This window comes from Neltuma alba, unplaced genomic scaffold (genome assembly GCF_004799145.2).
Source record: "Neltuma alba isolate B1F8T4 unplaced genomic scaffold, ASM479914v2 tig00005275_pilon, whole genome shotgun sequence".
Taxonomy (NCBI): domain Eukaryota; kingdom Viridiplantae; phylum Streptophyta; class Magnoliopsida; order Fabales; family Fabaceae; genus Neltuma; species Neltuma alba.
In genome coordinates this window covers 221,415-337,850 of record NW_021634044.1, presented here as the reverse complement: position 1 = coordinate 337,850, position 116,436 = coordinate 221,415, and the positions used below count along the sequence as shown (strand labels likewise).

General features: G+C 37.9%; 14 protein-coding genes, 2 long non-coding RNA genes and 2 pseudogenes across 34 annotated transcripts in view; 10 read left to right on the top strand and 8 right to left on the bottom strand.

The window, feature by feature from the left end:
• The window catches only part of LOC114747259 (charged multivesicular body protein 7), a 14,314-nt gene extending 3,730 nt beyond the window's left edge, over nucleotides 1-10,584 (bottom strand). Inside the window, exons 1-2 of one of the 2 annotated variants that reach the window (XM_028935560.1) lie at nucleotides 10,580-10,584; nucleotides 6,698-6,705 (exon numbers count right to left, since the gene is read on the bottom strand). The gene's annotated coding sequence lies outside the window, so the exon portion shown is untranslated. Of the gene's footprint in view, nucleotides 108-6,697; nucleotides 6,706-10,579 lie in introns of those variants that run through there. The other variant, XM_028935559.1, reaches the window with a different exon arrangement.
• LOC114747291 (transcription factor MYB61) lies at nucleotides 8,566-9,864 on the top strand (the record flags this gene model as incomplete). Its single annotated transcript, XM_028935593.1, has 3 exons — nucleotides 8,566-8,918; nucleotides 9,022-9,151; nucleotides 9,252-9,864. Coding segments are annotated over exons 1-3 (876 nt in total), but the record flags the coding sequence as incomplete, so codon positions are not given.
• Nucleotides 9,865-10,403, top strand: LOC114747262 (uncharacterized). Its single transcript, XR_003740361.1, has 2 exons — nucleotides 9,865-10,114; nucleotides 10,210-10,403. It is a non-coding gene; the product is annotated as an uncharacterized LOC114747262 (long non-coding RNA).
• Nucleotides 10,585-14,034: 3,450 nt separating the features above from the next.
• Nucleotides 14,035-15,903, top strand: LOC114747261 (uncharacterized). Its single transcript, XM_028935561.1, has 2 exons — nucleotides 14,035-14,920; nucleotides 15,142-15,903. Exons 1-2 carry the CDS (start codon nucleotides 14,140-14,142, stop codon nucleotides 15,225-15,227), a joined length of 867 nt encoding a protein of 288 aa, XP_028791394.1. The 5' UTR covers nucleotides 14,035-14,139; the 3' UTR covers nucleotides 15,228-15,903.
• Nucleotides 15,904-16,171: 268 nt separating this feature from the next.
• On the bottom strand, nucleotides 16,172-22,566 carry LOC114747258 (pectin acetylesterase 12). Of its 3 annotated transcripts, XM_028935556.1 has the most exons (16): nucleotides 22,167-22,566; nucleotides 21,241-21,323; nucleotides 20,872-21,001; nucleotides 20,672-20,745; nucleotides 20,310-20,396; nucleotides 20,114-20,238; nucleotides 19,969-20,029; nucleotides 19,738-19,791; nucleotides 19,574-19,651; nucleotides 19,056-19,161; nucleotides 18,809-18,954; nucleotides 17,974-18,077; nucleotides 17,374-17,412; nucleotides 17,251-17,292; nucleotides 17,128-17,169; nucleotides 16,172-16,756 (listed from the first exon to the last, which is right to left on the bottom strand). In XM_028935556.1, the coding sequence occupies exons 1-16, from the start codon at nucleotides 22,357-22,359 to the stop codon at nucleotides 16,651-16,653; spliced, it is 1,470 nt and encodes a 489-aa protein (XP_028791389.1). In that variant the 5' UTR covers nucleotides 22,360-22,566; the 3' UTR covers nucleotides 16,172-16,650. The 3 variants fall into 3 exon arrangements, with proteins under 3 accessions (XP_028791389.1, XP_028791390.1, XP_028791391.1); XM_028935557.1 differs by lacking the exon at nucleotides 16,172-16,756 and having other exon boundaries at nucleotides 16,889-17,169; nucleotides 17,251-17,289; XM_028935558.1 differs by lacking the exons at nucleotides 16,172-16,756; nucleotides 17,251-17,292; nucleotides 17,374-17,412 and having other exon boundaries at nucleotides 16,889-17,169; nucleotides 22,167-22,565.
• A 2,418-nt stretch (nucleotides 22,567-24,984) lies between these two features.
• LOC114747257 (protein ABC transporter 1, mitochondrial) lies at nucleotides 24,985-35,900 on the bottom strand. The gene is made up of 8 exons (XM_028935555.1): nucleotides 35,063-35,900; nucleotides 34,205-34,430; nucleotides 33,166-33,318; nucleotides 27,495-27,653; nucleotides 27,070-27,229; nucleotides 26,468-26,577; nucleotides 25,607-25,723; nucleotides 24,985-25,498 (listed from the first exon to the last, which is right to left on the bottom strand). Exons 1-8 carry the CDS (start codon nucleotides 35,635-35,637, stop codon nucleotides 25,100-25,102), a joined length of 1,899 nt encoding a protein of 632 aa, XP_028791388.1. The 5' UTR covers nucleotides 35,638-35,900; the 3' UTR covers nucleotides 24,985-25,099.
• A 4,853-nt stretch (nucleotides 35,901-40,753) lies between these two features.
• Nucleotides 40,754-41,850, top strand: LOC114747313 (germin-like protein subfamily 2 member 4). Its single transcript, XM_028935625.1, has 2 exons — nucleotides 40,754-40,906; nucleotides 41,042-41,850. Exons 1-2 carry the CDS (start codon nucleotides 40,792-40,794, stop codon nucleotides 41,581-41,583), a joined length of 657 nt encoding a protein of 218 aa, XP_028791458.1. The 5' UTR covers nucleotides 40,754-40,791; the 3' UTR covers nucleotides 41,584-41,850.
• Nucleotides 41,851-44,056: 2,206 nt separating this feature from the next.
• Nucleotides 44,057-45,719, top strand: LOC114747290 (mannan endo-1,4-beta-mannosidase 4-like). The gene is made up of 5 exons (XM_028935592.1): nucleotides 44,057-44,458; nucleotides 44,570-44,764; nucleotides 44,854-44,976; nucleotides 45,053-45,255; nucleotides 45,365-45,719. The coding sequence occupies exons 1-5, from the start codon at nucleotides 44,057-44,059 to the stop codon at nucleotides 45,717-45,719; spliced, it is 1,278 nt and encodes a 425-aa protein (XP_028791425.1).
• A 267-nt stretch (nucleotides 45,720-45,986) lies between these two features.
• LOC114747304 (paladin-like) lies at nucleotides 45,987-56,567 on the bottom strand. Its single transcript, XM_028935618.1, has 19 exons — nucleotides 55,911-56,567; nucleotides 55,312-55,443; nucleotides 54,894-54,965; nucleotides 54,592-54,662; nucleotides 54,395-54,494; nucleotides 54,205-54,303; nucleotides 53,562-53,688; nucleotides 53,095-53,228; nucleotides 52,962-53,021; nucleotides 52,574-52,809; nucleotides 51,545-51,974; nucleotides 50,540-50,863; nucleotides 49,816-50,412; nucleotides 49,551-49,724; nucleotides 48,703-48,933; nucleotides 48,333-48,616; nucleotides 47,704-47,988; nucleotides 47,063-47,185; nucleotides 45,987-46,867 (listed from the first exon to the last, which is right to left on the bottom strand). Exons 1-19 carry the CDS (start codon nucleotides 56,058-56,060, stop codon nucleotides 46,735-46,737), a joined length of 3,762 nt encoding a protein of 1,253 aa, XP_028791451.1. The 5' UTR covers nucleotides 56,061-56,567; the 3' UTR covers nucleotides 45,987-46,734.
• Nucleotides 56,568-59,143: 2,576 nt separating this feature from the next.
• Nucleotides 59,144-62,252, bottom strand: LOC114747310 (uncharacterized). Of its 4 annotated transcripts, none has more exons than XR_003740366.1 (5): nucleotides 62,138-62,252; nucleotides 61,567-61,710; nucleotides 61,396-61,449; nucleotides 60,675-60,768; nucleotides 59,144-59,373 (listed from the first exon to the last, which is right to left on the bottom strand). It is a non-coding gene; the product is annotated as an uncharacterized LOC114747310 (long non-coding RNA). The 4 variants fall into 4 exon arrangements; XR_003740368.1 differs by lacking the exon at nucleotides 59,144-59,373 and adding an exon at nucleotides 60,083-60,277; XR_003740365.1 differs by lacking the exon at nucleotides 59,144-59,373 and having other exon boundaries at nucleotides 60,400-60,768.
• A 986-nt stretch (nucleotides 62,253-63,238) lies between these two features.
• Nucleotides 63,239-64,531, bottom strand: LOC114747289 (pentatricopeptide repeat-containing protein At1g33350-like). Its single transcript, XM_028935591.1, has one exon. The coding sequence runs from the start codon at nucleotides 64,529-64,531 to the stop codon at nucleotides 63,281-63,283; it is 1,251 nt and encodes a 416-aa protein (XP_028791424.1). The 3' UTR covers nucleotides 63,239-63,280.
• Nucleotides 64,532-65,057: 526 nt separating this feature from the next.
• On the top strand, nucleotides 65,058-67,236 carry LOC114747308 (pentatricopeptide repeat-containing protein At4g38150-like). Its single transcript, XM_028935622.1, has one exon. The coding sequence runs from the start codon at nucleotides 65,136-65,138 to the stop codon at nucleotides 66,072-66,074; it is 939 nt and encodes a 312-aa protein (XP_028791455.1). The 5' UTR covers nucleotides 65,058-65,135; the 3' UTR covers nucleotides 66,075-67,236.
• A 9,737-nt stretch (nucleotides 67,237-76,973) lies between these two features.
• Nucleotides 76,974-81,026, top strand: LOC114747307 (transmembrane protein 184A-like; annotated as a pseudogene).
• Nucleotides 81,027-83,020: 1,994 nt separating this feature from the next.
• On the top strand, nucleotides 83,021-83,681 carry LOC114747309 (uncharacterized; annotated as a pseudogene).
• A 3,513-nt stretch (nucleotides 83,682-87,194) lies between these two features.
• Nucleotides 87,195-97,130, top strand: LOC114747306 (phytochrome type A). 3 transcript variants are annotated; one of them, XM_028935620.1, is made up of 5 exons: nucleotides 87,195-87,199; nucleotides 92,315-94,127; nucleotides 94,639-95,455; nucleotides 96,114-96,404; nucleotides 96,683-97,130. In XM_028935620.1, the coding sequence occupies exons 2-5, from the start codon at nucleotides 92,387-92,389 to the stop codon at nucleotides 96,882-96,884; spliced, it is 3,051 nt and encodes a 1,016-aa protein (XP_028791453.1). In that variant the 5' UTR covers nucleotides 87,195-87,199; nucleotides 92,315-92,386; the 3' UTR covers nucleotides 96,885-97,130. The 3 variants fall into 3 exon arrangements, with proteins under 3 accessions (XP_028791453.1, XP_028791454.1, XP_028791452.1); XM_028935619.1 differs by lacking the exon at nucleotides 87,195-87,199 and adding an exon at nucleotides 90,847-91,366 and having other exon boundaries at nucleotides 92,061-94,127; XM_028935621.1 differs by lacking the exons at nucleotides 87,195-87,199; nucleotides 96,114-96,404; nucleotides 96,683-97,130 and adding exons at nucleotides 90,838-91,366; nucleotides 95,549-96,106 and having other exon boundaries at nucleotides 92,061-94,127.
• Nucleotides 97,131-98,292: 1,162 nt separating this feature from the next.
• Nucleotides 98,293-100,180, bottom strand: LOC114747298 (rhicadhesin receptor-like). Its single transcript, XM_028935610.1, has 2 exons — nucleotides 99,536-100,180; nucleotides 98,293-99,152 (listed from the first exon to the last, which is right to left on the bottom strand). The coding sequence occupies exons 1-2, from the start codon at nucleotides 99,648-99,650 to the stop codon at nucleotides 98,608-98,610; spliced, it is 660 nt and encodes a 219-aa protein (XP_028791443.1). The 5' UTR covers nucleotides 99,651-100,180; the 3' UTR covers nucleotides 98,293-98,607.
• A 91-nt stretch (nucleotides 100,181-100,271) lies between these two features.
• On the bottom strand, nucleotides 100,272-105,125 carry LOC114747294 (flap endonuclease 1). Of its 11 annotated transcripts, XM_028935596.1 has the most exons (19): nucleotides 105,049-105,125; nucleotides 104,837-104,953; nucleotides 104,672-104,730; nucleotides 104,514-104,573; nucleotides 104,368-104,421; nucleotides 104,181-104,229; nucleotides 103,738-103,785; nucleotides 103,498-103,563; nucleotides 103,376-103,426; nucleotides 103,157-103,282; nucleotides 102,974-103,058; nucleotides 102,778-102,859; nucleotides 102,342-102,456; nucleotides 102,114-102,170; nucleotides 101,953-101,999; nucleotides 101,692-101,746; nucleotides 101,479-101,598; nucleotides 101,102-101,282; nucleotides 100,473-100,766 (listed from the first exon to the last, which is right to left on the bottom strand). In XM_028935596.1, the coding sequence occupies exons 1-18, from the start codon at nucleotides 105,058-105,060 to the stop codon at nucleotides 101,139-101,141; spliced, it is 1,347 nt and encodes a 448-aa protein (XP_028791429.1). In that variant the 5' UTR covers nucleotides 105,061-105,125; the 3' UTR covers nucleotides 100,473-100,766; nucleotides 101,102-101,138. The 11 variants fall into 11 exon arrangements, with proteins under 11 accessions (XP_028791436.1, XP_028791429.1, XP_028791428.1 ...); XM_028935603.1 differs by lacking the exons at nucleotides 100,473-100,766; nucleotides 101,102-101,282 and adding an exon at nucleotides 100,272-100,448; XM_028935595.1 differs by having other exon boundaries at nucleotides 100,473-101,282.
• A 6,174-nt stretch (nucleotides 105,126-111,299) lies between these two features.
• On the top strand, nucleotides 111,300-115,853 carry LOC114747296 (pectin acetylesterase 12). Its single transcript, XM_028935608.1, has 12 exons — nucleotides 111,300-111,665; nucleotides 112,266-112,348; nucleotides 112,670-112,799; nucleotides 113,186-113,259; nucleotides 113,597-113,683; nucleotides 113,757-113,881; nucleotides 113,993-114,053; nucleotides 114,399-114,452; nucleotides 114,609-114,686; nucleotides 114,822-114,927; nucleotides 115,024-115,169; nucleotides 115,483-115,853. Exons 1-12 carry the CDS (start codon nucleotides 111,476-111,478, stop codon nucleotides 115,588-115,590), a joined length of 1,242 nt encoding a protein of 413 aa, XP_028791441.1. The 5' UTR covers nucleotides 111,300-111,475; the 3' UTR covers nucleotides 115,591-115,853.
• Nucleotides 115,854-116,436: the final 583 nt, after the last annotated feature.

Below are 116,436 nucleotides of genomic sequence, written 5' to 3'. Positions count from 1 at the left end.
ATGACGCCTAGAGCTACCAGCGCACGTAACCCGGTAATGCTAGTTAACCCGGACCGTCCGGCCAAATTGACTCGGATCGGATCAAAGGGGAAGCGGAGCAAACAAAAAGAGTGAAATAGGTCCACCGGTTGATGGCGCGCGCGCAGCAACGCGGCAGTAATTTCATAATTCACAAATAAATGATGCGAGAAATTATTTTTCGACAAAATGGAGCTCTGGTCAGAAAATGTCATGGACCTAATAGAGATGATATCTCCAGTTCAGGCCCACTAAAAATGAAGCAAATAATATAGCCGAGGATAATATGGCCATTTGACTGCAGTACCGGGAATTACACTGTAGCTAATGATGTTTCAATAATTTGAAAATTAAAGTCAGTGATGCAATGCGTGATGAAAGTTGATTATCATGTCGCACTCGGAAGTAATTAAAGAAGATGAGAATTTACTGAGCTAGACTCTGCCACAATTTATCGGTGTGCATTTTAATTTGTAGATTTTGAATAGGAACAAAAACAGTACAAGACGCCAGACTTTTCTCCCTTCAAATTAAAGTCAATTGGCAATGACTGGCATCTCTGTCCCTTTCACCTCCTGGCGCTGGCCTCCAATTTCAACTCCTATCTCTTTTCGTTGTGTCCATTAATCATTGAATCGTGTCTCTCCTCTTTCTTTCCCAATCATTCTAATTCTTCATCAATTGAAATATTTGGCAACTAATAAGCGTAGTACGGGCTTATCTTCGATTTCAAGATTGATGTGAGTTGATGTTGAGTCATGCTCTCTGGCTCTCTGCCCCTTATTTTTATGGGACAATTTTATATAAAGAAACCCCAGACAGAAAGAGTTGATTACCAATAAATACCCTAATTCTGACTTATTATCACTGGATATCTTGAACTTGTAAATTTGTTTTCCAATGGTGTGGTTTAGGGTTTAACTGAGGATTTTTTACATGTGCCCTCTCCCGTTATTTTTCATCCAAGTTTAGAATTTTATAAGGCATTTTTGGACAATCACCTATTAATTAGTAATAAGTCAAGCTCAGGAACTTTCAATAATTAACTTTCTTATATGTAATTTTCTCTATTTTCATTCTTATGTTCTCTTTGTAGTCAAGGCAATTAACGGAATTTACAGCAATAGGTTGCCAAGTAAGAATGAAGGTGTTAATTGAAGTCGTGGGACGAGTAACTAATGAAGGGGCCGGTTAGATGCAATGAAAGCGAGGAATTTAGCTGATTGTGGCAACTCTTAATTAATTGGCAATTATGAGTTATAATAGCAAGCGATAAAATGTAGTGAGATCCGCATGTGGGTGTTACTAAAGTTGGGCCTGGAACGCAGAAGATTTGACTGGGATGAACGTGGAGTGCTTCCCAGTATAAAACGTGTGACTCTCTGATGATGTTCATCTCTTGGACTTTTAACATCAATGACTCCACCAAGCAGCCTGGCCCGGTGCAAAATGTCCAACAAAGCAACAGCATCTAATCAGAAAATTATGCCTTCAGAATTAATCACCATGACGATACACGTGTTCCTAATAATTTCATCTTTTATTTTCTCTCGCGACCGCCGCTCTGCTCTTTTTCCTCCTCCCAACTTCAAAAGAAACGGAAAAATAAAAACTTATCGTGATGGGCAATCAATTAATCATATTGGCTTGAGAGAGAGGGAATTACATGGCCGTGTTATTTGATTCCATCCACTTTAATTTGTTTTTGTCGCATCAGGGTCAGCCACTGATTAATTCCGCCCGAGTGATGGTTGGTGTTTCTCGTCACATGCAATTGTCATCCTTCTGAAAAGGGGATATCGGGTTAAGGACAAAGGGGCAATTAATGATGTTTACGTACTAGGTGCGCAATGTCTCTCCACTCATATGCGTCACAGCACATGTAATTAGCGAATCCATCAGTTAAAGTTCAAACAAACCCACCACGCAAGGTGAGTTATTTTTACATTTGTTACGCGTGTTTTGAGGTTACGAAGTCATTTGCATTCGTAGGTATTCGTTATTTATGAAAGCCAGGGAAAGCAGGAGGGACGACTCCAATATTAATCCATGCTGGGTACAGCATGCATGCAGGACGATGACTGATCATGATATGAATAATGATAATGTTATAGAGCAGTAGCAGTATTTATTTGTACGGTTTCATCCCATCCACTGTGTATAATATAACCTCAATGAATCATTGAGGAGGGTCCCATTAATCAGAGGTTTCTGAGGCGGTACTTTGATGGCGCTGGGTCCTGCGAATATCGCCGGCTAATTCAGCTATACTTTACATGATCCTCTCCTCTAATAACGTACACGCTCTCTCTCTCTATAAATATAAATGGTTCTCATCAGATGCTAGTTGTTGCCGCTGCTGCGTCTGCATCATAATTCATAGCCAGCGTCCTAGTGGAGAAATTATTAATTACGCTAACCTCTATCTTTTCACGATGCGTGATTGAGTAGGGCGGGCTCAAGTAAATGATTCAAAGCACCCAGAGTCTTCCTCCTAGCTTCAGTCTGCGCGCTATCAATTCACCGGCTATATTTCAATGTTGTTTTGAATCCTACAGTGCTGCGCGCATCTGCATGACGTTGAACTCATTTTGGTTTTTCCCAAAGTAGTTAGCTGATTCACGTTTTGGCACTTTAATTGTATGTCGCACTGCTGGATTATTTGATCCTTCGGCCGAACCCAAAAGTGATGTGCATTGTATTGAGAAAGGAATGGGGCCAGATGGGGCTTAAGCCACTAAATATTTTAAGTAATAATGGAGGATCGTTGGTATACAGTAAAATATAAAATTCATAATAGATGATTCCACTGGCCACCAGTCATGAAAATTATACCTCATTTTGGGACCCCAGGCCATATCATATCAGAGAGCCAACCTAAATAATGTACTGATAAATGTTGATCATTTGGGGGCCCAAAATATGATTAAGTGGGTAAGTGAAGGACTGCATGACATTGTGAGTCACTCGATATGGAAATCAGACCAGGTAGGGCTCAGGACAAAGATAGAGCACAGAGCTCGGAAACGTGTAACAATGACAGAATAACAAGGACCCCATTATATATATACATATATATATATATATATTTGTGTTTATATATTTAGAAGACGCTCGTGTGATGCGATTGATATAATTATTTTAGGCAACAAACGTGGACGATAGTTGCGCTGCCACGTCCATATACGTCCCGTCTCTACACCTCATGTTCTTCACGTCTTATCGCCAGGGTACGTAGGGCCTCTCCTTATCTTCACTGCTCCTCCATGCTTTCGGAGGCCTCTGCCACCCCTAATTATATGTGTGTCGTTAATAATTTCTTCTTTTCCTTTAATCACAAAGTTAAATTTCATGGCTGCCACTTTCGACCACTGGATGGACCCCGTCTCCCCCACCAAAAAAAAAAAAAATCAAATTAAAATCGAAGCAGCACTTTAATAGTTCAGATAGATGACATTACACGTGATTATATATTTTGGTATTAATTGCTGTGCATCAAATAACAGCAAGGGATATGGTTACAAGCGTGGCATTGTAGACGACCAGGGTTGACCCGAGGGGACAGCCCATGTGCAGGCATATGAGAAGTTTACGATTATCTCTTTGGTTTTCCCGTTCTCTCTTTTATTATTGAGAATATAATTGCACACTGCTCCATTCATTTATGTATAATTGCTTAATCATTATTGATTATCCTTACATATGTCAAACGCCACATATTGCTCATCCCATCCTGACTGTGTTCCAACTAGCAAAAGAGACATCCCACCTAGCTAGTATACATTTGTGATCTGCTTAATGAAAATTACAGTATTATTATGTATATGGTTATACTTGTAAGAGCACAAACGTTCTGTAGTGTAAGAAAATTAAAGACTCGTGCGGTGTTCTTGTACCTTTTATAGGATATTTTTACCCCGAAATAACCGCGAGCAATAATATAATAGTTTGAGAGAATCTTTTCACGTCTTTTAAATATAGAGAATTATTTCTTATGGAAGGACAAGTTAGTATGAAAAATATCAATATAAATTCATAACAATGGCAGGGAAAATTCAGTAATGTACGTGCTGTGCAAAAGAAGATTCTCGATCCTGATTCTTTTATATTGCAGACTGGACGGACATGGACAATAACAAATATTGCAGACTGGACGGACATTTAAATACTTGAGTTAAGTTAAACGATAGTATTTATACGTAACAATAACAACAATATGAATACATGCATGATGCATATCGAACATGACAACATAGATAATTAAATAAGATAAAAGAAATAAATTAATTAAAAAAAATTAGAATGCAGATATGATGAATATGTGCTCGGGAGTGCACGTGCGACTGTGCGAGTACGTAGAGACACGTGTGTGTGTGTGTGAACCATTCATCAATAAAACATGGCAGTACTGTTGAATAATTTAAAAACAACATGCACATACAAATTAATTCTTCAGCAAACCGGTCATGTTACAGATTTTGGAGAGTGACATGCATGGGGTGGGGTGCAGTTTGCAAATTTATACGGTTGCATGCCTATTCTATGGATTCAATATCACAGTATTTGTCTTGACAACAGGTTTTTAAATAGAAATAGCAATGAATAAAGTTTGTGAAGTTCATTTTTTCCGAAATAGGCTTTTTAAGGAAATGTGCTTGAAAATTATGATCCGATAAAAATAATAATACTGTGAGAATACCTTTGTTATGCAAATTATAAAAATACATTTTCAACGCGTCACCAGACAGGCCCTAAATAGCTTTATGAGAAAAGTGTTTTCGTATTTATTCCTGTTAAGTGTATGTATTTTGTATGCATGGAGAACTACGTTTTCTTTTCTTTTTTTCGTTTTACCTGTAAATATAAACTGACTTAGCTTCCCTTATATGAATAAAACAAAATTTCTAAGAATAATAGCATTGTTGCATTCTCATAATTAAGCAGTATATATATAATTGGTCGACATTAAAGATTAAACTTAGATGAAACCCTGCGCTTTTCAGATTTCATAAAGGACAACAATGAATTACACACTATCATACAGCCAGAATCGGAATCAAGCGCCACGAGGAAATTATCATTTTGGTTTTGGAGTATTAAAATTTTCAAACGTTAAATATTATGACAACTATATTATTCGTAATTTTTGAGATTTCGTACGTAAATTATTTCGCAGTGTAGCTAAAACAATTCATCTGACCTCTGCACGTTAGAATTGAGGAATATTAATTAAATACAACAGTAATAGTCATCTAAAATAATTTAATAGGATAAACACAAGAGGTTTAAGGTTATAAGCAGATTAAACTCGTAATTGTTCATGAGATAAGTAGATCATAATTATTGATAATGAAAAATTTAATAAGATAATGAATCATGACATTTTGGAGTACAGTGAGGATAATGCATGCCCAAAATGACGGTGATTGATCCGATCAATCGCTATCAAGTCGTAGTGGAGCGCACCGACACGCTGTGTGCTATCCGCAGAATGCAGAATCTGATGGTTCCGCACACAGTAATATCGGCTGCGTCTTGCAGAGGAGCTTAATATCCGGCGTTGAGTGATTGGAAAATTAATTATAATTATATTAATCCGATGAATATGTCCAAAATATCTTCAACTATTTTAATGCAAGTGGGCAACATCTTGATGTGGCATATTAATTTTCCCTAGCATACAAGTTAGATTTTCACATTTATTCATCGAATCAGATAAACAATAACTGGCCAATTAAAATATATTATTTTCTTCCAGAGTTTAAAAGTAGTAGACTACGAAAAACATCATAAAAATCAAATCAAGGTGTAACCTGGATTTTGGTTTCAAGATGTGTATGCTTTTAAAATGAAAGATGTTTATAAGTTAATACTAAAAGTTTGATTAATCGCTGGGTAGCTGTAATCAGTTGTTATGAAATATAAAAACGAACAAACTATATGAATATGAATAACGCGGTTTATTATCACCAACCCTGAGATGCATAAAGCACGAGATGCGTCGTCGGACTCTATTAATTTGCTTTTATTTTACTTTATAAATTTATGTACCCATAAAGACCTGTTGTCTGCATTTATTCGCGTCTAACAATAACGTGAATAGATAGAACCGTCGCGCCCTCTCTCTTCTCTTTTATTTGCTTTTTCCATCCCGTTTTCCACGTTGTCTCGGGATGATCGAAAACAGGCCCAATTAATTAATTTTAATATTAAAGTGCTACTCTGTTTATAAATCACTTTCAATATATTTTATATAAATTAAAAAATATTAAATTTCATTAATTTATTTAAAATTTAATAATTTTGTAATTTTAATTAAATTTATTTAATATACATTATATATCATATAAATAAAGTCAGCGCAATAATAAATAGAAAATAAAATTGTATATCTATACAAAAAATTTCTCTTAGTACCTTATAAATAGAACCAAATTTTTTTTCTCCCTGTCCTATAAATAAGACTAGAGGAGTACTAATTTTTTTCCTAAGCCCCGTGCTTTGTCTGTTTATAATTTATTTTCTTGGCCAGTAGTTTATTTATTTATGGGGCGTTTGGCATTCTCAAAACCGTGGTTTCAGAAGCACTTTTCCACAAAACGAGATAACCTCTTCCATATTTTACTTCGTAATCCGTAAAAGCACTTATGAAATCATAGTTTAGTTTCTATCCAAACACCCCTAAGACTCCACATGGGATGGGAAGCTTTTCTTGCAGGACCTTTTTGACATAATTTTCCTGACTGATGTGCCATTACCGTGGTTGTTTTCTTTTTTCTTTTCCTATTTTCTCTTTTTTTTTTCCATATATTATTCTTTATGATGTGATTAGTTGATCAGGTGACATCAAACATTTTCATTTTTCAAGAGCTTTGGTTCTAATATTACATTCAATTTTAATTATAAGACTTTATTTATAAATTATAAATTAAGTTTTATAATTAGAATAGGAGGCAGTACTTAATATGAAAATTTGGTGGTCGGTGCAGCTATCTCAAGGTTTTAGAACTGATGGAGTTCATTACTAATTTAGTCGGTAGTATTTACGAAACTAGTTAAATTGTCTTTTAACCAAATTAAAATTTTCAAACAAGCATGGCACTCGTGTCACGAGTTGTGATTGCTGCACTTGCGGGTGGGACGGTTGCGGAGTTAATGAGATTTTGATATAATTGTCCCCGAATTATTAAGACTATCAATCGCAAATGATAAACAGAGTAAAGAAAAAAACGTGATGTTAATGAATGCTATTTGGGAAAAATATTAAATGAGAAAAATAAACTGAAATAAATTGCTGTGTTCATGATCAAGTCACATCTATTAATTAAGTTTTATATTTGGGACTACTTGTTAAGTATGCCTAGCCTTGCAGCATCTCGAGGGGTAGCTTTACTATGATATTTTAGCATAATTTTTTGTAGCTATTTAACAATTATCTAATCAACGAGAGATAGATGCAGAATGGGCACAAGGTCAACATTTACACACAAAAAAAAAAAAAGGCCACTGAGAGAGCAATAAAGTTCAGATGAGAATTTCTTCCTTCACTCCCCACATACAGACATCGCTGTTTTCTACAAGTCCATATATACATATCTCTTTAAAACAGCGCATCATGTATTTCCAAAAATTAATAAGAGGATTTATATTATAATTATATGTACACCAAGCGTGGTTCCAAGACTGACAGGCTGAGAATGGAAAATATGACAAGGAAGATTTAATTGGCGACTAGAGAGGTGGAATTCAACGGGGAAATGATGACATGCATTGATTTTTTTTTTTTTTTTAAAGGGAAGAACATAAAAACATGGTTCTTTCCACGTAATGATGAAACTTTTCAAAGAAACAATGACGCGGATGAATTGCACAGTGCACACAAAGCTCAAAGAGTAAAGAAGTGCAAGAATCTCTCATTTCATCAATCTATTTTGTCAGTCTCAAGTTTTCTCGCACTAGGCCCAGTAAAAGGGGTACTTCATTTTGCCTTTTGCAGATACACATGGACAGGCCTTGTAGCATTTGTTAGGAACGTTGCTGGTTTCTTTTATTTGTTCTAATATAGTGGTTTTATTTCGCTCTGGGAGAGTTCATCGGGGAACTTAATTTAATTTTATATAATACTAGTTATTATTTTTAATATAAAAATTAGTTTAATTTTTAATTTAATTATAAATATAAAACTTTAATCTATTTTGCCTTTCATATTTATTTATTTACTTTTAAAATAATTGTTATAGTAGTTACATATTAAAGATTTTATTAAATAGTAATTGTAATTAATACACATTATCAGTAAGTATATTTTAAAAAAGACAACATTTATAACTAACGTAGTTAATTTCTTTCATCTACTTAAATTATTCAATTAGCTTTTATCTTAAATGAAATGACCCACCGTTTCTGCAAGAGACATCAGTTCTCACACCGACGATAAATTAAGACATATGCGTACTGCTTGCTAACCCCAACTCCTCACCCAGCCAAAATAAACTCTCCCCCCTCCAATGTCCAATCCATAAACTGTGAAGAGAGAGAGAGAGGAATGCAAGAAACCTCATTGACCATGACTTCGCTCGCATGAGGCCCGGCTCTTAAATTGGTTCAATCCCTTGTTGCTGAGCAGCCACTTCATTTTCTAGACTTCACATTCAAATCATCCATCTCTCTCTTTCGCCCTCACATCCTTTCCTAATCTCGCTCAGGGCCTCCTACCTCTGCTGACTTCTATTTCTCCCAGAATTCTTCGGATCTTTCCAAACTAAAAATGGGGGGGCACTCTTGCTGCTATAAGCAGAAGCTTCGGAAGGGTCTATGGTCCCCTGAGGAGGATGAAAAACTTTTGAGACATATTAATAAGCATGGCCATGGCTGTTGGAGCTCTGTTCCTAAGCAAGCCGGTATATCATTCGAATTCCCATCTCCTCTTTATCTTCCTTCACAGTTTGTGTAAATACAAATCCTTAATTCATTTCTTCTGAGTCGTCGTGTGTGCATGGTCAGGCCTGCAGAGGTGTGGTAAGAGCTGTAGGCTGAGGTGGATCAATTACCTGAGGCCTGATTTGAAGAGGGGAACGTTCTCACAGGAAGAAGAAAACCTTATAATTGAACTTCACGCAGTATTGGGAAATAGGTGATCTCTCTTTCTCGTCATAATTTTTATCATGAAGTGGATTTGAGTCATCATTTTTAATTCTGAGTTCGCGTTTTCTCTTCTTTTCCTCACTTGCCAGATGGTCTCAAATTGCGGCGCAATTGCCCGGAAGAACTGACAATGAAATAAAGAATCTGTGGAATTCTTGCTTGAAGAAGAAACTGAGGCAAAGAGGCATCGACCCTGTTACCCACAAACTACTCTCTGAGGTTCAGAATGGAGACGACAAAGAGAAGGAGCTCAATGAATTGAAAGTCCTCAAATCAGAGAGCCCAAGTTCAGATGCCACAAAAGCATATACACCCACTATGGAAGGGTGTTCCAGTTTCAAGTATAACAATAGCACAAGTAACACCAATTTGCCAACCAACTGTAGCAGCAAAGAATTGCTTCCAGGTGGGTTTAATACGAGCCACACCACTTCAGGACTGATGGGAAATTTCCCACTTCAGATGAATTATGCATCCACTGGTGATACCTTCTTTGCCAATTCAAACCCTTCTTCCCAATGGTTCACCCAAACAGGAAGACCAACATTCAATATGAACCCTGAATTTGCCTCCAATTCCATGTCCACCGTTCTTGCGCCTCCACCCACTTCATTTCTTGGTGTTCCCTGCGATGATGTTTGTGCAGCCTCTTGCGCTGAGAATGCATCGCAATCTCATTTCTGGGGATTGACAGATTCCGAGAAAGAGACCCAAATTCAAGTGCTGCAAAGCCAAACAGAGGAAGCCAAGTGGGGGGATTACGTCCAAAACCCAATCTTGATGGTGCCCGTGACTCATCTGGTGTCTGATAATTTGGGACTCATGTTGCCCCATAGCAAGCCGCAAGAAGAACCCTCACAGACTTGTAATATGTTTTCCAAGGACATCCAGAGGCTCACGGCTGCGTTTGGACATATATAGTGACGCCGATGATTTTAGTAGTACAGTACAGGTGTGTGCAACAGATTCTGATATTGTACATACACACTTCTTTCACCCCTGACGCGAATCATTTGTCTTCAACCTTTTTATCTTCTCAATCCTCAGGTGTGGTGGGTACATTCGTAGAAACAAAGAATCTTCCGCTCTGTCTGCAAATTGCATTACAGTGGTGCATTTCTGTGTTTTCATTTATGCCCTTTCTTTTTTAATCCTTAAAAAAAATTATTAATGTGTGTATATTTTCAATGCCAAAGCCATAGGTTTATTACTTTGCGTACAATGGAATCCGAATCTATTTTATACGCTTCCTTCTTCTCTGTTCCCACCCCTAACTTTTCAGACGCTACTCGGAAACAATACTAAAATGAAACCAGCGCTTTTTCTAACCCACGATTCTAACGGGTTTACCATCATTATCTCGATAGTAGAATGGTTTATTCACTTTCACATCCATGAAAGTTTAAACTTACATGACCAGTGAAGGGGGTCGGTCTGCAGAACCTTCCAAAAAAATTGCAAGTTTTTCTGATTGACGGCATTTTCCTTCACTACTCACCAAGAAAAGGACAGGAGTCACTGAGTCAGCACCGGCACATCGTAAAAGAATACAATAAATAACCGTTTTCGCCTTATCAGGGATTGGGCAATGCTGCAGAAAAGTTGTCCACATCCCACCCAGAAAAAGAAAAAGGATGAAATGATTATTTATTACCGCACATAAATTTCACAGCCAATCCCTTTATATATAGGTATAGTTAGATAGATGGCAGGGGATGATCTTGAACATTTGCCAGCTCTTTGGTTGACATAAAAACGAAGTCTTTGTGTGTCCGGGAAGCCATTGCCGGAGTAAAGGAATGGCACTGATGATGCTGATGATTGGGGGGGGTAGTCACTGGCTTGCGGTCCGTATTCCGTACGGAGAGACAGAGACTCGCGAGCTAATAGGGGCCGTGCGTACGCCTCCCTGTCATGTAGTTCCTTCAACACACCTTAACCATTATCCTGTCCAACGCATTTCGAGCAAGAAACTTCCAACTCCAAGAGCAAACAAATGAGTAAATAAATTGCATCATTGTGTTTTCATGAGCTGCTTTATCACTAACCAATCCACGCCACACGCGTGGCGCAATCCAGCACCACTCTCCCTTATTCACGATGTCAGTTCACAAGCCTTTTGTTTTTAGCATTTAAAGTTTACCGGCATGTGCTTTTGAAGTTGTCGCTCACTTACAGAGCTAATAATTCGGTGATTCCTGGTGCCCTTGATTATTTTTGGGAGATGAAAATTGATCCAAGTTATTTACTGTGCAGGGGCCGGCAATTCATTACAGGACAATCTGTCGAATTAGAGTGCCCTGGTGTAGAAGCACTGAAAATATATCTGCATGAATCCCTCCTTATACAGCGGACGAATCAAACGGTGAATGTATTGATTCAGTCGGCAATGAATAAAGGTTTTTATTTTTGGTGAGACCAGAATCAAAAAAGCTAATTGACTTGTCACGTTGATCGATTCAACGGAACAACGGAAAATCAGCATCAGCATGACGCATTGCTTATTGTGCATTAGTGATGAGCATCAAGCAAGGGCGGCCCAGAGGCCCAAATTACTACTCATAGGCCCACATTTCCAAGAGTTGAGACGAACTTTGAACGTTTGGGTCTTCTAATTTAGACGCAGGGCCGAGTTCCTTGATGGGGCCTGGATGTTAAGCCTGGCCGAAAACTTGGAGGATGATTACTTTGTCAAAAAAAAAAAAGAAAAAAAATGTTGTATGATGAAATATAGCGGTTTTTTCAAACTGATTTTTTTAATGCTGCACAATTCACATTCCATATTAAGAATTTGGTTTGAAACTTGTAATGGTGAGGATGCAAGCAGGTTTTATTTATTTATTTTTTAAAAATGTTGTGCGACATTGAAATGTTCCTCCAGGAGACGTGGAGACGACACGAGGGCGCACGCCAACTCCGCCATTGCCGCGAACACCTGCCGACGATTCTTATTATATCTGTTAGGATGACGTTCATAAACCTAAACCCGTGAGGCTGTCGATTTTAATGGCCTGCACTTTCCATCACCGTCCTAGAATGTTTTTGTGCATTTTGATAATGAGTTGAAAACGTTAAAACTCGATTTTCTAATGATGGGCGCGCACGAATCTTATCCTCCGGTCATTATGAAACAAACATCATAATCAACTCTCAGTAATTTAACACCGATACTGTCAAAACTGATGTTACTGGCTCAATTGAGTGGAAATGTAACTTTCAGAGAGCCGATAAATGATGATGAGTATCCAGTGAAATGTAAAGAGAAGCCCAAAAGGCAAGTTAGGCACACACTTGAACTGATATTGAGGCTGACTCATGATGCCCACGCCTGTCCTTCATCAACACCCACTCCCTAGACGAATCGGAGGAACGTGCGCTTGGGTTCGACTTGGAATTAATCAACACCAATGTATGATTTATTCTGGTTCTGCCACACGGGTGACGAGAGAAGACTGGGGATTTGTTTGTTTTAAACTCAGAAGCCAAAATATGGGTGGCTCCAGACTGATTAAAAATACCGGTAAATTCACAATCAAGGATTCAAGGGTGCCGCGGGTGGAACCCAAGCAGAGTGAATGAGAAGGACCCACTTTGAGTTCCTAGTCTGCTGCTCACAATTCTCCGTCTCATTACTCATTGATTAGTGTGTGTGTGGACATAAGAATATGCGCTGGTAGCATCCCCCAGGGCCACGTGTTATGTGTTGCTTCGCAAGCAAACGCACCACGGCTTTATCCCCACGCTGAGCCTATCCTTTTCCAGTTTTCCTATCCATTCTCACCATTTTTTTTCCCTGACGGTTAGGAAATTATAAATAAGAATTAATAAAGAAGTGGACAGGTGTCGTCAAGTTTTGGAGAGGAGGGGGTATTACATCGCCAGGGGGGCACGTGGAAGCAGCCAAAGGGGTTGCCCCCTAAAACCATCCCGCCAATGGTAATGGAACGGCACAAATCGCCACACATTGTTTTTGTGTGGGACGGATGGTTCGCAGTTGGAGCCCACGTCCAAGGTGTCACCATTTGTTACGACCTGCTTTGGTTATAAGCACATTTTTTAGGAGGCTAATTGGGTTGCTACGTGTCCTCTCTGCCCCCTAAACAATTTGATTTATCTTTAATTGTCCGTTTCATCTCTAACTTCCGCGCCCAATCACCGGTTTCCCCTCAAGTTCGCACAAACGGAGGCTCCCTACGAGATATGAAAAGGCCAATCAGATCACCTAATCTCCACACCCTCCAAAGAAAAAAGCCCTTGTCAATTTCATCCCGTGTCGCGTTTCACTCCTCGTTAAATGTGCTGCTGACTGCCACCCTACTCCCACTCTAATATTATTCTTATCTATTATGGGGTATGAAGAAATTTTTTTTCTGTGAATATAATATAATAATATATAATTTTTTTTTTTTTTAATTTTATTTACATAAAATATAATATATATTAAAATACGAATAAAATTAAAAAATTGTTAAATTTTAAATAAAAATTAATAAAATTTAAATTTTTTTAAATTTGCATAAAACATGTTAAAAGTCATGTGTAAGTATAAATAGAGGAGTATTTATTATTCGGAGCGACAAAGCAAGGGTATAATCAATCAATCAATATTTCTGGTCAAAAAAAAAAATCAATCAATCAATATTAAAAATGGAAAAGAAGACTGTGACTCACTATAAAACAAAAAAAGAGCTGGGGAAGAGGAGCGTATAAAGTTTCGAAATAAACAGGGTAGTTGATCGGAGGTGCCCTTTGGAGTACTTCTGTTGTGACTTGTGAGCCTTATCGTGAAATGCTAAACGTATGATTCACAATTCGCTGCTCTCTTCCATAGCGTATTCTGCTCTTTTTCACTAACGCACCCCCCCCCCTCACTCACTCTCTGCTTCACTCGCTTGATCGCTTCTCACTTCCTTCGTCTTTGAATCATCTAAAGCAGCGGCCTTTTCCTTTGCTTCTTTTGTTGAACAAAAGTGATCGATGGCTTCCGATGAGACCGCGACCTTCCATTCGTCCTTGCCGGATGAAGATTTCGATTATGATGTTGACGATGGGTACGATCCCTATCAGCACCCCCATCCCCATAACATGTCAAGGCTTTCCGTTTGTACGAGCAGCACCTTGTGCGCCGCTGACGACGACGACGAGGCCGATAATGCCATGGCCGTGTACGTGTCCCGATTATCCATAGAAAGTTTCGAAGAAGGCGATGGTGATGCAGACGGGGAATTATCTGATTGCAAACAGCCACTTACCGTCGGCTTGTCCTCGGACTCTGAAAACGAATCAAGCGGCTGTTACTCCTTGCCGGCGACGCCCCCGCGACGAAGGAATCGGGTTGGTGTGACGGATAAAAGTCCGATCGCGGCGAAGGACTATGCTAGTGATGATGAGGCGCGAAAGGGGAGGTTAATGGGAGAGAACAGGAAGAAGCCTGATCCATGGAGGAGAAGGAGAAGAACTAGGAAAAACAGGTGGATGTCAATGGAGAGAGGTGATAACCGGAAAAGAGAGGATGAGCAAGTGAGCCATGGTTGGAGTGGGGATAGCGACGGAGTGAGAGTGATAACGAGGCCAAAAGGTGGGAAGAGGTCATTGTGCATGGACTTGGAAGAAATGAAGGCTTGCAGAGACCTAGGGTTTGAGTTGGAACAAGAACGGACCCTGGAGATGCCTTCTCGTTTCTCTCTCTCCAATTCCACACTCGACACTAGCAGTGGCAGCAACTCTCCCATCGCCAGTTGGCGCATCTCCACTCCTGGTACGCCATTGCCTTCCATTTTTTCACTACATTTATGCTCTTAGAGTTTCCCCGCTCTAGCTAATTCAGTAGTTTCAAGAATGATGAATATTTTGTGCTGAATTAGATTACTCATGTTCTTAAAAGCCACAATTTTGCATGCCAATAAACTGTCCTGTTGTTTATGTTGATCTCGTCTGAATTACATGTACAATCTGATGAAGTTGTTTCTCAAAATTTAGGTGACGACCCGCGAGATGTGAAGGCTCGGCTCAAAGTATGGGCACAGGCGGTGGCTATGGCGTCTGCATCCAAATACGGCGCTTGAATGCTAGTTTTCTCCTACCCTCTCTGTTCACTTTCTCTGCTTTTGCATGCCCTTCAGACTGCATATCTATAAGCTTTTCTTTTCATCGTCCGTGATGATTATGCTAGTTTACGTCTTGTCCTTGTCCTTGTCCTTGTCCCTCTCGGAGTTTTGGGTTTTTGAGTGCTCGTCACTTTTGCTGTGTGTATCTCCACACGCTGTTTATACAAAGAAGGTGGTTGAAAAGGAGACCATTATTCTGGAAGAGAAGAGAACAGAGTACAGACCAAGGGAAGCAGAGTGTGACGAGTTTGGAACGCTTCGAGTGTGTTGAGTGGTTTCAGAACTCTCTAAATCTGCATTTAGAATTTTCAGATCCTTCATTTTGCGTGAGATATTCATTTCCTCTTGAAGAGTACAGTGTGTATGACATCATATGAAAGTTTTGTTACCGCAAGTGCGAAGAGTTATGTGGTGACGAAAGAAGGGGCTGTTCGGCACTCTCGCTTTAGTCACTGCCGCGTCTATAAATTATAGCGTTGCTTACATATTATTTATGCATGAGCATGTTAATATCCTGTTTTCCTTTTGGTAAATATGTCACTTCCTTTTTGGGGTCTGTGTAATTTTGGTATGGATTGTACAAGTACCTTAATATTGCTTTCCCACGGGTATAGAATCGAGTTTTCTCTTATAATCCAGACCAAAATATTGATCCTTTTCACATTACTACATGAATGTCATAGCGCGCATGACTTTGGAAGGTTATTTGAGAGAGAATCCTGAAACTAGATTTGTCAATGAATTTACTGAGCATTTGCAAGCTAAAGTATGAAATGATTTGTTTCAAATCTTGTGTAGTGGAAAAAAATACGCCTAATTGTGAGGAAACACGTTTTTTTTTTGGGGGTGGGTGTGAATAAAATTATGATCCGCCAAAAGTTTAACGAAGACGTTATCCCTAAGGCATTAACGCAGAAACGAGTGTGGATCGGTTTGTGCAGTGCTGTTGTGAATTTAGTTATGACTCACTGAACTTTCTTCCTATGGGAGGACCAAATGCCTAATTTAGTGTCGGATGTCGACCACGTGTTGAATCTGAAACTGACAGGTGAACAAATTAAACATGGACGTCACTTAGATGCTCCTCTTCACTGCGTGTGCCAATTAGGAATAGAAGAAGCGTCAGAAAATCCTGAAACTTAAATGCCTGTCAATAAGAGAGGATAGAACAGATGTATGGAGTAGAGAAGCGGCTCGGCCTGGTTCATTCATTTGACGGGCGCTTCATTGATTTTGATGTTAACAAGTAGTAATCTTCATGCAAGTTCTGTAAAATGGAGTTAGCCGTGCGTTTTTGGGCAACGAGCTCAGCCGTCGGTTGAAAATAATACTGATCTACCTTTAAAAGTTAAAGCACAGAGAAGCCAATGCCTATTTCACTCTACTTCCCTGCTTCATTTCGTGGCATGTTTTTATGCTTATTTGAGTTTACTTTAGGGTCTTCATTTTCTTTTCGGCCAAGCTTTTCCGCGCATTCCATGATTGATCTTTTGAAATTTCAATAAAGTAAATTTTAATGCTCTTTGAGTTTTCATCTTCAACAAAGATTTAAAACACTCATTCCCTAATCAAACCCATCAGCAACCTCTGTTTTCTCGTGTCCAGCAAACTCCAAGACGAAAGGAGAAAGGAGATTGCTGATTATGCAACTAAACCTGTCACATTTACAATTTTGCTAAGCCAAAACGGACCAAGGATGTCAAAGAGCGTAAGAAATTTCCGGCCCGTTCGATATTATGTCAGTGGAACAGCTTAAATTGAGGATCGAACAAGGACAGAAAGAGGGTCTCCGTTTCGCAAAAGGAATATGAAATCGACAAGGAAAGCAGTCATCATATATAAAGGGGTTACGGTCAACCTCGGAGAGTAGGAGTAAACCATGGTCGCAGGTGTGTCGTCACTGCAAAGGAGGAAGAATGAGAATTTCAGTAAAATCTCACAGGGTTTTGAAACAAGGCAAGCGGAATGGGATCAAGTAAACCTTGAGGGCTGGGGATCTACTGTAGAAAATATACCATCACTGCTGCAATGGACGAAGATGGAAAATTCATTACAGTTTCACAACAATTCGAGAGAATGCATTCACAAAGGGGAAAATATCAACCTCGTTGACTGTGAGCCTACTGGGGTAGATACATCGTCACTGCAAAGGAGGATTTTAAATTTCAGTTTCGCTGGGGAGTGGGAGAAGATAAAGTGTTCCCTTTTCTTGTTTTTTGGTTTTAGTCATGGCATTGGAAGACTCAGGATATTCCACGTCAGTTTCCATACGAGTGCTAGAAAGTTCCAGCATTGAATTATAAGGCGGCCAATAAAAGGTCTGTAACTACAAACCCCTTCCTCCGGGTGTCCCCCCCCCCCCCCAAAAAAAAAAAAAAAGTGTGGATTCCTGATTCGTTTGAGAAGTCATACCTCAAACTCCGTCTTAACAAAAAGGTGGGATTTACCGAAAAATTCCAATCACCTTCTGAAAAAGTGGCATAGGAAAAAAAAAAGTAATATCTTCAAATGAAACTTTTGGGGGAAAAGTATGAGACAACTTAAATTCACCAATAAATCTAATAGATCTAATTATTTGAATCCTTATACAAAGAATGTCCTTTCCATAATAATTAATGAGTATTACAGCACCCAAATGGCAATCACCAGAATGATAACATATATATGAGGTTATGATATGAGGAGGCAGTAAGTTCTCACTCACTTGAAGACCAGATTATGGCAGGTCTTGTCACAGGGGTATGCACAGTCAATAGCCTTGACAACTTGCCGATCAAAATACCAGTCTCCAACAGCTATTGCAATTGGCTGCATAACAAAATATATACAAAATTATTTTCTTAAAATAAAAATGGGGCTACTTGATCTGCGTTTTTGGAGTCATTTGTTTTGGAGCCAGCGCACACGCGTCTGCAGTCAAAGCAAGGCAAAAAGCATATGGAATGGCATTGGATTGCTAATCTACGCAGTATGAAATCTCGGTTTTATTTAAGTATTGAACTTTCGAAACAAGGTACTTTCCCAAGAGTTTATTTATCTCTTTCAATTCAGAGCTTCTGAAGATATATACTCCTCTGATCCTATTTATAAGGTACTTCCAGCATGTTTCACACAGACCAAGAAAAACTTTAAACTTCACTAACTCTCATTTAAAATTTAATGACTTTCCAACTTTATCCTTATTTAATATACATTATATCTCATATAAACAAAGTCAACACAATAATAAATGAGGGGTAAAATTGTACATCCATACAAAAAATTTCTCTCAGTGCCCTATAAATAGGACCAAAAAATACATTCTCTCTCTGCCTTATAAATAGGACCAGAGGAGTATTAATTAGTTTCTCGAGAAATTATTTGGGGTCCCTATATCCATTGTCTGTCTTTTGAATAATTTCTGTTATCCCAACAAAAAGACATTGATTTAAGACCTAAAGGGTCTACATAGTTCTAACTCGATGCTTCACCTTACAATTTTGATGATATTATAATGCAATATCGCTGTTTTAAGAGCATAAAATCCACCTGGAACATACCTTGTTCTTAATCAAGGGAGAGTCATCAGCAAACCAAGTATCCTGTCTCTCAGATTGGCAATGAGCAAAACAAGAATTTATGTATAGTCCAGTTTGAGATGGAAGTGAGAAACCCTTCAAAGCATTAAGCATTTGATTTCTGAAGTCTGATCAAAGAAAGAAAAACCGGATATTAGTAGGAAATCAGACAAATTCCATATATAGGTCAATCACAGCACATAATTCATAATATAGAAATTAAAATCACCTTGGAGGAACTGAATTTGAGATGAATTACAATTTGCGTGGTTTGATTTGCAGTTATTCCAAGAGCCACGGGGGTCAGCTGAAGGCGGTGCTAAACTGGCTTGGAGCTGATCAAAACAATCGCAAGTGATTTAGTTAAAGCCATAAAACTTTTAGTAGTAGTCAGGTTTCTGCAGCCAAAGTGGCAGCTGTGGGTGAGTCCACAATTGATTATGATCTTTGTTCTTCCTTGTTGGTTACTTGGTCGGCCCTATAGATTTTAACAAAAGCATATAATGATAAAATCATAGATAAATGGAACTTTGAAGTATTAACCACACTTAGAAAATTAGTTTGATGTACAGGAAGCTGGGTGGCATGAAGTCCATATCGTAATTTTTTTTTTTTCCTTGCACAGAAAAGAAAAAGGGAGGAAAAAAAGCATGAAAACCAGTAAAGACGTGGTTCTTGCAGTTCATATATAAACGGCACAGCATAAACATAGGAATAAAAGAGAAAGGGCATGGTAATTAATTTTACCTGCCATGCATCATAGGCTGCATTGAGTATAAACAAAGGAGTCGTAACATGGTTGATCAAATTCTGAGGAAAGAAGCACTGAAAAGAGCCCATATGTTAAAAGTTGTGCATGTCTTGGTAATATAAAATATTGAGTAGTGACTCATTCAAAATAATAGAATTACCGAAGTTGGGTCCAGTTTGTTGAGACAACTTTCTGGCAGATTCTTTTGCACTTCCTACATTCCGAAACATATGAAGTGACATATTAGCACACATTTCCTTAAGTGAAGCCACTAATGAAAGAGTTGGCAGACAAGGTTGAAGCTAATGGACTTTTCAGATTCAAGCTTAGAATAGCAAAAGTTCTGGAGAGAGCAAATTCATTTAGAATCAATTTACAAGATGAAAACTACCTGTAATTTAACAACACCTCCATATAGATTCCTCATTGTGTGTCCCCCAGAAACATCAATTCTACATGATTGAACATATCATCAGTGAAATCTAAGCCTGAGCAAGGCACAGACTGGGTAACACATCAAGTAAAAATTATCCTACGCATCAAGAAAAAACCCTGCATCACTCAAACATTTCACTTTGGCCGATTTAGGAAACAAGCTCCGGAATTCATCACAATGTATAATGGATGCCAGGCCACCCGCAGAGCATCCAGAGAGAAGGGCCTGATATACAATACTGAATCAGCATCCATAATTATAATGATCAAATCACCATATTAAGAGAAATGTCAAACCTGGTCAGCATTGTGCATTCCCTTAGACATTAACTCCTCCATAGCAGCCAGCCATATTTTTTGTCCTCTGAATTGAAGTTGTGCACTCTGAAAAGAGAACCAAAACCTTCTATTAATGCGATAATAAAACTTAGAGCTGAAGACCTTTTTCACGTAAAAATTAAAACAGTGAACCACTATATTGGAAAAGCCACTTGCGAGAGACGCATGTGACTGTCATACAACCAAATGAAGATCATGTCCCATTAAAGTGACAGCTTACTGAATGTATCAGCAATAAAGAAGCTTTTTCTAAAACTATGCTTGGCAGTAAACGCAACTATATTTAAAGATAAGAAAAAAGGGAGGCGTACTCCACTGACCTTGTCCTCACTGTCCCCACTGAATGATGCTCCATCACAGTACCGTAATTTGACTCTGTTCCAGTTGAAGAAATCTGTGCACAATATGTTAAAAATGACAATATGCAACTTACATGTTTATGGTGTAGCAATCTTCAAGACTGTAAATTCAACGCTATAAGTAAGTAATATCTGCATTGTGCCATGGTGAAGGGAAAAACCAGGGTTTTCTTCAGCTTTATGGCTCAAAATTCCCGTGAATGGTATTTGCTTTTCCATGTGGTTTGAGGAACCACGACGAGTAGTTTTTCTGAAAACACAACTCTTGAGGGTATTGCACCAGCCTCCACCCTGCAGCGACGCACAAGTAAGCCAGCTTCTCAACCAAGTCCAATATAGCAGCATGACAAACAGTCAGCATAGTGTTTTTTTTTTTTCCCATTTTTTAATTATTTTATAAAGCCAAATTCATAATATAAACCATTGAATGGCCAGAACATTGTACAAGGTAGTTAAATATTAAACCTTAGAGTTATGGTTATTGAATTTGAAGCCCATAGTGAATAATACTTGAGATCTTTTTCACATACCTCAAGTTGAATGAGCCAGCTATTAGCCCCAGATCCGAATCCACGATGCAAGTGGTAACCAGGCAGTGTTCCATCCAAACACACTGGCATTATAGACAACCGCGCAAATTTTAGGGACCACATTTGAAACCCAGCAAGAGTTTTTTGTGCATTGGGGATCAGTCCCCTCAGTAAATTAGGCCTTGTTAGGATTATTTTTAACAGAATGGTTAAGAAAGGAAAGCGCACTTATACAGCAGTCCAAGATATATTATGTTAATCTGGAAACATACGTGGCTCCATAACTATATTAACCACGTACTGTCAGGAATCAGTTGAAAGTTTAATTAAAAAAAAATCGATTGCGAGACATACATACAATTTATCAGGTGAGGAATTATAGTTAACCGATGAATTTGGATTCAGCAAAGTCGGATTTGGTAAAGTTGACTGAATTTGGCAGAGGTGAGTGAAGTTTACTGAACTATAATTTTTACTCTCTCTCTCTCTCTACGGAAATTCAGTCAGCACCCTCCTCCAGCATAGAGGATCCAGATACTTTTAAAAAGTCCAACAATTGGAGGAAAGAGGCAATTCACTTGAAAGGATAATTACTGGTCAATTAATGTCAAGATTTCTCCATCCTGCTAATCCAAGACATAATTGACTCCTATAAAATTAAAAAGAGCAGAAAAGACGGGGAAATCGCTGAATGAGTTGATCAATGCATTGCAAGTTCTGCCGACTGAGTGGCTTACGGTTGAAGGCAACAATCAAATACTCAAACCACAATATGAATTTAGTCTCTTGAAAGAGAGAGATCAGAAAATGTAGTGACGATACAAAGGAGTGGAAAAGGCCAAAGAAGAAAATAAAGCAGCAGGAGCAAAAATGGGGGGAAAATAGATTTCGATTTTATTTTAAGAAGAGAAGGTAGAGAGTGATACCGGCTCCCTTGGAAGCAGCTCCTTGAATGAGAGTGAGGGCGACCATGAGAGGCTGGGGCGAGGAAGAAGCTTTTGCTGCGACGAAATCATTCTCCAAGTAAGAAAACGCAGAATGTATTTCAGATCCACGGGAGATAACCCCAGAAATGAAGCAAGCAAGGCCAATGACCATCAAAACCAGCCTCATTGCCATGTTTCCTACTCTCGTCAGTGGCTTGTTTTCTTTCTCGAGAAGACGCGAACTTTGCAGTCCCCGATTTATTCCCAAAAAAGAATAAAGCTCAACGCTCCAAGCTCAGAATATCATTTGTTTTCGTCTCGTGATTTTCTTTCAAATAAAGGCCACTGTGGAACCTTTTGGCTTTGAGCTAAAATGGTTTACCTTTAGCTCAAAAAGGTGGCAGAGGGACAAAGCAACCCCCTTTCATCTTATTTTATACAGGATTATTTGGCATAACAATAAACTTGAGGATGAAAGATAATTTTATATTGGATTTCCATTAAAGGAATAAAGAGTAAATACGCTGAATGAATAACAGATGATAGATATTAATAAGATGATGATATGGCAATGTCCAGATAGGGAGAATGGATAGTGTGGTGCGTAGAGAGACTGAAGCAAGTGGCAAGAGAGCCTTTCGTGGTGGTGCTGCGAAATAAGAATAGTATCCCGCATGTTGCGAACAGCTGTTGGCACCAGTGCTTGTCTTTTTGTGGAGCCAAAATCATTGCGTCGGTTGACTGCAGCGACGCAGCCCCCACTCACCGTCAATGAAATTATGTAAATGTGTAATAATAAATCGCAACGCTTCCTGCTTATAAGCCATAAATACGATTTTTATGAGTATACTGATCATGTTGTAATACCAGTATATTTTTACAATGAAAACGGTAGGCTTCATGTTAAATACAGAGTTGTGAATCATGTTATTTACGATTTTTTTTATATTAGTAAAATGATTTTTTTAACAAGTTTTATATTGATATATGAAATTCTAGATGGATTCTGTGTTAATTTTCTATGTTGCACTGCCTGAATACCTGGCATGCGTTCCGTCCTCCTGTGTATTCTAGGTAATGATTTTTTTTTTTGGGGGGGGGGGGGTTTAAATTCTCAACTCATGAGACAGTAAAATTTGTCAAAATCTGTATATTTTAAAGCCTTGCATTGCAGGTATACAAATTTGATATGAATGAGATTAGATTGATACTGATGGCTGCCGTGCTTTCTGACTCAGTTTTACGCCTGTGGAGTGTGGACGGTGTGGTTGGTTGTCCTGTTTCCTGTATTTTCAGTTGCAGGCCGTCTAAATTGGACCGCCGCGCACATACCGTTTCTAATTTTCTATATACGCTGACTTTTTTTGGTTCTTGTTTTTCTTTTTTCCCTGAAAATCAAACTGTTCGGTATCTATAAGTCTTTATCTTTTCCGATTGAATCTTTGTAGTCTGGACCAAAGAAAGTCGCAGTTGGGAAGTGCTTCTCCTTAAATCTCAGTTCGCATTCCGACCCCACCTCTCCTTTCTGGTTGTTTCTGTCAACTCATACCAACTTGCTCCCTCTCCCTTCTCGCCTTTCTCTAAGCTCGATCTTAGCCAAAAGCCCGAGAAACGTATCCTTCTCGCCTTCCTCTGTTTCGCGGACACATCCACATCTGCAGACTGCTCTCTACGACCACGAGGATATTGGCGATGTTCTAATTGAATACTAGATCGAATTATTAGTGCATGTCTGGTTTCTGAAGGGAAAAATTGTCTGTAATTATTATTGCAATGTTCCAATTGAAACAAAATGCTTGAGGACCCAGGACGACCTGATTTTTCATTTTCGCGTGCAAGAGAGGGATATGTGAAATTAAGCAGGTGCGCAGGGGCAAGCTGCAATTATTGGGCCGAACTACTATCCAAGTCAGCACCAGGCTGAGCTTCACGTAGGCAGGCCCATGGCCGGACGATGTTGCGACATGGGAGGAGGGGTTTTGAGAACCGCCAAGACTTTTAGTTTGGATTGATATAAATTTTAACCCCTAAAATTTGAATCTATTTTTGATTTTAGTCTTTTAAATTTTAGTCTCATGATTTTAATTCTTAAAATTTAATTCACCTTAAAATATCAGTCATGATATTAAAATCTATTAAAACACTACAAAAAATATCAAAATGATGATGTAAATTCACCAAATATCACTTAACTGAATCCGTATTGATAATAGAAGGAGTAAAAAAAAAAAAAAAGTCCAAAAACACAACTCTTTAATCTCTTTTTTTTTTTCTTCCTTACTATTTGTTTTAATACCGTTGTATCATTAGGAACTAATATTTTCAGATAGATAAAATTTCAGAGACTAAAATCATAAATTTAAAATTTATTTTAATTATAAAACCTTGTTTATACACTATAAATAAAATCTTATAATTAGAATGTGAAGTAGTATTAACTTTTTTAGTTTTTCCCAGCCACTTATGACGAAATATCAGAATACGGGGCCCAGGGACGTTGGCGTGTTCAGCGGCTCAACATGAAAGGTGACCCCGTTGGCGCACCGTATTTTATGATCCTATTCCCACTCGGACACTCGGACATCAAGGAACTGCTTCCAAGGAATGGGGAAGCACATCAGTGTACTCACCATCACCTCCATAGCAAACCTAGCTCTAAGCAATATTCTGAATGCGTTGCTGTATTATAACCCTATTCTATTTCTTGAAATTGATCTTAATGGTACAATGCAATGCATATCTGTTTCATCTGGAGTCCCCACTGCATTCAAAACGGGAAAAACTCTACCAGCAGTGACAAAGCCACAAGTAGCCCCCCCCGGGGGGTGTTCCCGGCAAAAAATTACTCAATCAAAATTAACATTCTCGAAAGGAGCACGGATGCTCCCCGGATTATTACCAGTCAGAAAAATCTAATGGAGAAAAAATAATGCCTATGAAGACATGGAGACGCCTGGAGTTATTTCACTGCCTTCATCACCGAACTGATGTTGCTCGCATACTTCTAATAATAGTTCCCGACAAGGGACGACAGCTCCAACCTTAATGCAAGCTAAAAACGCACCCGAAAGCTTTCTGTGCAGACTATAGGCTTCATCAGGAGGCGGCGTCAGCCTGTGCTTCAGCATTGTTCCGCCTAGGTGCGAAAGGCTGTGAGTGATGTTGCTTGCGCGGAAGTCGAACCCACCAAGCTTTGCAAATGGCGTTCCAACCACAAACCCAGCTTGAACGTGGGCATCTAACATCACCTCTGATTCCATTCCAGTGAGGAACCCAAGTCTCTTGGACATCTCGATGACGCCATCACTATCGCGATTAGCACATGCTAGAACCTAATCAAATTGCATGGAGTTAAGGACGGACAAATTTCACTACCCAGATTTCAGCAACAAAAGAAAAGAATAACACAAATTGAAGAATTCAAACTCGAGGTTAGTTACCATTTTTAAATAATCATCAACAAATCTTTTTGGGTAATCCCGTGATGCTCCAAAATCAATGAGATTGATCGACTTAGTGGCTTCATTATACAAGAAATTGCCCCAATTAGGATCAGTCTGCATCAGAAAGGAGTAGAAAACCATCAAGACTTGTCAGTTAAAGGAAACGGACAAAAGGAGTTTTTCTTTTTCATTTTTCTTTCCCTCCTGTGAATAACAATAGAAGTATAAATAAAATGACAATGCATGGACAAGCAAAGAACTGACACCAGAAACTGAAATTTATGAACACACAAGTATATCAGCTTCTAGATTAACATATGACCTAAATATGTTGTTACAGAAATTCACAAGCATATTATCTATCAATTAGACTGCAGCGCTCAACAAGACGAGCGTAGCCACCAAAATCAGAAACTGATTTACCTTTTCCTTGCAGGATTTCATATTACAATAGCATACCAGTCAAACTTATGATTCATATAGTACACACTCTACCAAGCATGTTCTTTACAGAATTACATGTCAAATCGTGCAAATTACAAAGATTTCTGTCGCAAGTCTTAACCAGGTCCCAAGTTCCCAAATTGGAAGTTTCAAGTTCAGGTAATATAACCCTGCTAAAAACCAAGATTTTGGCATATTTCCATCAAGAATTTAATAGGAATATATGTTTACTTGTCTTGCAGAACACCTGAACTCAATAGCTAAAGCAAAATTCATCAGAGATAACAACATATAAACGTCAAATTTTCTATGCGCAGATCAACGAGATCCGGGAACTAATATTACAGTGCAGGGTATTACTGTTAACCATGGCCTATGGATATGCAAATATGTGATTGAGGGGGGGAAACATGCCTGCATAAATCGAAAAACAAATAACTCCAACAAAGTGAGTTCCAACAACTTTTTCCCAATATAATTTCGTGTTTCCTGATCCAGTGATGCCACTTTGTCAACGGTAATTCCTGTAAGAAGGGAAATTTAACTCAAGTTCATAGGCAAGCTAAAAGCATAAAACCTTTAGATCAAATATCTTACTTGTACATAAGCAGAGAGAAAGGTGAAATAATATGGAAGTAAAGTCATTATCACTTGATCAAGCAAAACTTGGGCTTGGGATGAATAAAAACATCTTTAATACTTATGCAACCATCTCCCGAAAAAAAAAAAAGACAGGATGGTACGCTGAAGAAATTTCATTGACACTCTGATATTAACATGTAGAAAGAAAACATGCTTTAAAAATAAAATCAGGTTCACTATAATGTAATCTAACAAAGTGCTAGTTTGACAAGCAGAAACAATATAATTCTTATCAATGGCCTATAACATGGATACGCATGGGACCCACTTAAGAGTATTAATATGCCATTGAAGCTTGAGTCCTACAAGCCTCCGTTGAAGAAAGGGAATGTGCAAAGTACATTTCACATGAACCATCGAGATCTAATAATTACCAGAAACAAGTTCTGTAGATAAAACTCTTTTCCTTGAAATATTATCCACAACTAATGGAACGTAAAATCCTTCTCTGCCTGCAAGCATATCTCGGAATCGCCTCTGATTTGCTGCCTCCAACTCATAATCACATTCACGAGACAATTCTTCTCTAGCAACCTTACAAATTTTGAAGAACAACATAAGCATGCAGCTTTTAGCAAATATATTTGTTAAATTCAAGAGATGAAAAGTCTTCATATATGATATATATCTGTAAATATATGCATATTCAACATCCACCATAGATAAATATTATCCTGCATAGTCAGCAAAAGGTGGGGGCAGACTCAGGGGTTCCAAACAGTAAATTTGGTGGGGCTCCAATTCTAAGAGAAGCTCACTCATTGATACATACAATGGGATTCCAACAATAAATACACACCTTCATAGCTCTGTCAAGATAAAGTCCTTCAGGAATCAGATTTGTATAATCTAGAAGAAGTTTCACATTCTCAATGTCACTCTCGATGCTATCTGCAACACCAGGGTACTGAATTTTCATGGCAACTTGCATGCCATCCTTTGAGACAGCCCGATGCACCTAAGTTTATATGAAGAACAATGTTAGGCCACAGTAAGCAGAAGTGTCAAAAAGATGAAGTTGCATGACATTGAATGAGCTACATAGATGATTTATTAGCACATATGCCTACTGCATACATTGGTTATGGCAATAGAAAATATGGTTTGCTTTGAATTATATAAATTAACTACAGCCATTTACAGAATTTTCAGAAGAAAAACTCCCGTGTTTTTGTTTAAATCTGAGTGTTTCACTCCATTGTATTATTTCATATAAGATCATTACAATATATAGGGTCCGGACAGTGATAATAATCCGGCTAGAATCAAAAAACAATCACTACAATTAATGACAGCATACAATCAGGGATATTATTCTCATGCTTAATGATAGGCAAGAATCATGGGCTTTCTAACACTCCCCCTCAAGCTGGAGAGTAGATGTCAACCATCCCCAGCTTGCTTCGAAGCCCTTCAAACTTGACTCTGGCTAAAGGTTTGGTCATGATGTCAGCAATCTGATCAATCGAACGCACATAGCTTAAGTTGATGATACCACCTTCTACCTTTTCTTTGATAAAATGCCGATCAATATCGACATGTTTTGTTCGGTCATGATACACTGGATTCTTTGTCATTTCAATACTGGCTTGGTTGTCACACCAGAGGTTCACTGGTCCTTCATAGGGAATTCTCAATTCCTTCAGGAGTCTAATCACCCACATTCCTTCACACACCCCTAGAGCTACAGCTCTTAGTTCAGCTTCAGCACTGCTTCTTGAGACTACGGTCTGTTTCTTGCTTCGCCAAGTCACAAGATTTCCCCAAACATAGGTGCAGTAACCTGTGACAGATCTCCTGTTATCTACAGCTCTCCCATGGTCTGCATCAGTATAGACTTCTATGTTTCTTGTATTCCCCTTTTTAAAAAATATTCCCCTTCCAGGATTGAGTTTAAGATAGGAAAGGATTCCGTACACAGCCTCCATATGTTCTTCCTGAGGTTGGTGCATAAATTGGCTTACCACCCCAACTGCATAACTAATGTCAGGTCGTGTATGGGTCAAGTAGATCAGTTTACCCACAAGTTTTCTGTATCTTTCTGAGTTAACCGGTATCCCTTCTGGTTTAACCTCCAGATTGCATGACTCTTCCATAGGTGTTCCATTCGGCTTAGCCCCAAGTGTCCCTGTTTCATGGAGTAAATCAAGTGTGTATTTCCGTTGTGACACACTTATACCCTTTTTGGACCTAGCAACCTCCATTCCGAGAAAGTACCTCATTTGACCTAGGTCCTTCACTTGGAATTCTCTAGCTAGGGCTTTCTTGAGTTGAGAGATCGAAGCTTCATCATCACCAGTTATGACTATATCATCCACATACACAATTAGGATCGTTACCTTTCCATCATTGTGTTTGACAAAAAGAGTGTGATCAGCTTGTCCTTGGTTGTAACCAAACCTTTTGATTGCTTTGGCAAACCTGTCAAACCATGCCCGTGGAGACTGTTTCAGGCCATATAATGACTTCTTCAGTTTGCAAACTGAATTAGGTGGAGCTATTACTCCATCTGGAACTTCCATGTATACTTCCTCCTCTAAGTCTCCATTTAGGAAAGCATTCTTTACATCCAGTTGATGTAGGGACCAGTCAAGATTAGCAGCTAGGGATAAGAGTACTTGGATGGTATTGAACTTTGCCACGGGAGCAAACGTTTCTTGATAATCAATCCCATAAGTTTGAGTGTACCCTTTTGCAACTAATCTCCCTTTGTACTTGTTGATGCTTCCGTCAGGGTTGAATTTCGGTGTGAAGATCCACCTGCAACCTACTGCTTTCTTGTCCTTAGGAAGTGTGGTTATATCCCACGTGTTATTCTCCTTCAGGGCTTTCAACTCTTCATATGCTGCATGTTTCCAGTTAGGATCTTTCATGGCCTGTTGAAATGTTTCTGGAATTTTCACCTGTGAGCTATTCACCACAAAGGTTTGCATTCTAGCAGATAGATTGCCATAAGAGACAAATCGTTGTATAGGATGCTGAGTACAAGACCTTACCCCCTTTCTAAGTGCAATAGGCCATCCTAGTTCTTCAGGATCCAACTCCGGATTGGAATCATGTTGCTGCCTTGGAATGGAAGGAACCCCACTACTACTGTCTTGTTCACTTGAGTGAGATCTTGAGTGCTCTGTCACCCCTGCATCAATTTCAGCATTTGTTTCCATTGTGTGAGTATTGTTTGTGGGGGTTTTGGGCTGTTCTGGTTGAGATGTAGGTTTAGGGGTTTCTGGTTCAGGTTCAGGGATTTCTTCGTGCGGTGTATAGAGTTCTGGAGGATTAGGAGGTGCGTTGGTCTCAGGTTCAGGGGTAATTAGCCATTCTACTCCACAATTCTCCCCCTGAATGGGTAATTTGGGATAGTATGCATCATCTTCATAGAAAACTGTGTCTTTGGAGATTATGAGTTTTCTGGTAGAGGGACAGTAACACTTATAGCCTTTGTGGGTTGAGGAATACCCAAGAAAGAAACATTTTTCGGCTCTAGCACCTAGTTTTCCCCCATCATGTTTATGGACAAAGACCACACACCCAAAGACCTTTTGTGGGATGGTATTGATGATAGGTGAGGCAGGGTAGGTCTCAAGGAGTTTTTGAATAGGGGTTTGGAAGTTGAGGACTTTGGAGGCCATTCTGTTAATAAGATAGGCTGCAGTTAGTACTGCATCTCCCCAAAACAGGCTTGGAACATTTCTTTCCATCATAATGGCTCGGGTTACTTCCAAAAGGTGTCTATTTTTCCGCTCGGCAACGCCATTTTGTTGTGGGGTATAGACACACGAGGTTTGGTGATGGATTCCCTGTTGCTCAAGAAATTCCCTAAAGGCTCCACTCACATACTCTTTGGCATTGTCACTCCTCAGTACTTTGATGGGAGTTTGGAATTGGGTTTTCACAAAGGCATAAAAGTTTTTGAAAATTTGTAAGGCTTCGGATTTCTCTTTCATAAGATAAACCCATGTAACCCGTGTGTGATCATCGATGAATGTGATAAACCACCTTGTGCCTGTTCGGGTTTTGGTTTTGGCAGGTCCCCAAATGTCGGTGTGGATCAATGCAAAAGGGTTAGTGGGTTTGTAAGTATGCTTGGGAAAAGATGTGCGAGTTTGTTTGGCAATTTGACAAGTTTCACATTGGAAAGGAGAAGAATTTTTATTGAATAATGTTGGAAACACATGCTTCATATAATCAAAACTGGGGTGGCCTAATCTTTGATGCCACAACATTACATTTTTATTTTGAGAATTGGAGCTAACCATAGCCTTCCTTGCTCCTTTTGTCTTCATGTCCTTTCCTTCAAAGTAGTAGAGTCCATCCCATTCCTTAGCAGTCAAAATCTTCCTCCCCGAGATCGAATCCTGAAAAACACAGTTAACATCATCAAAGATCACCCGACATACTTGTCCTTTAGTCAGTTTGCTGACAGATATAAGATTGCAAGTGAGAGCAGGAACAAACAAAACATTATGAATTTCCAAGTCATCAGAGAGGGCCACAGTGCCAACACCTTCAACTTTAGTATATAGTCCAGTTGCCACTTTTACTCGGAGGTTCTCATGGCAATATTTGAGAGTTTTGAAGAGGGATTTATTACCAGTCATGTGGTCTGTAGCACCAGAGTCGACAATCCATGTTTCATCACTAGTGACCATTGCATTAAGAGCAATAATAGAATTACCTGACTGAATCAAGTTCACATTGGGAACCTTTTTTGATGAGTTTTGCCTTTCGAGCACCTTTCGGAGCAGTTGAAGTTCTTCTTTGGTTAAGCGATCTCCATCATCACCTTTTTCTTCGGAGGAGGTGTGGTGGCTTTTTCCATCTCGACGCTGTTGCTGTTTCCCATGGGTTGGTTTTCCATGCAGTTTCCAGCATTCATCTCTGGTGTGGCCTTTCTTGTTACAGTGATTGCACCACTTGTTCCCTTTTCTTTCAAAGCTCTCTGATGTCTGGGGTCCCCTTGTGACTAAAGCTGAGGCATCAACTGGAGTTTGGTTACCCTGAGTGAGGTGTCTCCGACTTTCTTCAAACTTAACCATACTGAAGACTTCAAATAGGGATGGAAGGGGCTTTAGACCCATAATTCTGCCTCTTACTTCTTCAAAAGCATCATTCAAACCCAACAGAAAATCATATGTTCGTCCCTTTTCAACTAGTTGTCTGTAGTAATTAGCATCATCAATATTCTTCCAAGGATGTACTTCAAAGAGATCCAATTGCTGCCATATCTTTGTCAGAGTACTGTAGTACTGTGTTATAGTCAAGTTTCCTTGCTTCAGTTCTTTGAGTTGCCTCCTTAGGTCCAACAAAGCAGCAGCGTTGTCCAAGGTAGAGTAAGTGCGCTTAGCAGCATCCCAAATTTCCTTGGCTGTGCTTGCAAGAAGGTATCCCTCACTGATTTCAAGAGTCATTGAGTTACATAGCCAAGACATCACCTGATTATTTTCAGCGAACCAGGTGTCAAAAATGGGATCGTTGTATGCCGGTTGTCTTGCTTCTCCATTAATATATTTCTCCTTACGCTTCCCACGTAGATACATCAATACACTCTGGGACCATTGGAGGTAGTTGTTGCCATTTAGTTTGTGAGCCACCATCATAGGTTGCTGTTCAGTGACTGTTGTCAAATCTGGCATTGGATCAGAAGTTTTGGAGGGGGCTACTGGTGAAGGAGTACCTTGAGTATTTGAGGATGTGCCAGACATAAAACCATTGGAATGGTGCCTTTTTCGACAGGCATATTGTGAACGGACCCAAAAAGTGGTGGAAAGTCTTGTGGATTCATCTTCTGGACGAAGTACTGTACTGGGACGGATCTGGCGACGGCGCGTGGACTTCACGCGCGGCGGCTTGTGACGGCGCGTGGACTTCACGCGCAGAGGCTTGTGACGGCGCGTGAGCTTCACGCGTTGCTCCGTTGGACGCCGGCTTCTGGGGACGCGCCGATCGGAGGATTCCGGTGAGGATTGGAGGGGTGGTGTCGGTCACGTCCTTCTCTGGCCTTCAGATCTGAGGACGCCGGCGGTTCTCTCTCTCTCCCTCACTCTCTCTCCTCGCTCTCTCTCTGTTTACGGCAGGGGTTCAGGACGGTTCCAACCCCAGTGCTCTGATACCATGTTTAAATCTGAGTGTTTCACTCCATTGTATTATTTCATATAAGATCATTACAATATATAGGGTCCGGACAGTGATAATAATCCGGCTAGAATCAAAAAACAATCACTACAATTAATGACAGCATACAATCAGGGATATTATTCTCATGCTTAATGATAGGCAAGAATCATGGGCTTTCTAACAGTTTTCATGACAGTGCACATTGTCACACTACTAATGGTGATTCATATTAATGACAAGATCAGAAATTATATAGTTATACTGGAAATCTGGATGGAAAGATGTACTGATGATGGCTGCCAAATAGCACCAGCAGATAATTGATTTTAAGTAATATGGGATACGAACTTGCATACCTGGCCAATACTTGCAGCGGCCATTGGCTCATAATCAAAACTAATCAATTTTGAGGTCCAGTCAGGACCCAACTCAGCATTTAAAACTTGATTAAGTTGGCTCTTTGGCATAACATCTGCACCTTGACGGACAATTTCTAATGCAGTAAGGATCTACAGAAAAAGATTGAGACTTTACTTCTTAGGTCGCATAAAACCTAATAAATATGAAGTAATCAGCAATAAGAAATCCAATTACTAATTTCATCATGGAAATGCTGACCCCAAAATCGGAGAGTATAAAATGGAAAGAAAGAAATCCATACACTTCCAAACATTTGGAGAAGTACAAGAGACGATAGTAATGTAACCGAAAAATTGACAAATAGTCCCCCATTTTTTGGGAGACTCTAGAAGTTTGTAGAAATGATAATCTACTGATGACCTAATTTGCCAATCTGCAAAAAGATAACAATGGAATAGACCTCTGATCGACATAGGATTACAAAGCATCAAGTAAGGGAACAAATATCCAATTAAAATCATCCCCTATAACACTTCTCACCAGAGATATAGATACCAATGGCTTGTTCCAAATCTCATCAAAGTATTTACCATGATAGAACTCAACCTCCCCTAATTCTGGTAGAATGTGCAAATGCATGCACATAGTTGCATCCAACTTGAATTTCTCAGTAATTTGCCTTGAAATTTTGCAATACCACCCTCTGCTCAACCATGACTAATTTTATAGATATTTGACTTCGACTGTTGATGATATTTAAATCAAAGTTCAAGAATATAAACACAAGGCCCTACACTAAACAACAATGCTTATAGTTTATATATCATCTTTAACAAAGACTGAATCGCCTCAATTATCCCAAAACAAAATCTTATCATCTAAATTACCCTAAAAATAAAAAGCATGCATCACCTTCAACAAAAAACCCGAAACATCAACATAAGTTGCCTCAAACAATTATACGATTTGAAGATGCAAGTATGCATTACACCAGAAATTATCATCATTACATGCTTATAAGAAAGGTCAAAGTACCGGAGCAGGAACAAGAGATTCATCCTGTATGCTCAACATCTGTCCAATTTTGAGTGCTGCTCCACGCATTCTGCACAATGCCAGAGCTAATCTTTCTGCATTCTTTTCGGACAAAAAGGGGGACAGCGCAGATTGATTGTCCTGTGAACTAGGTCTGCCATAGACAAGCCTCTTGGCAGATTCCTGAAGTGTTCCCCATGCAAGACCAGCTCCAAGTCCAGCAAACCTACAGTAATGCTTGATTTTTGAGCTAGGGTATAACAAAATTTTGCATCACAATTGCGTGCATCATATTCTCCCTAAAAGCCATGTATTATGACGTGAAAAAAAAAAGGAAATTTAAATTATATAAGGTGCAAGAGAGAAAAAAAAAAATATTTTCTCTTTCGATAAAAGATATGTTGGTCTATGACTGTACTAGAAAGCAACCAAAGCCCTTTTAAGCATTTGATGGGCTCTCTGAAGGCCTAATCCCTTCGTAGAGCAGCTTGGAGGGAAATGTCAATCAGACAGTTGTGTCTACTTGAAGGTGGGCTAGTCAGTGATTTAATGTCTCTGAAACAAGTGAAATGAAAGATGTACTTAGGGGAATCAAATGTTTATCATAACTCAATATAGTCTAGGGAGCATATTGATGCATATATCAGAAAACATCGGTGCAAGTGTCTAAATTGCTTAATATACAATTAAAATGGTACAATAAATGGTCCCAGAAGAATTTCCTCGATTCAAATTCAATCTATTTCGCTGAAACTTGCTAATCCTACTATTTAGTCAATCAATGTCAAAAGAGGAACTTGATTTACAACTTCCGTAACAAAAAATTGAAGTTGGATATATGAAAAAGAACAAACTAACCCCAGCGCCCTGGAAAATGAGGTTGAAGGAACTTTCCTCTCCCTGGGCGTCCGTCTTCTCAGAGGCGGCGCAATTGCCACTTCCCCTCTCGCACATTCATCGGCATTGGCTGTTTCACCCAGGGTCTGGGCCTCACTTTCCTTCCCCGGCGAACAATGTCTACCCTCATCGATGATTTTAGATGTCAAACATACATCTGCATCAACGGAGGCATCAGAAGCTTCACACGAACTCTTCACTTGGGAGCTAGTTCCATTATCAGCAACTGCGATCTTATCTTCGGCACGGAAATTGCCAGCATTATCACTGTTTGTTGCGGACGAGTCAGAAGGGTCAGTGAAATAAACAACGGAATCATTGGCGAGTTTGGAGTTAGAGGAGCCAGGGTTTGAGAATTGGCGAACCTTTCCCTTAGTAAGGCCGGAAAGGTCAGTGGCTGAAACCAGAGCTTTCTTGACTAGGGTTTCAAAATCTCCGGTTCTGGCAGACTTGAGAGGTGGGGAGCGTTTAACGAATTCCTTGGCGATCAAAGAGAGGCCATTGAAGACCCTGCCCAGGTCTTTCCACGGATTCATTCTACAATTCTCTATTTCTCTGGGGAGTTCTAATTTTAACAGGTGGATTTAACCTTGGGACAGAATCATCTCCGTCTGTCATCAATTGCCTTCGCCTAACATAAATTTAGCGGTTGGTTCCTATGAGTTATTACCGCAAAAATTTGGCGGTTAAATCCATGATCTGATATACGTGGGTGTTTTCATTTCCATGAAACTAGCGGGAAGACGTCATTGAAAGGCTTCTTGGGACCGGGATCATTGGAAGTCAATGGTAGGAAATGGCGGCAGCAAAATCGATTGTTGCCATGAATGAAAATACGTGACCAATTTTTCGTTTTTAATTACTGTTTGTTTTTGCCAACATCTTATCCTTTTTTTTTTTTAATGCAAGCCAAAATGATATTAAAAGGGAGTACGCTTACAAGCATATATTTAATATTTTGATTTTATGTATTCTTGACCAGTTTTTCTAACAAGTAGGCTCTTCAGATTCTCCTTCTTATGATGTAAGATCACGATCATCTCAACTAACAGCTTATTAGTATATAAAATTTTAATGTAATCATTAGTTTTAGAAAGTCTTCCAACTCTAAAATTATTAGATCTAATTTTTTTTGTAACAAGTTATTTTAGAAAGTAAACTTAATATGTTAGTATTTGAGAATGTTCTATCAACAATATTTTAATGTCATGATTTTCTGAATAGTTTTAAAATTAAATAACTAAAAATATGTTTTTTAAAATTATGATATCAAATTGAAACTACGAATAAAAATAAAGAAATAAAAGTATACTTTTATTTTAACTTTTAAATAAATAACCCCTCATTTTGCTGTCAAGGCTTAAAAACGGCTGAAGTATACGTACGCTCAAGAACTAAAAGATGCCTGGTTATTAACCCTAAATCGGCCATGTCAGAAACAACGGAGGTATTGGATCTGAATCGCGTGGCTGCTTTTTCTGTATCAAAACAGAAACAAAATTTAATTTTTACTAAAATATCATAAATAGTAAAAGAAAGTAATTAAATACTACATGATAAAAAATAAGAAAAATTGTAAATAAAGACCCTTTAATATGTACAATTGTGATTTGGGACTTTTAATTTGAAAAATAACAAATGAGGATCTGGGTTTCACTTTTATAAATATGAAATCGTAGTAAAATGTATAAAATACCCTTCAGTCAAATAACAAGTTGATTATGGACAATAACAAGTTTATTTTAGCGAATGATAATTTCAGTAGACTAAATCACAACTTAACTGAGGATATGCCAAACGACGAGTTGACTATAAGAAATGACAAATTCACCTTAACGAACGACAATTTCAATAGACCAAATCACAATTTCGCTAAGGCGTATTTCAGATATTCCACCCACATTTCACAGTTACAAAAGCGAGACCCGCTCTTTATTTGCTATTTTTCAAATTCAGCATCCCAAATTGTAAACAAAATTTACCCAGATGTTATACTAAAAATCATTTTTAGTAAGAACAAGTTTAAATTAAAAAAAAATTGTTGGTGCCGGGAATGAGTTTCAAACCTGACACGAATTATTTTAATGAAAAAATCAATCTTGTTACGAGCCCGGACGAGTTTTGCTGCACGGTATTCCGTTGACATCACAAGGTGGCCGGTTGAGCGAAAGAAGGACATGGAATGGGGGAAAAAATTCCACAATGTCACGCCTTTTTTTTTTTTTGTTCTCATCCAAATAATTATGAATCAATGTAAATAACTAAATACTTGGTTAATATTCGTTCATAGACACATAACATCTACGATTTCGGTGTAAATTATTTGTGGGAAGAAGTTTTGATCATAAATGTGACTCATTTGTGATATATTAAATACTTATTTCTAATTTTACTATTATTTAATTTTTACTAGAAAGACAAAAAAAAAAGATATGAGAACGATTAGTAAATAGAGAGGGAGAAAAAAAATTTAATAATGATAAATTTAAAATTTTTTATTAATTTAATGTATTATTGGATATGTTAAAAGATGTTACAAGTGACTTATATTAAAGTCTACAGTGATACATCATATGCCTTTATTTATGAGGAAGAAAGTATAAGAGAAAATAAGAAAATTGTTAAAATAAAGATAATGGTGTTTCAAAAAATTAAATAAAGATAAATAAATAAATAATAAACATTGAATATATCATAAATGAGATACATTTATGATCAAAGCTTCTCTCCACAGGTAATTTACATTTAACACGAATAGTAACCGAGTACTCATCCGGTGCTTAATATAGGACCCAATTCTTGAGTTGGTTTTGGTCCTAAATAGAAGACCTATTTCTTATATTTATTAATTTTCTCTAAATTACCCCTATAGATACTCCCTCAACCATAATCAAATAGAGGAGGGAGAGGAGGTATTAACAAAAATGATTATGGTCTTTTAGGAAAAATGTGTCACTTTTCTTATAATTAACTAACTTACCTAACTTCCTTAATCTAATCAAATTAGTTAGATGGGTCTTATATTAAAGACCGAAGGAGTACTTACATTGATTCATAAGATTATTAGCAAAAAGAATATCAAGATCAAGTATTTGTATTTATTTTTAATTTTGATTTAATTATTGTTCATAGGCATATACGTAAATACACTTATACACTCCATAAAAATCAAACATTTATCATGAGTTAGAGTGTAGAAGGCAATGAGGAAAAAAAAAAAGGAGTTACACTGTGCAGTTTTCCCCCACTCCATCTCCTTCTCCCACGTTCACTATCGTCACATGGAGCAACCACCGTGCAGCAAAACTCATTCAACTGAATGAGTTTGATTCTTTTTATTAAAGCAATATGTGTCAGATTTGAAACCCGTTCTTTGTAAATTTAAACTTGTTCTTACGAATAGTGATTTTTATTGTATAAATATTTTTTATCATGTGGTATTTAAGTAACTTCTCTTGCTGTTTACAGTATTTTGGTAAAAATACCCCCACGTAGCTCCTATCGGTGCAAAACTCGTAATGACGTACAGGAAGCGCAAGTTATTGACGAGTAAGAAACTTCTTCTCTATGGAGCCGTGACTTGCATGGGAAGGAATTGTGTTGGTGATGAAATAGTGAGAGACATTAGGACCCATTGAAAGAAAAAAATTATGCAAGCTGGTCATAATGCAGTTTTATTGTTTTAAAGACAACGGATCAGTTTTGCTCAACCCCGGGGGAAGAGCAATAGCTCTGGCCCTTAAACGGCAGCGTTTAAGGAAAGAGGAGGGAGTGGATTCACTGAGGATAAGGGGAACTCTAGTGTTAGATTCGTAGGAGCAACTGGGCAAGAGAACTTTTGTTTCGATTCCCAGTGGATTTTTGGTAGTTGATGTATGGTCATTTTCAATCGGTCCCTTAACCATTAAAATATTTTTTACTTGGCGTTCTAGATGATGTTCGTGACGAATAAAAACAAGAATATTATCGCGATTAATTATTTTTTAATGCACGGGAACAGAATGATTGCGATTAATTATATCATGCTTTGGATAAAATTAAATAGACAAGCGGTGCTTGTCGATTAAACTAAGTTTCCAAAAAATGTGCAAAAGACGTAATCAGTTGTCCTCTCAGCTGTTCAGCTTAACCAAATTATAGTTCTCCATCAGACCCGTCACCACGGTAGCGGGTAAAAAAATGGAGGAATGACGGTGACGGGCCAGCAGCAACTGTCGGGGGCCTTAAAACAATTGACAGTGCATATATTCTATTTAAAAAAACGAGAGCATTTATTATTACACTCGCATATATTTTAATTATATAGATTTATTTATATATATTTTAAAAGTATTAAATCCGACCAAAGCGATTATAAACACGAGCGGTCTTTTAAACAATGCCGTTAGAACCCCGAAATGGTAAACAAGGACTAAAGGACGAAAATGAATTCACTTTGCATATTCATGCATCTGCAATGCATAGAGACTTATGATGACACGGTCTTTTCAACTTACTGAAAACACAACGGTGTTCCTAGGTTGTTATGACCGGACAACTCTAATCTATTTCCCTCCGCTGCCTTTATTTTCATTCCCTTCTTCTTTCCCTTTTTTTCCTGTGGACTTTTTTGTTTCGTTTTGCATGTCTCGTTCATTCTCCTTTCTGCCTGAATTTGGTTCCTCTGATCCAAACGCGAAACAGTAAATCTTCACCTAATCCGGAAAAAAGAAATTGCTAAATCTCGAAGCGGGGGTAGGAGGGTCGCCTATCATAAGGGGCGCGGGCCCAATCCCTATCCTTCCTCGCAGACGCAGACATTATTTCTATTTATTATCTACGACTACTAGCCAATATACATATTACAGATGAGGCTGGACACTGAGTATTGTCAGTTCTGCTCATATTATAGTCACATCGGCATGGAGTGTTGCGTACAACAAATCTAATTCAGTCTCAATTAAATGATACTTGATCTTGCATTAATCGATTCCGCACAAGTTACATAATAAACCAAAATTAATTATGTATGAAACTGGTTTCTAAACACATATAGAGTATGTTGATTTGATGATACTGCTGTCGGCAAGTTCCTTTCGTCCACCAACCCCCCCCCCCCCCGGGAAGAATGAACGTCACAATGTTTTTGTCTTTCGCCTTAAAAAACGCTGCTATACAAACGGAAAGCTTAACGGCCCTCAATCAAACATTTTATAGTTTTTGTCATTTATTGTGGATATCCCGAAAACCAATTTCATAATTCCTCAAAAGATGTGGATTATGCAGCAGGTTCTACAAATTCGGTAAATCATTATGTCTTTTAATTTGTTTGGGCAACAGACAAATAAAGTCCTAAACTAAACGTATTGATTAATCACACTCTAGCATGCAGAGGAAGCCTCGTATTTTTTCGCACAGTAAAATGATACGTGTATTGATTTCCGTTTCCTGACATGGGTTCGTGTTCCAACCTTAATACCAGCAAAGGAATACAACAAGCTGCGGGAATAATATTTTAGAATTTGGAGGGGTAATTCCTTTGAATTTAAGTTGAAGAAAGGACACTTTGGGGTTCAACATCGCATCAATCTCATTCACTGTCAGTCTACTCACAGTGACCACTCCGTCTAGAAACGGTGCATTCCATATTATATTTAAGCGACGCTGCCCTCTCTGCTTTCCTCACCAGATACGGCCAACGCTCCAGAACCATGTCGCCAACAACCACCTTTTCAATATTGCTCATCCTCAGCAATGCCATCTCCATGGCTTTCGCTTCTGATCCAGACTTACTTCAGGACTTATGCGTCGCTCTTCCCTCTTCAGGTAAGTATATACGATGCCCAATCTGACAAACATATCTTTGCTTTCCTGTGTGCTTATATATAACACGTAAGTAACTGTTGTAGGAAACGAATCAGAAAATTGAAACTGTCTGACCTTGTTATATGAACTGTGCAGGAGTGAAGGTGAACGGGTACGCATGCAAGGATGAGGCCAGCGTGACAGCAGATGATTTCTTCTTCACTGGGTTAGCGAAGCCATCGGTGATACTTGATAACAACACTGCCGGGCTTGCCGTGAAACTAGCCACGGTGGATCAAATTCCAGGGCTCAACACATTAGGGGTATCTATGGCCAGGGCGGATTATCGAGTTGGAGGGTTGACCGCGCCTCACACTCACCCACGAGCCACTGAGATGGTGTTTGTGTTGGAGGGAGAATTGCAGGCGGGATTTATCATCACCTCCACCAAGCATTTCACTAAGACCATTAAGAAAGGCGAAGTATTTGTGTTCCCAAAGGGTTCGCTTCATTATCTGAAGAACATCGGGAAGACGCCCGCTTCTCATCTTGTAGCCTTCAACAGTCAAAATCCGGGAGCATTGTTCATAGAGCCAGCTCTGTTCAGTGCTACGCCAAGTGTGCCTGATGATGTGCTCGCCAAGACGTTCCAGATTAGCGTTGAAGAGGTTGAACAGATCAAGAACCCCAAGAAGTAGGTCTGATTAAATAGAGCCTATCTCATGTTGGAGAAAGAGAATGTCGTCATTTGGCGTTATAATCTTGCTTTCCTTTTCTTTCTTTGCTTTCTTTTTTCCCCGTTAGAGAGAGATCACGATGGTTCTGGGGCAATTCTTTGGGCAAATATCGTTGTTGCAGGTGTATATGATGGTGATCACTGCTCTACAATAACTGTGCACGTTGGATATTCGGAAGTGACATTTTTTTTTTCCTGAAATAATGTTTCAATTAATCCTTTCCTTTAACAGCCTGAACTAAATATGTATTTCAGTCTAACAAGGACAAAATACGCAAGGTGTGTTTAGCCATCGAGGAGTTTCCCCTCAAACAACCAATTAAATAAATTACGCGGGGACACATGAATTAAAGAAATATACATTCAGGTCAACAGTAGTGGAGCCTCCAGATTAAGCAGACATAAAATTATTTTGTTCGAAAGCTTGAGGACGGCCATTTATGAATCCATCACTCAGCAGTCAGCACGTCAAAGAGTTCGTTGATATAAAATAGGCAGTGTGAACTGAGAAGGCAAATCAAGATTCATAATACAAGTTCGATCAGAACCTAGCGATTAACAAACATAGAAACCCTCTGTAATCCTCTTAATTAACAATATGATAAAGTAAATCAATGCTTGCCTCAAACCCATGGATATGTATGAAAATTTTAATTATCCATCCATACCGGCCTCCCTCTTTCACCAATTAATGGTAAAAATAGCATGATGCATCCACTTTGATCAGGCTACGTATGAAATTATGAATCAAGCACTGTTGAATTTAACGATATTGGAAATATCAAATCAAATCATTATTCTGCGGTGGGAGAAGACGAATTGCAAAGCCAGGATTGGGCCGTAAGGGTTGGGCCCATTTTAACGTGGCAGAGTTTGGCCTGCCAAAGAGTTAATTCGTCTATTATTGGGCTTTGTATATCGGGGGCCGTGTTTGTATTACACGCCACGTCATTGATAATTTGAGATGGAGACGGGGCCATGGGCGTATGCGTGTCTTCTCTCGACACGCAGATGATGGCGATGGGGAATCCTGGAAAACTACAGCCGTAACAACTTTTGGTTTGATTTCGACTGTTGAATACCACATCAGCATGCATATTTTCGGGACAATAAAACAGATAGATAAATAAGAGAAACAACCTGGATGGCGAGTTTTTTGTTTTCGGGAGATAATGCGTGACATTTTTATGGCCGTGCCATCAGCGAGCTAAGAAAACAAGAAAGCATATGGCAGCTTAATTAGCAGCTTTTAAGATCCCTCCCCCCCCCCCCCAAAAAAAAACCCCCAAACAATCTTGCCTCCACTCTTTAATATACAAGTTAATTGACTAATTTGAGCATATTAAAAAAACTAATTAAGTTAATTATTTATAATAAATGAATTTTTTTAAAATATCTTTATTAATTAAGTGTATTTGTTAGAATGACTGTTATTACAAAAATTATCTTAAAAAGAACAGATAAATATGAGAGACAAAATAAATTGGGTTCTTATATTTAGAACTAAAATACAAATAAGATGAGTTCTTATATTAACAACCAGGTAGTATCACGTTTCAAATAAATATACGTACATAGGTACGTAAGCTAAGTAAATATCCATGTAGCCGCCGTGTATTATATTACTAGTTTAGTCTTTGGCTCAAGGGGAAATTATATTTAACTACTCGACATATTTTCTGCATGCATATGATAGAACTTCAATAAAGTTTTAAAGGTATTTGTTCTGTGCGTTCGCATCATCGTCCAGAGTACATTATGAATTTATGCATGCGACCGAACTCACATTGATGAAGTAGTACTGCATATATATATATATATTGATTAATTAATAAGTATATAGTATAAACTAATTAAAGTTATTACAGCGGTGTACGTATAGAAGCAAAACGAGACAACTAAAATGGATGCCGTTGCATTATCATTCCCATGACGCCTCGCCAAGAAGCGATCGACCAATTACGAAACCTAACTGCTAAAACTGTTTGAGGCTTAAGGATGTTTTCGATTGGTTTTCGTCCGGCTTCACGGCTTTTGGGGTGGGACCAACATGCCATGACTATGAACCAATGCAAATCCTTTTGGAAGTCTTCTTGTACCTTTTTGTCTATATAAACACACCCTGAGTGTACATTGTCTTCACAGCAGAAAGACGCAGAACGCATCCTCGTCTCATTCATAAGCAAGCATCTTTTGCCTCTTCATCTTTCAAAACATTTTCTTCACTGGAGTTACTGCTTGGTACGTTTTAATTTATATGCTTCAGCATCAATTATATAATGTATCACATCAAAAGCAGATGCGGCCTATGTTAATTTTGCTGAATATATATTATCCGAGTTTGTCTTGTTGATAATTTGCATGTGCGAGTTTTAAACATATGTAGACGTATGTACTTAACAAGACACATCATTAATCTGTGAAAGAGTAAAGTTATGACTTATGTGGTGGTGAACAGGAGTAAAGCAATGGAGTGGACAAAGTGTCTTAATCTGAGAAACTTGGTTCTGATGGCACTTGTGGTGGCGTTAGCTGTTGAACACGCTAGCTGCGAGAGTGGTCAATCAAGCAGCAGCAGACTAGTTGGTGATAGTGGCTTCGTTCAGCGAAATGGAACTCATTTTGTGTTGAATGGGAAACCACTCTACTTGAACGGATTCAACTCCTACTGGTTAATGTACATGGCATCCGATCCATCCACAAGCTCCAAGGTCCCTACGACCCTCCAACAAGCTTCTCAACACGGTTTAAACGTCGCAAGAACCTGGGCTTTCAGCGACGGGGGTTACAGGTCGCTCCAGGTTTCTCCAGGCTCCTATGACGAGAACGTGTTCAGGGTATGTGTACGTGTGTATTGCATGCGTATCAATTCGTTCATTTTCTTTATTGTTTTGAGTTTCGGGTTGCTTAAACGATCAATCCATGTTTTTTGGTGAATGGGCGTGTAGGGACTGGATTTCGTGGTGTCGGAAGCTGGAAAATATGGGGTGCGACTGATACTGACCTTAGTGAACAACTGGAGCGATTTTGGAGGCAAATCTCAGTATATCCAATGGGCGAGGGAGCGTGGCCAGAACATCAACAACGACGACGACTTCTTCACACACCCTGTCATCAAGCAGTACTACAAGAACCATATTCAGGTATGTGGGGGCCACATCCATCGTATAATTTAACTAACTACTTGGACATTCTCGACCCGGATAGTGAACTCTTTATGCTTAAATCGCAGGCTGTGCTGACGAGAAATAACACGATAACTGGAGTGGCATATAAGGATGATCCCGCCATATTCGCGTGGGAACTTATGAACGAACCTCGTTCTCAGTACGATAACTCTGGGAAAACAATTCAGGTTTGTTTCTCTCAGGCTCGTTTTAACATATAATGTTCCATGCGCAACGGCTTATAATGTTGCTCCCCATTCGCAGGATTGGGTGAGTGAGATGGCAGCCTACGTTAAGTCCGTCGATGGGAATCATTTACTGGACGTGGGGCTTGAAGGGTTTTACGGAGAAACAATGCCGGAAAGGAAGCAGATTAATCCCGGATACGGAGTTGGAACTGATTTTATCTCCAACAACCAAGTCCCTGAAATCGATTTTACCACCATTCATCTCTATCCAGATCAATGGTAAGTCACTATGCTCCTCTGACCAAAAAAAAAAGTCAGTATGCTCCGATACGCTTCTCTCGTACACTTTTTCGGGTCCAATCATCTTAAAGAGAACCTGTGGATGCAGGGTGGGAGGCTCGGACGACGCGGCCCAATCTGAATTCGTTGACAAATGGGTCGAAGCTCACATAGAAGACTCTGATAAAGTAATAGGGAAGCCCATTCTTCTGAGCGAGTTTGGCACATCTTCAAGGTCATCGGGCTATAGCGTGGATAAGAGGAACAGCTACTTCGAGAAGTTGTACGGTCTAATATACAAAAGCGCGAGTAGTGGGGGGTCATGTGGAGGTGGGCTTTTCTGGCAGGTTATGGCCCAAGGAATGGATGGCTTCCGAGACGGCTATGAAGTTGTCTTCGAGGAGCGACCTTCAACCATCAGCGTCATTGAACAACAATCTCACAAGATGTCGTCTCTTGCCTAGCACTAAATCCTTTCTCCTGTAAAATAAAGTCTTGTAAAAGTAAGACTATCACCGTCAGACACTGCTGCGGCTCATGCCTATGCAACGAGGGACATGAGAGAGTGATGCAGGAACTGATAATGTTACCAAAGAACAGGTTACAATAAAGTGATTTACCCATTTCTCATTATATGACAACCCCCAAGAATCCATCGTCAGCACGCATGTATCATTAAGTCGACAATATTGAAATCTGCAATAAAAGAATTATAACAGATTCAAACTCACTTTAACTATCTAAAGGATATAGATTGTTATTGCGAGAATTGTATTATTTTGTCGAAGGAAAAGTGGCCTTCGCCTCGAAGTTACAAAGACAGCAGACCAACACATAAATGGATCTCATGAGACGATTGTTTGAGACAATTTTCTATTAGAAGTTCCACATTCTTAAAAAAATTCAATCGCTTTATAGGGCAACCTTAGATTGCTGCTACTTTCTCCGGGAAAACCTCGCCAATTAGTAATTTTCATACAAATAACTACACTGGGATCGTAGGCTCAAACCCTATGAAATAAGTTTACAGAAGCAACAAATGAATTATATTACATGGCCCCAGATACTACGACGAACACTATTTTCCTAATCCACCAGCACCTTATGCCAACGCTCGAATGTAAGAGGAAACATCACACCACAAATTAATAATACATTCGAGCCTCGTAGCATAGTGTCGCGGCCGGCTTCTCATTAGAGGATATTCTTCTACCGACACTGATAGCATGCGTCAGCTACACGTAGAGGACGATGTGGAAAAAGTTTCAGGGAGGGAAAGACGTGAATTGACAGGATCCTCTGAAGTGGCCTTAATTAAAGCGAAGGAAAGGGAAGAGAGAGGCGATCCCACCATCCACCTGGGTAGAAGTAGGATCTATCTACCCCTCTGTCGTTTTCTCCTCACCATCCACACGTGTTCAGGGTAAAAATGATAACAAACATCAACCGTGCATCGATGTAATTAAGAGGAGACCAACATTATTTATCAATTCTGAGATTGTTACATAGATGGCCAAGCTCAGGTCTTGCGTTCATCCACGCAGCAAACCCCGTTTCGTCAGGAGAAGTGCAGTGCAGATAGGATCTAAACGTAATGAGGAAAAAGTACCGCCTGCAAAATGAAGGAGGAAGCAGAGGAGTTGTTATACAACAAAACACACGGGCTACGCTTACTAGTGTAATTGCTACTGACATCCGTAAGGAGTGGATTCACAGTTAAAATGGAAGTATTGTCGGAAAAACATCTGAATTCAATAAACAAATCTAAGCTAAAAAGCTACGAATAAAAGGGTAGCCAAAATTTTACCTCAAAGCCTTGATACCCATGTCCACAAGATACGCACGTTCCTCATCATCAGCATCAGCGAACTCCTCAAATTTTCTACTGTAATAAAGAATGTCATCTCGTAGATGCCCTGCGCCAGCACATCTGTTGAGCAGAAGAAGAAACAAGCTCAGTCTTAAAAATTTTTTCCCCCAGTAAATTACAGGCGGAAAAACTCACAAGTTTTTTGACATTAAATCACTCCTCAATTTTTAGAATATACTGACTTCAATAAAACAAAAGAACTACTCCCCACTCTTGTCCAATTTAAATTTTGCAGTCAGAATACCCTTTTAATCTTTTTAATTACAAAAAAATGTATATAGCTTTTTGGGCAATAACGGAGAGCATTTTGATAAAAACAAATTAATTGGACTAAAGTGGAAGATAGTTTTGTCTTAAAAATATTTTCTTTAATAAGAATGGAGATAAATAAGAATTGCAGCTATGCTGCCTCATCAGAGTCCATATAAGCTTGTTTGGGTTAGCGTAGCAAAATTGATTTTGCAACTTACGATCCAAAACTATTGTCGCATTATTTTGGTCAAAATGTGCCAATGGATTTCCAAACACAAAGGTCATAGCATATAGCATAGTTTTAAACACAAGCCTAAGTTAATCACCTTTCAACAACAATGTCGACATCTGCTTTGCTTTGAGGACCATATATAAGGACTCTCGTAAGGTTTAAGATGTCCCTGTAGTCACCCATCCTGAGTGCTTCTTCGTTAGAAGCTCGAGAGGTCATATTCTTTTCAGCCTCTGGAGATATGGCCAGCCGAAGCAATGGTTGCAGAATTTTGGATGCAAAGTTTGCCTCTGCACCAATCTTAATACACATAATGGCCATTGCATATGCGACTCCACCAAAACCTGTGTGTGATATGAAAAGGTAACTTCCTGCAGAACTGTAACAAAAAAAGGAAGTATTTAGAATTTATCATTTCCACCCGAGAAGAAATTTGCATTAACCATTGGTTGGACACCCAAAAAAAAAAAAAAATCCAGAGAGCATGTGCTCGTAAATAGCATATAGCACTAGCTGCCACAAGGAGATGCATGTGTTACTTAAGTCAACAGAATTTAGGACGGACAACATATCGTGCTTTTTGGGTCAGGGAAGCCCCCGGAAAAAACACCAATTACATGTTAACTCCCGGCTTCATGCTCCTAGGTACATATAGTTTAACATCTGCAGGATACTTGTCTCAAAAATGCTGCATAATTCCAAGAGTCACGCGGATATACTTACTCATCTTTACAGTACTGGATTGCATCAACGTCAGAGGCCAAAGCATCTCTCTCTCTTGTTAGTGGTATCCTCCGATAGACAATATCATATCCTTCATCTTTCAGGGCAGAATAAACTTCTGCAGGTGTCTTCACATCATCTGCCAAAATGTTTTCCCAGTATCCAACGACATCAGACTGATTTGTTGAAGGGTTATATTCTTCACGATGCAGTAACATTCGTCCACCAGACTGTCTAACCTCAGCAAGTATATCTTCTTTTAGACGTGCCTCCAAGTGTTCCACCTACATAGCAGTTACCATGAGTTGTGTAACACAAAGGATTTTGTTACGTGTTCCAAGAGACATATTAATTGTTGAAGAAGACACACCACAGGACCAGTGATGCCCACATGCTTGAGTGTATCAACAGGTTTGTTTAACTCCCTCAAGACAAAAGGAGTACCATTGATATATACAACAGCTTCCTCTCTCAGATCAGTCAATATCATTTTCCGAGAAACTGAATTGTCTGCTCTACACTTAGCTCCTAGATATGCTAGTATCTCCTTGGCACCAGAAATGGTTGGAGTTGCCATGCTATACACAGGGTATTCATCAACCTGAAGGATATTAAGATTTAGCACAATGACATTTCACAAAATTATGTATCCAGCAATAATAATGTGAAATTTCAATTGAATTGCTGTGAAAAAAGAAAAATAAGAACATACAAATGCATGGTTTGCAAACAACCAAAAAAAAAGTTGTCAAGAGTTCTTCATGAGAAAATCCTCAAGGCAATGGCAATATGTGTACTTGATGTACATTTTCTTGTTTGGCTTATTTGCTGGTTTTATTTTCATACCTTCATAATCAAATTAATATATTTAAGGAAAAATCAATTGCTTTTCTAGAAACCAGCATAATAAATACCGGTACACTTTACACTAAGCAAATCGTAGAAGCAACTACATCAACAACAGAATTGCCAGATTCTATAGCTTGTCTTCTCCTAGTTAGTTTCTCTACTAGTTATGTCTTAGACGTTTGCTAAGCTAACAAATTCCTAGAATGGTTTCATCCCTATGTTCATTGAGAATAAACTTAGGCGATAAAACATATTAAAGACCCTAATTCTACCCACACTTGGATGATCCAGTAGGTCCCCGCTGGATGTGTAGCCTTATTGTCGGACAACACAAATTTGATGATTGTCCGCGCACACACGCGGGCATACCTTGTAAACATGAGGTGCACCATTTATTTGCATGTGACTGGAAATTCTCTGACCGGGAAAGAAATACATTTTCAGTATGGAGCCTTTCCCCAGTACAGAACCATTTCGAGCCTTAACAACTTCCTCCATCACCATATCTCCATGCTGAGACTCTTCAGGTGCTCTCAATTCTTCCTGCATTTCAAATTGAGCAATCCTACTTTTAGTGTTTTCCCTCCTTTTTGAAGGAAGGTGAATAATAACTAAAAGGGTAAAAAAGACTTACAGGCACACTGAAAAATCGCCCGGGTCTCACTCTAATGCTCCATTTCATAGCCTGCACCTCTGGCCTCTGATGCAGCCAATTCTTAAATGTAATTTTTAAGTCTCCTTGCCCACAAGATCCATCAAATGCTTCACTTCCAAGATATGCTGCAAAAGCAATCAGGCGGAAATACCGCTCTAAATACTCAGCACCACGGTTTAAAGCCACTCTCCTCACTCTAGGCTCAACATGCTGTTGATTAAAAACTTTTCCATACTGTAGAACAGCCTGGCGTATGTTTTGAAGGGCAGAACATCTATCAATAACAGCATCCAAAGCCCCTCGGCATTCCACCCCATTATCAAATAATGCCGTTATCTTCCATAACAAGAGGATGTCATTTATGCCAAAAACACGCTTTTGTTTATCATCTGATTTTACTTGCCAAGTACTAGAGGGTAACACAGTGGCATTACCCTCAGTTTCATCTCCACTTGAGGCATCGCCATGTACTTCATGTGTTGCATCACCCAGGATTTTGATGGGCCTCCCATGATCAATTCGTAGTTTTACAAGACAAGCTATAACGGTGCCAGTGGTTGTCCTGCCCCTACCCATCTGGTTTTCATGACAAATAAGCAGCAAATTATGAAAATGAAAAAAAAAAATTTTAAAAATACTAATACAAGAAAGACAAAGCGAACAAAGAGGGTACAGCATATTGGATAAAGGATTGAAATGTTACCTGACAATTGAAAACAAATGCAGTGTCCTTTGGAGAGGAAGCGATATTAGCAGTCATTGTGTCAAAGTCAGAACTTTTAGGAGCTTTTCCATCAGTAATGGGCACGCGGGCATACTTAATGGGAAATCCATCAGCCTCCAAGCTTTTAAAGACTTCAAGCGGTGTTTGAATTGCATCGGGGGTGACATGTTCCCAGGCATCAAATATCTCCCCTTCATCTGTTTCATGAATAACCAGTATGGCACTTCCATACTTGTCTGCTTCCCTTAGAATGTCTTCTTTTAACCGCGCTTCCATTTTCTCAACTCGTTCACGGCCAATTCCCTGAAAGTTTTGAAAAAAATGTTCAAATCACTGACATACACATTTGAGGATAATATCCCTTGTCATGGAATTCAAAAAGGCATCTCAAATTCAACACATTGAATACGCTACATGTATGATTTTATAGATTTTTAAAATACTTTCCACCTTAAAAAAAGTTAAGGAGCTTGGCTCCAGCTGATGTGGACCAACCTTAAAGGTTCAAATTGTATTCAATTTGACCTTGAAAATCAATGCAGCAATACCTACAACAGATACTACATCTTAAAGGTCTTATTACCATCCTTAGGTTTCAAGGGAAAGGGGAAACAACATATCAAAGCCATAGCATAAAACAGCAGCATTTCATAAACTTGCAATCTCCATGTCCGTGGCATTCTAGACAAGGATTCATATGCTTTATAATAGACATTGACTCGCAGAAATCTTAAGAACATGCTACTTCCCAATAAGACCAAAAATAGTATCAGCCGATTACAAGAAGAATCGGTATATGCTTCCTACTGACATACCAGGAGAAATTCACACCTTAAAAATCAAAATAGTATCTAGTTTTACTAGATGGCAAAGCAGATGAATGCAGAAAATTCAATATTTCAGCATCAAAGTCAAATTTGCACTAGAACCAATCCCCCTAACCCAACTTTATTCCAAAAAACATGGAAACAAAACCATTTTTACCGTGTACTCCAGCATATTTTTGTATGGTCTTTCAACCTCACGGAGGACAAATGGTTTCCCGTTGATGTAAATAACAGGTTCTTCTCTCATATTATGCCAAAGTACTGGGCGTCCACCTTTAGAGCTACCAGTCCTCCGAATGACAGATCGAATACCATCAATAGTAGGATTGGCCACTCCATAAACTGGAAGTCCTGGAACTTCCCTGAAATTCGGTGCTCCCTCCACTCTCTCAGGCAGACTTGGGTTTTGACAGCCAGGACAGTGATCACTTTTCAGAACAGTTTGACTACCAAGAACCTCACCAGTTCTTAAGGCAGCAACCAGACCAATCTCAGAAGGGCGGCCATCAGCAGATTCAGCTATCTTCTTCAGAGATGGCTTCAAACTGGAATATCCAAGTGCGCCCATTGGATCCCTCCTGAGCAACCTGCCATGCCGAAAACAAGATTAAAAATGTGTTACCTGTCCAATGTCAACAGTCACGAGAGTTAGCAGTTTATCAATACAATTAAATCAGCAATCCAATTGATATGCCAAAAACCATACTGTGAGAATAATATATTTCACAGCTTTTGTTCACCATTAGCAAAGAGAAACTCCAAATTCTAATAATAACTGACATCCCCTAGGAGGACAAATCGCCGGCGCCTAGTTGATTGGAGCCAACACACTTAGAAATAAACTTCACTACAAGAAGCTAATGGCAATATGGGAACCATGGTATCACATAAACGACCAAGACTATGAAGAACTTCTTGAAGGAATACTTTTGAATCTAAAAGCAACAGTGACACCAATGAACCATTCACCTCCAAAACCAAGGCCCATGGGGCAGTTATGGCCTCAGCCTTTTAGGGAGACTGAGGGAGGAAATTATGCCTCAAAGTAGCAGCCACCTCTGTCGCAGTAATGCATTGCAGCTAGTCATTGCTAGTTATACCCATGCTCAGCAGGTTTGGGACCACAGACTAAAAGAAGAGTAATGAAGAGCAAAAAACAAGACTTCACAATTTTTAGTAGTTTTACCGGCGAATAATACTGTATAGTTCTGGCCTAGCTCTCATCCAGTCAGCAAAGCTGCTGTGATCAGCAGAACTAGAACGGACTGCAGGCCTTTCTGAATGAACGTATACAGCAAAACATATTAGAAAGTAGTATCTCTCCAAGTACTCTACAAAAAAAGAGAGTGACGCTGCCCTCTTCATTTCATCTGGCTGTCGCAGAATGTTATTGCGGTAGGTAGCAATTGCCTCACGCAAGTTCTGAAATACAATCAAAACAAGGATTTTATGCAAACAATGAAATCCAAACCCTCAAGACACATGGAACGAAATTTATAAAAGAAAACAGGGCAAAGAAAAACCTAAAAATTATTTCAGAGAAATACAGTTTTAGAGTCATAAGGTACAGATACCTGCATTGAAGCACACTTGTCAATAACTTTGTCTACTTGTCTTTTCCCCTCAACACCACCCTGGAAGCATGGGAAACATTAGGAAAGATATGACTTCCGGGGCTTTCAAAAGTAATAAAGTTGATACCAATACCTCTAACACCCTACACAAGCTTCTTATAACTGCATATTCTCCCCTGCGAATTGCCTCATCTGAGTTAGGCATGCGGTCAGCAACATCAATGGTGCACAAAGAAACTCTACCAATTGAATTGCTTCGAGGAAGACCTATGATATATAATATTTTGTCAATGTCATAGCTTTCAACCAGCATTTCCTGTTGTTTAACCTAGATCAGATAGCCAAGGCGTCTGGTAATGGAAATTGTATCATGTTGAGCATATGTTCAACTTTCTTTCCAAGCACTGGTCCCCACTTAGTCAAACAAGGGTTATTCGATGTAGACAATATCAATCCCAAATCCATAGAAAAGCAAAGTACCACTCCCTTTTATAAATAAACTACCTGATTGACAATTCTCAGGCGAACTATGAAAAGGTTACCCAAAAAAAAAAAGGGCACAAGTTAGAAAAGTAGAAAAAATTACAGAGGAAGGAGTACCAGAGTCTCCAATTCGATTAAGGTAAATCAGAGTTGCAATGACCATTCCAGTTGTAGTTCGTCCACGCCCCATTTGACAATTAAAAATTATCTCTGTGTTTACATCAGCCTGAGAAATTTTGTGAACCTAAAATCACAATGAAAAGTAGCTAAGGCACATGAAAACACCACGGTTTCAAGAAATTGAGAATGATTTTTCTTTGTCAATGCTTTTTGTACCAGAACTAAGGTCTTAAGAATCTGTGCTATATTTGGATGAACGGAAAGTAAAGAGAAGAAAGTCCAAGGAACAATATCTAAGAATTCAAGATGAAGAGAAAAAATGAGAATGCTTTTAGAATTTTATTCGTATTTTCTTTCTCGCTTTACTTTCTAAGTTCATCCAAACAAGGAGAATCTTTTTAACTCTTCCAAAATTTTCTTTCCCCTCTATTTTCTTTCCTTTGGCCCAAACGCCTACCAAGAATTGTTTATCAGCAGGTCTCTCACAAAGTAACAAAAAAGTAGGCCACATCACTCAACCCTTGGATTGTACCAAAAGAACATATTCAATTAATGATGTTAATATATGACAGAGCATCATAGATAGAGTGAAAGAATAATCAATCACACCCAAACAAATAATTTCTGCATGAAAACTCACTAAAGCATCAAAATCCATCTCTTCTGGTGATTTTTCATCTGTTATAGGAACACGTTCATAATCAACTAGGTATCCTTCCATTTGCAATTCCTTATACACCTACAGCAAAGAAAACAGGTTCGATGAAGTCCATTAAGACAAACTGACAGAGTAACCTCAAGCACCCAAAATAAACAAGTTCCACCTATACCTCAAGTGGTGTCTTCACAGAATTACATGACACTGGTTCCCACTGGTCTACCATATGACCATCTGGCAGTTCATCAGTTACAAGGATCTTATTTCCATATCTATCATGTCAAGGTGCAGTTAAGTGTGGGCATCAGGCATGGAGGATTTGCTAATAAAAAAGATGAATTGCATGTGACAGACAGGAAAACCACATACCTTGCAGCTTCCAACAGGATGTCTTCCTTCAAACGATCTTCCATTTGCTCAGCCCTTTCCCTATCGATACCCTAGTTCAGTTTTAAAAAAAACAAAAAAAAAGCCAGAAGAAGTTAAAAAGGCAAAGCCATTTCAACTGTACCATAAGTGAACTGAATATAACCCAAAGAAGATAATCCCCTGTGGTAAAAGTTACATTAGGTAGATAGCCAACATAAAATCTAGCCATTCCACATAAACATAGGCCATTAAGCAAAACGAACACAACAAGTTAGAGCATTAAGATTTTTAAAACAACATACCGTGTACTCAAGGTTGGTGAATGGTTTCTCCACATCACGCAGAACAAAGGGGCGTCCATTAATGTACACAACCTGATTGCAAGGAAAGGAGAAAGAAGTGAAATTTTAGAAAAGATGCTAAGGGTGTTCTTTGGAGAATAGCCAAATCAAACAATGGGAGTTTAATCAAATAGAACGTCAAAAGCTAAAAACCACAGAGAATGACATGGAAATGATGCAGAAAGGTTCTACTGGCCTCGTTGGAAAAAGACAAGGGAAAGAAAAACTGAAAAATTGGGGGGGGGGGGGGGAATACAATTAGCTACACTTTACTAGATGATCGGACCGAGAATCAACTAATGCATGACAACATGTATGACCATGTTGTTGGACCAAACAAGCAAATTGAGTTGTTAAAGTCACCAGCAAACGGACGTACCGGTTCCTCACGAAGATTAAACCAAATAACTCGTGCTTTTCTCCCCCCACTTTGCGCACCAATATGCTTGAGAACATTTTGAATACCCTCAATTGTTGGGATAGCAACACCGTGAACATGTAAGGAGTCGGCCTAGCAACAGTAATCATTAAAGGAAGAAAAAGATGTCAAGAAGGTGAGAAAATGCAACCCAATTTAGCAAGACAAGATGAATAAGCGTCTCATATTCGAGGGCGCCAATAATAAGTAGATTCCACCACACAGATGGTGCTTCTTGGTGAGGTGATTCGGACCTAAAAATTATAAACTGAAGACCAGGTTTCCCTCGTATCAGAAATGCTGTAAACAAAAGTTGAAACTCTGCTCTTAATATGGTCGTAAATGACTCTTCACAGTTCACAGCAATGAGAAAAAGAAACAAAGCTTGGGTTTCCAACTAAGACAAGAGCAGGTAAAATAATAGTCATAAAATTTAATTGAAGACGCAATAAATTCTTTGCAGAATTAAACCTGCCTGGACAAGTTAGTCCAGCTAAGGCCAATGAACACGCATGCTATAAGCGGAAGCAAGCAAGACCAATGTGAATGATGTTAAATACCTGACGATAATTGGGAGCGCCTTCAATCTGTGGAGACAAGCGTTTGTTCTGGCAACCTGGAAAATGGTCACTCTTCAAAATGGTCTTCTTCCCGAGGACTGATCCTCCTCTGCACTTCATCACCTGATCCAGCTCTTTCTGTAACGACATATTTTCACTCCTCTAAACTTTTCACAACTCTGCTGGCGCTCACTCTATTCCACACACCGAACCCAAACAGGCGCGCACTCGTACCAAACCCGTGAAGTTTTTTTTTTTTTTTTTGTGGGAGCTCAAATTTTCCGCAGTTAGTTTCGTTAAGCAAAATGTTATGAGCTCACCGCAACAGAAATGTAGAATGAAAGAAAATCTCAGAATTGGGCTAAATAAAATGGCTAGTCACATCATTCGAACGTACAGGTGAATTCTTTTCTCCTGCTGTCCCGCTTCTCACAAGGCTTAAATAAGTGGATTTTCCCTTTCTCTTCTTCCCTTTGATTTTCCCAGAAAACTCCTGATTTGTATTACTGCTGAACAACTAGTGAGTCGTCTTCTTTATACTTTTTTCGATGCTTTCAATCCCTCGTCCCCGGATCCTGACAGTACGACGTGAAATGCGTGTAGTATGTGATAAAATTTCGAATCTTTATTCGTTCTATAAGTCTGTTTGCCCTTTTTGCTTTACAATTAGTTTATTGTATTACTTTATAGTTTATACATTGCAGCATATCACTGGTTTGCCTTTAATTTTAAACCGCGTACGCAGCGAATAGTCTTTTGTGACAAAATGGCTTCGTCTGCGAGATGCCCAACTGCCCATCAACAGTGGCCCCATACCGTTTAATTACTGGCAATTATCCTCTCCGACCGTTCTGTATGCTGCGGAATAATATACTGCTCGGCAAAGATCGATGTAATGTATGAATAATCCATAATCCTACCATCATCAGACCTGCGCTTGCTCGTAGAAGAAGAAGAAACAAGAAAACGATGGGCAGAGAAACTTTGAGCAGGGAAAATAGAAGTATATATGATATTCGGGTTTATTGGGGCTCGCAATCATTTTTACAGGGCCCAATTCCTCCCACGCTGGTCATTGTACCTCTCATGTCTGCGAATTCTTGGCCAAGTGCGAGTGGCTACTCACTGTACGATTTTCCAAGCAAGATGTGGTGCTCTTACAAAATTGATATTTTTACCTCAATAGTCATTGTTTCATTTAACGATCTTATTCCTTAAAACTACTTTTCTGCGTGCAATTTTTTTAATTAACATTTTTCAATTTTTAATACTACTTCAGATCTTTAATATAAGATTTAGTTAACTAATTTAAAAAAATTAAAAAAATTAGTTAAATTAGTTATTTGTTATAAATAGGTATCGTCTCTCCTAAAATACATTTATTAATTATATATATTAGTTATAATTACTATTTGATGAAATATTTAACATACGTAATTACTACGATAGTTATTTAAAAAAATAAATAAATATAAAAAATAAAATAATTAAAATTAAATTAAAAATAAACTCTCTTGATGAAAAAAAACGTAGCTAATACCATGAAAGCTCTATTGTCAAAATTATGAGGCTATGTGAAAATATAAATGGCACGTCTGATATTGCAGAGGAGAAAAGTTGTTGATGTGATAATGCCCGTCGTCGTCAATCACCATCAAGCATCAATTATGCTTTTATTGGACAGAACCATATGCGTCTGTTTCTTCTGACCGAATCATATGCCATTTTGCGTTTAATGCTGCATCTCAATTGTTTTTTAATCTCAACCACTATGCCTCTTGCTGCTGCGCGACAATCACGTGCTTGAGTGGCGGTGTCGCTGCAAGTCTGCGGGAAGATACAGAGTCCCTGTTTCACAATGAGGGAATGTTGTTCACACTGGTTGGGGTGTTCTTGGAATGCTCACGAGGCTAGCATCCTTTCCTGTTTTGACCGCATCTTTTTTGTTTTTGTTTTGGGCTAAGAATGACGGCAATTCGGAATGCTTACGAGGAGGAGAGAGCTTCGTTGAAAATCTGAAACCTTCTTGTTTGATCCGCCATCTTGACGTAAGAAAATCACGGATGTTGTTTCTTGTATTGCACTCCTTGATGCTTCATGTTAGCTGCAACTCCGATCTGATTGCCCTGATGAAATAATTTGTTTAGAACGTGTTTTTTTTCCATTAATATTTGTGTAAATTTTTAAAATAAGAGATATTTTTTCAATTAAGGGAAAATATAAAAAATTAGAATATTTTTCTAAAAAATAAAATCGAATGTGATGTGCAGGTTTTTTTTTTTAATGTAATCAAATTAACACGCACATGCCAATGCAGGAATTCAACAACACACATGAGTAATTAAAAAAAAAAAACACTCAAGTACCGTAGGACAACTGGTCATTGGCGGCAGGATTGGTTGCTGAGAATAATAGTAAAACAAAAGATAATTTTACGGAAGTATGGGAGAGGCGTTGAGGCTTGAGAGGGCAGCCACCTCAATCTTGCCGGGATTTTCCTTTGATTTTTTAATGACAAACATTATCTCGTTGTAACTTGAAATCATTATTATCAAATCACGTCTTTAGAATTATCTGGACTACAACGCAAAATGAGCCTGTATCTGAGATTCGCAGGGGATCCAACCTCCCATGAATTCTGTTCCATTCACATTACTCCGATTTTTTTTTTTAATTTTCTGAGCAGAAAGTTATTTTTATATGAACCTTTTTTATTTTTATATGAACATTAACCCCTGAGGCCCGAATTGCTCCTTTTATATCCCTTATACGATGATGTGGAATGTCCAGGAACCCCGGTGGCCTATGATTTCCCAGCATTTACTACTATTAAGGATACCTTCTTTTAGCTTGGTCCCGTCTCACACCATCTTCAAACTATGTAATGAAAATTTCCCCCTTCCCTGGTCCACAAACAGGTGATTCGGGGGAAAAACAAAACCCCGTCAGCCATCCCCATTGGTCCATCACTTTCATTCTTTTAGCAGGCTCCATTATTATAACATGCCACGCGACCCATTCTTTGATCTACCCGAATTATCCACCCTCCATTTTGCCGGGAGGAAATCGTATGCCCTGATATATTAATCATCATATTCAATTTGAGCATCATCATCATGGGCAGATTTAGAGGGTTCATCATTTGCTCGAAGTTCTAGGCTCATTGCTGCGATTTTACTGATTCTTAGTGATTTAACAGCAACTCGGATTAGTCACCACCCTTCATCCCCTGCTTATAATGCAAGAGTCTTTCATGATCATAATTTAAATTTTCACACATTTTGTTCACGTTCTTACAATAACAGCACAACACTCTGGTCAAGGCATGTTTAATGCACGTCCAGAATCCGGTTGGGTCATATAAATTTACATTGAGAAGAAGCACCGCCATCAGCATCAACGTCAACACATATTTCTCAATGCCACATTCATTTGTCCCTCTTCTCATCTTGAAGTAACCATCCTGCACTTGGACTAAAATTGATAATTTATAAACCACGAAAGAATGATTCAAGAAGCATACATCTCCCTAACTTCTATTCCACTAAGATTAGTATTCTTACTGTCCTTTTGATATTTGCACATGGGAGATGATTGTGTGGTTTAAGTTATTTTTGTCTGTAAATAAAGCATTCCATTGAAGGCAATCTATTATAGTAGCCGCAAGAAGCTTCTAGAGTACATATATTTCTCCGAAGAAGGTTCATTCCCCCCTCGTCTGCACTGGAAATTTCATCCGTAGCTATGCCAATATGTTGTCTGATGCATTATGACGAGGCATCCGAGAACACTGAAGAACTGATTTCTTTATTTTTTACCTTTTTGTAACTTGTACTCCACAGTTTTAATGCACTATAGATGCAACCGTCCTATGCATTATCCAAACATTCCCCCCCCCAAAAAAAAAAATACCGCAATGTTACTACGCATTAATGCTGCACAAGCAGAAAGGCCTCAGTGTTCGAGGGTTGCCACTTTCTGCAAGCTGGTTAGAATTATTTTTTTAAGGCCAGAAGTTATGAACCATTGCGCAGCTCAAATTGCAAACTGTGTTCATATATATGTGTGTGCGCGCGCGCTCTTAAAAATCATATTGAAGAAAACTAAATGATCCATATAAAGAAAGTGTATATTAGTCTACATGTTATACTTGTTGGATTAACGGCCCGGATGAAGGAAAATAACAGTAAAGCACGTTAAATGTGAAACTTGTACTTCTCAGAATGCAAAGCTGTGAAAGCTAAAATATTCTAGATCCAACCAAGTTGGAAATGAACAAAAGTAGAATGTTCCTGTCAACCTGACTAAGCTGGACACCGAATCATTTTCATCAACTTCCTCGATATGGGATTGAAAATGTTAAGGACCTAGATTTACAGAGGCAGCGTGTTAGCTGCAACTCGGACCTGAGTGCCGTAATCTAAAATCAACATAAGCAGCACTAGAAATTACTAGCCTGTGAATTTCTTATGATAAGGATCATCTTACGTCCGGGTTGACCACTAATCAATATGCCATTTTTCATCTTTAGAACAAAGTGCATGGATATAAATCTATCATAAGTGCTAGTAGGATGCACCATATGTACCCTAGATCATATAAAATAAATGAGATAGCTCAAGAGGCCACCAAGTTAAGTTGATATCTCATTAACATTCCTTCTATAAGTACAACAAAACAAAAACTAGGAATTCAACATTAGACTTGATAGAAGCACAAAGCGGATGATATGACACAAAAATACAGAAAACACCATCTACTTACCGCCAAGCACGACACTCAGAAAAATAAGGTTTCTATTCTGGGCCCATGGCAAGATCATGCCAAGAATCCGCATTGGCTTGTTGAGTCTCCTGGTCTGGTTAACAGCAAAGCAATGTGTCAAGAAGAGAACCGGATACAAATCTCCAATAAAAGGTGTACAATTATTATAACCTCAGTAATTTGTTTCACGTAAGGTTGTCCAAAGATGCAATTTCCCAATCTGGACATGTTTAGCAAGAAACAATTTCATTTTTTTCCCTCTTTCTATTTCCCCTCCTGTTGCGTCACGAGATTTTACAGACTAACAAACATGTAAGTTACCTTGCAATCGTAGAAAACTGATGCAAGCGTTGCGATTTTAAAAAGATTTTACATTTTTGATGGAATTGAAGAAAGAGTTTATCCATAAAATACTATATAAATACTAACTTCCATCCTTCATATATGAATTAATTTGATTTTTAATTTGATCTTAAATATAAAAATTCAATCCATTTTATCTCTCATATTTATCTATCTATTTTTTTTTTTTTAATAATTACCCATATTAAAAGTTTTATTAAATGATAGATCTAGCTAATATACATAATTAACAATGGTATTTTAGGAAAAATAACACATTTATTACGAACAATTAGCTTAGCAAACTTTTCTGATCTACTCAGATTAACCGAAAGTAATAATAAACAACATGACTCAATTAAGATTTAGGATAACATACTCGATTCCTCAGTATCATCTGTTCGCACTATCAGTGTTGGAGGCAGTGGAAGATCTGTAAGAACGATAGGTTGAGTCGCTTATACATCAAGCTCAAACGACTATAACGGAGACATGCTTCGTTATGTTTGTAACCACAGGAGCTTATATCCCAAACAGGGTAAGAACATACCATCATCAGGAAGTGTATCTCTCATCCATTCCTCATCAACAACATCAATAAGAATACCCAAGCTCAGTTCTGCCATATTTGATCACTCAACAGCCTACGCCCTATTCGTAAAATACATGAGAGCGGGGATGAAGAGCAAAAGATCTGACACACAAATCTTGACATGAGCATCCTAGCCCTAACGAGCTCGAAGCAAAACTGAAGTGTATGAGATATAATAAACACAAAAAAAAAAAAAAACAGAATGCTAATCGATTGTGATATAAATCTAAATTTTTCATTGCGATCTAAAAGTCGACAGGATAGAAGGCTCGTTTCAGAACCATGATCAGTTACGGCCGAACATCAGCGAGCTCATAATTTTGAGTATTTAACATTTGAAATCTCTCCAACGAGACTGGCAATGCTGGTTACCGAGCAAGTATTGAAAAAGAAGAAAAGAAAGGAATCCACAATGGTAGATTCGAAATTCGAAATTCGAAATTAGAAGTAAAATAAAACAGATGGAGAAGAATAACATGACAATTACATTTGCAGAAGAAAACTAAGGAGACAGTGGGAGAAACCGAACCTAGAAGCTAGGGTAAGTAATCGCAGGAGTCGACAAATGCGGAGCGGGAGCAGAGTATAGAGCGAAAAATGTGACCTCGATTTGAAAATTGAAACTGATTGACTGGGCTTTAACCCGCCAGAGTGGCTATTTACTTGAGGGTTCTCCGGACGAGAAATCCCGTACATGGCGCGGAAACCTCTCATCTTTCTTCTTCATTCTCTTTCTTTTCTATTTTTTTAAATGTTAAATTAATATTTTAATAATTAAGATTTAAATTTTTTTAATAAATAAATAATAAATTAAAAATTTTATTAAAATTTAATTTTAATGGTTTGCAACCACACTTAATATTTTTAAAAATTTTATAAATAATTTATAAAAATTAAAATATCAATTATTAAAATATATTAATCTAAAAGTTGAAAAAAAAAAAAATTTTAAACGGAAAGGCCAAGTGGTGTTCACACGGGCAAAGAAATTTTGTGAGCTTTGACTTGTGTTTGAAGACAAATGGGGAGCATGCGACAAGCACGAAGGACAAAGGAAAAATTGGCATCTTCAAGATTATGCAGATTTCATTAAAAAAACAAATTATAAGAATCCTTAAAAGATTTTCAAAGGTTTGTATTGATGGATTTGAAAGTTGATTGGAACTCTATCATTACCTTCAAAAACTTTCCATGAATTAATATAAGAGAAGGAATATATAAATAAAGTATAAATAGAAGAAGGATAAATTAATAGCCACATCATCAAATAATAAAAAAAAATTAAAATAACAGTATTTACTATTATTTCTAGTCTTTAATATAAGATTTTATTTGATTTTTATTTTGATTTTAATTATAAGACTTTAATCTACTTTGTCTTTTATTTATGTATTTTTTTTAAGATAGTCTTTTTTATAATGGTAGTTCTAACCAATACATTTGATGAGTAGTGATATTTTAGAAAAGATAACAACTATTTATTATAAATAACTAACATAACTTATTTTCTTAATCTATTCAAATTAATTAACTAGTTTTTATATTTAAGATCTAAGGTAGTACTCCTCTGGTTCTAAATATAAGAACCTTATATTAGTATGTATAAAGATTTTATATTTAAGACCGGATGAGTAGTTTAATATGTACTGAGGATGGGATAAAAATGAGAGGACTATCCGAGCAAGGTTCTGACAAAACTAGAGCCCCTGGACTTCCTCACGTTGGAATCAATCATCAATTTCCTCAACCTTTCAGCCTCTTCCCTCTTCTGCCCCAAAACATACAAATCACATATGAGCGTGTACATCCCTCCATCATTTTCTGGTTTTACCATCCTCAAGACCTGCCCAATCACTCTCTCAGCCATCTCAAACTGCCCGTGCTCCTTGCAAGCCGACAAGAAAGATCCCCACACGACGACGTTTGGTTCAAGCTTCATTGCTCTGATCACCTCGTAAGCTTCCTCTAGCTTCCCTGCTTTCCCAAGCAGATCAACCATGCATCCATAATGTTGGATCCTTGGTTCTAGCCCGTGCCTTTCGATCATCTTGAAATACTCACGTCCCTCCCCGACTGACCCAGCGTGAACACAAGCACTGAGCACTCCTGTGAAAGTCAGTTCATTGGGTCTGATTCCCGCTAGCTGCATCTTCTCAAATATGGTTAATGCTTCTTCGTTGTACCCATGCTGGGCGAAGCCGCAGATCAGTGAAGTCCAAGATATGACATTTCTTTCTTGCATCAGTGCAAAAACTTGGGAAGCAAATTTCAAAAACCCACATTTAGCATACATGTTAACTAGAACGGTACCTAATTCCACACTCAAGTCCCATCCATTCTTCACCATGAAACCATGAACAGATTTCCCGGCTAATAATCCAAGAGCGCCCATGTGGGCACAAACTGATAAAACTGAATTGGCAGTGATTTCATCCGGTCTAAATCTCCCACCCGCCACCATACTTCGAAAGAGTGATAAACCTGGTTGATAATATCCATTATTCGCGTAAGCAGCAATCATGGCAGACCACGAAGCCACGTCCCAGTGCGGCATTTCATCGAACACTGACCGTGCTCCTGGGATATCCCCTAACCTTGAATATCCGGTAATCATCGAGTTCCACGATATTATGCTTTTCTCGGGCATTTCGTCGAACAATAGGCAAGCATCCGGAAAGGAAACAGCAATGTAGGCATTCAGGAGAGATGTTGCTACATAGACGTGAGAGCTAAAGCCAAGCTTCACGATATGGGCATGAAGGTGACGAGTAATGGCGGCGTTCTGCAGAGAAGTACAAGATTTTAAGGTGAAGAGAATGCAGAAACTATCAAAATGAACCGCGTTGCGGTGCATGTGAGCATATAAATGTAGTGCTTTCCGAGGAGAGGAGGCATTTCTCAAAGCTGCTGCCCACGAACTCATATTTCCAACAAACGACGACACAGAGAGATTGCCAAGGGAGGGGGATTAGGGAATTTTCTGCGAAGGTGGGCTGGTGTACGGTGATGGAGGCTGAAACATGGGTTAAGAGAGGGTGGGATCTTGCGTGGGAAGTGCAGGTCGAGTCTGATTCGGAACTGAGGAGGAGGACCCAGGACTTGTTGTGAACATTTTACGGCTGAAGTCTTTGAGCTGTTATGATGTACCGGTAGAGAGAAGCAGAGAATTGAGAATGCAAGTTGGCCTAATATTTTCGGAAGATTACACTATTTTCTTGGTAAAGTAAAAGTTTTTAACTAATTTTAATTACATGCCGTTATCCGCATAATCCAATTGAAACATTTCCATAAAATCATCCTACCAAAAATTTTTAATCCTTTTTATCCGACAGTAAGCGCTGAACGATTAGAATCGAGGGATCATCAATGTGAAATTAGTTTTATTATTATTTTACAAGTTATGAAATGTGTATATTAATAATACTCGGCGTCCGGGATACGAACGAATCTTCGAGAAGCATTAGAATTTAGATATCGAAGCAACATGGGAAGAGGAAGCACCTGACGGCGGCAAGGAAAGCATATCAATGGCTTTCAGGGTAAAAGCCACCACCTCCGCTTTATGTGGTGCTCTAATCTTCGCCAATAACCGCAGCAATATCTCCTCTGCCTGCTCTTTCTTCTTTAGGCGCCTCCCATGCAGATTTTCTACATTGCCTCTACCTTCCTCTGAATATACTTTCCTTAAAATCGCGAACTTCAATAACCCTAGTCCTAGGTTATTTTGTAGCTCTGAAGCAAATCCCGCCAAGAAGAAGGTCGACACCAAGGTCAATTTTTCTCTATCCGATTCTGAGGGTGAAAATGAGGACGACTCTGAAGATGCCCAGAAAGAAGCTAACAAGAACAAGAAGCTACCACCGCCTTATGACCCCTTCAATAAAAAGCCGGCGATTGAAGAGCCCAAGGATCCAAAAGATTTGCAAGAGATCTTTCACAACATGAGAAGCGGCGACGGGTTGCTAAATCACGCAGTCAAGATGTTCGACGCATTGTCCAAAGACGGTCTCACTCACGAGGCTTTGGAGCTGTTCGGTCAGATAAAAGACAAAGGTCAAATGCCCGACGTGGTGGCTCACACGGCTATCATCGAGGCCTATGCCAATGCTGGTCAGCCCAAGGAGGCCCTCAAAGTTTATATGCGCATGCTTGCTTCTGGGGTGTCTCCCAATGCTTATACCTACACTGTTCTTATTAAGGGACTTGCTTCTGATTCCAAGTTTTTGGGAGATGCCAAGAAATATATGTTGGAAATGATGGAAAAGGGCATGAAACCCAATGCTGTGACTTACACGGCCGTGTTTGAGGCATTGGCTAGAGATGACAAAGCGGAAGAGGCCACACACTTTTTGGAGCAAATGAAGACTAAAGGATTTGTCGCTGACGAGAAGGCTGTGAGGGAAGTTCTGAGTAGCAAGAGGGGTCCCATTTTCAGAACCGTCTTGAGTATTCTTTTTGGCAGGTAAATGGCTAGCAGCTAGCTATGGTGACGGTGCGTAATATTTGGGATGAGATGAGAATTGTGTCGTCTGCGGTCTTGTTTTCTGGATCCTTTGTCTTGTACGCATGGTTTTGTTGATTTACAGCGGGGAACCTTGTTTAAGTTACTTTCATTCATCCGATCCCAGGTCGGAAAGCGTTTAAATGCGACAAAATTTTGACCAACTTGGCCGCATGGTTCTTATTCTTAACATCTGCTACGCCTACTTCTCATGGAACGATGGAAAGCACTCAATACGAATCCCGCCTTTTGAATGAAAGAAAAAATTGTATCATTATACTTAATAATGTGTATTTATGTTTCATACTCTTATCTATTCCATTTTCGAGCTGCTCATCCAAAATGCAAGTTTGATTCGCCAAAAATGAGACTGCTAGTCCGAACCTAGACATGGAAACATGTGAGATGCCTTTGTATATCATCATCCATTCATTCAAGTTCCTGGCTCTCAAGAAAAAATGGGTCCAATTAAGAAAAGTGTGACTCGTACTTCAAAAAAACAGAAAGAAAGAAAGAAAATGGATTCCATTGTAGATGAAGGGTTTATTGGTAAATAACTTATAAATATCCCTAAAACAATTGTAAACCATTACCCTTGGGTACACAGATTGCGAACCAATGCAGATTTTGATGACCCCAAATGGATTCGAACTCATTCAAAGTGCTAGTCTTATCCAAAACCTTTCAGCCAATCATACCAGCTTGTATTGGCTCATACATTCCAATTGTTTTCTGAACCGAGTTTGAAATAGATTACATATTAGTAACAAATTAACTGGGGAGGAAACACGGGGGCGTACATAATTGCTGTTCTTGCTAAATATCACAAAATCAATACAAATGATAACTTTTACATCCCGGGTGAGAGGGAACGAACTCCAAGGCCAAAAATGGAGACCCGTATGGTGACAATGACGGCATATTAACGTTATTTCTGTCGTCCTTTCAGTGAAGCATTTTTTAATTTCCTGAGCCCATTAGGTTGCCGCCACCTGCGGCAGCTCAAGTCTGAGAAACATGGTGGCCCATAGATGATGAAACCATAAATTTTAGAAGCCGAATTTGTTGGGACATTCAGATGCGCGGTGTCCAGACTGGCCACAGTTAAAACAAGCCCCTCCAAAGGCCCTGCAATGCAATCAATAACATATCAGCCAAATATAGGTCTTACTGGGTCTTAAGAAGAAAATTACCAAACAACAACAGAATTCTAAGCAGAGAAACAAGTATGTTATCCATCTTCTCAACCATAATTCCTAAACCCAACCCCCAGTCTTTCTTCCAGACACTTTTCCTTGTATAGTTTGAGGACAACACATTTATCAGGCAAAGGGAATGCCTTCCACGAGAGGTACAAAATAAAACATCCCTTCAGAAGGGGCAAACTAAAATGTCAGGAGAAGTCATACCTGTCTGACGATGAAGACCTGCTTGATCTTCTACCTCCAATTAGCCAAATCCCCATCGTCGCTTCTTGCCCTTTGAGACCAGCTATTGCCAGCTCTAGAACTTCGACCACCTTCGATTTGAACCACCAAATTCACAAAGCCTCCGCTGTTTCTTGCTTTCCACCCACTTTGCATAAACCTAATTGACATGATAAACGACAACATAAACAAACATTAGCATTTTAATTAAAATAGAAAATAATTAATCTAGTTAATCTAGTATATTTGAATTTACAACAAATGAGGTCATTAAAATAAAAACATTATTAAGGAGTTCAAGTTGGCGAGAAATTTAAAAGGAATATATGTAAAAAAGTTAGATATCTAGACGTTTATTGAGGATGCCTTTGATATGTTTAAGAGAGAATAGAGCCCGAACAACAAAGATTTAATAAGGGAGGTAAAAAACAGCAAATCAGCCAGATCTTACAGTTATGAGATCAGAAAGCATTGTCCGCTTAGAAGTGGCAGTGGCTGATATTGCATGAAGTTTGTCCCTTCGCAAAGTTTTCCTCCTCTTCACCAACCTGTTGAGTAAAGTAAAAAAAAAAAAAAACTGTGTCACAATCAGTACTCTCTTTCCAGATAAAGAGCATCAAAATCATACTTTAACTTTCATTCTGCCAAAAATCAGACATAATATGCAAATAACTGCCTTAAACCACATAGGGTCAGGATTACTGATGAAGTTTGGAGAAGTTTTGAAACGGATATGAAACAGAGGACATAAATAATCTGCACCATTCTTATAAGTACATTTAAAATTAAGGCAAAAACACAAGTACACTTTACCAAATCACTTGTCAATGGATCGTCCCAAATATTTTCTGGCAAGTTTCTTCACCCAGGTAGGCATGGTGCAGAAAAAAGCATGCTCTGCCGTTCAGATGGTAGTTTCTCCAAAATTAATTCTACTCCTCCTAACCCCACAGCAAGCATCTGATCAGCCTCATCAAGGACCAAATACTTAACTTCACTCAGTTTAAGACTCTTCCCGTTTATTAGATCAATTATTCTACCAGGTGTTCCAACCACTACATCAACACCACGCGAGAAAGTGCATTTTGTTGTGTAACATAAGAAACACCCCCATAAACACAAACCGTGCTCAAATAGGGTGCAGATTCTTTTATCTCTTTCTCCACTTGCTTTGCTAACTCCCTGGTAGGTGCAAGGACTAATGCTTTGGGAAGACGACCAGATCGTCTGCAAGAAACCAGAAAGTGCATGCATGATAGGCATGGATTGAGTCTGAAATTATAGGCTTATAATGGAATGAATAATGATGTGAGTACCTCTGGGAGGTTCTTTGTTCATCGTCATGAGCCCTTTAATAATTGGAATCCCAAATGCCAATGTCTTTCCAGTTCCAGTCTTCGCTCGGGCAATAAGATCTCGACCTTCGAGGGCCGGCACTAAAACAGCTCTCTGATCACAAATTGTAGATTCCTTGTTACAAATTTATTTGAAGTGGAATAATTCTAATTTATTTATAAACTATGGGAATGGAGTTTATTTAGAGGAAGATGAGGAGGCTTCTGGGCTACAAGATTTACCAGAAACTATGAATTGTAATGAACATCTTCATGTGAACATAGCAAGCTATCAAAATGTAGGGTTCACATCTGTATAACACTAGAACTAGAATATTGGGTGACTCACCGCCCAACTCCGCTTCTTCGTGTAAAGAAGAATATTAACGATAAAGTTACGCTGGCCCTTGAAAAAAAAATCCCGCTAAAAAGAAAGAACGATATAGTATCAATGGAGAAATAAAGAACAACACCTGAATGGGGGAAAAGATGACTAATCCCGCGTTGCTGGAGTGACTCCACAAGGCGCGAAGGCAAGTCCAGCTTGGAGATGTCGAGCTCCTCCTCGTTGACAACAGCTGAAGAAGCCTCGGTTTCAGCGTCATAACGTAGTCATCGTTTTCAATAAACATCATCCAAAGGGTCTTTGTGGAGAAAACCCCGACCTAAGCCCTTGAACGCTTCTTCACTCAGAACGGAAGAATTGGGCGTCGCAATTGAAGAAGGAGGAACAAAGCTAGCTTAGGCTTAGCCCCGCTCTTAAAATTTCCGCCACCCTGTTACCGAGGTGAGCTCTCAGAACGTGTTAAAGTGGGACTTGTTGTCAGAAATTGGAACGAAAGGGGGTGGGTGGTAGCACCTGCTGTGTAGCTCTTTTATATAGTTCCCAGAGGACGGCGTCTGGGTATATAGATGAAACGCCTATTAAGAAGACATTGTCTCTTGAAAACAGAAGCCTCGGTCCCTTGAATACCTAAGAAACAGGAAGTATTCACTCCAATTCTGAGAACAGGAGAAGGAGAGACTGGAGTGTCAGAGTGCGAAGGAAGCTGGAGATGGAGGAGGCGGCAGGTAGCAAACACTGCGAGAACGTACTTCACTCCACTTCACAGGGGATAGGGCGCGGAGAGCGTGAAGAGAGGATAAGGCCACGCTCTCCAATGTATGGCCTTTTAGTCCTCCCCCCCCCTCAGGTGGTGAGGGATATTTATTAGATATTTGAATCGGTTCGGGTTTTCGGGTCATTGCCCATTAAGGGCTCCATCCGGATCAACGTTCATCTCCAGCCAGAATATATGAATATTAAATTCAATCTAATATATAATGTTCATAAAATTTAACAGGTACTTGTGTAGAATTCAATGTATGATATAAAATTTATATCTATGGTCTATAGTGGTTTGTATTGCTGATAAATTATAAACAGTGCATTGTTAGAAACAATGTTGCGTGTCCGGTGTTTTGATGATACCCTGACATTAATATGTATATTTATGGAGACACCGATTATTTATGTACTCCTCCATTCCCAGATGTAAAATTCATTTTATAATTTGCTGTGTTATTTATACACTTCTCCGGTGTTAATATAATATTTGTATAAAACATTATAAAATGAATCCTATATTTAAAGTTGGATGGAGTATTAGTGTGTTGCTGTAAATACATATTTTGTGTGCTATGTTACGAAATAAACATTATATTCAAGACTGAATGGAGTATTTAGTGTTACTGCATAGTAAACACATGACAAATCTATTATGCATTCTCCCTCTGTTTCTTGGCCCGCCAGCAAAATTCTGCTAAATATTCTTTGGCTAGGTCACATATTCCCTTTACAAGTTCGAATGAATATTTCAGAGCGTAAAAAATGAGTCGAATGAATATAAAAAAGTGGGAAGACTGGCCAAAAAAAAAAGGAATGTTGAATAGTAGAGAAAATGATAAATGTCTCAAATGCCTCTAATAAGCAGGGGGGGGAAGAAATGGCAGCGTTATTTACATCACTGTATTAAAAATGAACGGGACCGGCTGAATTGGAAACCGACAAACTGGTTATGTACCTGGTCCGGTTGACTGTATGAATCGAAAAATTTTACCACAATGATCAGGTAGGGCTGTTCACGGGACAGACCCGTCCCGGTTCCGTCTCGATAAACAGTAACGGGACAGAAAATCTGTCCCGTGTCCCGACCCGTCCTGGTCCCGGTCGGGACAAGATCGGACCGGGATGTCCCGGAGTTTTTTTAATTTTTTAATAAAATCTGATTTTTTTAATTATTTTTTGGGCTTAAACCTTATAAAACATCTTTTTATTTTTTATTTGTTTGGGCGCTCTTAAACAAAAGCCCAAATATTACATATAATAGTCATTAAAAACTCTAAACAAAAGCTTTTAACACAATAAAAACTTGCTAAAAATTCTAATCATCAATAATCTCAAATCATAACAAAATATAAAAAACTCTAAATAAATATATCCATAGTTCCATACAATAGTCTCAAATCTTAAAAAAATATTAAAAAATGATATTATATAAATAGGATTAAAAAAAAAAAAAGGAACCAGGACGGGACGACCCCGTCCTGTGTCCCGTCTTGAAAAATTTCGGGACGGGTCCGTCCCGTCCCAATAAGACCGAGAGACCGGAACGGGCTGGCCTTGAATGTAATATCCTAAAAAAAAAAAAAAAGAAGTAATTGAATAATATAAAATAAAATAAAATAATATAATATAATAATATTTTTATTAAAAAAAAAAATAACAAAAGTCCAACTTTCCACCGATTTTCAGTGGAAAGTGGAGAGAGCGTGGAATTTGGGGGAGGGGGCGTGGAAACGTGGGGTGTGGGTTTGACAAAACCCCTCCCCCAATAATTGTGTGGGGGTGTTAAATACCCCCCCCACAACCCATTTTCCCCCCACGGCAAACAAGAAGAAGAGAGAAAGAGAGAAGAGAAGAAGAAAAGAGAGAAAGAGAGGGCCGAAGTGTGTGTGAGAGATAGAAGCATACCGGTGAAGCAGAGGGCAAGCTTTGCAGATATTTTAGGTACATGAAAAATCTCTTTTCATCAGACTTTCTTCATAAATATTTCATATATATTTTATGCTTCATAATAGTAGTATTACCCTAGTGATTAGGGAAAATTTTGAGACTTATATATGATATAAGTATTGAGTTTGACAAAAGATGACTATAGAAATTTAGAAATAAATAAGTTGTTAATTTTAATCGGTTTAGATTTCTCTATTTGCTAGTTTTAGTATTTAAATTAATTTATTTAGTGGAAAATCTGTTATGTATGAGATATACCATATTTTTTACCGATTAAATTTAAGTTAAATAATTTATTTGGATTGTTTGATATATTATTGAGGTTTTAATCGGTTTTTTAGTTTTATTTATTGGGTGACTGGAGATTTTAAAATAATATTGTAGCTAAAAAGTTTATTATTTATGGAAAAAATATATATGGTAGTTATACCATTAAAGTTTTGATTAGATTATTTATTTATAAATATTTGAAATATTATTGAATTTTTGATAGTTTGATTTTGAGGTTTAAACTTAAATGATTTTTAGAGTGTATAATATAATAATTTTATATTTAGAAATTGTTGAAAATCCTTTTTATTAAGGTAAATAATTTGGAGGTGGTAAATAAATAATTTGGGGTTGTTAGAAATTTTAAATTGTTGCTAAAATACTTAATAATTTTGGGTTATGAGAGTTGCGGGAAGAATTTAGAGTAAAAATTTAAATAATATAGAGAAGTTTAATTAATTAATTAATTAGTTATATTAATATGTGGTTATATTAATTGTGTAGATTAATTATTGGTTGAGCAAAGGATTGACCTTGTGGTAATCCTTAGTATTGCTTTGGCGAGAGGTAACCACTTTCCACTTGTTATATGTGCTAATATGTTGTTTGTGAGTATTTTGCTATTTTTAGAATAATATATGATATTTGGAACTTGAATATATATGTTATATCTTTTGAGTTATGAAAATTGTCTTGTGGGATTTTTGGAATGCTTATTGAGAAGTTTGGAAGAGATATATGATTTATATCTTATTGATTATACTGAGAAAAGATTGAGACATTTTTATTATATTGTGAATGATTGGTTGTTATTTGGATTTTGGGATTGAGTTCTGTCCTACCACGTGGTAAGGCCGCCATTGGTGCACATTGGTTGGCTTCTTCTTTCGTCCCCCAGGTGAGGGATAGGCCTTTGTGGCTTCTTATTCGTCCCCCAAAGTGAGGGATAGGCCCATATGGTTGATTGATCCCCCAGAGTGAGGGATAGACTTATGTGGCTTGTGTGTTGGCCCCCATAGTGAGGGTTTGGATAGAGCCGAGAAAACGGGCCGAGCCCATCGGGCCGGCCCGTTTAGGCCTGAAATTACGAGGGCCGGGCTTGATATTTTTCTCTTAAAATGAGAAACAAGCCCTGGAGGGCTGGCCCTGGAGGGCCGAGGGCTTAAAAGGGCCGGCCCTGGAGGGCCGCGGGCCAGCCCTTTTAAGCCCTTTTATAATTTTTTTTTTTTTAAATTTTTTTATATAATATTAATGTTATTAATTTTTTACATTGTTAATAATATTTCAAATATTTAGTTATTATTATCATTTTAAAATTAAATTTAGTTTAGACAATAATTTATCCAATTAAATTTTTAAAAAATTAGTTAATTTAGACTTTAATAATGATTTGATTTATATTATATGCGTTGATATTTTTAAACTATATATATATATTTGATAATAGAATATTTTTATACTTATATAACTTGTGATTCTATAATTTGAATTAGAAATTCATGAGTTTCAACAACAATGTTTCTCACATTAAAGTAAAATAATAGTTAGATTGCAAAATTCAAAAATAAAATTCTTATAAAGAAGAAAAACTTGATATTTTTGTTGCGAAAGAAAAGCATACTTATGAAGAAAAGTAATTAATTATAGTGATGATGAAGTTTCAAAAGATTAATGATAGTGTTTATTTATTGCACAATTGCATTATAGATAAAACTTTTAGATATTGTTATCTTGTTAATGATGTTTTAGATGTTCTTAGATGTTAATGAATATTTATATATGATGATATTTTATATTTGTGACTTAATTTTATTCATATTTATGTCTTTTATTAATAATTTCATTGGTTTATTTTTATATTTTTATAAAAAAATTTGATAAATATAAAAAAATAGTATTTTTCCTTAAACGGGCCAAAAGCCCGCGGGCCGGCCCTGGCCCTGTAGCTTAAGGGCCGGGCTTAGTAAATTGGGGGTATTTTTAAAATTTCAGCCCTGGGGGGCCCCCTTTTAAGCCCGCCAGCCCTGAAGGGCCGGCCCTGGAGGGCCGGGCCGGCCCTGATTCCGGCTCTAGGTTGGATGATTGAAATTTATTTCTATGGATATATCTATAGTTCTCGAGAATTAATAACTGTCCCACTTGACACCTCACGAGCACGTGTTAGTATGTATGATGAGTTGGAAAGTTGGTTACTGAGGCGTTTGTCTCACCCCGTGTGGTTTAACATTTTCAGGCGATAGTTCAGGTGGTGGCCCATCAGGGAAGGCTCCGGAGGCATAGTGTGCTGATTAGCTTGTACAGCCTCCCTGCTTTGTTTTATGTGCTGACTTGTTATATATTGCCACATAGGGCTCATCTACTATCATGATGTAAAATAATACTTTTAATTACTACTATCTGGTATGATAGGGCCGTGGAGGAGGTCCGAGACATTTAGACTTTGCGTATTACACTGATTTGATAGTGTTGATTTTTCACTAATGGGCTCTATGACATATTAAAATGTTTTATCAGTTCGTGTGTTTAAAAGTTTAAGTTTGGTTGGGCTAACGGGTTGAATGATATTCTGGACTTTGAAAGTCCAAGGCCCAAGTGAACGATTGATGTGGCTCGTAAATAAGTTTATTTCTTTTAACCATGATAGCGATTTTAAAATTTTAAGGTTTCTTCTTTTCTATCATGGTTAATCATTCAAATAAATTGTTGGATTTAATCTAAAATGGTTTTGAAAGAGCGGTTGTCACATTGAACACCCCTAGATCCAAGGTGCTTCCAATTAACTCAACCAGTTTATATCCCATTGAAGCTATACAACTTTTGATGAATGATAGTGGGATCTCCCACCCGGTTCGTGATGAGATTGATGAAACGCGATTGCTGATTTTCCCTGATTGGGATCTTGACATATCATAGAGAAGCTCTCCAATTTGCTGATCCCATTGTCAAGAGGGCCCACCAGTCTACTAAGGGTTCGTTTGGCTTCACGTTTGGGCTTCCAAACGTGCATCTCTACTGGGCTTTTTTCAGACCGCATGTTTCATCCTGTTTGGATCCACGTCTGCACAATTTGGCTTCTTTAGCTCAAATGGACTTCTAGTATAAGCTCAAATGCGGGGCTTTTTTTGGAGCAGCGATGGGCGTTGAGAAACCGTTACATATATTTATTAGGATGTTAAAATTTTTACCAACCTGACCTGCATGTTTTTTTTTCTCTCAGCTCACTTTTAATACTTCATTTAATAATTTAATTTTTAATATTTCATTTAAAATGGTCACATTATATATATAATTTCTTTCTAATAATAAATTAAATTTCTTTATTTTTAATAATTTTATCTTTCTTACTTCTTAAAAAATAGTCAAATTATATATATCTAATATTAGATATATACTATTTAATAAAATTCATGTCATTTTAAGTCATGTTACATGCAGACTTGCTTTTACATTTATCATCCAAACAATTTTAACTTATCAGACTGGCTTTTTTGAAAACCCAATTCAAACATAAATCACATTACCCTATCTGACTTTTACTCAATCTGATTTCTGTAGAAGCCAAATTAAAAAAAAAGTTACTTCTGCTACTGTTATCCTAGACACACTCTAATTTGATTGCCATGCTTCAAGACCCGCCTCCTTACCGTCTTGAACGCCTAGTCACAGACCTTCTATGGTTCTCGGATTTTAGCTTTTCCGCTTTTGTGTTTGGGTTTGTCCTTTTGATGTAATTTCCAAGTTTTTCTTGCCTTTTGATTTTTTTTTTTTTTAAAAACTAGAATTGTAGGTGCTGGATCATCGTGCCGTTTGGGGCTGGGGCTGGGGCTTCGGCGCTATTAGCCTCATTTTGCCCCGCTAGAAAATCTCGGTACTAACAATCTTTGGCTTCCAATGGACAACTTGAAAATTCTTTTAGCCAGCAAGAATTGCGAACTGGAAAATCCAGTTAAATATTTTAAAATCACCTTATTGGATGATAAAAATATAAGTTTTTTTTAGATTAATATAATCTTTGATTCATTAGGTTTGTTTTCATTTTAGTTGGAATCCCTTGAGTTTTAAGTTATAAGTTTTAGTCTTTCAAAAAATCAAAATAGTTCAATTTTTAATTAAAAAAACTTGACAAATCAAAATTTGTGGAAAGCAAACTTTAAAGACTAAATATTATATTAATTTTTTTAATTATACAACGGCTATGATTCTCATATTTAGTAAACGAGTATATTCCCAAGGAACACTACCGTTGCATGTCTATGCAAAATGACGTAGCACTGCATTATTTATAGTAATAAGTAATTATATTTAAAAAAATCCAAAAAAAATGAAATTGAAAGTACAACAGTTAAACACCAAGATAATTACTTAATCATATAAAAGTTAGTCGACTAATTTGAATAAATTAAAAAGACTAGTTAAGTTAATTATTTGTGATAAATAAATATTGTCTTTCTTAAAATATACTTGTTAATTAAGTAGATTAGCTAGAACTACCAAGATCACAAGAACTACTTTAAAAAATAAATAAATATAAAAAATAAAATAAATTTAAGTCTTATATTTAAAATTAAATTAAAAATTAAACTAATTCTTATATTAAGAATAGGAGAGATGGTGATTACTAAAAAACACCAAGATAATTAATAAATCTATCTTCATTTTATTAAAGCGTTTTTTAATATTTTGTCCTGTCAGTTTTCCAGCTGTTTATCCATTCTTTCGCAGCAAGGCAACTGCCGCCACTATTGGTGACGGCGGTGCGTTCTTCCTCTCCTTGCTGGAGTTGTGCGCTTTGTTACTATCGAATATTTACAGACGCTCCGCAGATTTGCTCCATTTCGTCTTTCTCGATTCTCTAATTTCGAGTAATTAATCACTGATCGGATCTCGTGCTAGGGTTTGCATATTTGCTGAGGTGTATAATTTCGGTTTGGCTGATAATTCGCTTGCGTGCGAACTGCGAGGGCATTAACATCCTTAGCAAGTAATTATTGTACATCCTGCTGTTAAACGTATTCGCAGGGAAGCTTTGGTGGAATAGTTTGCCCAGAATGGGGGAACTGATTCCGATTTACTTCACTATCTTCGCTTTTTGTGCACAAGTGGTGCTATTATTTTGGCTACTCTGCACATTTACAGGCACCTCGTGAATTATACTGAGCCTACTTATCAACGGTTTATTGTTCGTATTATATTTATGGTTCCGGTGAGTGGTTTTATGATGTTGTCTTCCTTGCTTTATATATATATATATATATATATATATATATGTATATGTATAGTTATATTTCTTTTTGATTGTGGGCATGATCAGTATTTATGATTTCTAATATGTATTGCGCGAGAAATTCCTTTTTCTGTTGTTAGAAGTTTACTGCATAACTCGGGTGCATCCCTGTTTGTCATCGTCGACGAATAAATGGTTTTCATGGGTACTGGTTTATCATTTTGGGGACTGCATCTATGGTACATGAAATGTGTGGTATTTGTTTCCCAAAAAAAAAAAAAAAAAAGCACACCTGCTATCTCATGTGATAAGCTTTCAGAGTCGCGGGATATATGAAGAGGGCGTTGTTTTCTAAATGGGGATTAGCGTTACTATGCATTCAGTTTTAATTACTGTGAGTTTTATTTTGTATGACAGGTCTATGCATTGACATCTTTCTTGTCACTCGTTCTACCTGAGAGTTCAATCTATTTTAATTCCATTCGGGAAGTGTAAGTTCATCTCAGTTTCTGTATTTGTTTTGGTTGCTCTTATCTTGTTCACATTGTATCTCGTTTTATGGTTTTCTTTATTACTGTTTCGCATCTTATATAATTGCTTCTGTGTTCTTGCTGAGAGGTTAACTTATAGCTTGTAGTAGTTTTGTACTGCCTAAATTGTATGGGTATATCAAGTTGCTAGCTTGTTATCTTACCATGGCGTCTTGACAGAGCTCAAATGTCGTCAATAAAATTTCATTTCTAGTTTATATTTTGGGTTTTACTATGTTGAATTATCTTTGCGCACTTCAGCATGCCAAACAGTGCTTTTCTTAGAAAAAGTATTGTTCATCCATTAAGCTTGTGACAAAGGGGTCGGAAGCGGGTACTGTTGCTGCAGCTGTGCTTATGTATACAATCACAAGAGTGGAAAGGCACTACCTTTAATTCCAATTCCTGGTTCTCGTCTTAGTTTGTTCTATGAGCTAGATGTTTTCCCCTCATGGGCAGTTTGTCTAGAGAGATGATTTTTGGGGAAGCCAGTTGTTAACTAGGATCAGCTTATTTATTAATTTTTATTTGCTATTGTTTCAGGTATGAAGCTTGGGTCATTTATAATTTCTTTTCACTGTGTCTAGCATGGGTTGGTGGTCCTGGAGCAGTGGTTGTAAGTTTGGGTGGTCGGGTTCTGAAGCCATCATGGTATCTGATGACTTGCTGCTTCCCAGCTATTCCGCTAGATGGGTGAGTCGTTTCCTTAAACATGATCCATATCTTTGGATTTAAATATCTTATGATTGAAATAGTTGTGATTCTATTTCCTCAAAGCTGCTTCCTTCTTGATAATTGTAGAGTAATGTTTCTTTGTTTCTTTCTGTTGTACCTTTTGTAATGACTGAGTTTGAGTTTTAATATTATTCAGCTTTCATTCAATAAAAAGAAATCTTGATCATTATATCTTAGTTCTTGACATCTCTTATTTTTGGGACTTTATTGCAGGCGTTTTATACGGAAATGCAAGCAAGGGTGCCTGCAGTTTGTGATCTTGAAGCCGATTTTAGTTGTTGTCACACTTGTGCTTTATGCAAAGGGGAAATATGAAGACGGAAATTTTAGTCCAATGCAATCATACTTGTATCTCACAATCATATATACAATCTCATACACAATGGCCCTCTATGCTCTTGCATTGTTTTATGTGGCATGCAAGGATCTTCTTCAGCCATTCAATCCAGTCCCGAAGTTTATCATTATAAAATCTGTTGTATTCCTGACCTATTGGCAGGTAAGTAAAATAATCCCTGTGAAGAAGGATGACTTGGTTGATCTTGAGATTGGCATTATTAGTTTGTTTGCACTAAGAGTTGTTGAACCTGCCTCCTCCCAAAATAAAAAAAGGAAAGGAAAGAAAGAAAGAAAATTAACGTTCTTGCAGCTATATTCTAGGATTTAGTAATTCTTACTTCAAGAAGAGACACTGGATATATTCTGTAATGAGCGAGCACATTTCTTGTTTTTAATTGCAAGAATTGAGGAAGCCTAGGTGCTGTATGATATTTTTATTAGTCTATACTCCAAAAGTTGAGTTTGCTGTCTGGGTGAACATAAAACTTATAATGTATGTTTCGTTGTGAAAGTTATCTGTAGTCATACTTGTCTGTCATACGTTTAGATTTTAAATTTGTCATATCTTCTGCGTATCTCTTTCTTACAGGTATATTGTTTTTATAATTTTAGTCTATAGTCAAGACTTCTGTACTGACTTACCATTTACTGCATCATGCTTGTCTCCCATGTTGCCCAGAATTAATATTATTTCTCCGTTTGGACTGTGGATTGTCTCTCATTCTCGATTCATTCAATGGGTTTGAATCAGAGTGGTGTTGTCTTGTCCGCATTTTAGGGCGTTTTAGTTTTTCGTTGCTGCCTAATTGAGATTTGTCAATGTTGCTTGGTACCTATTCTCTATTTACTCGATTGATTTGAACCATGGTGATTATCTTGTTCACGTTTTAGGGTGTTTTAGTTTTCCTTGCTGCAAAGTTTAGAGTTATTGAGGATGCGGAAGAAGCTGCTCTACTTCAAAATTTTATCATTTGTGTTGAGATGCTCGTGGCTGCTGTGGGTCATTTTTACGCATTTCCATACAAGGAGTATGCTGGTGCTAACATAGGTGTAACCCTTGGTTTGACAGCTAGCCTGGGGCATGCCTTAAAGTTGAATGATTTTTACCATGACACAGTCCACCAGGTGAGTCCCATCTTTTATGTATCTTGTCTATGCTTTTTTTCCACTGGTAGCACCTGGCTGGCTATGCATCTGGCTCAGTGCCTGGTTTAGCTACCACTAACTGCGATTCTCTCTTTTTTGTCTTTTATTGGGAAGAATATGCTGATTCTACTAAAACTTCTGGCAGTTTGCACCGACATATCATGAATATGTTCTCTATAGTAACAGTGAAAACGAAGAGGGAACAAGGAAGTATCGTTCACGGACTTTTGTTCCAACGGGCCCAGAGATGGATAGTGCTAGGAGAAGTAAATTAATGTTTGGAAATAAGTTAGATGACATACAGCTCTCTTGTGTTCCTCCATTTAGCCCTAGCACTCCCATGAACTCTGGCTCTGCGTCTGATGCCCCTCATTCTGCTGCAGCGGGGTCTCCTTCCTTGCTAGTGGATATCTCAAATTCTGTGCCTGTGCCTTATGATATCACCCTTGTTGAGCTAGATCCGTCTAGTTTCCCTGAAAAAGTTCCTGCAGCTGATAAAGATAGTAATAGGTGATTTTGGTAGGCCCTTGGCGTATGGTGTTGCGTGGTTCAGAAGAATTAATTGAACATTTCCGTTGTGCTGGAATAATTAAAGCTAAACTGTTCTTCGCCTGTTCCTGTTAAGAATGGGTTCCCCCTGCATCAATCATGTCGATGTAACATACTAGCCCACAATCCGCCACCACCCCCAGCAAAAGCTCCAGACAGTCCTCGATTCGGATTTTCTCCAATGAGCGCATCTTGTGTGGATGTTGTAGATAGAAAACTTAGTGTGGTGATGCAAACATTACGCGTACTGAGTGTGTTGTAATCAGCATCAGTTTATTGATTGGTAGATTCTTTGCACATTCAAATTACGTATTCCTTATTGGGTTGCCAGAACCGCATTTAGCCCACTCTGCATATCGCTGCTTTTGTTGCGTTGATAATTTTCTCAGTAACTTTTTGAAGGATTTAAGAAAAAAGAAGGAAAAAAGGAAGAAAAACCAACTATGTTCTACCTCATTATTTAGTAAACTTTTTGGCATAATGGTTGCATTCAAAGTCAACTAAATGCTTGTTTAGATTAGTGTTTGCAAAATTAGAGGGTGTTTGGAAGCACCAAAAGTGCTTCTTAGAAGCGTTTTTTCGTAAAATTAGACAAATTCTTCTATATATTTACTTCGTATACCATAAAAGTACTTTTAAAACCATGATTTTGATTTTATTCAAGCACTTTGTAAGATTGTTATTTGCAAAACTGAGATAAAAATTAACTGTTATAATGTGATTTATATTTAAATGTTTTTTAACAAGTCATTTTGATAAATTGAAATTTATTTAAATGATACGATTGAAAAGTGAGTTTAGATGTAGTAGGGAATGAACACAAATTTTATGATTCATGGATATAATTTGATCTTTGGAAATAATTGTAAATAATAAAAAGGAAAAATAGTAAAAAAAAAAAAGTTGAAAATTATTAAATGTTAAATAAGGAATGTTAATAAAAATTTGTTGTTATTGACAAAATTAGTATTATTAAGGTCAAATAAATTGTTACGAAATTTAATTTGAAATTTAGTAATTCTTAGTTTTTTTTTAAACCATTTTTTCTAATAGAAAAGAAAAAAAAATGAAAAAGAAGCAACGCATAGAGACTAAAGAGGAACACAAAAGGCACGTGAAGAAACCTGAACTTATCCAGACTGCCCACGCGTTAAGGTGTCATGAAAATTTATGAAGACGGCAAGAGGAGAGTGGCGTGGGTGCCACTGGATTGGCCAGAAAGAAAGGAAACGAAGTTGGGTTTAGCATTTACGGCGGCGCAGCGGCCGGTTCGCTGCGTTGACAAAGTAAGCAAAATAAGGCACGTGCACCTTCAGCACCACATATCTTTTTGGCCTGAACTTCAGCCCCACATATCACTACATCACAACCCCATCTCCGCTCTCTTTTCTGTTCACATGAACTCCCCTATTTATTTACTTTTTTAATGGATATTTTGCCTCGTTTATGTACTGTTGAAAGGACGGCTAGCATCCGTTTCATTGACTACGGAGGACGGCTTCATAATCAACATTTTCTAATTCGCTTTCATGTGATGAATAAGCCTGAACTCTGAACACCTTATTTTGTCCTGATATATATATATTTTTTAAAAAAAGAGCTGGAGTTGACTTTTGAAGACATCAACGGTAAAACGCTAGGCGATCGAGTTTAGAGGGAGCGCTCGAGAAATGCACACAGCGCTCGGTAGAGACAATATTGGACGCAAAATGCGACTCGTAATTTATTCACCACGCAACATATATCTGTGCGTATGTGTTTGCCTGAAGTTTGTATATACAAAAAGATAATTCTAACAATCCTAATAAAGTAATCCTCCAATCCTAAATACAAGATTTTTTTTACAGTATAAATTACAGTACAGAATAATTTTTATATTTAGGACTGGAGAAGTATAGTTATATAAAGTTGATGGGATTAACTTAAATAAATAGAATAAAAAAATATTACCTCCAGTCCTTAATATAAGATATTGTTTGATTTTTATTTTGATCTTAAATATAAGACCTTAATACACTTTGTCTCTCATAATTTTTTTTTTAAAGTAGTCCTTTTAACAGTGATAATTCTAGCTAATACGCTTGATTAGTAAGGATATTTTAAGAAAGATAATACCTATTTATTACAAATAACTAATTTAACTTATTTTTTAATCTTCTTAAATTAGTTAATTAACTTCTAATTAAATTAAAACAGCACGTAGTAAAAAAAAATCCCAGATGAATTTTCAATGACGTCAACGCCCATTTTCTGCGTCCTCCCGCGTTCCAGTCCCAGATATATGTATTTAACTGCATATTTTATCTCTCCTAGAGGACGCTTTAGCTCCTCCTCTCCGGGCGATTTGTTTTCTCCACAGGTAGAGCGCAGGCTCTGTGTCTCCGAGGGAGGGACGGTGACCACCATGATAAAGTGTGGCGGAAGTCAAGTCATGACGGTGAACCCTATATTCAGGAGCGAATCTTCGGGTACTACTGGCCGGAGCAGAGCTACTCCATGATGGAGAAGCGGCAGTTATTCCTCAGAAGAAGCTATCAGTTCTGTCGAAAGAAGAGCGTCGCGGAGAGAATCAAAGGGTCTTTGGCGCGTGCGAAGAAAGCTGTGTGGCTAGGCTACGCTCTGCTCTGGGCCTGAGGAAGTTGGTGTTTTCCAGGTTCAAATGCGGCTTCCATTACCGTCGCAGAAGGTTCTTCCGCCTCTTCAATGGCTATCCCTATCGCAGAAATGACTCTTGCTTCTTCTAGACTAGTCCTGTCTTTTCACTTTTCGTGTTATTCGTCATTTATACTGGATCACTGATCACTGTTATTCTTTCCTCTATACACCCAGCGCCTCTGTCTCTCTTCCTTTTCCTTTTGTCATATCAGATTCTTACGGCTGCTTTCGCACGATCCTTGGTTTGTTCATGTCTTCTTCTCTCTCTTGGATTACCAGAAATTGATTCAATTCAAGGCTTTTGGGGGGGAAACTTCTGTGTCTTTTTCTGAATAGCCAAATGTTATGGATGAATTGAGTTTCAGAAGCTCAATCCATGGTTCAAAGATTAGAGGAAAACTTTATCTTACCTCTCCACAAGATAGTCATTTTAAGTACCATTACCATTAATTTGGAGAAACGAGCAAGTTTAATGCTTTGGTAACTGTCGAAATTAGGATATCGGATCTACTAATGAATGAACATTTTTCCGAACATTAGATGTTAATTGAGTTAAGATCCCAAAATTACATGAAACGAATAGGAGGACGCTCTGTGCCTCTGTGGGAATAGTGACTGAGGTGGATTGCCAAGGATGGACGGTTGGAAAAGAAAAAACCATGATTTTCTACGATCGACCTGAGAGACGTGCATTTGCCCCTGATTGTGGAGCAACTCTGGGTTGGGGTTGTTGCTGTTAGCTTGCTGCCATTAAATTTTATTAATGAAGGTGGGAAACAATGACATCATAGCAGTGGAAAAATGCAGGACCAAACAACCGCTTATCCAACTTCATGGTCCTCTCCAGCTGCATCAAAAAGTACACTGCCATCTTTAATCCTTCTGTGTTTTCACTTTTCACCCGCCCATCTGCATGATTCTTTTGGTTTGGTATTAAAAATTAAAACTTTAAAAGGATTAAATTTAAATTTTAAAATATTAATACCAATGGATACGGTCAATCACAGAGGTTTTGTATACTAGGTCTTCCATTTTTATAGTCCATATAATTAGTGGCATCAATATTTAATATAAGATTCTAACACAACAAGCATTTTAAGACAACACAAAACAATTAAAATGACCGGTATGTTGAAAGAAAATGATTGCCATTTAGCTTTAGTTTGGCAATAAAAATGATTTAGTTTCACTAAATCACCAAAAATCGACGCATCTGGGAAGCCATGATATAGCGTATGAAAAGAAAAAAGCAGCATCTTCAATGTTATTGGTAATTTTTATACATTTATATAATTTTTTTTGCCAACGTATACATTTTTATAATTATCTAACATACTATAACTGACAACGGTGATAATATCTGTCCCCAAAAAAAAATTGCCAACGGTAATGTCCATCGTTCTAAATGGAACATGCCATGCAATAAATGGTCGCCAATCCCTATACAAAACTGCTGAACCGTAGTAAACGTGTTGAATAACGATAAATGTGTGAATCATATCATAATGCATGTAAATGTTTATTTAATCTAATACTCGATTACTGGCAAAAAAAAAAAAAGTTCCTCTACTCGTATTAAAAACAGGACAAAGGGAAAAAAATAAAATTGATGTATTACTATATAAGAATTACTATTTTCCCATGCCACATTATTTTATTCTTAATGCCTCTATCGCCAAAAAAAGAGAGACTCCATTTAATGCATTTTAACCAATGGAAATATTATTGAGGCTAAAAAAAATAATTACACCTAAAAATTAGACACACTCGTAATATGCATTTAGGCGAGGATAAAAATTCAAAACAAGACAAGTATACAGGGACGGAGGAAGGAGCTTCATGTATTAGCAATTTATGTCGATTCATTCATTCACATAAATCAAATCTTTTATGGTAAAGGATCGGAGTAAGCCTCTGCATCTGTTTATTGAATTTTTTTTCACCTGGAATTCGTTCATTGAATTAATTTCTCGATCAACTCTTCACATTAGTTGATGACCAACTGTTCTAATGACGAACGTCTGTAAGCTTTATAGTTTATGGATATTCCAGGTTTGAATCCAACATCAACGCGGAAAATGTTTCTGAGAACTATTAAATTGGGGAAAAAAATAGATTTTTGAAACTAAACCAAACTTAGGCAGAACTTCATGGACAGCATGTGAACTTCACCTTTTGAACAATTTGCAATTATTTTTGTTGGAAAACTTGCATATGTCTTTACATTCTAGCATTCCTTTTTTTTTTTTTGGGCAAACACTACTAGCATTCTAAAAGCTGAACAAAAATACAAGACGCGTGTGTTTTGGGCTGAAGATTAGCAGGCGGACCGGGCGGCTTCTTCTTTTCTGGAAAAGACCGGGCGACTTCTTTGTTACCTGTGGATAGGACTTAAAGAACACATGGCTAATCTTAAAAAAAAAAAAAAAAAAAAAAAAAACTCCATGGTGATAATTTCTTAATTAGTTCAGATACTTTGATTTTGTTTGTTGGTCAAAAGACTATTACAACATTACTGCCTTAGGGCCATGAGCTTTAAATCGTGGGATATTCTGTAAGGTAATTGAATGTTGTATACCTGTAGTCCCCGTCAGAAGAAATACAATAATTAACACAGTACAGGAACTTAAAAGAGCAAACAAGAAGTAGGTAGTATCTTGTTTGTGTTAAAAAGGACATTGGACACAACGGCTGATGGGCCTTGATTTCATGCCATTTATTTTGTTGGCAGTGTAAGAAAATGAAGACAATGAGAATATATCTCTAGGCAGTTGAAGATCGCAAGCACATACATTCTACAGTGAAGCAAATGATTGGTTTTTAACTTGTATCTTTAGCATGTTGGTCAATCATTGCACATGCATCCCTTATTATTCCTTCTTTCACCAACTAATTTGGATTCATATATCTAACTGGGAACTTAGAACCAAAAATAAAATACATTATAGCCTTTGGAGTGGCAATGAAGAGTGATTCGCAGCCATGTGTTAAAAGTTGAAAAAAAAGGTTATAATCTTGTCTTTTATCAGCCTCAATGCAGAGCTTAGTGATCGGGTTCATGCATGATGGCAGCCATTTGTTGTATATATAGAAGAATCAATTATAATACATCTCCATCTCATCATACTCAAGTCTCTCTTACTACCTCGCTTTAATTTTCTGCAGTTTGCTCTGCATAATCCAGCTTTTTCCTTCTTCTCTGTCAGTTAGCCATCAGTGATGCATGTGAGTTTACATTACTTTAGGAGCAGACGCAGGAAATGCGGGTATGAAAAGCTAACGGGTGAAGATCAAAAGTTGGGGAGGGCAACAAGGCGATGGGTGAAGTGAAGTGAGTGTGGAAGAGTAAGAGGCCTTCGGATGTGGCGATCAACAAAGATTTCTGCGAAGCTGTTTTCTTCGCCTTGGATGCCTACCAGAATAGTCAGCCGAACGAACCTGCAAATCATATGTCCCGCCATTGTTCTACCCACTCAGTGGGGTCTCCCTGTTTTTGCTCATCCTTCTCTTGTTCGCTGAAAAGTAGTGTCATGCTAATCTATAACTAACATTTTGTTGTTCCTATTCTTGTTTCCGCAATTTCAAAGAAGAAGAAGCTGTGCTTAACTAGAATCTCGTCCTCAGTTACTCTGCTTCTGGTGGACTGTATTAGAAATTTCAATCGTGGAGATGGAGGCATTATCACTATCACGTTATTGAATCTTTTACATCTAAATGATTTGAGTTGATGACCCACGGCCAAACTGAATTTTTTCCAGAAGAAAGAGCTCATTATTTAATCGGCTAGCTCATTATAATATAAAATAATATATTTAGGATCAGGAGAGTACTATTTTTTGAGAGCAACATGACACTTGAAAGAAAAATTAGGAGAGATATTATTTTCGATTTTAATATAAGAGTTAGTTGACTAATTTGAATAAATTAAAGAAACTAGTTAAATTATTTGTAATAGTAATTAGTTATCTTTCCTAAATTATTCTTACTAATCAAGTTTATTGGTTAGAATTATCATTATTATAAGGACTACTTTTGAAAAAAATAGATAAACATAAGAGACAAATATATTAAGATCTTAGATTTATAGTTAAAATAAAAATTAATGAATTCTTATATTAAAAGGCAGAGAGGTAATATCTAATTTAATGTCACCGTAAAACTCTGACAAACAAACCCACCATCATATGGTCTGTTTTTTTTTTTTGGCCCTCCATATTGGCTAATTAATTGACTGGTCCATTTCCATCAGAATAAACCCATCATCATGATGCTGGAAAGTTTAGATTTTTAGTGATTGTGTGTAATCAACCTCATGAAGCTGTTGGTTGATTTTGCTTTGTAAACTGTTTTTTTTTTAGTGTTTGTTTTGTATTGTTTCTAGTACTGTTTCAGTTTAGTTTAACTCTGAATAAGTAGTGATTTTTTTTTTATGAGATTTTATTTGAGAAAAAAAACACGGCAAACCATCGACATCGAGCTTTTGCCACCCCACCCTCATCCGCACTCGAAAAACAAACAAACAAAAGGCAAATCATTCGGCCAAACCATAGTCAATATTTTTTGTCAAAGGACAAGGCGCGTGGGGGTCCTCTAAATCTTACACGTGTCGTTGACTGTTAATTAAACTACTACAAGCCGACTACTGTTGTGAGGTGCTCGGGACGAGGAACATGATTCCATCGGAGCATCTCAGCTTTCTGGGCTCTTAACAATTGATTGCGGAAAAAATATTGATTTTGGAGTCCTGCCCTTGTTTCCTTCCTTTTTGTCTCGATTTCTTTAAATGAATCGAAGTTGAATTCCCGTTTTCCATATCTGCAAAACTCTTTAATGTCTATTTCTGATAAGGGCATCTCAAATGTCGGCAGTTATTATGGAGATAGCGACGATGACGCTGCTAGCGGGGACAATGCAGCTGGAAAGAAGCAGAATTCATGGTGGGATTGGAAAGGACGTTGGTAATAAGGGAAAGCAGGTGGTGATGCGTCATTTCATCAAAGCTAAGATGAAGCTCCATAATAGCAGAATTAGAAGGCCCCCTGCTTCATCACTTTCTGCGAATACCATTAGAACTTCAGGTAAGACGATTCGTGGTGGTTGTGGTGCGCGATGCTACTTTTGTTTTGCCCCCGCCCTCGAATGATGGACTCGTTCGATGGGTCTGATCCGACTTGTGACCCCGACGATTCAAACTTCAGAAATCTTATAGAGAAGAATGACTTCTATTCCAAAGAATCCAATCCCCATGTTGATTAGTTGTGTAAATGTTCGCGCAAAGCACGGTCACAGATTTACAGGCTTCAGATAAAAAATTAAAAAAAAAAAAGATACTTTGCGTTGAATTGCTCCCCAAAATACTGTTCATTATGGTGCTTGTTTGAGTACCGTGCCCTTGTTTATGCTGCGGCGTTGCTACTTGCTGGCCATGATACTGTCAGCCAATGTTATGGTGTCTGGGAGGGGCTTGAGGCTTCCTGAGATCGATGCCGATCGATGCACTTGTGTATTAATGTGCCGAGGGGAAGAGGTTGATGAAAACCGGAGTGTTCCGAGTTTTCCTGGAGCCTTCAACCGGAAGGCCTGCCCTGATTCCCTGGTAAAGTCTTTTTTAGTGTCAGACTTTGGTATTATTATAATTGTACATCTCTGCTACATCATCCCAGAGGGCAGATCTCTCCCACATGTCATTCTCAACCACATGCTGATAGTTGATTTTGCATCAGACAGGAGGATGTTTCCTTCCCCTTGAGAGGGACGTGGATTTTTCCTGTCTTAGTACTAACTACTCATGTCACATGCATGTTGCTTATTGATATTTTGGTTGGCTACCAGTTCGATGAAACCGTGTGTGAAGAATAATGTTAAGCTAGTACTGCATACGGGGGGAAAGGTTGTTTCAGACCTATATGAAATGAAGCAGTAATTACACAATAACTACAATTCTGGGATAAAGCTTGCAGCAGCACAAAGATAAATATGCCCTATCCCATCCAAATAGAATTTATGCCAGACGCTGCTTTACAGTCCTTCGTCTCAAAAGCTTTTTATTTTTTCTTGGTTCCCACAGAGGAATCCCTAAAGCTTTTTTACTCCGCTAGATTTGGCTACGACCATTAACAGTATCATAAGCGGCACACTAGCATGAGAAACAAATTCATAATAAATAATTTATGTCAGATCTATCTTTTTCTCATCTCCTTCTAAATAAATTATACACCATCATTTCCTAATTTATAAACATTCAATCTCTGAAGCATCAGTTAAAAGCTCCTGAAACCAACCAAAATTGACAAGCACTAGCCAACATGAACGTTCCATTATGCTATCAATGAATGAAACAGTGTTCCCATAAGATTAGTTTTGCCGATGCCGATGTTTCCGCTGAGGTGCCGAAAAATATCAAGTGATAATCCAACAGTGTGCTCGTGATTCACTCAGGCTCCATCATGAAATAATTATGGGTTAAGGTATATCTAACACTGTAAATATTTTGTGGTGTATTTAGCATCTCAAAATATTTTTAAGTGTGTCCAACCTGATAAATACCAAAAAATATTTTTAGATGCTGGATATATCTAAAAAAAATATTTTGAAGTGTTTGATATACAAAAAAAATTTTATAGTACTAAACGCACATAAAAAAATTTTAGAGTACTAAATATATTACAAAATACTTTAAGATACTACCTCCGGTCCTAATTATAAGACCCAGTTGACTTATTTGAGGAGATTAAGGAAGTAAGTTAAGTTAGTTATTTGTAATAAGTAAGTGTTGTCATTCCTAAAATATCCTTGCTAATTAAGTGCATTGGCTAGAACTATCACTATTAGAAGGATTATTTTGGAAAAAAAATGTATAAATATGAGAGACAAAATGGATTGGGGTCTTATAATTAGGACCAAACAAAAAGTCAAAAGGGTCTTATAAAAGGATCGGAGGTAGTATTAGATATATTTGAGAAAATATTTTAGGTATAATTATACTAGCAATGAACCTTTCGAGGTAAAACCGTAAAAGAAGGAACAAAGAGGGAGGAATATGGACGACAAAGGAAGAGAAGGGGAAATGGATAAGTTTTTTTGTCAAATATTTGTCTTGATTTACGTGATATTTTCTTGTCAAATATTCCAGGAGTGGTTTGGTCAAATTAGATAATCCATGCGTATATCTAGAGGGAAAAAATTTCGTACGTATCCTTATATTTGTAATTTTTTCTCTCTATAAAAAATATAGATCCACTTCTATTTCTCTGAATCCCATCCCATTAGGCGATGATCTTGGCGCTTTATTACAACTGGATAAGTCGGATGATCAGATATTCAGATGCTGTTCTGAGGGCGACACGTGACACCCACCCGGGGGGGGGGGTTATCGATATCATAGACCACAGCCAAATTCGGATTCTTTTTTTATCTCTTTGCTTTTTCGGTTTTACCATTGGGATCAAATTAATCCCGTGTCATCCACGTAATCTCACTTTTACGCATTGTAAGTAATTCAATATTTGTTGGGACATTTTTGCTGAATAAGGAAGCGACACATCAATCAACGGAATCTAAGAGAGTGTGGGAAGCAGGTGAAGAAGCAAAAGCCAGTAGTGTGGAGGCTTTATGAGTTGATATATATGGGGAAGGATCAAGCGGCCCCATTGGCAGCTTTAGAAATCAAAGCCACCCAATTCGACGGCATACTTGTTTTGCTTTGCGGCCTCGTCACTGTGTTCTTTCCTTGATATAGATATCTCAGTTTAAGAACTTTAGATCATTATTGGCACAAGGTGATATTGATTAATAAATTCCGCTGATTTCTCTCCTGACAACTGATTGCCGAATTGGGAGCAGTGGCGTTTACTTCCGAGGGTGATCAGTATTCAGCTTGATGGGCACTGAAACAGCTGGGAATCTTAATCCGTATCTTCTGTTTAAGTTCAGGTCGTCACTGGTGAGGCAGGTGTGAATTGGTGCCAGGTTTTGCTCCTTGAAGCTCATCGAGGTCAGTCATTCTGCGTTTGCTCTCTTCACTTTCTCGACTTTGGGTGGCTATGTTATCACCCATGATTTCTGCAGTATGCATCAGCCTCCCCCGTGATTGATTGATTTGGGTCCTTTGAACGAACTGCTTTTAGGAATTGTTATTTTCCGTACCACTGAAGTTCTTTCCGTCTTGTTCTGTCCCATCATTATTTAATATTTTTAAAGAGTTTAAAGGCCCACGACTGTTCTTGAGAACTGAGTAAATTCCTCTGCTATAGGATTTTTTTAAAAAAAAAAATATTTTTTATAAGCTCTTTACGAACATGTGGGAAGTTTCTCATCCTTATTCGGAATGTACTACTCGCTTACTATAATAATAGGGCCCATTGAGAATATTTTATTATCTACCGATTGCAGAAATAGGCGTGTTTTATTTACTTAAGAAATGAAAAAAGATGGCTTTTTATGATTCGGCTCTGTGTTGGATTATCGATACTTACTGATGTTTCAAATCATTCCAAGTTTCAAAAGATCATTCCTGTCCTTAAAACTGCTGCACCGACCAGAATAACAAAGTTAGGCATCCTAAATCTTAATGAGTCAGTAATGGTTCTATACCAGAAAAGGTTCCCCCCTTCATCGAAAAAAGGTTCTTGTTGTGATCCACGTTGGCGTACAATTCTTTCATCTATCTCTCTCTTTTCTGGGTGCAGTTCACGGGAAAATGTCTTCCTCAAGGCGTAGCCAATCGACCAGCAATTCAGTAAGATCAAGACATAGTGCTAGGATTATTGCTCAGACCCCTGTGGACGCAAAACTTCATGCAGATTTTGAGTCTGGTAGCTCCTTTGACTACTCCAGTTCAGTGCGTGTTTCAGGTACCCTTAGTGCTGGAGAGCATCAGTCAAGTTCGGACAGAGTAACGACAGCTTACCTCCATCACGTACAGAAAGGCCTCCTGATCCAGCCTTTTGGCTGCTTGCTAGCCCTAGATGACAAAACATGCAAGGTCATTGCCTACAGTGAGAATGCACCTGAAATGCTTACCATGGTTAGTCAAGCTGTGCCAAATGTTGGTGACCACCCTGCTCTTGCAATGGGAACTGACATTAGAAGCATTTTCACTGGCCAAAGTGCCTCTGCCTTGCAGAAGGCAATAGGATTTGGCGAGGTTTCACTTCTTAACCCCATCCTTGTCCATTGCAAGACTTCTGGGAAGCCTTTTTATGCAATTGTCCATCGTGTCACTGGTAGCATGGTCATTGACTTTGAGCCTGTCAAGCCTTATGAAGTTCCCATGACTGCAGCAGGTGCCCTCCAATCTTACAAGCTTGCCTCCAGAGCAATTACCCGATTACAAGCATTGCCTAGTGGGAGCATGGAAAGGCTCTGTGATGTAATGGCTCATGAGGTTTTTGAACTCACTGGTTATGACAGGGTGATGGTGTATAAATTTCATGAAGACGATCATGGAGAAGTGGTAGCTGAGGTCAAAAAGCCAGGCTTACAGTCATATCTGGGTTTGCATTATCCAGCCACTGATGTTCCACAAGCTACACGCTTTTTATTCATGAAGAACAAGGTTCGTATGATTGTTGATTGTCGGGCAAAACATGTGAAGGTGCTTCAAGATGAAAACCTTCCATATGATTTAACCTTCTGTGGTTCAACCTTGAGGGCTCCTCATAGTTGCCATGTGCAATATATGCAGAACATGGATCTAATTGCCTCCCTGGTTATGGCAGTTGTGGTCAATGACAGAGATGAAGATGGTGATAGCTCCGATTCTGTACAGCCACAGAAGAGAAGGAGACTCTGGGGCTTAGTAGTTTGCCATAACTATACCCCCCGGTTTGTTCCTTTTCCTCTTAGGTATGCTTGTGAGTTCCTGGCTCAAGTATTTGCTATCCACGTTAACAAAGAATTAGAGTTGGAATATCAGATTATTGAGAAGAACATCCTGCGAACCCAGGGTTTCCTGTGTGATATGCTGATGCGTGATGAACCCCTAGGTATTATATCACAGAGCCCAAATATAATGGATCTCGTAAAATGTGATGGGGCTTGCCTCTTGTATAATGGCAAGGTATGGAGATTAGGAGTAACGCCAAGTGAATCCCAGATACGAGAGATAGCTTTATGGCTGTCAGAGTGTCATAAGGATTCCACTGGTTTTAATACAGATAGCTTGTCTGATGCAGGTTTCCCTGGGGCTGCTGCTCTTGGTGATATGGTATGTGGAGTGGCAGCGGTGAGAATAAACTCCAAAGACATGGTTTTATGGTTTCGGTCACATGCTGCTGCAGAAATCCGATGGGGTGGTGCAAAGCATCAACCCGGTGAAGAGGATGATGGTAGAAGGATGCATCCAAGATCATCATTCAAGGCATTCCTTGAAGTGGTGAAATCAAGAAGTTTGCCATGGAAAGACTATGAAATAGATGCTATCCACTCCTTGCAGCTCATATTGAGAAATACATTCAAAGAGACACAGATTATGGACACGAGCACAAATGCAATTAATACAAGACTAAGTGTTTTGAAAATTAAAGGTATGAAAGAACTGGAAGTAGTGACAAGTGAGATGGTTCGGTTAATCGAAACAGCAACAGTACCAATTTTGGCGGTTGATGTTGATGGGCTGGTCAATGGGTGGAATACAAAAATTGCTGAGTTGACGGGTCTTCCAGTCGATGAAGCTATTGGACAGCATTTGCTCACACTTATTGAAGATTCTTCAATTGACAGAGTCAAGAAGATGCTTGCCATGGCACTGCAAGGTATGTGCTCCCCCCAACCCAAAAAAGAGAGAGTTTATAATCATTAAAGTTCTTTCCTTTCTTAATGATGTCTTACGGCTACCGAGAGAACACTTAGGCTGTGCTTTGAAATCATTTGAAAATTTAAGTTTTCAAAATTGAAGTTTGCAAATCCATCTCTGAGTGACGTTAAAGAACGGGGATTTAAAAGACAGTTTTAGTTTGTGAAACGGAGGTTTCAAAGCAGCCAAACATAGTTAAGGGTAAATTTCTAATCCTTTGAACTATCTAAACATGCATTTTATGAGTTGTGGACATATCATCCTCCCTAATTTCTTCCACAACTATTGTATTGATGAAGAAATAAGAGAAGAAAAATAAGTTGTGCTCTCAAATTCAAAGATTTTCTCCCCCCCACACTTAACGAGACTTGAGAGAAAATGTAACATTCAAGACGTTGTGTGGTTTTGCTTTGTTTCACCTGTTTCCGTATTTTTTGAGTTATTAATTTGTTTTGTTATGATGCAATTAGGTGAAGAAGAGCAGAATGTTCAATTTGAGATCAAGGCACATGGGTCTAAGGCTGACTTTACTCCTGTCAGCTTAGTAGTTAATGCCTGTGCAAGTAGGGATCTTCAAGATAATGTTGTTGGGGTTTGTTTTGTGGCTCAAGATATAACTGCTCAGAAGACTGTTATGGACAAATTCACTCGAATTGAAGGTGATTACAAGGCAATTGTACAGAACCCAAATCCTTTGATTCCCCCAATATTTGGTACAGATGAATTTGGCTGGTGTTGCGAATGGAATCTGGCTATGACAAAGTTAACTGGATGGAAGCGAGAGGAGGTGATGAATAAGATGCTTTTAGGAGAAGTGTTTGGTACCCATATGGCTTGTTGTCGTCTCAAGAATCAAGAAGCTTTTGTTAATTTTGGTATTGTACTTAATAAAGCCATGACTGGTTTGGAAACGGAGAAGGGTGCTTTTGGTTTCTTTGCTCGGAATGGCAAGTACGTAGAATGCCTGCTTTCTGTGAGCATGAAATTGGATTCAGAGGGAGCAATTACTGGGGTCTTCTGCTTCTTGCAACTCGCAAGCCCAGAGCTGCAACAAGCACTACATATTCAGCGCCTTTCTGAAAAAACTGCCATGAAGAGACTAGAAGCTTTAACTTACATGAAAAGGCAGATTTGGAATCCTTTATGCGGGATTATGTTCTCCCGTAAAATGTTGGATGATACTGAGTTAGGAACTGAACAAAAACAGCTTCTGCACATTAGTGCTCAGTGCCAGCGCCAGCTGAGAAAAATCCTTGATGACTCAGATCTTGACAGCATCATTGATGGGTATGATATCTGTGAACTTTTTTCTTGTCTGTCTGTGATTTTTGTTTTCTTTTGTTTTTGTTTTGTTTTATTATTGCTTTTATTTGGTGTTAGGGCATTTTCTGATCAAGTTCCTTCTGAGGCTTTGAAGTTCCCTACCTCTCGTGCTTGTAATATTCTGTCAAAAATTGTGGCTGGTGATCTTTTCGTAAATGCTAAATTCAAGTGTCTTTGCCATCAAAAACTGGATTTTGTTTAAATGCTCTTATCAAACTAGACAAGAAGGGGTAGGACTTCTGAATGGTGAGTAGGTTTTTCAGTTTATGTCCTGAAACTTTGAAATCTAATGCATGCAGCTAGTTAATGCTTGCAGTAAAAGCATAGTCCCTTTTCTAATTGCTACTCATATTGCCTGTTTCTGATTTAGATTTTGCCCCAGCTGAATAAGCTTTTCTCCACTTGGTATCTGTGTTCTTTCTTTGAGACTCAGGACGTACAAGGCTATGTACTATGTAGTCTCTGTATATTGCTTTGGTAGGACAGACTGATAAAGTATGTCAGACAGTTAGATCCTTGAAATAAGTTTTACAATCTGGATGCCAACTTTTCTTTTCCCCAAATATTTCTTGGTATCTGCTATAACCGTAGCACACTCCTTCCTTTACTTTGTGTTGACAAGGTACTTGGATCTGGAGATGGTTGAATTCACTCTGCATGATGTATTGGTTGCCTCCTTTAGTCAAGTAATGACGAAGAGCAATGCAAAGGGTATCGGAATAGTGAATGATGTTGAAGATCGCATCGGGGCAGAAATCTTATATGGTGATGGTCTTAGACTTCAGCAGATCGTAGCTGATTTCTTATCTATTTCCATCAGTTTTACATCGTCTGGGGGCCAGGTTGTTGTGGCAGCCTCTCTAACCAAGAACCAGTTAGGAAAATCTGTCCAGCTTGCCAATTTGGAGCTCAGGTAAATACCGGTTCTAGACTCAGACGGACACTCCAAATTCTAAAAATTCTTAAATACATACCATTTCATAATTGGCTGTACAATATAGTCAACAAAAACACAACCAAATGAGAGTGTTAGTGGATTTCAGCACCTGAAACAAACACTTACTTTGGTGAGTTTTCGGTGGCTCTTTGTAGTCCACTTGTGCATGAAGTGCATATAAAAGAATAATGCTGTCACAATAACATATATTCTGAATTTGACGGCTCATCTGTTTTATTTTGACTGTAAAACAGCATAACACATGCTGGTAGTGGGGTGACAGAAGCATTACTGAACCAGATGTTTGGAAGTGAAGGACATGAATCCGAGGAGGGTATTAGCCTCCTCATCAGCAGAAAGTTGCTAAAGCTCATGAATGGAGATGTGCGTTATCTAAGGAAAGAAGGGAAATCATCTTTCATCTTGTCTGTTGAACTTGCCGTGGCCCACAAATGAGGGCCTAACCTTTCTTTTTTTTTTTGTTGCACCACGATTCCTTGCTGTGTATTGTAGTACATCACAAACTGAATGGTGCAGGAAATGCATTCCTTTTGCAGAGCATGTCTAATTTCTTTCGTGCCTCCGTGCTGTCTATTGTAATGGACAATGTAGAGCGGCATTAATCATCATCACACTAACGTGGGTTATGTACGTAGCATTTGACGGAGATCATTTTGTTCCGCGATAAACTGAATTTGGGACCCCTTGCAATTCATTGTTGCTTTCTGTGACGTGGGTGCAGTTTTTTTTAATAATAATAAAATAAAAGTCGGCGTATTATATAAGCCTAAAGTCTTTGCAGTCGCACGAGTTGAGTTAATAACCTCCCATCATATCCTCTAATTACCAGCAGTATTATTATACTCCTCCGGTCCTAATTATAAGACCCAATTGACTTATTTGAGGAGATTAAGGAAATAAGTTAAGTTGGTTATTTATAATAAATAAGTGTTGTCATTCTTAAAATATCCTTGCTAATTAAGTATATTGGCTAAAACTATCATTATTAGAAGGATTATCTTGGAAAAAAATACATAAATATAAGAGACAAAATGGATTGGGTCTTATAATTAAGACCAAATAAAAAGTTAAATTGGGTCTTATAATAAGGACCGGAGGAGTAGTTGGTTTTTGGACTACTAAAATATGAATTAATTTCCAAATTCTTCTGCATTTGCCCATGCTGGATGCATTAAAATGTAATAATGTTAGATATAAATTTGATTCGACACTCCTGCATTAATTTATTTTGTAATTTGAAGTCCCGCTGTTCGAAGGGATTAATTTAGGATCCACTTTCGGTGTTTATCACTTTGATGAGCATCCTAAACTTATCATATCTGAATTATTCATATCTCATTTGGATGGTTTGGATTTGATTTCTTTTTGTTTTTATTTGTTCAAAATAATTATTTTAATATGCATATAATCTAAAATAAAGATAATCTAATTATTTTTTAGGAAATTAGTTTTTTATTTAAAAATAATTAATTAAAGATTTTAAATTTGGACCATTCAAATTAAATATAAACAGTCCAGATTTGGAGCTTAGAATGCTCATCAAAGTAATGAATAGTAAAACTTGTTCCATTAGTTTATGCATGCAAGCAAGATTGGCCCATACTTAGATGACTTCTTTTGTTATTTTAAAAGAATAAGCTTTTTTTTTTAAACACAATTATCTTTTTATTAGAAGTAATCCTATTTAAAATATTATCAAATATTAAATATCGAAACCTCTGCAAAGATTGGAGCCTTGGTTTAAATTAATATTATGTGCGCTTAGACAGCGGATAATAAAATAGGCGAAAGTAAATAAAACGAATTACTTTTGGACACCTAGCAAGCCGTGGTGGGATCCATCTACCAGCAGAAAGGAGGCGTCAATATATTCCCATGAAAAAAAAGATTATCCTTACCCACCATGATATACCAATTCCAAAGCTCTAAGTGTCCTCCTTTTATCTCTTTTTGTAACTTAGCCTGTGGAAAAGACATGAAGTGGGGATGGCACCTTTCAATGCATTATTTCTTTGCAGAAAACAATAATAGGGCATACAAAACAAGTCAACAGAAGCACTGTGAATTGCTCAAACTCGTGAATTCCAACCTAGAAAAAATTGCAAAGTGACAAAGATTAGAAAGACAGATCACCAACCACCCCCGTCAGCTTCCACTTCTACTTCTTGGGCGTGAGTCTACGCTTGATTTTGTCGACCATCTTGGTACCGACCTGGAATGTCTGGGTCAATACATGGTCTGGAACTGGCGGCGAGGCGGCGAACAAGGTGGTGGCGATGGACTGTGTTCCGGGCAATTGACTGTTGAAGGCTGCGATGACAGAGGCAGGAACCCTGCCATTGTTCTTTTGGAAGTGAACTAAGCCTTTTGGGAACACAAATATCTCACCCTTCTTAATGCTCTTTGATATGAGCTTATTGGCTGTGGTTATGAAGCCCACGTCTAGTTGACCCTCAAGCACAAACACCATCTCGGTGGCGCGTGGGTGGGTGTGGGGAGGGTTGAGGCCACCAGGGGCGTAGTCTATGCGAGACAGGGACACGCCTAGAGTGTTGAGTCCTGGAATTATTTGAACATTGACTCCTGTTACCACTGAGCCAAACGTGTTGTTGGTGGCTTTTCGTTTGGCCGCGATGTCGGAGAAGAAGTCCATGGCATTTACCTCTGAAGAGTCTTTGCAGGCGAACCCGTTCACTTTCACCCCTGTTTTTCACGTCTAACAGTTAGAATTGCAAATTTTAAGCTGCCATCATGTTATTGAATAACAAAGTTTCTGGTGTCTTTTTCGCAAATCATGGCAGAAAATATGCAATAATCCCTGGACTTTGCAAAACTGTTATTCAAGAGAAAGTAGCGAATGCATATGATACGTGTCAAAGGCTTCAGAGTTGTGTTTGAAAGGAAGACATTGAGAAAGGATAAATTTCGGCTATGGGTTATTTAAAAAAAAAAAAAAAGGAGTACTTCTCTGAGCTTCATCTCCCTAAAGGCATAGAAACTAAGAAAGTTAGTAACCTCCATTACTCCGTGCAATGCTTTAAACGAGAGAGGGAGGGAGGGAGATCGAAGTGCAATAGAAGTAATACCGGAGCTAAGATTGGCAACACAGAGATCTTGAAGAAGGTCGGGATCCGCTGTAATGCCGGTGGCTAACACCAGAGAGAGAGTGATGAGGAGCTGCGTGAAGACTGCGAGTTTCATATTTCAGCTGCTTTATAAGAAAAATGCCAACAAGCCAGACAGACTTTTCAAGTCTGCAGGTTCACAGAGAAGAGGGGAACAGAATTGAGACCAAGGACGGGAGAATTTGCTTGCACAGGTTGGGAAGAACCAGCGAGGATAGTAAATATATAACAATCGTCAAAGGGAGAAGGCAGCCAGAGACTTGCTAGCTGAGAAAGGAATGCCGTGAATTGAAACCACGAAACATAGTTCTTGAACCAAAAGAAAAGCCATCAAAGGCAAAAGCCCAGACCCTGAAGCCTCCTCTATTCTGGGCCCGTTTACATCTTAGACCATGTATTGCGTCGCTTGCGCGTCTAGTCGTCTCTCCCACCCAACGCTGCTCACTCGGCATTGCAATTGCATCATGCCAACTTCCTCCAACTTGTTGACCGCCCCGTGTTCGTTTCGACAAACCGCGTAACCTAAAAGTATTCCTTATTTTCATTCTAGTTCGTGTCTTCTACGGTATAACCCTGTGGATTGGTTTTAAATGGGGTTGGTGTATTTCATTTTCGCTTCGAAGAAGTCTATCCACCACCTGCCCTAAGACCTCAGGGGAAGGCACGAAAGCTACAGTAATCGTTAGCCACAGCGTACACGGCAATATACCGTATAATCGCATTATTGTCGTTGATGACCCTGAAATTCCTGCGAATGCTATGTTCGCCTTAACATCTCGAATAAGTTGGTTTCAGACGTCTGGGCATAACAAGTTAATGATGGTCCTAGTTGCCACGCCTTTGTCCTTCCTAGGAAACGCATTTCGAATTACCACTGTAAGACGGCATCAGATCAGCCGTGAAAAATATACCAACTAATATCCACGGCCATATTTGTGCAAAACAAACACGAGGGCAACAAAAAAAAATCCACAACACTACATCACATGCAGAATACCAAGGAATGAAAACGGCAATCCCTTGTAAATTATCATAAAATAGAACAAATCAGAGCTGAATGACGCACATGTTTACCACGAACAACAAGCAAATACCCCGGATCAGATTTTTCGCAACATGAAACTAGCCCTTTTTCACCACCACCGGCCTTGGTCTGTTTGGCAGTTTGTCTAGCAGCATTCAGTGGTGTTCACTGTCAAAAGAGGAAATAACGCCCTCGTCAAGGGATGGATCCCCATTCCCCATATATGGAGAACTTGGGAATTCAGAAATAGGAGTATTGTTTTATTATTTCAGGTCCACTAACACGATCCACTTTTATAATGGCAGTGAACAATACACAAGCCTCTACGCCCCAAAAAAGAAAGCACCAACCACAGCCAAGCCAAATCGGAGCGAGGCTTGATGTTACGCGAATTCTAATGCAAAATTGGTTAATTAGTTCATGGTTCAATTATTGTATTAATACTTTTCCATTGATTACTAGAAATAAATTTGTGTAAAAAGCACAAAGGCTTTGAGGGCCACCCGAGTTATTGAGTTCGAGGAACCAAAGCAGACGCCTCTACATCATGACAGATAGCTTGAAATCCGCGGAGGCAATGCCCAGGTTGCCGATAACCATGGGCCTTGACCAGTTATAAAGTTGTGGGGATAAAACCTTACGCTTAGTTGCTGGTTTAAAGGATCTAAGCATGCATTTGCTCCCCTGTCATTCAGAGTAACCAGCAATTAGGTAGCAAATTGGCTATTAGGATTTCAGTTATAGGAGAAAACTTTTGCTTTCTGGATTACTACTTCCTCATGTGGAAGGGAAGACATCCCCTTACAGTAAGTTAGGGAGAAGCAGATAATATAATGCATATTTATCATGAAACACAAATCAGCAAGTTCATGATGCTTACTCTGTGCCTCATGACAATCATTGGCTTATCCTCAGATAGATCAACATCCACAGAAAACAAAATAACAATTTTAAACCCGGAGCCTTGTGTGGTAATACCTCCCCAACTACCTTTTTTTTCCTGGGACAAACGCCCACAACTAAATTTTACATCTATATATTCTCCGACAATCCTGTGCAAATAAAAGATCATAAACTTAAAGAGGAAACATACCTTCCGTTTAATGGGTGTAGAGCAGTTGGCCATTGGCTTAAAAACAGATTCTGGTCTGTTCTCAGGGAGAGGAATTTGGTGTCATTGACCCAATAGAAGAGAAATGACAAAAACATTAAAATGAAAATTCTGTTTACATATTAAAATTCTAATCTTAGATATTCTTAATTTATTAATATCTTAAATATCCAAACATAAATCATTCAAATAAAAATTTAATAAATTAAATTGGAATTCAAACTGGGATAAAAATTCACTTACTGGCCTTGTGACGACTTGTTCTTTGCAGCTTTAATTATTTCCATCGCCTAACATGTATACAAAATTAGAGATAGAAATAAGGAATACTGTAGAGAAGCAATAAAAACTCCTTGAGCCCTCCTCACACTGAGCAAGAAACAATAACGTCAAAAGCTGCATACCTTTGTCACCCTCTCTCTGTTGAATCCGTTCTCATTTACCAGAAATGTCACTAAACCCTGTATTGAAGGCAGCACAAAGGAATCTACTTATCCGACCAAACAACTCAACCAAAAACCATAAGCATCCATAATGAAAACTTATACATGCATCGCAGGACAAAAGTGTACATAAATGATTGTATAGAAGTGCAATTAGTTTCTTAAGTTTTCAACAAGGGTGGTCAGTACTTCTTCATCGGGAGCAGTCCACTTAAGATCTAGTTGCCTTTCTTCAGCTAAGACAGTTGGTTCCTTAAAAAGCTGCCTAACCTCCTGATATGGCCAATCATCAGGTATCTGGTACCTGATAGAATGCACTGTATGCATTACTAAGGATGAATTATCAACAGCATAAGTATATATCAATAAACAATAATCATGTATTTTAAAGTAAGAAGCACCAAGATAACAGAATTGTCTTTATAAGCTACACTAAGTTTTTCTAGTAACCAGAAACAGCACTGATCCAATATTAATCAGCAGGGATTGCAGAAAGGCTTCACTGGATATTGTAGCCAATCACCAAACAGATTTAGTTGACTTAATTAATGTGATAATTAGACACTAATCAAGACAGGAACACAATACAGAGGCAAACACATTTGTAATGGAAAATAACAAAAACCTCTCTTTATTGATGTTCTTCAATATGTTCTCTATACAGCTATACTGGTGAATGAGCTTCAAAGCAGTCTTACCACCAACACCTGCAGAGCACGTCAGTCATATGTAAGAAGCATATGCATGACAAGCTTAAATGGAATAAAAAAGATTGGAAATCGGCCTCTAGTCTCAAAACACAAATGGATTGTTTGGGGGACCTCGAATGCTTCCACAATAATCACACCCAGAAAGAATACACAAGTCAATAAACTGATCCATGGTCAGATTTAGCTCCTCCAATATCTGGAAAAAATCTCAGAAAGAACAGATAAAACGGTGAATATCACATATTTTAGAAGTCATAGAACAATGAACTTTCAAGCCACAAAAGGGGAAGCAACAGTGACCTTGGCAACTTCGAATTCCATAACTGGAACTTTCTTTGAGCTAGGGACCATTAGATGGCGAAGAAATCTAGGAGCTCCAAATGTTAACGAATCCATGTCTTCAGAAGCCACTGCATAAACCTAAAATATAAAAGTTCATAACAGATTCCAAAAAAGTAACAATATTTTTCTTCAAGATTTTAAGTTTGCTCACAAAAATAAAGTTATACGTGCCTTTCCAGATTTGCAAAGTGCAGCACACTGTGCTTCAGCTTCTGATGGCGCCTGCATGAACCAAATCTCTCATATTATGCTAAAATAACCAACAATACCATACAGGGGTAAGGTAATGTCACCTCAATAACAGGCACTCCCATGAGTGATAAAAGTCTTTTACAACCTTCACTATGCTGCTTCGTCACCTGCAGGAATAAGGAACAGGTAAGCATTCTTCTGCATCTCTACTCATTGCTCATAATTAGTGAAGCCTCTTGCATAACAAACGATGATCATTAAAACATGACAATGAATATAGTACCAAATCTTGTGGAAATGATAGGCTTTGTCAACGAGAAAATGCAATAACAATGGCCTACCTTGACAGTCCGTTTACTGAATTTTTCAATGTCTTCCCTGTTGCCAGACTGAAATGACAAGAAGCATCCATGTGATACACGTCCAGTTTTAATAAGACAGAATAACTTCCCTTAGTTAGGTTAATTTAAATTTGATACCTCGTTTAAAAATTTAAACTCAGCTTCTCTGTTATTTTTCTTTAGGATTTTCTTCTATACGCATTTCTTCCAAAAGAAAATTACTTAATTACCTATACTGGCTCATCAATAATAAATTCATTGTCTCTTGTTGAAGTTCAACAGTAAGTAAACTTCTTCTACCATCACGTTAAAAATCGAAACACAATCTCATATTGTCCACTTGGACGATTTACCCAAAACTCAATACTCATTGATATAAAATACTCTTCAAAAATTAACACAAAAGGGAACAGAGGAAATCCAATAACAAATTATGTACAAACCTCAATGGCCTCTGACAAATCCTCATAAGCTTCAGCCCTCTTTGAGTAACTATTAAGAAATTAGCATAAAAAGCACGTTACCAGGCAATCCACATTTTATATATTGCAAAGTGCCAGACTCCCAATTCAATATTGCGCCCCCAAGAAAAATAACTTTCTAGATATACCAAAGCATTGACCTCAGTACCGTTTAGCCAGCTCCTGCTGCTTCAGATCAGGCGGCTTCCCATCAAACACATATCTGAGTAGCATCGAGTGACAGAAAATGAGCGAGAACAAACAATTTATTGAATACTTGAGGGTTACGAGGAAAAAAGGTAAAGAAATATTCACACTGGCTCCATTCCAGCTTCTAGAAGTCTGACTGTCCGGGTAAACATGCCTTGCAAATGACTACAAAAAAACCGCCGAAATATCAACATAAACACTCTGATAACAAAATAAAGAAACTGGTTCATTTCAGTCAGAAGAGGAGCTTTCAAGAATCTAACCTAGTTACTTCACCAGCCTCGTTAGTGAGCATCTCAGTCCCACTTCTTCCCACGACAACCTGCATCGAATCAAAGGATTCATTGATAAACAAAGCCTTTCCGAATTGTATAGACACAAGCAATCGTGATGAGAGGGAAGCAGAGTGCAGACTGGAGAGTACGGACAAGGAACTGGTAAATGCTCATGCTAGCGTCGATGGCAATCTTGCGGCCAAAATAGCTTTGGAAGCTACGCACTTTTACAGCTTTAGGGGCATTATCCGCCAAAAGCTTCGTTAAACCCTAGAAAACCCTCAACCGAAACGGCAATCAGTTAAACTAACAGAATGGACAGAAACTTGCACAGCTTGAAAATGCGATGATGGAAGATTATATACCTTTACGCCCATTCTGTTAGCGTTGATCAGTGCAGAAATTGAACAGCCTTTTCAGGGATGAACGGACTACTTCCCGCTCCCAATGAACGGACTGCTTCCCGCGCACTTTTGTGGGCTGGACGGAATACGATATAACCAACGGTTAAATAGTTTTAAAATATACTTTTGTTTTTAAATAAAAAAGAATATGCGGGGAATGTGATTTAAGGGATTATGACAAAGAAAGAAAATAAATAATCTGAGGTAGATTTGAAAAAAAAAAACATTAAATATTAAGAAAAGAGTGTGACACAAGTGCTCGGTGAAATGAACTTATTTGTGTTACTTTAGAACGAATAAATGTTAATTAACTTATTAAATCAGCCTTAAATTGTTTTTTTTTTAAATTTTATCTCTATTAAATGAAAAAAAATATAAAAAAATTACACTTAAAGCATGAATTGCATATATAAAATTAATTAAAAGCATAAACATTATCTATTCCTTTCTTTTGTGACTTCTGAGTTGATTGATTTTAAGTAACTTAATATAAGAGCTAACTTGACATTTAATTTAGTTACAAATATAAGATCTCAATCTCTTCTGTCTCTAGTAATGATCCATTTTTTTCAAGATATCTTTATAGTAATTATACACGTTAAATGTTTCGTCAAATGATAGTCTGAGTTAATTATATGATTAGTAAGGGTGTTTTAGAAAAAAAATTTTATTTGTTACAAATAATTAATTTAACTGATTCTCTTAATCAATTCAAATTAATCCACTAATTCTTATATTAGATACTCCTCCAGTCCTTAATATAAGATTCATTTAACTAATTTGATTATGTTAAAAAAGTTAGGTAAGTTAGTTAATTATAAGAAAAGTGACACATTTTTCCTAAAACACTATAATCATCTTTCTTAATACCTCCTCTCCCTCTTTTACTTGATTATGGTTGAGGGGTATCCATAAGGGTAATTTAGAGAAAATTGATAAATATGAGAAATAAGTCTTATATTTAGAAACAAAACCAACTCAAGAATTGGGTCATATATTAACGATTGGAGGAGTACTAGATAAGAAATACTCCCCCGGTTCTTAATATAAGACCCATTTAACTAATTTGATTAGATTAAGGAAGTTAGGTAAGTTAGTTAATTATAAGAAAAGTGACACATTTTTCTTAAAATACCATAATCATCTTTTTTTAATACCCTCTCTCCCTCTTCTACTTGATTATGGTTGAAGGAGTATCCATAGGGGTAATTTAGAGAAAAATAATAAATATGAAAAAATGGGTCTTATATTTAGGACCAAAACTAACTTAAGAATTAAGTCTTATATTAAAGATTGGAAGAGAAGTATTATATTTGAATTTTGAACATTAATTGGAGGGACAAAAGTAAATATATCTGTTAACTTCCTCGGGGTCAAAGCGCATTGTAACAAGTCTAGAGGACAAGAGTGAGATTTTTTCTGATGTTTTATGTTATGTCAGCATGTCCTTGTTTTACTACTATGGGATGTTATTTTAAGAATATATTTTGGAATCAAACCATGATTTAAAATAATAATAATAAAGTTATTTTAAAAATATATTTTGGAAAGACAGATATTGTGGAAAAAAATCATTTTGATAAAATGAGAGTGTATGTATAATTATTATTAGAATTATTTTTTAAGTACAATTACTAAAAAGAAAATAAATTAATATAATAATTATATAAAAAATAGATTTTGATTTATATTTTTGTTTGAAATAATAACTTTGCAAATAATATCTATCTCCAAAGGGCTGCGATGGATGTCCATGTTCCGTTGTTCCCTCTTCCCAATATTGACACATCTCAAAGTTTTCTTTTGATGCTGCACGTCTCAAATGTTGAAGATTCTAGTTAACCGAGAGTGTCCGACATGTGACCCGGGCTTTCAGATATTGGCCCAATAAATTGGGCTACGAGACTTGGGAAAGTAGTTCAGACCAGCACAGGGTTTTTGACTTTTCGCTATTGCTGGGGTAGGAGGAGTACTGGCTTTTACGCGAGAGAAAGTGGTTTCTTAACATATTCCGTTGCTCCTTGCTTTATAAAAGAGAGATGCCAAACCGTGTTATGGTTGGTGCCTAACAGTTCGGTGCATCTACAGAAATTTTATTTCCACCTTTCTGCTTCTGTCGATCTGGCTTCCTCTTCTTTAGTCTGCTTTTTTTTTTCCCCCCTTCTTAAGAAGTAGAAAAATGTAAATATGTGTAGAATTTATATTTCACTAAAAATCCGATTAACGAGAAGACTTCTGTTTAAAAAAGAACATTGATAAAGTGAAAAGAAGACGTTAGCTGTGCGAAGCCCTGCATTGCAACACGCATCTTGCTTGCAAAATAAATACTCCTCCAGCCCTTAATATAGGATGTAATTTTTAAGTTGGTTTTGGTATTAAATATAAGACTCATTTCTCATATTTATTAGTTTTCTCTAAATTATCCATATGGATATTTTCCCAACCATAATCAAGTAGCAGAAGGAGATGGGGTATTAAGAAAGGTGATTATGGTGTTTTAGGAAAAATGTATCACTTTTCTTATAATTAACTAACTTATCTAACTTTTTTAATATAATCAAATTAGTTAAATGAGTCTTATATTAAGGATCACAGAAGTAAGTAGAAAAAACAAATAAGCAAAAGTTATCACGCTTCAAATTATATTAAAATACCCTGCGTCCCTTTTCCTAGTGGTACTATGCGTGCCTTTGTTGTCACAAAATACAGGATAGATCCCACCCCTCCTCCATGTGCCAGCTTGCGATCATATAAATATATATGTGTGTGATTGTGTGTATAAAGCACACATGCAACAACCAATGTGAACAATGTTTTCTTTTTTCTTTTCTTTTTTTTTTTTAATTGAACGGGAGGTGCTGTCTTATCTAGGAGAGGGCTTGAGACAAACCTTTGAAAACCAGATTTACGATAGGGGAACAAAATTTCGTTCTGGTTCATTCGAATGTGTCCTTTGATATGTAAGCTCTGTTGTAGTTGAGAAATGAAGTGATTAGTTTGGAACACAACGCAACTGAGGAAGCTCCACTCTTGCCCATCAATTAATATATAAGGACCGGTGAGGGAGGCACAAATCTCACGCAACGTTGCTTGAGTTATATGAAGCCAAGTGTATTCTTTGCCCACTTGAACTGGGCTGCAGTATTACAATTTTGGGTAATTAGAATTAAAGTGCACTTTCAGATTTCTAAAAGTCAATACTCAACAGTGAAGTAAATTTTGCACGAAACACTAGGTAAAATGCAGACAGGGACAGGTTTAAGGTTCTTTATAAAGGCAGAGATGGGAAGGAACACACCGACGCATGCAGGGGGAGCGGGGTGTATTCCAAGTAAAAGCCAGTCACATTACTGCGTGGTATCCTGCGAGGAGATGTGATCCAGTTGTGAACAGAGAATATGATATTAAATAATTTGAGGGCATCGTGGGATTATTATGTTTAAAAGTCAGGGGGTGATGGGATCTGAGAACCACCAGTCTTGCTTTAGCACAGCGCAGAACATGTGAAAAATGAACAAATAAGAAATAATGAGTAAAATAATGGCTGGAAAGTGAGGGATGGTGTGATTAGGGGACAGGGACATCACATGCGCCTTCGCTTCACCAACCTGTGCCTATTGTGGCCGGGCCACCCAATGGAAGATGAGAAGAATGCCCCACTTCCGTTATGCTTAATTAACTAACCAATTAATTATTTAGTGGCTTGGCAGAGTCCTGGGTTTCGGAGCAGGGGAGGGGCCAGACCAAGCGAAAGCGAAGGAGGAGGACTGCACCGTATGTGGGTTTGAGTGAGGAAGGAGTTCGACTGGATAAGTTGCGTCCATGCCACGTACGCGGTCACCGCACGGCTCGTTTTGTTGGTTTTCATCATTCCAATTCCAAATCCGAGTTGGCCGCTCCTCATAATCTGATCTTCTTGTTCACTCAATTCCTACGCCCCAACTGGACGCCCACCCTTCTTTGGTTTTGAGACTTGTTATCCTAATCCCATCATATTTATATATTATTTTCAAGATATTTCGTCAACTGGAACGTTTTTATACGCTGATTCTCTGGAGACATGGAGCAGTCCTTGAATTAGTGTGATCCCCCAATAAATTATATCTGACCCCATTAACTTGCACAGTGCAATTATTAACTGCTCTGGAAGCAACATTAATTTATTTCAACAGGCTCAGCCTGGAGGGTCACCCTTTAATTTCTTCATTGTCTATCCATATTCTAATTATAATAAATTGCATTATCGCTGTCGATATCTACAAGAGCCGGGCAAATTTATAACACAAGGGTATGTGTGCGGCGCCTATTTCTTTACTGTGTGGTTTGGACTGGATCAACTGAAGTCAAGCCTGGCGTGTTTTTCACTTCTTTGTTCTTATTACAAGGCAGGATCAACAAATGAAAGAGTCTTATTTATTTATTTATTTATCTATTGTGGTAATTGAATTAGTTAACTTTTTTTAAGTATCGATAAATGAAAGTTTAGTCATAAAAAATGATAAAATTGTCTTTCAATGGTATATTTTTATTACCTCACATTCATAGCATCGCTCCTATATTTAATAGGAATGAGGGTAAACAAATTACATTAATTATCGTAACAATTCTGGATCACAAATTTGGTCTGGGGATGGACTTCAAAGAGAAGGGAGAATGGCTCTGTTTGGATAACACCCCAAACCATGGTTTGGGGACTCAAACCATGGTTTGGGGAAAATGCTACCCAAACAGCCTCTCCAAAAACCAAAACCATGGTTTTGGGTCAAAACCATGGTTTTGACTCCAAAACCATGGTTTTGGAAAAAGCAAAATTTTTTTGCTTTTGGAGAAAAAAGGGAGAGTGTGAGGGCCTATATGATATGTATCTTGTTATTTTTTTTATAAACATATTTTTTTATAAATATATTTAATCTTATATTTTATAAATATATATAGACATTAATTATTTATTAATTATATTATCTTATGTATTATTAATTATGTTGGTAAAAAACATATTATTAACAATTTTATTTCTTCAAATTAAAATATATCATAAAATCTATTTTTTCTGTAATTATCATATTAACTTATGTCTTTTTTTTAGTAATTTGTATATATAAAAAGTGCTTCTGATAACAACTATCCAAACACTCTCACTTCTCAGAATCACTTTTTTACAAAATCTATTCTTCACAGAATCTATTTTTTCCAGAATCTATTCTCCAGAATCACTTTTTCAAACCACGGTTTGGTTTCATCCAAACACACCCTGAGTCTAAAATAAGACAGAAAGTGATTACAGAATACGAGTGATCACTGATCGGTGATAGGCGAGTCGGAGAAACCAAAGTGAACTGCAGTTGTTAATTATTTAATTTAAAGAAGATTGATATTTGAGGGGCCGCCCATCGGTAGCCTCTTGGCTGTTTTGTTAACATAAATGATTTAATTTCTTGATTTAAATACTAAAAGACACTGGTTGTCAAATTTTTTTCCTACGCAACTAATCTCCCAAATAGATGAAAGTGAAATCTATTCGGCCTAAAAATAGGATGAAAGTGAAATCTAATGTTATTATTAATTTATTAGCCAATGATATATAAATTTCTCCAACCCCGTCTAGATTGAGATTATAGGTTTTATGGCCAAAAAAGATTATAGGTCGATAATATATTAAATTACCACGCATTACCACGAAAGAACACTTATAAGTCCATCGCAGCCCAAAAAAATTAAAAGAAAGAAAGAAAGCATTTATCAGTGAGACTCGCCATTTTTCAAAATACAATTTATGTTATAAATCATCAAAACACGTAAATGCAACACTATTAGAGTACTATTTCCAGTTCTAATTATCGGACCTCGTTTATAAACTATAAATAAAATCTTATAATTAGGACTGGAAGTAGTACTAGTTACTTACGTGTGAGTCAAATTTGCAACATCAGTATTTTTAAAAATAAAATTTGGATAATATATATGATATAAATATCAATATATTATATTCTATTATCAGACTGAGCAGAGAAATTTTAGTTCATAAGATTTGTTTCAAGGTGAGCTAAGAATGTTGGTTCTATTTTTAATTAATTACTTCCGTAAAATTATCCAGTGTCATTTGCCTTTAACCAATGCTGCTTTCTATTGGACTCAAACAGTGCTCCGTCGGCGTAACAAAGCAGGCGGGCAGACACTTCCCCCTATTTCCCTCAATCTAGATGTCCCATTCTCTCTTCACCAATTTGCTCCAAAATTTACGAAGGTTGACGAATAATCGTTAAAAAACGAAATGGCTGCTTAGGTCGTGCGTTCCCAACCCAAAGGCCAGTGGCTTCCTATAAATACGGACTGTGTTTTTCGCTTCCCAGATATAAGGTGGCGGAGCTACTTCAGCAGAAAAGAGCAAATGGTGAACCTTCTGTGGCTTGGCATTGTAGTAGGACTCGCTTTTAGCCAGTGGGTCGATGGTTCTGTAGACTACCACTTCAATGAAACAGAGCTGTCTTTGTTGGAGTCCCGTGAAGCATCCTTCATCGGGGGCAGACCTCTGCTCGTAGGACTTACCCTTATTCAAAATGCTGGCGCTAGAGGAGCAGGTACAGTGTATTCCCAAGCTTCGCTTTATTGGAATCAGATTCAAATATCTTTGTCGTCCTGTGCCCGCTATTGAAGATTTCGAACATTGCTCACCTTTTAATATTAATTGATAATTGATAGTTTTCTTGCTTAGAATAGGCTTCATGTTATTTATTGCTTCTTAGTCTATGTTCCTGAAGGTTTATTTTTTTGTTATTGCGCCGACATTTCGTATTGTGTATGTGTTGCATGCTTGACGCAAATTTGTTATTCTTGTTAGTAATCTGTCCGTGAGAGAGTTACGTTGATTGATTCGACCAATTTGTGATTTTATTTTACTTCCGCTACTTCTATTTCGTCTTCCCCTTTCATCTCATTCCTTGTCCGTCCTTCCGGTTCTCATTTGCTCTCAGCTGACTCCACTTCAGAATCCGACCTTCAGGGCTATGTTAATCCTGTATATGTTCATTACTTATTAATTAACTAAACATATGAATTACCGTACGAAAAAGAATCTGATGTATGCCATGGTAATATCGCCCCAGAAGCCTCTTTTTTTTCCACAAAAAAAAAGAAACTATAACGTGAATATTTGTTCTTTGTTTCTTCTGCTCTGGCAGTCTGCTTGGATGGGTCATTACCTGGTTATCATTTGGATAAAGGATATGGATCAGGGGCAAACAGCTGGCTTGTTAATTTAGAGGTTTCATTCCACTTTATCTTTCTAAATGTTTTATAACGCATTACATTTTATTGGTTTTAATAGTATTGCAAATTAATAAAAATGCATGATGGCACTTCTTGGAAAATCAAAGAACAACATAGTAAGATTGACAATCTTTTTCCTTCGAAAGTGTTGTTGGATCAGATCTCTGTTATAGCATAGGACTACAAACAATCATAACTGAAGTTTGCGTCTCTCACAGTGTGATAAGTTCTTTGTAAATCATCGTTTCTTGATCAAGCTACACCAGATATGCTGTGAAAAACTTATCTTTGATACTCAAGTGAAATCGTGTGGCAGGGAGGTGGGTGGTGTAATAATGTTAGAACATGTGTTTACCGCAAGAAAACACGTAGGGGGTCATCGCATTTCATGGAGAAGGAGATTCCTTTCACAGGAATACTAAGCAATGATGCTGCTCAAAATCCAGGTTTTTAGTCTATTGATGTACCTGCCCGGACTAATCGAATGCCGCTTTTCTCTTTCCCTTTCTTTATAGGCTATAGCAGTCTTGGTCATTGTTAACTATAATTATGAATTGATATGATTTGTATCATTTGGGGGTGGTTCTCCCATCATAAATGTCGACCAAATTTCCCTATTTATTATTTCATTCATTGTAATTATTCTAGAATAATCCTGTTTTTATCAGTATAGCCCGTTTTGTATATATACTCTCTTATTCTGAAGTAATGAACATAGCACATTTTGTACTTTGCTTCTCCTCTCATTCTTGTCTGCTTTATGCTTTTCCACAATATCATTTCTGAGCACACTTACCTGGTTCAGTCATGTTTTAGATCCTTGTGATTGCAGATTTTTACAACTGGAACAGAGTGAAGATTCGTTATTGTGATGGTGCCTCTTTCGCTGGGGATGGTGAAGATAAGGTGAGATTTTTATTTCTTATCGTTGACTAATTTTTTTTAGATTTTTTCTTCCTCTACCCATTCATTTGAAACTTTGTTGTTTTAGGTGTTTCTTGTTGACTATTGTGAATTTGGTTGCCAGTCATTGCAATTAACCTTATAATTTCAGTCTCAAAAAGGACGCTCTTCATTTTCATAATCCTCTGTTAGTGTTTGCTGTGGGTAGTTTTTATGTTTTATTTTTCTTAATAAAAATTATGAGAAAAGCATTATGTAGGGAATGACTGACTTTTTTTTTTTTTTTTGGTCCTTGTCTTTTCTATTCTACGCTAACGCAATTGATTGTCTTTTGAGATAGAATGCACAACTGCAATTCAGAGGACAGCGTATTTGGTTGGCTGCAATAGAAGAATTGATGTCAAAGGGAATGAGACATGCCAACCAGGTTGTACATACGCTTGCACACACAAAATACTACTTAATTGATTGTTCTTCTCATGATATATGATATGCATCAGGCTTTTCTTACTGGATGCTCTGCTGGTGGTTTGGCCACTATTATTCACTGTGATGAATTTCGAAGTCTATTTCCAATGACTACCAAAGTGAAGTGTCTTAGTGATGCTGGGTTATTTCTTGATGCGTAAGTAGCTAATACAGTATTTCATACTTCTGATTCTCAATGACCTTTTACAGCATTATAAGATTTGTTCCTTCATGTTTAAGGTAATTGTAAACTATTTTGGAATTATAGGGTTGATGTATCTGGTGGGCGTACTCTCAGGAAAATGTACAGTGGAGTTGTAGGGCTGCAGGTACCACTTTGGTTTAAGGCCATAGTTTTATTCTAGTTTTACTGCAAATATAATGTTTGTAATGCATCATAAATTAGTAGAGGTATTTCTTTCAAGGTCATCTTGAAATGTGGCTAATAGTATGCGGTTCAGCAACTTTAGAACCAAAAGCTAACATGCAATTACAACATCAATTTTATACATCATGCCGGGTAAAACTTGTTTTGGTCATAGATACTGAACCTGGCCTGAAACTCTGACACATAATTGAATTGAGTTTTAAAATGAGAAGCAGGATGTACCGCCAGCCATATATCCTGTATCAGCTGATGATTTGACATGATAGATGTACTATAAACATTGCAGGGGGTGAAGAAAAATCTGCCTCAAACTTGTACTAACCATCTTGATCCCACTTCGGTAATTAATCCCTGTTTCTCTTCTCTGCTTCTGAGAATTAAGATATACAAGTTTCATTTGAATTTGAACAGATATACATAAAAATTATATTCTCCTTTATTGCTGCTTGATCTTAGTCGAACTCTTGCTAATGTTGGTTTTTTGGTCCCCTTTCAGTGCTTTTTCCCTCAGAACTTGATTGACAGTGTTAGAACCCCACTATTCATTCTCAATGCAGCCTATGATTCATGGCAGGTTAATTGTCTAATTCAATCATTTGGCTCTTCTACTAGAGCAAACTGTCATGGTATCTGGTAGACGTGATATGCATTCAATGAATTATTGAAAACAGACTAATCTAAGCGTATTTCATTCCCTGCTTATCATCAGATTCAGTCCAGCTTGGCTCCTTCATCAGCAGATCCCCACGGCTACTGGCATAACTGTAGATTAAACTATGCTAAATGTACTGGACCGCAACTTCATTTTCTTCAAGGTGATTCGATATATGATAAATTTGGATCCTGATGCGGAGATATGTCTCGATCAAAATCACTCAGGCAATTTACGCATATCACTTTGTTTTATACAGGATTCAGGAATCAAATTCTACATGCTGTTAGAGGATTTTCTAGATCGAATCAGAATGGTTTGTTTATAAATTCTTGTTTTTCACACTGCCAAAGTGAGAGGCCGGATACATGGTTTGCTGACCATTCCCCTGTCATCAACAAGAAGGTATGCCTCATCTAAGAATGTATATAAATCCTGAACCAGTTACGGACACACACGTATATAGAAGATTCTCGTTACTGCGATGTTTAAAAACGAGGCTGAATGTTAGATGATTATGATTATATGGTATTCAATGGTGATTTCTTGCTGTTATGACTTATTCTGCTTTGGAGGAGAAATTATGATTGGTCATTGAACGAGATACATCATGCCTTGATATGTACTCTTGCATGATGTCTATCCTTTTGATATTAGCATCTAATCTTTAATTTTAAGATCTTCATAAAGTTGATGTTTATGGTTTGAGAATATGCAGGCGATTGCTTTGGCTGTGGGGGATTGGTATTTCGACAGAGCAGGTGTGAAGGATATTGACTGTCCATATCCATGCGACAAGACTTGCCACCATCTGGTTTTCAGATAAGCGGAGCTTCATCAGTCGTCTCTATCTCATTCATCGTCCAATAACAGACAATAAAAGGCAAGGTTGCTGATTAGGTCACCAGTGAAATCCATTTTTTAAAGTTTACATCAATTAGCTGTGAATGTGAAGCCTATTGCTCTCATGTATTTTTCCCCCAATCAGAGGCGTATAGTCATTGTTAGCCAAAACACTGGCTTTGATTTAATTGAGATTTAATTGAATATAATATTACCACCCGGACAGTTTTACTGTGCGAGGAATCAGCAGTTTATTCCATTATTTACTGGATCATACACACACTGCGGCTTATAAACGTGTTTATTTAATATATATATATATATATATATATATTTATATATATGCGGGCTTAGGTTGAGTTTGTCACCCATGTAAATTTCTCTATCAATTTAACGAGATACATGATAATTAGATAAGATTATCCGAAAAGTTCAGTTGTAACATGGAATTTGATTAAAAAAATTAATATAATATTACCACCCGGACAGTCATTTTCACCGCAAATTGACGCAACTTCTAATCAGCGGCTCCTTTTGATAGTCGATACTTTGGGGACGTTCAACTTGTGACTAGTTCTCATTGGCCTCCCACTTCCTGACATTAAATTATTCACAGATTATCTGTCAACTGATACAAAATAATCTCCAGCGAAGACTATTATATATACCGCCCATCATCATCAGCTCAATCATTGTCCCCATCCCTATATTCATCATCATGATCAACTATTTGTTTTTGTTACTCATACCTGCCTGTATATTTAATTGACATATAAATTAAATCTTTTGTCCCTCACACAATTATAAGAACTTAAAAAAAATTCATTGC

Excerpts from the sequence above, each read along its gene's own strand:
- LOC114747306 (XM_028935619.1), top strand. The coding sequence starts at position 92,072 with ATGTCTTCCTCAAGGCGTAGCCAATCGACCAGCAATTCAGTAAGATCA. Across the intron at positions 95,456-96,113 it reads CTTGACAGCATCATTGATGG|GTACTTGGATCTGGAGATGG; the intron begins GTATGATATCTG and ends TGTGTTGACAAG. Across the intron at positions 96,405-96,682 it reads CTTGCCAATTTGGAGCTCAG|CATAACACATGCTGGTAGTG; the intron begins GTAAATACCGGT and ends ACTGTAAAACAG.
- LOC114747313 (XM_028935625.1), top strand. The coding sequence starts at position 40,792 with ATGTCGCCAACAACCACCTTTTCAATATTGCTCATCCTCAGCAATGCC. Across the intron at positions 40,907-41,041 it reads CGTCGCTCTTCCCTCTTCAG|GAGTGAAGGTGAACGGGTAC; the intron begins GTAAGTATATAC and ends TGAACTGTGCAG.
- LOC114747298 (XM_028935610.1), bottom strand. The coding sequence starts at position 99,650 with ATGAAACTCGCAGTCTTCACGCAGCTCCTCATCACTCTCTCTCTGGTG. Across the intron at positions 99,153-99,535 it reads TGTTGCCAATCTTAGCTCCG|GGGTGAAAGTGAACGGGTTC; the intron begins GTATTACTTCTA and ends CGTGAAAAACAG.
- LOC114747257 (XM_028935555.1), bottom strand. The coding sequence starts at position 35,637 with ATGAATCCGTGGAAAGACCTGGGCAGGGTCTTCAATGGCCTCTCTTTG. Across the intron at positions 27,654-33,165 it reads CCGCTGCAAGTATTGGCCAG|GTGCATCGGGCTGTCTCAAA; the intron begins GTATGCAAGTTC and ends ATATAAACTTAG. Across the intron at positions 25,499-25,606 it reads TTGATGATTATTTAAAAATG|GTTCTAGCATGTGCTAATCG; the intron begins GTAACTAACCTC and ends CAATTTGATTAG.
- LOC114747289 (XM_028935591.1), bottom strand. The coding sequence starts at position 64,531 with ATGAGTTCGTGGGCAGCAGCTTTGAGAAATGCCTCCTCTCCTCGGAAA.
- LOC114747261 (XM_028935561.1), top strand. The coding sequence starts at position 14,140 with ATGGCTTCCGATGAGACCGCGACCTTCCATTCGTCCTTGCCGGATGAA. Across the intron at positions 14,921-15,141 it reads TTGGCGCATCTCCACTCCTG|GTGACGACCCGCGAGATGTG; the intron begins GTACGCCATTGC and ends CTCAAAATTTAG.
- LOC114747258 (XM_028935556.1), bottom strand. The coding sequence starts at position 22,359 with ATGGCAATGAGGCTGGTTTTGATGGTCATTGGCCTTGCTTGCTTCATT. Across the intron at positions 20,397-20,671 it reads GTGGGGACAGTGAGGACAAG|AGTGCACAACTTCAATTCAG; the intron begins GTCAGTGGAGTA and ends TTCTCTTTTCAG. Across the intron at positions 19,792-19,968 it reads GAGGTGTTGTTAAATTACAG|GAAGTGCAAAAGAATCTGCC; the intron begins GTAGTTTTCATC and ends TTCGGAATGTAG.
- LOC114747308 (XM_028935622.1), top strand. The coding sequence starts at position 65,136 with ATGGCTTTCAGGGTAAAAGCCACCACCTCCGCTTTATGTGGTGCTCTA.
- LOC114747296 (XM_028935608.1), top strand. The coding sequence starts at position 111,476 with ATGGTGAACCTTCTGTGGCTTGGCATTGTAGTAGGACTCGCTTTTAGC. Across the intron at positions 112,349-112,669 it reads GCTGGCTTGTTAATTTAGAG|GGAGGTGGGTGGTGTAATAA; the intron begins GTTTCATTCCAC and ends ATCGTGTGGCAG. Across the intron at positions 114,928-115,023 it reads GCAACTTCATTTTCTTCAAG|GATTCAGGAATCAAATTCTA; the intron begins GTGATTCGATAT and ends TGTTTTATACAG.
- LOC114747304 (XM_028935618.1), bottom strand. The coding sequence starts at position 56,060 with ATGTCGTTACAGAAAGAGCTGGATCAGGTGATGAAGTGCAGAGGAGGA. Across the intron at positions 51,975-52,573 it reads CTATACAGTATTATTCGCCG|GTTGCTCAGGAGGGATCCAA; the intron begins GTAAAACTACTA and ends TCGGCATGGCAG. Across the intron at positions 50,413-50,539 it reads CATTTGTTTTCAATTGTCAG|ATGGGTAGGGGCAGGACAAC; the intron begins GTAACATTTCAA and ends CATGAAAACCAG.
- LOC114747290 (XM_028935592.1), top strand. The coding sequence starts at position 44,057 with ATGACTTATGTGGTGGTGAACAGGAGTAAAGCAATGGAGTGGACAAAG. Across the intron at positions 44,459-44,569 it reads ATGACGAGAACGTGTTCAGG|GGACTGGATTTCGTGGTGTC; the intron begins GTATGTGTACGT and ends ATGGGCGTGTAG. Across the intron at positions 45,256-45,364 it reads CATCTCTATCCAGATCAATG|GGTGGGAGGCTCGGACGACG; the intron begins GTAAGTCACTAT and ends CTGTGGATGCAG.
- LOC114747294 (XM_028935595.1), bottom strand. Across the intron at positions 103,786-104,180 it reads ATTTGTCAGAGGCCATTGAG|TCTGGCAACAGGGAAGACAT; the intron begins GTTTGTACATAA and ends TTGTCATTTCAG. Across the intron at positions 103,059-103,156 it reads TCGAAGTTGCCAAGGTCACT|ATATTGGAGGAGCTAAATCT; the intron begins GTTGCTTCCCCT and ends GATTTTTTCCAG.